The sequence below is a fragment of the Salvelinus alpinus genome, chromosome 3 (assembly GCF_045679555.1).
Source record: "Salvelinus alpinus chromosome 3, SLU_Salpinus.1, whole genome shotgun sequence".
In the NCBI taxonomy this organism is placed as follows: Eukaryota; Metazoa; Chordata; class Actinopteri; order Salmoniformes; family Salmonidae; genus Salvelinus; species Salvelinus alpinus.
Genome location: NC_092088.1, coordinates 10,306,529 through 10,450,707, shown reverse-complemented (window position 1 = coordinate 10,450,707; position 144,179 = coordinate 10,306,529). Strand labels below are relative to the sequence as shown.

Genomic DNA, 144,179 nt, shown 5'->3' with positions numbered 1-144,179 from the left:
TAGATGTTTCTGTTATTATTCAAATAATATCAACATTTAACAGTACAATAAATCCAGCGATTTAAAGTACGTTCATAACAGGGGCTAGATCTAAATGTGTGTGTTTTGTAGGCCATAGCTGGAATGGTTGAGCCTCTGTGACACAAAAAAAATGTAGCGCAAATCCCAGAAGCTCGTCGTTAAATTAGGTCCAGCTCGTAACACACACAGGAACACACTGCTCCGTGACTCCTGTTCTGCTCTAGCACTACTGGCTCTGGGGGTCTGGGGACTGGACAGGATTGGGATATGGGATTCGCTGTTCCCAACCCAGGATCCGGGCAGGAAACCTCCCCTGCATTTCTTGGCCGTCCTGGCTGATCCGTGTGTCTGGCGTGGAAGCCCCCCTCTATCCTCCATCCTCCCCACCTTCATCCCTCCATCTCTGGCCCCCCTCCATCCTCCATCCAGCTCATCTTCATCCCTACCTCCCTGGCACCCCTCCATCCTCCATCCAGCTCATCTTCATCCCTACCTCCCTGGCACCCCTCCACCCCTCTCTCTGGCCCCCCTCCATCCTCCATCCAGCTCATCTTCATCCCTACCTCCCTGGCACCCCTCCATATCTGGCCCCCCTCCATCCCTCCATCTCTGGTCCCCATCCGCTGGTCTGTTTCAGAGAACTTGTCTAGGCTTTGTCGTTGGGTCCTGACCTGACCAGTGTTTTCCCTCCTCAAGCAGAGAGAGAGAGAGATCCTAACATTGGTCATATTCTGCAAGCTAGTTGAGATTGATGAGTAAATTAGATCCAATCTTAACTTTCTTTCGGAACGGAGTGTGCTGTGGTGTTCTCGTGTGATGTTTAGCCTGAGTGATGGATTTGAATATCTGAAGAAATATTTAGAATGGCAACCAGGGGGCAGCTGGAAGCGGTGTTTGTATACAATGCAGTATCGTACCTACATTGTACCTTCTGTAGGCTACGGTGCAGGCTACAGCGCATCTTGTGTGTAGGTCAGAAACACAAACAGTAGGCTATTTTAGTTATGCAGGTCAGAAACACGAACAGTAGGCTATTTTAATTATGCAGGTCAGAAACACGAACAGTAGGCTATTCTAATGATGTAGGTCAGAAACACGAACAGTAGGCTAGCTTCTTATGCTAGTCAGAAACAGAGCCCTTTATTTGTTTGGCCAAATGTCCTGATAAAACCCTATATTGGCAACTGACTTACCTAGCCACCCATAGGATTACTTTGAACGTTGTTGAAACGTGTCAATTTTGGCCGTTGAGACGAGACGAGGTGTTAAATCAAACACAATTGTCCGACCTTTGAATGTATATGACTGTTCAGAATTCATCACATTTTACACTTTAATTGAGGCAACGTTTAAAAGAGAGTTCCATTCCCTAATGGAGGGGTTTGTCCCGGCCGCAATTCCGGTTACATTGAATAACGTCTAGCCTTCATAACGTCTCGGCTTTGGTTGTGTTTGCTTGGTTTTGACACTTCAGTTGATGTGCCTGTGTATTGACTTCCTCGTAGGCAGCCAAAGTACTGTACCTCAGTGGCCAAATCAGTGTCCAATTGGCTGTATGTTTTGAGACCCACACAAGTTGACAGTTACAGTCAAATGTACAGCAATGCAAGCCGACTAGTCACATCGCTGGAAACATTACCTTAAGGCACCTACTACCCTTTACTTTTTTGACACTGTCATAAGGAATGTAGAATGACAAACCTAGCTGGAGGTTGTGGTCTAAGGACATGACTAGCTGTGGATGGGTAGGAAACTGAGAGAGAGGACTGGAGATTCCTAATGGGAGATGGGAGAGAGAACCTGAGAGAACCTGAAGGGCAGAGGGGAAAGAGACAGGGGGAAAGAAGGCCTGGAGGGGGAGAGAACCTGAGAGGGGAAGGAGCCAGGGGAGAGGGAACCTGAGAGGGGAAGGAGCCAGGGGAGAGGGAACCTGAGAGGGGAAGGACCCAGGGGGAGAGAACCTGAGAGGGGAAGGAGCCAGGGGAGAGGGAACCCGAGAGGGGAAGCAGCCAGGGGAGAGGGAACCCGAGAGGGGAAGGAGCCAGGGGAGAGGGAACCCGAGAGGGGAAGGACCCAGGGGGAGAGAACCTGAGAGGGGAAGGAGCCAGGGGAGAGGGAACCTGAGAGGGGAAGGACCCAGGGGGAGAGAACCCGAGAGGGGAAGGAGCCAGGGGAGAGGGAACCCGAGAGGGGAAGGAGCCAGGGGAGAGGGAACCCGAGAGGGGAAGGAGCCAGGGGAGAGGGAACCCGAGAGGGGAAGGAGCCAGGGGAGAGGGAACCCGAGAGGGGAAGGAGCCAGGGGAGAGGGAACCCGAGAGGGGAAGGAGCCAGGGGAGAGGGAACCTGAGAGAACCTGAAGGGCAGAGGAGAAAGAGACAGGGGGAAGGAAGGCCTGGAGGGGGAGAGAACCTGAGAGGGGAAGAAGCCAGGGGGGAGAGAACCTGAGAGGGGAAGGAGCCAGGGGAGAGGGAACCTGAGAGGGGAAGGAAACCTGGGAGGGGAAGGAGCCAGGGGAGAGGGAACCCGAGAGGGGAAGGAGCCAGGGGAGAGGGAACCTGAGAGGGGAAGGAAACCTGGGAGGGGAGAGGGGAAGGAGCCAGGGGAGAGGGAACCCGAGAGGGGAAGGAACCAGGGAGAGGCCAGGAGGGAGAGAGAACCTGAGAGGGGAAGGAACCAGGGAGAGGCCAGGAGGGAGAGAGAACCTGAGAGGGGACGGAACCAGGGAGAGGCCAGGAGGGAGAGAGAACCTGAGAGGGGAAGGAACCAGGGAGAGGCCAGGAGGGAGAGAGAACCTGAGAGGGGAAGGAACCAGGGAGAGGCCAGGAGGGAGAGAGAACCCGAGAGGGGAAGGAACCAGGGAGAGGCCAGGAGGGAGAGAGAACCCGAGAGGGGAAGGAACCAGGGAGAGGACAGGAGGGAGAGAGAACCTGAGAGGGGAAGGAACCAGGGAGAGGCCAGGAGGGAGAGAGAACCCGAGAGGGGAAGGAACCAGGGAGAGGCCAGGAGGGAGAGAGAACCCGAGAGGGGAAGGAACCAGGGAGAGGCCAGGAGGGAGAGAGAACCCGAGAGGGGAAGGAGCCAGGGGAGAGGGAACCTGAGAGGGGAAGGAGCCAGGGGAGAGAGAACCTGAGAGGGGAAGGAGCCAGGGGAGAGAGAACCTGAGAGGGGAAGGAGCCAGGGAGAGGCCAGGAGGGAGAGAGAACCTGAGAAGGGAGGAGCCAGGGGAGAGAAGGCCTGGAGGGAGAGATAACCTGAGAGTAGAGTAAGGAGAAGAACTAGGTGAGGAAAAGAGGGGGAAATCTGTGGGGAAGAGGAGGTGAACCGGGGGGAGGGGGGGTGTCTGTTGTCTGTCGAATCCTCCAGGGCACGGTACGGATTAGAGTGGACAACTCTGGCCGAGGGCCGCGGAGCGTGTGCGGCGTAATTTAATTTCACGCTCGCTGCCTCCTCCTGATGTCATTTAGCAAAGCGGTCATTTGAAAAGAAAGCTATTAGTCAGGTTCTCTGCCAAGCCCCAGCTGGCCCTGTACCGCCCGCTATAGGAAACCAGGGATTTCTGCGGCAACAGCCGTCAATGCCCAGTCAAAACACAGTCGTTGTGACAATGGGAGGGAGTGAAGGGGACAGAGTCCATATGGAACCATATGGAAACCATAATAATAAATAATACAACTACTACTAATAATAATAACATACTGTACATGGATTTATTTTACAGTATAGCTAGATACATTTACAGAACTAAAGGATCTCTCCTTTCAGTTATTTCTGAGTTGTATTTGATTATTTTTATCTGTCCTTGGGATCAAGGTTGAGGTTTTAAGGTTTTAGTTGTGTTTTGCATGCTATGTTTACATGTCAAACAATGGGGAAAAGACAGAGCTTCGAGCCAAGTCTCAAAAGCCTTAAAAAAAAAATGTAAACACAAGTGTACATTTTTGGACACAGAGCGATGTCGAGAAAGCTCTAATCTGCTCATTCAGATGTATTATGCTGGTGTCTTATCGTTGCAGTAGATTTATAGCTTTTTAGATTTCTCCTCTGAATTGGTTTGGACCTTTGCTCTGTCCTTTCCTTATCAGATCCTTCTAATAGCATCTTTAATCCAAAGAGAAACCAGCTCAATTAGATGATATGAGATACTGTCATATTAATCAATAGGTACACTACATGAACAAAAGGATGTGGACACCTGCTAGTCGAAACATCTCATTCCAAAATCATGGGCATTATTATGTAGTTGGTCCCCCCTTTGCTGCTGTAACAGCCTCCACTCTTCTGGGAAGGCTTTCCACTAGATGTTGGAACATTGTTGCGAGGACTTGCTTCCATTCAGTCACAAGAGCATTAGTGAGGTCGGGCACTGATGTTGGGCGATTAGGCCTGACTCGCAGTCAGTGTTCCAATTCATCCCAAAGATGTTTGATGTGGTTGAGCTCAGGGCTCTGTGCAGGCCAGTCAAGTTCTTCCACACCAATCTTGGCAAATCATTTCTTTATGGACTTCGCTTTGGGGCATTGTCATGCTGAACAGGGAAGGGCCTTCCCCAAACTGTTGCCACAAATTTGGAAGCACAGAATCGTCTAGAATGTTATTGTATGCTGTAACATTAAGATTTCCCTTCACTGGATCTAAGGGGCCTAGCCCGAACCCAGATTTGTTTGTCGGACTGCCAGATGGTGAAACGTGATTTATCACTCCAGAGAACACATTTCCACTGCTCCAGAGACCAATGGCGGCGAGCTTTACACCACTCCAGCCGAATCTTGGCATTGCACATGGTGAACTTAGGCTTGTGTTTGGCTGCTCGGCCATGGAAACCCATTTCATGACGCTCCCGATGAACAGTTCTTGTGCTGATGTTGCTTTCAGAGGCAGTCTGGAACTCGGTAGTGAGTTTTGCAAACGAGAACAGATCATTTTTACCCGCTTCAGCACTCTGTGGTCTAGTTCTGTGAGCTCTGTGAGCCTACCACTTTGCGGTGAACCGTTGTTGCTCCTAGACATTTCCACTTTACAATAACAGCACTTACAGTTGACTGAGGCAGCTCTAGTAGGGCAGACATTTTATGAACGGACTTGTTGGAAAGGTGGCATCCTATGACGGTGCCACGTTGAAAGTCCCTGAGCTCTTCAGTAAGGCCATTCTACTGCCAATGATTGTCTATGGAGATTGCATGGCTGTGTACTCCAATTTTTTTTTTTTTATACACCTCTCAGCAGCGGGTGTGGCTGAAATAGCCGAATCCACTCATTTTAAGGTGGGTACACATACTTTTGTATATATAGTGTACATGTATTTATAAATATATTGGCTCTGAAAGTGGACTGGGCCTACAGTATATTGAGAACCTGATTTTGATGATGATGATGCTTGTTATCCATGGAACATGAACCCAGTATTATGAAACACTAATTAGGGGTCCATTCGTTGCTCTGCAGTGCTGAAACCTAGTTCGTCAAGAATTGATTAACAAACTAGAAAAACACATAAACCTTAGACTTAATTGGTGTCTCGATGACGTATACAATTAGAAACAAATATTTCCCCAAATTAGTGTCAGGAGCCCCATCAACATTCCAGAACAAATAACAGAAACCAGTAACAAAAACAATGAAACTCAATAATCATTAACAATTCCCTGCCATTATTATTGTGATCAATTATATTTATTTTCCTAAGTCATATTTGGAAAATTCATTTGGGTGATTGACAGGTAGGAGGGCAGGTTTGAAGGGCTCGTTAGAACACATTGAAATACCACAGTCCCGCAGTTACTGGGCTATTTCCAGAATATTCCATTAGGCCACATCTTTACTTTAGTTTCAACTCGCTCTGCTTTGTGAACTGATAGAGTTATGTGGATTCTAAACCTCTTTGTGACATCTGTAACAGACCCTGGATCAGCCTTCTGTCTATTATGATTACACATTTATTTAAGGACAAACAATCACTTTCACAACAGCGAACGAGGCCTACTGTGGGACGATCCTGTTTATTTAGTTAGTTTATTTAGTTAGAATGAGGAAAATAAACCTAGTAATGGTGCATTTACCCAGAAAAAAACTGTTGCTTCTCACTGCCTAGGTGTTGTTTGCTGTCAGCTTGACTGAGACCCATGGCCAGACTGGTAGGCTGAATGTGGTGATGCTCTGTGCTAAGCATCCTCCTATTGTTTTACGTCACATTTTATAGTTGTTGTCGCAACAATATTGGTCTCCATAGATGAGACTGGATTAAATATATAGAATTTATATAGTGCTTTTCTACCAGAAGTTCAAAGCGCTTTGGAGGCGAAATGCACCTCATCCACATTCTCTGTTGTTTGACGTTGGTGTTTATAGATGAACAGTGAACTGACAAGAAAGATTCCTTGGACATTCATAATCTCTGTTTAGCTTGCTCACCCTCTAAACTCATAACAACTGTCTTAATATTGGTGTTCATTGGTGATGTCAGCATGTTGTTACCAGGTATGTAGCATAGTTATGCCGCGTCCACATGCTAGTCAGAACTAGGAAGGTACGACTCCAACACCATCATTAAGTTTGCTGACGACACAACAGTGGTAGGCCTGATCACCGACAACGACGAGACAGCCTATAGGGAAGAGGTCAGAGACCTGGCCGGGTGGTGCCAGAAATAACAACCTATCCCTCAACGTAACCAAGACTAAGGAGATGATTGTAGACGACAGGAAAAGGAGCACCGAGCAGAGTTTCAGAGTTTCCTAGTTCTGATCACGTAGACGTGGCAATACTTACATGTCTACATTCATTACCATGATATCAAATGTGTAGCGCATTTTGCTTCATGTCCCCAGGACCTACAATCATTACCAGAAGAAATATCAGCCCGTGCAGAGAGGCATGAGATTGAACTTCACTCAACTTTCTAGTTAGTTTAGTTAACACTATCAACATTTCGCTGTCCAAGAGATTTTGTTGTAGGTAGAACGCATCGGAGTAGGATTCTATTACATTGACAGGCACGACTCATGCCCGTACTCTACACAGACCTGTCAGGACCCGGTGCGAGAAACAGTCACTAATAATCGTCAGAACCCAGAAGATGAGGCAGACACAGCAGTACTAGCGATAGTGGTTTAATAAAGAACAAAATCTCCAGGCAAAGAAACTAAAACCACAATGTCCAAAAATCAAGCCAAAAGGCACAAAAATGGAAATCCTCCAAAATACTAAAGAAACTCCACAAAGTGGTAAAAAACAGCAGGGAAAAACAAACCTCAAAAGACTACTCAAATAATACACAAAACTAAACCAGAGAACCTCTGGAAAATCCAACAAGAGAAAACACTGAATAAAACAAGGCTTGGGCTGGGGCTGGGTGCTAACTTACAAACACAGAGCAAGGAACTAAGGAACACACAGGGATTAAATACTAACAAGGGAATGACCTACAGGTGCAAACAATAATTGGAGCAAGAAAAACAAAAGGTACAAAAAAGGTGCAATGGGGACATCTAGTGACCAAAAACCCGAACAGTCTTGGCCAAAACCTGACAGAATCCCCCTCCTAGGAACGGCTCCTGACGTTCCTACCAGCCTTCTCAGGGTGGAGGGTCCTGAACTGACGAATGAGGTCAGGGTCCAGTATGTCCTTGGCAGGAACCCAGGAGCGCTCCTCGGGACCGTAGCCTTCCCAGTCCACCAGATACTGCCAGGACCGCTGCACCCGGCGGGAATCCAGTATCCGGTGGACGGTATAAGCCGACTGGCCACCGATGACACGGGGCGGAGGGGGAGGTCTGCCTGCCGGGATAAGGGGAGAAAAAACAACAGGTTTTAATAAAGAAATGTGAAATGTTGGATTGATCTTAAGGGATCTGGGTAAGTGCAGGCGAAAAGTAACGGGATTGACTCTCCTGGCAATCTTAAAGGGACCGATGAACCTCTGGGACAGCTTGCGAGACTCCACCCGTAGTGGTAGATTTTTAGTTGAGAGCCATACTCTCTGGCCGGGGTACAGGGTAGGACCGGGACGGCGACGTCTGTTGGCTTGTCGTTGGTACTGCTGAGAGGAACGCAGAAGATTAAGACGTGCCTTCTTCCACGTAAGCCGACAGCGTCTGATGAACCTCGAGGCTGAAGGCACTCTGACTTCTGCCTCCTGGTCCGGGAACAATAGAGGCGCATAGCCAAACTGACACTCATGCGGGGATATACCAGTGGAGGAGGAGCACAAGGTGTTGTGCGCGTACTCGGCCCAAACAATGAATGATGACCATGTGGACGGGTTGTTGGAAACCATGCATCTGAGGGTGGTTTCCAGCTCCTGATTCATCCTCTCAGTTTGGCCATTGGACTCCGGATGGTACCCTGAAGATAAACTGGCCGTGGCCCCTATGAGTTGGCAGAAGGCCTTCCAAAACCTTGAGGCGAACTGGGGACCTCTGTCGGAAACCATATCTTGCGGAATCCCAAAGACTCGGAACACATGGTTAATCACCAACTCAGCTGTTTCCTTGGCAGAAGGTAATTTGGTCAAGGGAACAAACCTGGCCGCCTTAGAAAACCTGTCGATGATGACTAGGATCGTAGTATTACCATGGGACGGAGGAAGGCCAGTAATAAAGTCCAACGAGATATGGGACCAGGGTCGGTGGGGAATAGATAGAGGGTGAAGGAGTCCTTGAGGGCGGAGGTGAGAAGATTTGCCCTGGCAGCACACGGAACAGGCCTTGACGAAAGTGGCAACGTCTTCTTTTATGGTGGGCCACCAGAACTTACGCTGGATGAACTCCAAGGTGCGACCTACGCCCGGGTGACAGGTGAGGCGAGAGGAGTGCCCCCACAGAAGGACTTGGGACCTTGCTGCCTTGGGAACAAACAACCGATTAGCAGGACCTCCTCCAGGGCCCGGTTCGATGGCTTGAGCTTGTTTCACGGTATCCTCCACTTGCCACGAGATCGGAGCCACGATCTTAGCGGCCGGAAGGACAGTCATGTCAGTATCTTCTCGAATGGCAGGAGAGTAGATTCGTGACAAGGCGTCCGGTTTGAGATTCTTCGACCCGGGTCTATAGGTGAGGATAAACTGAAATCGGCTGAAGAAAAGAGACCATCGAGCTTGTCTGGAGTTCAACCGCTTCGCCTGCTGGATATACTCCAGATTTTTGTGGTCCGTAAGCACTTGAAACGGTTGAGAAGCCCCCTCGAGCCAGTGTCTCCATTCCTTCAATGCCATCTTAACCGCTAGGAGTTCACGATCCCCCACATCGTAATTCCTCTCGGCCGGGGTAAGCCGGTGAGAGAAGAAGGCGCAAGGATGAAGCTTCTTGTCTTCACCCCTCTGAGACAGGACAGCTCCAACCCCAACCTCTGATGCGTCTACCTCCACCACAAAAGGTTCATCCGCCGTTGGTAGTGTCAGAATGGGAGCAGAGAGGATGCGCTGCTTGAGTCCTTGGAAGGCCGTCTCAGCTTCTCTTCCCCACAGAAACCTTGTGTTGCCACCCTTGGTTACAGCTGAGAGAGGGGCTGCCACCGAGCTGAAGTTCTTGATGAACTTGCGGTAAAAGTTGGTGAAGCCCAGGAAACGCTGAACTTCCTTAACGGACTTGGGGGTGGGCCAATCCGCTACCGCCCCTACCTTCTTGGGGTCCATCTGGACTCGACCGGGTTCCACTATAAATCCCAGGAATTGTACTCGAGAGGAATGGAATTCACACTTTTCCGGCTTAACGTACAAATGGCTGTCTAGGAGGCGTTTGAGCACTTGTCTGACATGCTTAATGTGTTCTTGAAGGGAGCTCGAAAAGATGAGGATGTCATCCAAGTAAACAAACACAAAGATGTTAAGCATATCCCTAAGCACATCGTTTATGAGCGCTTGGAACACAGCTGGAGCGTTGGTCAGGCCGAAGGGCATCACCGAGTATTCGTAGTGACCAGTAGGCGTGTTGAAAGCGGTCTTCCACTCGTCCCCGGGTTTGATCCGCACAAGATGGTATGCGTTCCGCAGGTCAAGCTTAGTGAAGACAACTGCTTCCTGGAGCAGCTCAAAGGCTGTGGCCATAAGGGGTAGCGGGTAGCGGTTACGGACGGTTATGGCATTGAGTCCCCGGTAGTCGATGCAAGGTCGTAATCCACCGTCTTTCTTGGCCACAAAGAAAAACCCTGCTCCCGCCGGCGAGGTAGATGGACGCATGAGGCCTGCTGCCAGAGCGTCCTTGATGTAGGTATCCATAGCAGCTCGTTCGGGAGGAGAAAGGGAAAAGATCCGACCCCTGGGAGGACAGGTCCCCGGCAACAGGTCGATGGTGCAATCGTAAGATCTATGGGGTGGTAGTTTGGTGGCCCTCTGTTTGCTAAATACCAGTTTGAGGTCATGGTAACACTCGGGAACTCGGGACAGGTCGATGGATTCTAGAGACTCGGAAGGGGAACTCTGGGAACTCGGGAAGATACAAGTGGCTTGACACGTAGGACCCCACTGCTTGATAGTGCCCACAGACCAGTCGATGTGAGGGTTATGGCTGTGAAGCCAGGGATAACCAAGGACGAGAGGGAACTCGGAACAGGAGATCAGATGAAAGTTCATCACTTCCTGGTGTTGGGAAACTGAAAGTCTCAAGGGGGTAGTGGCACGAGTGACAAGTCCAGATCCCAAAGGACTTCTATCCAACGTAGTAACCCTTATGGGGTCACTTAGAGGTTCAGAAGGAACGCCATTCTCCTTCTCCCAGACTCCATCCATGAAGTTACCTGCGGCTCCAGAGTCTACCAAGGCTTGAAGAGAAAACTCGTGGTCGTCCCAGGAAAGGGTAACTGGAATGAGCAGGCGGGAGTTGGATGGATGGGAGGAGGTTATGTTTCCCGTTACAGTCCTCCCAGGCCTGCACGGGAGAGTGCGTTTCCCTGGAGCCCGGGACACGTGGAGCGGAAATGGCCCGGTTTGCCGCAATATAGACAGCATCGCTCCCTCATCCGGCGGTCTCTCTCAGCCTGGGAGATGCGTCCAACCTGCATGGGTTCTGGTGGAGCCAGCGAGGATAAAGGTGGAGACTCGGAGCTGGAACCGATAGGAGCTAGGGTGAGCGGTCTGCGGTTGAGTTCTCTCTCTCTCAGACGCTGGTCTATGCGTGAAGCCAACTTGATAAGGGACTCGAGGTTGTCCGGTGGTTCCCGAGTGGCCAGTTCATCTTGGATGGTGTCAGAAAGACCCTTCAAAAAACACACTGTGAGCGCCTCGTCGTTCCAGCCACTTGCTGCTGCCACAGTGCGGAACTGGATGGCATAGTCCGTCACGCTGCGCCGACCTTGGCGGAGAGTCAGGAGCTGTTTGGCTGAGTCAGGGCCGTTGGTAGGACCTTGAAACACTCGCTTGAATTCTTCAGCAAAGGTAGAGTAGCTGGCACAGCAGGGACTTTGGGCATCCCAAACAGCAGTAGCCCAGGCTAGGGCTTTTTCCGACAGCAGGGTGATGATATATGCTATCTTGGACCGGTCGGTGGGAAACGACGATGGTTGCAGCTCAAAGGAGAGAGAACATTGGGTGAAAAACCCCTTACAAACACTCGGATCCCCTGAGAACCGTTGGGGAGGCGGTAGACGAGGTTCAGCCAGGGGGTTAACTGCCAGGGGTACTTGAATCTGATGAACTGGAGCAGAAGCGGTTGCCGGGGAAAGTCGATCCGAAATCTGCTTTATTGAAGTCAGCATCTCTGACAGAAGTTGAGAATGTCTAGCCATTAAGGCCTCTTGCTGAACCAGAGCAGCTTCGTGGCGTTGGACAGTCCCCTCGTGGTGGGACAGCATGGAAAAAAGATCCTGGGTACTGGCTGCCTCTGGGTTCATTATAATGGCTCTGTGTTTCTGTCAGGACCCGGTGCGAGAAACAGTCACTAATAATCGTCAGAACCCAGAAGATGAGGCAGACACAGCAGTACTAGCGATAGTGGTTTAATAAAGAACAAAATCTCCAGGCAAAGAAACTAAAACCACAATGTCCAAAAATCAAGCCAAAAGGCACAAAAATGGAAATCCTCCAAAATACTAAAGAAACTCCACAAAGTGGTAAAAAACAGCAGGGAAAAACAAACCTCAAAAGACTACTCAAATAATACACAAAACTAAACCAGAGAACCTCTGGAAAATCCAACAAGAGAAAACACTGAATAAAACAAGGCTGGGGCTGGGTGCTAACTTACAAACACAGAGCAAGGAACTAAGGAACACACAGGGATTAAATACTAACAAGGGAATGACCTACAGGTGCAAACAATAATTGGAGCAAGAAAAACAAAAGGTACAAAAAAGGTGCAATGGGGACATCTAGTGACCAAAAACCCGAACAGTCTTGGCCAAAACCTGACAAGACCTGTGCGCAATAACCAATCAGAGCTGCAGTAGGCCTATATGCAAATAGCCATTGCCATATATGGATCTGTCTATAGAAACATTTGTGGTCATACGCACATCCTCAAAAACATAGGTGCTGGGCTAGTATAGCTATGTTAGTATAGAACAAGAAGGCCCGCACACTGTTAAAGCTCCCAATTCACCGAATTATTGACAACGTTCCGATCCGAAGTCAATAAATCAGTGAATTGGGATTTTTTTTTGCAGGCCGTGTTAGACACGTATATGGATCTGTGCCATTCACTTTGAACTGGACTGTGTTTACAGCATGAGCGGTCGTGAGTTGATGCGCTTGTTTTGAGATCAAAGCGAGAGCTGCATGTAGCCACGTGTGCACATTTTGTTCATATCCTTTACTAGGTAGTGAGTTACTAGCCCAGTTATAGATCATTTGTAGTCAGCAATGGGGGAGTGGTTGCTTCCAACAAGAGCACAACGCATTACATTTCTAGACATCTTTGAAAAGTGAGTGGGGCAAAGAGCTTTTTTTTGGTCTTAAAGGGGTAGTGTTGTATTTTGAGACAGGCTTGAATAAGCTAAGTACCCAATAGTCAGAGGGTATCATCATTTGTCTGATTCTCTGTAATAATGGTATGGGAATATTAATGCATTTTATTTTGTAAAGTGGTTTCTTGCATCAAACAACACATTTTCAGTCACCTCCTTGTCTGAAGGACAAGTGGATAAACAGGTTAATGTCAAGCCCTGCATGTTTTATTCAAAAATCTAATGGAATGTAGTTCTACATTGAACACCACACTGCTACTGTAGGCTGAACGATAGAACAGCTATTTCCATATTAAAATGTTATGGGATCCATTTTCTCCATTGTTTTTGATGGTAGGCCACTCTGGTAGGCCTACATTATGATCAAATAGCCACAGTAGCCCACTTGGCCACTGTTAAAACTGTAACTTAAAGTGATAACAGCCTCAGGGTTCACAGTAAACATGCACAGGAAGTTTTCACAAAGTTGAAGTTTGCATTCAGCAGACCTGAAATTGGCTCAGTGCCCAAAAATGTTCTGGGAACATTGCTAATGAGTCTTCTCAAGTGTGAATAGGCCAACTACCCTAGTACCTCTGGTTAGGAACCACTGATCTATGTAGCATAGTGGCTACATGTCTACATTCATTACCATAATATCATCTATGTAGCATAGTTAGCTTCATGTCTACATTCATTACCATAATATCATCTATGTAGCATAGTTAGCTTCATGTCTACATTCATTACCATAATATCATCTATGTAGCATAGTTAGCTTCATGTCTACATTCATTACCATGATATCATCTATGTAGCATAGTTAGCTTCATGTCTACATTCATTACCATGATATCATCTATGTAGCATAGTTAGCTTCATGTCTACATTCATTACCATGATATCATCTATGTAGCATAGTTAGCTTCATGTCTACATTCATTACCATGATATCATCTATGTATCATAGTTAGCTTCATGTCTACATGCATTACCATGATATCATCTATGTAGCATAGTTAGCTTCATGTCTACATTCATTACCATGATATCATCTATGTAGCATAGTTAGCTTCATGTCTACATTCATTACCATGATATCATCTATGTATCATAGTTAGCTTCATGTCTACATGCATTACCATGATATCATCTATGTAGCATAGTTAGCTTCATGTCTACATTCATTACCATGATATCATCTATGTAGCATAGTTAGCTTCATGTCTACATTCATTCCCATGATATCATCTATGTAGCATAGTTAGCTTCATGTCTACATTCATAACCATGACATCATCTATGTAGCATAGTTAGCTTCATGTCTGCATTCATTACCATGACATCATCTATGTAGCATAGTTAGCTTCATGTCTACATTCATTACCATGATATCATCTATGTAGCATAGTTAGCTTCATGTCTACATTCATGACCATGCGGTAGCTATGTAGCATAGTGGCTACATGTCTACATTCAATACCATGACATCATCTATGTAGCATAGTTAGCTTCATGTCTGCATTCATTACCATGACATCATCTATGTAGCATAGTTAGCTTCATGTCCCCAGGACCTACATTCTAGTCTACATTCATTGTAATGATCAACATTAATCAAATACATGAAAAGGGTAAATATAATGCTACCTGTCTAAATGAACAGGCCAACTTGTAATTCAAAGCACAAAGGCATTTTGAAGTTAATCAGAGTTTCTCATTGGTATGTTGCACTCAAACAACAAAGTTTACCGGCTAAAAGCCAGCAGAGGTTTAAAGTAAACAGTTTACACTGCGTAGTGTAACTTCTCGGAACCATAACGTAGAACTTTTACACAGAAATGACACTTGCTTTTTACGAAAATGTACTTTTATTTGAAAGGCGCTGAGAAGATGAAAGGCCTTGTGTCACCAACTATATGGGTGGAGTGTTCTGCTCAGATCAATCAGTTCACATTAGGGACATGGATTTTTCTTTAGGTCAGGCTGAAGAGCTACTGTTTTACAGTAAACTGCAACAAGAGCACCAGATAGTAGGAGTCCATCAAGAAATCTGAGGATTTTTCTGGAATCCTGTGAGTTACACACTGACTTGCAGTCATGTTGATGAATACCTTTTTAAAAGTTCAAGCTAAGACATCACAGACAGGCCTACTGTCCTCCGTTCTCATTCACCTGTCACCTTGGTATTCCGGCAGCAGAGTTCACTGTATGTGTGATGGGCCTCCAACCATAGAAATAGAATGAATAGAACAGGCTTGGACCCTCTAACCCTGGCAATTTGACTGGTAAACTCACAGCTACACTCGCAATGACTGCCTGGTATTGTGATGCAATAATTTCTGTGGTAATGTAGAATCTTCATTTAAATGATGCGAACTGATGTGGCTCGTGCAATTTGAATGTATTTGTTATGTTAGTGGAGTTGAATCAACAAATCACAGCACAGATTGATGGGTACACTTCCTGCCTTTACTTTGTGCTTTGCTCCTATGGGTACACTCGCAATGGCCGCCAGTCCACCTATTATGCCATCATTGACTTGAATGGGGCCGCCCGTTGTATTCATTCCATCATTCTCTCCAACCTTCTGACCCTTGTTAGACACAGTCCTCTCAGAATGCCAACCAGAGTTTGAGACCAGAGACCCATTCGTTAATTAGCAGCCAATTAGTGGGTGCAGGTCTTACTGTGACTCCTCACTGTTTGTTTCCCCCTTGGGGGGGGGGGGGGGGGGGTCCTGTACACCTATGACCCCTCTCCAGTATCCATGGTTACACTGTGGATCGCTGCCCCTGGGTGCTTCACATGACACACACACACACACACACACACACGTTGACGTTGTGGGCCACTAAACTGTAAGGCTAAATCTTAATGATGTGCACACATCCGGTATTCCTCAGGTGCTGGGGGAATAAAACACTAAATCTAAAGGATGAAGTGTGTGTGTGTGTGTGTGTGTGTGTGTGTGTGTGTGTGTGTGTGTGTGTGTGTGTGTGTGTGTGTGTGTGTGTGTGTGTGTGTGTGCCCGCGCTCGCGCACGCTTGCGGAGCGAGTGTGTTTACTCGGTTTATGGTTTACAGTGCCTTCTTCCACAAATACAGTGCTTTTATCCCACATTTTGTTGTGTTACAAAGTGGAATGAAAATTGATTTTTTTTTGCCATCGATCAACACAAAATACTCTAATGTCAAAGTGGAAGAGAAATTTGATTTTTTTTGAAATATTCATGAAATATTAACACTAATATATTGATTAGATAAGTATTCACACCCTTGAGTCAATACATGTTAGAATCACCTTTGGCAGTGATTACAGTTGTGAGTCTTTCTGGGTAAGTCTCTAAGAACATTCCACACTTGTTATTTTCAAATTCGTCAAGTTGGTTGTTGATCATTGCTAGACAACCATTTTCAGGTCTTGCCATAGATTTTCAAGCAGATTTACAGTACCAGTCAAACGTTTGTACACACCTACTCATTCCAGGGTTGTTATTTATTTTTACTATTTTCTAAATTGTAGAATAATAGGGAAGACATCAAAACTATGAAATAACACATATGGAATCATGTAGTAACCAAAAAACTGTTCAACAAATCAAAATATATTTTCTCTTTGAGATTCTTCAAAGTAGCCACCTTTTGCCTTGATGACAGCTTTGCACACACACTCTTGGCATTCTCTCAACAAGCTTCATGAGGTAGTTACCTGGAATGCATTTCAATTAACAGGTGTGCCTTGTTAATTTGTGGAATTTCTTTCCTTAATGCTTTTGGGCCAATCAGTTGTGTTGTGACAAGGTAGGGGTGGTATACAGAAGATAGCCCTATTTGGTAAAATACCAAGTCCATATTATGGCAAGAACAGCTCAAATAAGCAAAGAGAAACAACAGTACATCATTACTTTAAGAGATGGAGGTCAGTCAATCCGGAAAATTAGCTTGTACTGTAAGTCGAAACTGTAACCAGGCCACTCAAGAACATTCACTGTTGGTAAGCAGCTTCAGTGTAGGTTTGGCCTTGTGTTTTAGGTTGTCCTGCTGAAAGGTGAATTATTTTCCCAGTCGCTGGTGGAAAGCAGACTGAACCCGATTTTCCTCTAGAATTTTGCCTGTACTTAGCTCCATTCCGTTTATTTTTTATCTTATACTCCCCAGTCCTTAATTATTATAAGTGTAACAGTATAGCTTCCGTCCTTCTCCTTGCCCCTACCTGGGCTCGAACCAGGGACCCTCTGCACACATCAACAACTGACACCCAAGAAGCATTGTTACCCATCGCTCCACAAAAGCCGCGGCCCTTGCAGAGCAAGGGGAACAAAGGTCTCAGAGCAAGTGACTTCACCAATTGAAACGCTATTAGCGCGCACCACCACTAACTAGCTAGCCATTTCACATCGGTTACATAAGCAGACCCATAACATGATGCAGTCACCACTTTGCTTGAAAATATGGAGAGTGGGACTCAGTGATATTTTGGGGGCAAATCCAACACAACGCTTTGTGTTGAGGAGAAAAAGTGAATTGGTTTTCCACATCTTTTGCAGTATTACTTTATTGCCTTGTTGCAAACAGGATGCATGTTTTGGATTTGTTTTATTCTGTACAGGCTTCCTTCTTTTCACGCTGTCATGTAGGTTAGTATCGTGGAGTAACTACAAGGTTTTGCATCCATCCTCAGTTTTCTCCTGTCACAGCCATTAAACTCCGTAACTGGTTTAAGGTCACCATTGGCCCTGATGGTGAAATACCTGAGCAGTTTCCTTCCTCTCCGGCAACATAGTTAGGAAGCACACCTGTATCTTTGTAGTGACTGGGTGTATTGATACACCATCCAAAGTGTAATTAATAACTTATCCATGCTTAACGGGATATTTAATGTCTGTTTTAAAATAAAATAAAATCATAGGTGACCTACTTTGCGAGGCATTGGAAAACCTCCCTGGTCCTTGTGGTTGAATCTGTATTTGAAATGCGCTGCTCGAAAGAGGGACCTTACAATTAACTGTATGTGTGGGGTGCAAATATGAGGTAGTCATTCAAAATTCATGTTAAACACTATTATTGCTCACAGAGTGAGTCCCTGCAACTTATTATGTGACTTGTTAAATACATTTGTACTCCTGGACTTATTTAGACTTGCTATAACAGAGGCGTTAAATACTTATTGACTCAAGACATTTCAGCTTTTCATTATTTATTAATTAGAACATTTATCTAAAAACATAATTCCACTTTGACATTATGGGGTATTGTGTGTAGGCCAGTGACAAGAAAATCTCAATTTAATACATTTTAAATTCAAGCTGTAACACAACATGATGTGGAAAAAGTCAAGGGCTGTGAATACTTCCTGAAATACAATCTTGTCTGTGCTTCCTCAGGCAAAGCATTAATGGAAGCTCTGTATATTTGACTGTAGCTGACAAGACACCTTCATATGGTAAACATGAGTAGCACACCCCTCTTACTTATTGTATATGAAAATGGCAGCTCCCTATAGGCTGATATCAAAGACCTTGTATGTGTAAAGGCTTTCTTCCGTTGGTGAAGGAGAGGACCAAAATGCAGCGCAGCTAGTGTTCAACATGTTTAATAAACAAATAGACGATAACGTGAACACTATACAAAATACAAAATAACAAACGTGAAAACCGAGACAGTCCTATCTGGTGCAGAACACAAAGACAGAAGACAACCACCCACAAACCCCAACACAAAACAAGCCACCTAAATATGATTCCCAATCAGAGACAACACAAAACACCTGCCTCTGATTGAGAACCATATTAGGCCAAACATAGAAACAGACAAACTAGACACACAACATAGAATGCCCACCCAGCTCACGTCCTGACCAACACTAAAACAAGTAAAACACACAAGAACTATGGTCAGAACGTGACAGTATGCATGGCGTTCAGTGGGCACGAAGGGAAAACAACATCTTGAAATGGAAAACTTAAAATTAAGTTCAGGTTCTATTATGTACTCAAGTGTTTTCTTTGTTTTGGCAGTTACCTGTAGATTACTTAGTAGTATTTTTGGCGAGCTAGAGGAACATTTGTAACGAGTAAAACAAGGCAAATTGTTCTACTGTTTACTAATCACTACCTCTTGCCAATAAGACACAACACAATTCACCATATTAATCCTTTGGGCATGTCTGCTCGTCTCAAATTAAAATGTTTAAAAAAATGTCCCTCTGAAATAGAATTAATTATTATATTATTAGCGTACACTTGAAACAATAGGCTCCGACATTGAAAAATGTTCTTAATGTTTAAACAGGCATTTGTTTTATGATCAAACGATTGAAATAAATCCCAAAAATTCCATGTGAATTCACAATGCGGCTGTTCTGCTTACAGCTATGGTTTTGGGTCTCACGGTGCGTTCTTTTCCGATATTTAAGCACCTGTACTACCATTACTGTACCTCAACCTCGCAAAGTTTACATTTCCTCATCTATCTTCTCAAAGTATTGTCATACAGGACTTCGCTGCTGTTGCTTGCCTTTTTTCTGCCATTTTCCCAACTGTTAACGATGATGACGTAGTGGTAGAGAGTCGACTCGTCTCCTTGCACGATTTCTCATCTCCTTGCACGATTTCTCGTCTCCTTGCACGATTTCTCGTCTCCTTGCACGTCGACTCCCAGTGTCGACTCCCAATTCTGAGTGTCAAGATTCGATTCCACTATGAATCGACTCCTAAGATTCTTTATTTTTGGAACGGAAGAGACTAATTAGTTGCCGTACTACCGAGAACACGAAGACCATGTTCGAGAGGATCAAAACCGTATTGTATCATGGGTAAATTGTGATTTGACTAATCTACAAATAATAATTAGTAGTTATTTATGATGCAAGGTTCTTTGTAGATCAGTCAGTAGGCAGTCGCCTGCACTGTCGGCTGCAATGTTGAATAAGCCCAAACACTTGCATCTTTCATTGCGAGCTAGCAAAGGACTGAGAGAAAGGGGAGGGGCACAGTATAGGCAGTGTCGTCCACCAGGCAGACGGAATCAGAACCGTGCATTAGGCCCATCTATCTCGCAATTTCTTGGCTTGCAATGTCTCGCTACTTCAGTAAAGCAAGGAAAACAATTATCAATGAAGAGGTTGAGATGAGCGTGATGCAACACCTCACTCTCACACAGTCCATGTGCACGGGTTCGCAGTGTGGGAGCTACAGGACCAAAACAGGAGAGAAGTCGTGCTTCAAAACTCTTAGCTGTTGCGAAAATTGACCCAATATGCTGTTTACTTTCTGCTTCTAAGTCATATCGCTGAGTCTACCTTTTTAAATGACACAACTTTCCTCCGGCCTTTATAGCCGATCGTCTAGTTAGCCTATAACACAGAAGATATGTTTTGTGATTTACATTTTGTTGGAATTAAAACAAAAAACATTGTCTTTCGGTTAGGGATTTTTCCCAATTTTGTTTAAATGTTTACACCCCTACTTTTCTGTGATGTTTCGATTACAAACGCAGACATGCACATGTACAGATCTTCTGACACACACACAGACACACACACGCACAGACACGCACAGACACACACGCACAGACACGCACACACACACACACACACGCACAGGCACACACAGACACACACACACACACACACACACACACACACACAGACACACACATACACGCACACACACACACACACAGACACGCACACAGACACACACAGACACGCACACAGACACGCACACAGACAGACAGACAGACAGACACACAGACACACGGACAGACACACACACACAGACAGACACACAGACACACACACACATCTCACACACACAGACAGACACACGGACACACAGACACACAGACACACAGACACACAGACACACAGACACACAGACACACAGACAGACAGACAGACAGACAGACAGACAGACAGACAGACAGACAGACAGACAGACAGACAGACACATCTCACACACACACACACAGACAGACAGACAGACAGACAGACAGACAGACAGACAGACAGACAGACAGACAGACAGACAGACAGACAGACAGACAGACAGACACATCTCACACACACACACAGACACACAGACAGACAGACAGACACAGACAGACAGACAGACAGACAGACAGACAGACAGACAGACAGACAGACATACAGACAGACAGACAGACACATCTCACACACACACACAGACAGACAGACAGACAGACAGACAGACAGACAGACAGACAGACAGACAGACAGACAGACAGACAGACAGACAGACAGACAGACAGACACATCTCACACACACACACAGACAGACAGACAGACAGACAGACAGACAGACAGACAGACAGACAGACAGACAGACAGACAGACAGACAGACAGACAGACAGACAGACACATCTCACACACACACACAGACACACGGACACACAGACACACAGACACACAGACACACAGACACACAGACACACAGACACACAGACAGACAGACAGACAGACAGACAGACAGACAGACAGACAGACAGACAGACAGACAGACAGACAGACAGACAGACACATCTCACACACACACACAGACACACGGACACACGGACACACAGACACACAGACACACAGACAGACAGACAGACAGACAGACAGACAGACAGACAGACAGACAGACACATCTCACACACACAGACAGACACACGGACAGACAGACACACGGACACACGGACACACAGACACACAGACACACGGACACACGGACACACGGACACACAGACACACAGACACACAGACACACAGACAGACAGACAGACAGACAGACAGACAGACAGACAGACAGACAGACAGACAGACAGACAGACAGACACATCTCACACACACACACAGACAGACAGACAGACAGACAGACAGACAGACAGACAGACAGACAGACAGACAGACAGACAGACAGACACATCTCACACACACAGACAGACACACAGACACACAGACAGACAGACAGACAGACAGACAGACAGACAGACAGACAGACAGACAGACAGACACATCTCACACACACAGACAGACACACGGACACACGGACACACAGACACACAGACACACACAGACAGACAGACAGACAGACAGACAGACAGACAGACAGACAGACAGACAGACACATCTCACACACACAGACAGACACACGGACAGACAGACACACGGACACACGGACACACAGACACACAGACACACGGACACACGGACACACAGACACACAGACACACAGACACACAGACACACAGACAGACAGACAGACAGACAGACAGACAGACAGACACATCTCACACACACACACAGACAGACAGACAGACAGACAGACAGACAGACAGACAGACAGACAGACAGACAGACAGACAGACACATCTCACACACACAGACAGACACACGGACACACGGACACACAGACACACAGACACACAGACACACAGACACACAGACACACAGACACACAGACAGACAGACAGACAGACAGACAGACAGACAGACAGACAGACAGACAGACAGACAGACAGACACAGCATATTGATAAAGATCCACAGAACACTTCAGTTAAAGTTAATTCTAATTCATCTGAATGATCCGAACACTGAATGGTGCTGTGTGTTTCTCACAGCCGTTTGACGCCTATTAAACAAGAGCAACACCTTGATAGTCTCCTCTCCACCTTGAAAGGGTCCGATAAAGCCGCACCGCTCAGATCTCACCCGACACACAGTTCCCTCAGACCTGGCAGCCCGGCTGACATTTACAGTTCCAGATACACACACATTCATAACCGCTTGGAAAATAGACATTTGAAGAAATATTTCCACACATGGTCCTTGTCAAGTGGCTTCACAGGGCCGCTTAGAGCCGAGAGTGTAGACGTTCCTGCGGCGCGTCAAACTAAATGTTTGTGTGGAGGAATTTACTGGGGTGTATTAGTGGACGGGCCCTGTTCTGTGTTGTTACAGTGGAACTCGTTAGCGCTAAAAGTCGAAGCTTCGTCATCCGCAGGCAGGTGGTGTCATTGATAATCAGTTAGTGTTGGGGGTCGTAAAACCGGTCAGGGAACTATTACGTTGCACTTTGACAACAGTATGCCACTAAAGAGTTTTACATAAACACGAGACATCTAGCCTGGCCCTTTGTAGACTAAAAAACACCTCGGGAGTACTAAAGTTGTTTTATTTTTATTCACTTGCTACCATGTATATGTTTCTCATATTTCTTCTGTTCGAAACATTTCAATCTGTCCCTATCTGTCCCTATCCATATAGGCCTATTCCTACATATTTAAAGGGCTGAGCTAGTGAGGTAATTGCTGACAAGGTTATGTTGTGTTGCAGGTCTGGTCCTCTGGGGTTGCCAGGCCCAGCTCAGGGGGGGGGTCCCCTGGATCGAAATGGGATTTGTTTTTATTTTCAATACTTGAGTTTACGTTGGTTGTTGGTTGGGCAGGTTTTTGCACTCAGGAATATTATTTTGGTTTCATTCTGCCAAGGAAGCCAAATGAAGCATACCTAATATATTTTGGGAAAAAATGGACAATATTTCAATCCAGGTCTGCTACGGTGTTGCCAGGTCAGGTCAGCTTGTACTGTAGGGTTGCCAGGTTTGACATGGTTTCTTGAAGCATCCTAATTGAATGAGACCTTGGAAGTCAGAGATATATATGTTCAGTGTCACTCATAATTACTGTGTGCCGTTTCCTGTTTCCTTCAATCTAGAGTAGAGCTGTTTCAGGAGAACATTACATCATCATTAAGAGGCCTCATTGAAAATGTCAAAAAAGTTGCCTATACAGTGGATTCGGAAAGTATTCAGACCCCTTGACTTTTCCCACTTTTTGTTATGTTACAGCCTTATTCTAAAATGTATTCAATCGTTTTTTTCCCCCTCATCAATCTACACACAATACCGAATAATGGCAAAGCAAAAACAGGTTTTTAGAAAATGTATTACAATTAGAAAACTTAAATATCACATTTACATAAGTATTCAGACCCTTCACTCAGTACTTTGTTGAGGCACCTTTGGCAGCGGTTACAGCCTTGAGTCTTGGGTATGACGCTACAAGCTTGGCACACCTGTATTTGGGGAACCATTCTTCTCTGCAGATCCTATCAAGCTCTGTCAGGTTGTATGGGGAGAGTCTATTTTCAGGTCTCTCCAGACATATTTGATCGGGTTCAAGTCCCGGCTCTGGCTAGGCCACTCAAGAACATTCAGAGACTTGTCCTGAAGCCACTCCTGCGTCAAGGATCTCTCTGTACTTTGCTCCGCTCATCATTCCCTTGATCCTGACTAGTCTCCCGGTCCCTGCCGCTGAAAAACATCCCCACAGCGTGATGCTGCCACCACCATGCTTCACCGTAGGGATGGTGCCAAGTTTCCTCCAGACGTGACAATTGGCATACAGGCCAAATAGTTCAATCTTAGTTTCATCAGACCTGTTTCTCATGGTCTGAGTCCTTTAGGTGCCTTTGGCAAACTCCAAGCGGACTGTCATGTGCCTTTTACTGAGAAGTGACTTCCGCCTGGCCACTCTAACATAACGGCCTGATTGGTGGAGTGCTGCAGGGATGGTTGTCCTTCTGGGAGATTCTCCCATCTCCACAGAGGAACTCTGGAGGTCTGTAAGAGTGACCATCCGTTTCTTGGTCACCTCCCTGACCAAGGCCCTTCTCCCCCGATTGCTCAGTTTGGCCGAACGGCCAGCTCTAGGAAGAGTCTTGGGGGTTCCGAACTTCTTCAATTTAAGAATGATGGAGGCCACTGTGTTCTTGGGACCTTCAATCCCGGAGACATTTGTCTGTACCCTTCCCCAGATCTGTGCCTCGACACAATCCTGTCTGGAAGCTCTATGGAAAATTCCCTCGACCTCATGGCATGGTTTTTGCTCTGACATGCACTGTCAACTGTGGGACCTTATAGACAGGTGTATGCCTTTCCAAATCATGTCCAATCAATTGAATTTACCACAGGTGGACTCCAATCAAAATCTCAGGGATGATCAATGGAAACGTCATATAGCAAAGGGTCTGAATACTTATGTAAATAAGGTATTTCTGTTTTTAATTTTTAATACATTTGCAACAAAAAATATACCTCTGTTAGACTTTGTCATTATGGGGTATTGCTTGTAGATTGATGAGAAAATGTTTTCATTTAATAAATTTTAGAATAAGGTTGTAACAGAATGTGGAAAGGTCAAGGGGGCTAAATACTTTCCGAATGCACTGTATGTTATGCTAATTGAGAATGAAAGAGAACTGAAGAGATCAGACAAAGTATGGATGCAGCAAATAGCCATTACATTTAGTCGGCAACGAGAAAAGTCTGACAGATCATTGCAGTCATATCAGCTCATTTGCCAGACACCTTGGAACCACAGCTGAACTAAGAGTCTGATAAAGAAAATATACAGTCTGACAGTCTGTGACAAAGACGAGATCTGGTGAACTCTGAGCGCACAACTCACACAGCACACTGTAGGCTAAGACTAACATGAAGCAGATGTACACTTTAGTTTAGTTAAGTCTGGGTTTTAAGGTGTTTTTGTATTTATGTTAATCATCCTGCGTCAGTTATAACGGTTCGGGGTTAACACGGAATAACCACGCTTCCAAGTGGATGTTTTCATAAGTCGTCTGGCCTGTGAACTCAGTGTGTATTTAAATGGTTGTGCTTCCAATATTATCATTATTATGGAGGTTTGTTCATGTGGATTTTAAATTAAACAAGGCATGTTATCAAATCAAATGTTATTTGTCACATACACATGGTTAGCAGATGTTTAATGCGAGTGTAGCGAAATGCTTGTGCTTCTAGTTCCGACAGTGCAGTAATATCTAACAAGTTATCTAACAATTCCCAACAACTACCTAATACACACAAATCTAAAGGGATGGAATAAGAATATGTACATATAAATATATGGATGAGCGATGGCCGAGAGGTAAAGGCCAAGATGCAATAGATAGTATAGAATACAATATGTACATATGAGATGAGTAATGTAAGATATGTAAACATTATTAAAGTGGCATTATTTAAAGTGACTAGTGATCCATTTATTAAAGTGGCCAATGATTTGAGTCTGTATGTAGATAGCAGCCTCTCTGTGTTAGTGATGGCTGTTTAACAGTCTGATGGTATTGGGAATTTTCCAGTACAGTACATATGTGCACATTATACATCTCAGAGTAGTAAGCAGAATCAATACAAGCCATATGTATCTGGGCCATTAGACGTAGGAAGGGAGGGAGGGAAGGGAAGTTATACAGTGGGGAGAACAAGTATTTGATACACTGCCGATTTTGCAGGTTTTCCTACTTACAAAGCATGTAGAGGTCTGTAATTTTTATCATAGGTACACTTCAACTATGAGAGACGGAATCTAAAACAAAAATCCAGAAAATCACATTGTATGATTTTTAAGTAATTAATTTGCATTTTATTGCATGACATAAGTATTTGATACATCAGAAAAGCAGAACTTAATATTTGGTACAGAAACCTTTGTTTGCAATTACAGAGATCATACGTTTCCTGTAGTTCTTGACTAGGTTTGCACACACTGCAGCAGGGATTTTGGCCCACTCCTCCCTACAGATCTTCTCCAGATCCTTCAGGTTTCGGGGCTGTCGCTGGGCAATACGGACTTTCAGCTCCCTCCAAAGATTTTCTATTGGGTTCAGGTCTGGAGACTGGCTAGGCCACTCCAGGACCTTGAGATGCTTCTTACGGAGCCACTCCTTAGTTGCCATGGCTGTGTGCTTCGTGTCGTTGTCATGCTGGAAGACCCAGCCACGACCCATCTTCAATGCTCTTACTGAGGGAAGGAGGTTGTTGGCCAAGATCTCGCGATACATGGCCCCATCCATCCTCCCCTCAATACGGTGCAGTCGTCCTGTCCCCTTTGCAGAAAAGCATCCCCAAAGAATGATGTTTCCACCTCCATGCTTCACGGTTGGGATGGTGTTCTTGGGGTTGTACTCATACTTCTTCTTCCTCCAAACACGGCGAGTGGAGTTAGACCAAAAAGCTCTATTTTTGTCTCATCAGACCACATGACCTTCTCCCATTCCTCCTCTGGATCATCCAGATGGTCATTGGCAAACTTCAGACAGGCCTGGACATGCACTGGCTTAAGCAGGGGGACCTTGCGTGCGCTGCAGGATTTTAATCCATGACGGCGTAGTGTGTTACTAATGGTTTTCTTTGAGACTGTGGTCCCAGCTCTCTTCAGGTCATTGACCAGGTCCTGCCGTGTAGTTCTGGGCTGATCCCTCACCTTCCTCATGATCATTGATGCCCCACGAGGTGAAATCTTGCATGGAGCCCCAGACCGAGGGTGATTGACCGTCATCTTGAACTTCTTCCATTTTCTAATAATTGCGCCAACAGTTGTTTCCTTCTCACCAAGCTGCTTGCCTATTGTCCTGTAGCCCATCCCAGCCTTGTGCAGGTCTACAATTTTATCCCTGATGTCCTTACACAGCTCTCTGGTCTTGGCCATTGTGGAGAGGTTGGAATCTGTTTGATTGAGTGTGTGGACAGGTGTCTTTTATACAGGTAACGAGTTCAAACAGGTGCAGTTAATACAGGTAATGAGTGGAGAACAGGAGGGCTTCTTAAAGAAAAACTAACAGGTCTGTGAGAGCCGGAATTCTTACTGGTTGGTAGGTGATCAAATACTTATGTCATGCAATAAAATGCAAATTAATTATTTAAAAATCATACAATGTGATTTTCTGGATTTTTGTTTTAGATTCCGTCTCTCACAGTTGAAGTGTACCTATGATAAAAATTACAGACCTCTACATGCTTTGTAAGTAGGAAAACCTGCAAAATCGGCAGTGTATCAAATACTTGTTCTCCCCACTGTATGTGTCTGGGTCATTAGGCTAAGGGAAGTTATATGTGTCTGGGTCATTAGACGTAGGAAGGGAGGGAGGGAAGGGAAGTTATATGTGTCTGGGTCATTAGACGTAGGAAGGGAGGGAGGGAAGGGAAGTTATATGTGTCTGGGTCATTAGGCTAAGGGAAGTTATATGTGTCTGGGTCATTAGGCTAAGGGAAGTTATATGTGTCTGGGTCATTAGGCTAAGGGAAGTTATATGTGTCTGGGTCATTAGGCTAAGGGAAGTTATATGTGTCTGGGTCATTAGGCTAAGGGAAGTTATATGTGTCTGGGTCATTAGGCTAAGGGAAGTTATATGTGTCTGGGTCATTAGGCTAAGGGAAGTTATATGTGTCTGGGTCATTAGGATAAGGGAAGTTATATGTGTCTGGGTCATTAGGCTAAGGGAAGTTATATGTGTCTGGGTCATTAGGCTAAGGGAAGTTATATGTGTCTGGGTCATTAGGCTAAGGGAAGTTATATGTGTCTGGGTCATTAGGCTAAGGGAAGTTATATGTGTCTGGGTCATTAGGATAAGGGAAGTTATATGTGTCTGGGTCATTAGGCTAAGGGAAGTTATATGTGTCTGGGTCATTAGGCTAAGGGAAGTTATATGTGTCTGGGTCATTAGGCTAAGGGAAGTTATATGTGTCTGGGTCATTAGGCTAAGGGAAGTTATATGTGTCTGGGTCATTAGGCTAAGGGAAACCAATAATCAATAGGTCATTAGGATAAGGGAAGCCATTACCTAGTCCCGTGAGGTTCATTAGATGTGCATTAGAAGCATAGGTGTGTATTACTAAAAGCACCATTAGACATGCACCTACATTAGGAGTGTGCGTGTCTGTTTCTTTTTGTATCATTGCTATGGATACGCCACCAATAGAATCCATGCACTAAGGTCTGTGCCAAACAAGAAAATGGAAACCAAGCTGAAATAAGTGCAAGGCAAAAAGATAATGGCGGCTAAATGCCCAAGGGGATGAATCATTAACATAAAGAGGAGTGACTATATGTGTGACGTAAGGATGAAAAGTGTATAAAAAGTATGTGCCGAGGCTGGAAAGACAGTTGATCCATGGACCAGCTCGGCTTTTTACTTTGTCTATTTGAAAACACAAGTTATGGTATCTGAGAAATATTATTGAGCAAATATTTCTATGACAATGTCCTTGAGATAGAAGCTGTTTTTCAGTCTCTCGGCCACAGCTTTGATGCACCTGTACTGACCTCGCCTTCTGGATGGTAGCGGGTGGACATGCAGTGGCTCGGGTGGTTAATGTCCTTGATTCTCTTTTTTGCCTTCCTGTGACATGGCTTGCTGTAGGTGTCCTGGAGGGCAGGTAGTTTGCCGCCGGTGATGCTTTGTGCAGACCGCACCACCCCCCGGAGAGCCTTGCAGTTGCCGAACCAGGCGGTGATACAGCCCGACAAGATGCTCTCAATTGTGCATCTGTAAAAGTTTGTGAGGGTTTTAGGTGACATGCCAAATTTCTTCAGCCTCCTGAGGTTCAAGAGGCGCTGTTGGGCCTTCTTCACCACATGGTCTGTGTGGGTGGACCATTTCAGTTTGTCCGTGATGTGTACGCCGAGGAACTTCTCCACTGCTGTCCCGTCGATGTGGATAGTGGGTGCTCCCTCTGCTGTTTCCTGAAGACCAGGATCATCTCCTTTGTTTTGTTGACGTTGAGTGAGAGGTTGTTTTCCTGACACCACACTCCCAGAGCCCTCACCTCCTCCCTGTAGGCTGTCTCGTCATTGTTGGTAATCAAGCCCACTACTGTTGTGTTGTCTGCAAACTTGATGATTGAGTTGGAGGCGTGCATGGCCACGCAGTCATGGGTGAACAAGGAGTACAGGAGGGGGCGGAGTGTTGAGGATCAGAGAAGTGGAGATTGTTTCCTACCTTCATACCTGGGGGCGGCCCGTCAGAAAGTCCAGAACCCAATTGCACAGGGCGGGGTTGAGACCCAGGGCCTCAAGCTTAATGATGAGTTTGGAGGGTACTATGGTGTTGAATGCTGAGCTGTAGTCAATGAACAGCATTCTTACATAGGTATTCGTCTTGTCCAGATGGGATAGGGCGCTGTGCAGTGTGATGGCGATTGCATCGTCTGTGGACCTGTTGGGGCGATAAGCAAATTGAAGTGGGTCTAGGGTGGCAGGTAAGGTAGAGGTTATATGATCCTTGACTAGTCTCTCAAAGCACTTCATGACAAGCTGCTATCCAGCAAATACCTCGGAATATCATATTCCTGGAATCTCTGTCTCTTTATCTCTCTCTCGGTCTCTCGCTCTCTCAATTTCAATTAAATTCAAAATTACTTTATTGCCAAGACATTCAGGCAGTATGTATTGCCAAAACATACAAAACAATTACAATACAAGACATACAGATGGAATGAAAAAGACATATGAATGAAAAACATACGAATTGTAGTGTGTGTTGTCCCTCTCTCTCCCTCTCAAAATAAGTGCTCTAGAAAGTGTAATTTCAGTGTGACCTTATAGTTGACATGGCTGGCTTGGTGTGATGCGAAGTGCAGTTCAGAAGACCAGTCCTGCAGACATTTCAAGTGTGACATTTAGCATAAATTCAGTGTTTTTCTTTTGGTTCTGTCCATTCTAGAATGTGACGCACGACAGAACAAAAAACCCCAAGACAAATACACAGTAGCCTCCGAGCTCTCAGCCTGACAGAGTCAAATATTAATTGTCAACAGAACTTTTCTGAGACTGGGAACAATGGAAGCTGGACACTAGAGAACACATCCCCTATCCCATCTGGACAAGAGGAATGCCAAATAAAATTTGATTTGATTTGAAAATAGAAATGCATGAATGGAAAGTGTGTGTGTGTCCAGGGAGTGGCTGTTTCACTGCTGATGGGTATTCTGCGTCAAAGCTTGTCACACAAAGCTAGGCAGAAGTACCACTCTGTGTAAACTTTCTGGGAGCGAGTTTTAAACACAGCGAGTGCCAGTCAGAGAAGATAGGGAGGCACAGCCCAAATCTCACAAGTCACACACGTACTGCAGTCATACACACACGTACTGCAGTCATACACACACGTACTGCAGTCATACACACACGTACTGCAGTCATACACACACGTACTGCAGTCATACACACACACACGGTCATAGTTTCAGTGACGCTCACACTTCAGCGTGCACGTACAAACACTACCGTCTGCACAAGATTTCTTTAAATTACCTCATGTAATTAGATCACCTCCTGTATTTAGATTACCTCGTGTTTAGATTACCTCCTGTATTTAAATTACCTCATGTGTTTAGATTACCTCCTGTATTTAGAATACCTCATGTGTTTAGATTACCTCCTGTATTTAGAATACCTCATGTGTTTAGATTACCTCCTGTATTTAGAATACCTCATGTGTTTAGATTACCTCCTGTATTTAAATTACCTCATGTGTTTAGATTACCTCCTGTATTTAGAATACCTCATGTGTTTAGATTACCTCCTGTATTTAAATTACCTCGTGTTTAGATTACCTCCTGTATTTAGATTACCTCGTGTTTAGATTACCTCCTGTATTTAAATTACCTCATGTGTTTAGATTACCTCCTGTATTTAGAATACCTCATGTGTTTAGAATACCTCCTGTATTTAGAATACCTCATGTGTTTAGAATACCTCGTGTTTAGAATACCTCCTGTATTTAGAATACCTCATGTGTTTAGAATACCTCCTGTATTTAGAATACCTCATGTGTTTAGAATACCTCGTGTTTAGAATACCTCCTGTATTTAGAATACCTCATGTGTTTAGATTGCCTCCTGTGTTTAGAATGCCTCCTGTGTTTAGAATGCCTCCTGTGTTTAGATTACACATCTTATTTGTGTTGAACAAGTTAAACACGCAGGACACTCACAGTGGCAGCATCAGCAGGGAGTCTGTTCAACTCCCAGCCCCAAGCCCTCAGCCCCATCCTCGGTCTCCATCCCCGGTCTCCATCCCCAGGGTAATTGGTGGTGTGTCCAGGACCCAGGCGTCTATCGGTGACGTCAGTCCCCAGCCAGACACAATAAGGACAAGCTGCTATTAGCCAGACTTATCTCTGACTGCTGTCACTGACTGTGTTGCTAAAATAATCACAGCACTTCAGGGCTTAGCTGTGGTGTCACTTAAATAAATCATACGCTGATAGGGGAGTATAGGCTAGCTGTGTGAAAGAGATGCTATCATGCTATGCTATAGCTTAAAGATACTATACTATATTTGTCACAACAATGCTGATTTACTGGGCGACCTTGAAATATTCATATACATAGGCCAAGTATCTTGTTTATAAAATGTTGAAATGAGTGAATACAATTTACAGTGTTAGCAGATTTAGAATTTATACCACATTGTTCAATGATAGCCATCTACTGGAGTATATAAAATAATGTAATATTATTCAGATACATTTTTCTGAACCTTTGCCCTTGATGAGACCAGAGGAACGGGAACATCACACCATCTTATCGAGAGGGTTTCTGTCCATGTGGCTGTAGACAATACAGTTACGAAGATATCAACCTCTTCCCCTTTGAAAACTGACGTCACGACGCCAAGAAGCATCCATTCATTCCCTCACATGTACATACAGATGTAGGATCTTCATTTGAGCCAGTTTGCTTTTAGCAGGAAAATAATCCTGCAGGAACAGGAAATGTGAATTATTATGTGGAATATAATTCATGGACATTTTTGTAGGGGTTGATACATTTTTCGTAAGTGAATATATAGTCTGACATTTTAAAGTAGAAATTTCCGCCACTACACTACGAGTTTTAGATTTCTTCATTGCAGGAAGGTTCTTCTGCAACAAGGTGTTCAAATTAAGACCCTACACCTGTACGTGTTCACATTCAGTTCAACATTCCAGTCTCCCAAAAAACAAAACTTTTACAAAGTTATTTGTGTTCCTCAGATTTGGACCAAATTTAGACCATAATTGTGGGGTCATGTCATTCCTCCTTAATTTGGTTAAATTAAATTAAATCCTAATTAGTCTGTGTGGTTTGGCGTGCTCTGCTGTGCTATGGTGTGGCGAGGTGTGATGTGGTGTGGCGAGGCATGGTGTGATGTGGCGTTGCGAGGTGTGGCGTGATGTGGCGAGCTGTGATGTGATGAGGTGTGATGCGATGTGGTGTGGCGAGGTGTGGTGTGATGTGGCGAGCTGTGATGTGGTGTGGCGAGGTGTGATGTGGTGTGGCGAGGCATGGTGTGATGTGGCGAGGAGTGGCGAGGTGTGGTGTGAAGTGATGTGATGTGGCGAGGTGTAATGTGGCGGGGTGTGAGGTGGCATGGTATGATGTGGCGAGGTGTGATGTGATGTGGCGTGGCGAGGTGTGATGTGGCGTGATGTAGCGAGGTGTGATGTGGCGAGGTGTGAGGTGGCGTGGTGAGGTGTGATGTGGTGAGGTGTGATGTGATGTGGCGAGGTGTGAGGTGGCGTGGTGAGGTGTGATGTGAGGTGGCATGGCGAGGTGTGGCGTGGCGAGGTGCGATGTGGCATGGCTAGGTGTGATGTGGCGTGGCGAGGTGTGATGTGGCGTGATGTAGCGAGGTGTGATGTGGCGAGGTGTGAGGTGGTGTGATGTGGCGAGATGTGGTGTGGTGAGATGTGGTGAGGTGAGGCGTGGTGAGGTGTGATGTGGCGTGATGTGGCGAGGAGTGGCGAGGTGTGGTGTGAAGTGATGTGATGTGGCGAGGTGTAATGTGGCGGGGTGTGAGGTGGCATGGTATGATGTGGCGAGGTGTGATGTGATGTGGCGTGATGTAGCGAGGTGTGATGTAGCGAGGTGTGAGGTGGCGTGGCGAGGTGTGATGTGGCGAGGTGTGATGTGGTGAGGTGTGATGTGGCGAGGTGTGAGGTGGCGTGGTGAGGTGTGGCATGGTGAGATGTGGTGTGATGTGGCGAGATGTGGTGTGGTGAGATGTGGTGAGGTGTGGTGAGGTGTGATGTGGCGTGATGTGATGTGGCGAGGTGTGAGGTGGCATGATGTGGCATGGCGAGGTGTGGCGTGGCGAGGTGCGATGTGGCATGGCTAGGTGTGATGTGGCGAGGTGTGGTGAGGCGTGGCGTGATGTGGCGCAGCGAGGTGTGATGTGATGTGGCAAGGTATGGCATGGAGTGATGTGGTGTGAAGTGATGTGGCAAGGTGTGGCGAGGTGGATGTGGTGTGAAGTGATGTGGCGAGGTGTGATGTGGCGAGATTTTCTGCGATGCGCAATCCAGTCGTCATGCATTGTTTTGAATGAACATTTTCCCAAAAAAGGCTTTCCCAAAAAAACTTCCCATTTTAAATGTTGACTGCAAAGTAGGCCTACCTGGCCGAATGGTATTCTGATGATTTGTGTCAGTTGAGAAGGCATTTCTTTCACAAAATCTGCCATCACATGTAGGCCTATTGTACAGTACAGAGACACAGCTAGCCAAACAGTCTCTTGCTAGCTGCACATCTACACCTTCCCAAAGATATTTATTTAAATTTTTCCCAGACTGCAAAAATGTTCTCCTGATGTGGTTTTAGCATTGTTGTGGCCTTAAACATAAACATTTTGTAGTTTTCTATTTAAAAAAAAATTAATTTTCAAATGAAAACTATAGGAAAACATAGTATTTTTAACACAGAACGCCTTTCCTTCGCCGGGGTGGGGACGTTTTAGGAAATTGTTGGCAAAATTTTTGTTTAGAGTATACCCACTTATCCAGGCACCACTACACCACTGACTACACCACTGACTACACCACTGTGTTAAACATCACATTAGCAGTACCTGGGAGAGACAGTGAGCCTAGAGAACTTCCCTTAACGTGAAAATATGTCAAGCAGCTCTCGGTTTACCTAACTGAAACTAAATGGATGGGGGGGGGACAGGAACAGCACGTCGGACCAAGACATAGTGTATATAGAGACACTTTGTGTGTGTGCCAGCCAATGCTCTACCTGGCTGAGGCTGTGTGACATGCTGGAATTGAATCCCAGATGTAGTCTATCAGGAGATGTAAGAGAGTAGCTCCAGCATTCTGGACTCCCTGAGTCGCCCGCTCCTTGAGCTCTGTAATGTCTGCTGCTTCTATTGTGTTGGGAGGCACGTGACGTGGAATCCACAATATGTAGGTCTAGTCCCACAGAATGACATCATATAGAACATGTAATCCACGCTATGTACACTCCTTAGACCTCAACATTCTGAAATCTACTTCTATCAGTTTATCTGTAACGTCCCTCATTACTAAATATCACATGTCTAAAGTCTTTGTTGTTAGATATATTTTGGAGGGGATGGGTGGATGGATTAATGGTTAGGATATTTGTCATAACACCCGGGCTACATCTGGTGAACTGTAAAGTATTAACGAATTCTCTTTTCTCCATCATCTTCGTCTTTTTTGGCATTTGTTGCCAGACAGAGACGCCAGCCCTTAGCGCTGTGTATTCCAGTTATTTTTCTGTTGAATGTACACTTAAGAGGTCCTGGCCTGGGACATATTCCACTGTTTTGCTGTGTAGAGGGAAACACCCCGGCCCAATTCCTCTGGTGATTGATGCCTATGAAACCCATAGAGCTAAACAGTGTTGGAGGAGAATACCAGAAGCTACAGCTGTGTTGTTACCGTAGATCACAGACAGACTGGACAGTGGTAGTATGTAGCTGCCTCATATTCATCACAGATACATACTCAACCACTTTACAAACAGGTGGGGGGAAAAGTTTGACGGTTGGTTATATTGTATTGTCGGGTTCTGAAATGGTGTGCACACTATGCTGAGATTTTTTTTTTATTTGATTGTCAGATATCCTCCAAAGCAACGTTCTATGTTTTGTCTCCATTTCACCTCCCATCGTAACATGGCCTCGCTTTCCTCAGTGTTTTTGAGTGAGTGTAGGTAGTGACAAAGCAGTCTGGCCTCAGAGTTAACGTAGTAAAATGTACATTTGCCATGCTACATCTACCCAAGTAATTTCAAATACTATTGGTTGCGTACAGAGATTTTCAGATGTTATTCGCAGGTTCAGTGAAATGCTTGTGTTTCTAGATTCTAACAGTGCAGTAATAATACCCTAACAACACAAAACAATACACACATCATCCAAAAAGTAAAAAGAAAAATTAAGAACTATCAGAGCGAGCAATGTCAGTGTCCAGAATACAAATATACAGTACAAGTCAAAAGTTGGGACATACCTACTCATTCCAGGATTTTTCTTTATTTTTACTCTTTTGTACATTGTAGAATAATAGTGAAGATATTACAACTATGAAATAACACATTTGGAATCATGTAGTAACCAAAAAGTGTTAAACAAATCAAAATATATTTTATATTTGAGACTCATTAAAGTAGCCACCCTTTGACTTGATGACAGCTCTGCACACTCTTCGCATTCTCTCAACCAGCTTCATGAGGTAGTCACCTGGAATGCATTTCAATTAACAGGTGTGCCTTCTTAAAAGTTAATTTGTGGAATTTCTTTCCTTTCTAATGCATTTGAGCCAATCAGTTGTGTTGTGACAAAGTAGGGGGGGTATACAGAAGATAGCCCTATTTAGTAAAAGACCAAGTCCATATTATGGCAAGAACTGCTCAAATAAGCAAAGAGAAATGACAGTCCATCATTACTTTAAGACATGAAGGTCAGTCAATCCGGAACTTTTCAAGAACTTTCAAAGTTTCTTCAAGTGCAGTCGCAAAAATCATCAAGCACTATGATGAAACTGGCTCTCATGAGGACCCCCACAGGAAAGGAAGACCCAGAGTTACCTCTGCTGCAGAGGATAAGTTCAAAAAAGTTTTTAAAATATATATCTTTCCAAAGGAATAAGCTTAATAATTCTTTGTTAAATGACCTCGAATAAGTCTGAGATCTATGAGAACAAGGGGAGTTGGAAGGTTTGCTGTTGTGGATTGAACGCAGAGATTGTTTATATAGTTTTATTTGCGTATAGCACATCACTGACAACTGATGACGAGAATCGAGACAGTTTTATTGTGTTTCTGTCGGCTTGTCACCAAGATCTGAATGATGAACTGAATCAAATTAGCTTGGGTAGAAAAACCCACATTTATTTCAGAAAGTATTGTCTTTGATTGACCATTCAACAATCAATCACAACCAACTGTCACCTTTCCAATACTGTTGATGGATGGAATTTAGAATAGAGCCATGCAGTAAACCAACATCCTAAAATCTATCTGATCTCTCCCAGCATAGGTGGATATCAAAGCAACAGGCAGGGAAGACATATTTGGTCCACTCATCCAGTCATCACCTACTTGAACATTTTGCTAAGCTTCTGCAACGCTGTCATCATTTATAAACCCCTCCCCCAAGATGGGTGTAATAAAAAATAAATAAAATGTTTTTTCCCCCTTGATAGTTCTACTACTGGTTGCGAGAGGGCCTGGGTGTCCAAGAGGGCCTGGGTGTCCAAGAGGGCCTGGGTTTCCAAGAGGGCCTGGGTTTCCAAGAGGGCCTGGGTTTCCAAGAGGGCCTGGGTTTCCAAGAGGGCCAGGGTTTCCAAGAGGGCCAGGGTTTCCAAGAGGGCCAGGGTTTCCAAGAGAGCCAGGGTTTCCAAGAGGGCCTGGGTTTCCAAGAGGGCCAGGGTTTCCAAGAGGGCCAGGGTTTCCAAGAGAGCCAGGGTTTCCAAGAGGGCCTGGGTTTCCAAGAGGGCCAGGGTTTCCAAGAGGGCCAGGGTTTCCAAGAGAGCCTGCGTTTCCAAGAGGGCCAGGGTTTCCAAGAGGGCCAGGGTTTCCAAGAGGGCCAGGGTTTCCAAGAGGGCCTGGGTTTCCAAGAGGGCCAGGGTTTCCAAGAGGGCCAGGGTTTCCAAGAGAGCCAGGGTTTCCAAGAGGGCCAGGGTTTCCAAGAGGGCCAGGGTTTCCAAGAGAGCCTGCGTTTCCAAGAGGGCCAGGGTTTCCAAGAGGGCCAGGGTTTCCAAGAGGGCCAGGGTTTCCAAGAGGGCCTGGGTTTCCAAGAGGGCCAGGGTTTCCAAGAGGGCCAGGGTTTCCAAGAGGGCCAGGGTTTCCAAGAGGGCCAGGGTTTCCAAGAGGGCCAGGGTTTCCAAGAGGGCCTGGGTTTCCAAGAGAGCCTGGGTGTCCAAGAGGGCCAGGGTTTCCAAGAGGGCCAGGGTTTCCAAGAGGGCCAGGGTTTCCAAGAGGGCCAGGGTTTCCAAGAGGGCCAGGGTTTCCAAGAGGGCCAGGGTTTCCAAGAGGGCCTGGGTTTCCAAGAGGGCCAGGGTTTCCAAGAGAGCCAGGGTTTCCAAGAGGGCCAGGGTTTCCAAGAGGGCCAGGGTTTCCAAGAGGGCCAGGGTTTCCAAGAGGGCCAGGGTTTCCAAGAGGGCCTGGGTTTCCAAGAGGGCCTGGGTTTCCAAGAGACAACATTGTCTTGTCTGTCACCTGAAAGTTGACTACTGTAGCTGCTTAGCAAACACTCCTGTTATATTTTCCATTCGAACAAGCCGAGGGGTCACCAGAGCGGGCTGCCTGTGTTAGCCAAAGCCAGATGGGCTTTTCCTATAAACAAGTGTACAGGCAGTGGCACCTGACGCCATAACACTTCCGACTCTGTTTAGTGACCAGCGTTGCCATAAGTCACTTTGGAGAATTAAGTAAATATTTTCAATATGGCCCATGCCATTGTTTATTATAGAATGGCAAAAGTTCTAAATCCTCTCTTAAAAAATAATTTAATAACAAGTTGTCAGAGTGGCAAAGCGTGGGGTACATAGAACCGGTACTTTTTCATTAGTCCAAAGTCTATTTACTTTAAAACAAATCCTGAAACACCACTTTTTTTTCTCTCTCTAGCGTGTGGAAGGACTCATGTTGTAGTCGTCTATTACACAGACTATGACAAGGATTCTACAGTTTGGGATTAAAGCATGCCTTTGGCTTGCCAGGGTCCAGTGTGATGTTAGAACCAAATAATGACGTAAGCCATAACATAGAATAACATAATATAGAACTCAAATAGGAATGGATTCTATTTCTATGTTTAAAACAGTGTGTCACCACTCATTGATACAGGCTCATATTTCATCCTCATATTACCCATCATGCTGCTGGATTCCAGCGCCTCCATCCTCTCCTACTTCATTAGCTCCATGGAATGCCCAGCAGGCATTAGCATTAGGACGTGTTAGACGCTGTGAGACCGCAGGGAAATACTCAGAGAATAGACACCATGTTAGTTGGAGAGGCCAATACTCTACATACTGCTTCTTACCCTACAAATCCACTGGGGGCCTGTTTTATATGAGAGAAAAGCCACAAACATGGACCAGAATAACAACTTTTTTTCTCTCCAAACTCTGTGTTCGAAGTAAGTTGTGGTAAAACAGAGACAGTTAAATAATTAGCTTGGGATAAGATGCCGGTATAACTGTCACATTTAGTAGATCATGTTGTCTAGAGCACCTTACAATAGATGCCTCCAAATAACATGGTTAAAGAAGGACTATAGTTTGTGTACCAGCAACTATCGCAGGACTATAATACCATAAGCCGCTGTGAGACCGCAGGGAAATACTCAGAGAATAGACACCATGTTAGTTGGAGAGGCCAATACTCTACATACTGCTTCTTACCCTACAAATCCACTGGGGGCCTGTTTTATATGAGAGAAAAGCCACAAATATGGACCAGAATAACAACTTTTTTTCTCTCCAAACTCTGTGTTCGAAGTAAGTTGTGGTAAAACAGAGACAGTTAAATAATTAGCTTGGGATAAGATGCCGGTATAACTGTCACATTTAGTAGATCATGTTGTCTAGAGCACCTTACAATAGATGCCTCCAAATAACATGGTTAAAGAAGGACTATAGTTTCTGTGCCAGCAACTATCGCAGGACTATAATACTAGAATATCCTAATTTGCTTCAATTGAAAATGTATTAATTCCCAGTGGTGGAAGTCTTGGCTTAACCCTGACATAAATAAGACCAGTCAAGAAAGCATGCAGCCATAAATGTGGCCAGCCAGCCAGCCAGCCAGCCAGCCCTCAGCTCAGCTGGTGGTCCAACAGGAACAGAAAAAAACAAAAGAAAATAACAACATTCCTGGATTAAAGAATCTGTCAGTGAGAGGAGCCGGGGATTTGGAGGATATCGCTGTAAGCTAATACTGTAACCTGCGTTGAACTGTTTTCTCCTGAAAACCATTATGGGATAGCCCACACAGTGGAACCATTGACTAAATAAGATGAACGTATGTCATACGTAGCATATAGGCCTATAAACATTGACTTTTGACCACACAAACAAACAGGGAGCTAGCTGTCTCTTGTGCTATAAGACTTCACGTATCACCACTTAAACCAATGCAGGCACCGACAACGGGAAAGTGAAATGTGGCTCAGATTACTAACTTGCATTACTCCTCTGTCTGTTTACCATTAGAGCGAGGGGATGATGACACATCCAGGGTTCTTTCTCCAAATTGAGGGAATCGATAAGGTCAGGAGAATAGGGATAAACTCTAATTGCCACATGTCCAAAGACAAGACAGTGACTTACTGTCCATAACACATCCCCCCCTGGGCACAGACGTTAATTCAACGTCTATTCCACGTTGGTTCAACGTCATTTCATTGAAATGCCGTGGAAACAACGTTGATTCAGCCAGTGTGTGCCGGGTCTTCATCTATACTGAGGAAATCAATAGGGAGACCTAGGAGAAGTCCTCTCTACATCTTTATAGAAAACCAAATTACATTTTAAATGGCAACCAAATGTCTTACCCCACTCTTAAGCATCCAGATACCATCGGCAAATAACATAAACATATTTTGAAGATGCGGATCGTTTTTTAACAGCTTCAGAGTTGGGTGTTTTGGGCCACATGTTCTGCACTTCAGTCCCACCTTACCCTGGACATGGGCTGGGCAGGTATCTATAGAACAGAGCATTAGAACAGAGCATTAGAACGCGTTCTAGAACTACTTCTGAGCTTTTTCCAATGTTTCATCACATTGACTGAAGCACCTACAATCTATGTATTGAGGGGATTTGTTTGTTCTTCTCGTGTAGTTGTCATCCTATAGCTAACGCCATGTAGGCCACACAGTATGCCAGCCCTCTCTGTCCTGTCCCGCCCTGGCCTTGGTTAGGCTGTCACTGTGATATAACGTAACAGGGTGGGCTCCCTCGGTCCTTGACGATGGGTGGGCTTTCAACCTCCGGCCCATCAGTTAAGACCTCATTAAAAGAGGAGTGCATAGAGGCATGTTTTCTGTTCTGCTATTTTATGGAGGGTAATTTACTGCAAGTGTTGTCTTGTTTCTGAGGTAAATGCTTGGCTTTGTTATTGTTTCCCCCCAGCTCGTGTTTATGGGACGTATACAAGCCCCCTTTTTGTCTGCTCAACGTGCACTACACATATCTGTGGGACCAGATACTGTATCTGTCTTACCACACAGTACGTTTCCGATGGGCTCTCCTTTCCCTCACATGGTTGTTTGGTCAAGTCTTGGCGAATGTCTGTGGCGTCATTTTGTAAGGCAGCTAACCTTGACTTGTAATGAAAATGGTCAGCTATGTGTCAAGCAAATGTGTAATATTATGAATGTAACTAACTATAAATTGTCTAGTCGTGAAAGGCTTGTAAAAGTTGATTTGAATCAGGTTTGGGAAGGATTGCGTTAGGACTATTAGTTTAACACGTGTTCATTATAAATCTACACACTAATATGTTTTCATTATAAATCTACACACTAATATGTTTTCATTATAAATCTACACACTAATATGTTTTCATTATAAATCTACACACTAATATGTTTTCATTATAAATCTACACACTAATATGTGTTCATTATAAATCTACACACTAATACGTGTTCATTATAAATCTACACAATAATACGTTTTCATTATTAAAATATTTAGACCTTTACCTATCCGACACCCTGTAACCGGGCAGACTGGCCGACGTAGCCTAGCTTTTTGATACCTCAGCTGTTTTCAGGAGGCGTGACATATGAGGGAACGGTTGTCCTCTAAGCATCAGAGTGGTTCTCCAAACAGAGCTTATTAAAGAAAACAGTGAGGCAAGTTCACGATGCCCTGTGAGACCCCTCAGTGGACGATGATGTACGGGGCCCCGGGCAGAACAGAAGACTTGGCTTGTCTATGGACGAGAGTGAGGGGCCTCGTTTTTCACCTCGACGGTTTTCTCTCAATGCTACTGAATCCGCTGAGCATGGAGTGTTTATTATTTGGGAATAAGGAAGAAGGGGGAAGAAGGTCTGCTCTTTGTAAACTCGGTAAATGAAGAAGTTGGCTGATGTGGAGGGCGGATGGCGAGAGAAGCAGGACTTGTCCGTGGGCTTAAGCTCTGTAAACAGACGGACGCATGCAGCATGCTGGTCGCTGTGCCGTCTCCAGGCTCAGATGGATTCTTAACTAAAGACAATACAAAACGCTGTTGGAACGGCACACACTAACAGAATGGTTAACCACCACAGGGTTTAGAAACACATGGTCATTGGAAATGTGAAGGCATAGATTTCTCGTTGTGTGACGTGTCTGTGGCGTATATATTTCTCGTTTTGTGATGTCAGTTGGATTTTAATTGACCAGCTGTGGTTTTTAACCTGGAGTGGACAGACGCTGAGGCAGCAACAATATCCTGCACGGTGGCCTCTGTGATATTATGATATCAGCCTATGAAGTCGTGAAAGGATGTGTCCTCTCGCTCGCTCACTCGCTCTCTCACTCACTCATTCATTCACTCACTCTCTCACTCACTCACTCACTCACTCACTCACTCACTCACTCACTCACTCACTCACTCACACAGGGGAACTGATTTTGACAGGATTTGTTCTCTCTCTGTCTGACAGGATATGGTTCCCAGTAAAGTAGTCATACAGAGAGAAGCGCAGCATGAATGGAGTGAAAACTACTGAGCTGTCTGTCCACAGTAAGGAGAACAGGCAAAATCCTGGACACCTAAAGACTAAAGAGGACAATGAGGACCCCCAAGACAAGAAGGACCTCAGCAACCACACAACCAGGAAGCAGCCCTCAACCAATGTGAGCAAGAAGGGTGAGTTTTAATACTATTAGTTATAATTCAAATTAAATGAAAACATATAAACAAGAATAACATTTTCTAAGTATTATGTAAAAAACTTGCCATAGTACAAGGTCGCTGATTGAATCCTGATCCTAGGTATTATCTTAAATTTGCCAGGTTTAGCTGGCTATAGACCAATTCAACTTAGACGTTGACAATGTCAATGATACTAATGATCGTGATCAGCAGATTGATGGGATTGGCTGAATCAATCACACGTGAGAACAACATAAATATGAAGATTCACGTCAATCCAAGAATAAAAACTATTTATCTTATTTTCTTCCGCAACTTCGAAATTCCATACAGGCCTTCTGAAAGAAAATAATTTCTGCCATGGATTCAATTGAGCTTTTTTTTGTCACTGGCCTACACACAATATCCCATAATGTCAAAGTGGAATTATATTTTTAATTCATAAAAAATGAAAAGCTTAAATGTCTTGAGTCAATAAGTATTTAACACCTCTGTTATAGCAAGTCTAAATAAGTTCAGGAGTAAAAATGTGTTTAACAAGTCACATAATAAGTTGCATGGACTCACTTTGTGTGCAATAAGAATGCTAAACATGATTTTTGAATGACTACCTCATCTCTGTACCCCACACATACAATTATCTGTATGGTCCCTCAGTTGAGCAGTGAATTTTAAACACAGATTCAACCACAAAGACCAGGGAGGTTTTCCAAAGCCTTGCAAAGAATGGCACCTATTGGTAGATGGGTAAAAATAAAATAAAAACAGACATTGAATATCCCTCTGAATATGGTGAAGTTTTTAATTACACTTTGGATGGTGTATCAATACACCCAGTCACTACGAACATACAGGCATTGCCTTTTGCACACAATGTATATAGACTAGTTTTTTTCCCCCTACTGTGTTATTGACTTGTTTATTGTTTACTCCATGTGTAACTCTGTGTTGTTGTCTGTTCACACTGCTATGCTTTATCTTGGCCAGGTCACAGTTGTAAATGAGAACTTGTTCTCAACTAGCCTACCTGGTTAAATAAAGGTGAAATAAAAAAATAAAAAATAATCCTTGCTAACTCAGTTGCTGGAGTGGAAGGAAACCGCTCAGGGATTTCACCAGGAGGCAAATGATGACTTTAAAACAGGTAAAGAGTTTAATGGCTGTGATAGGAGAAAACTGGGATCAACAATGTAGTTTCTCCACAATACTATTTTATTTTTATTTTATTTTATTTCACCTTTATTTAACCAGGTAGGCTAGTTGAGAACAAGTTCTCATTTGCAACTGCGACCTGGCCAAGATAAAGCATAGCAGTGTGAACAGACAACACAGAGTTACACATGGAGTAAACAATAAACAAGTCAATAACATGGTAGAAAAAAAGAGAATCTATATACAATGTGTGCAAAAGGCATGAGGTAGGCAATAAATCGAATAATTACAATTTAGCAGATTAACACTGGAGTGATAAATCATCAGATGATCATGTGCAAGAAGAGATACTGGTACTGGTGTGCAAAAGAGCAGAAAAGTAAATAAATAAAAGCAGTATGGGGGGTGAGGTAGGTAAATTGGGTGGGTAGTTTACAGATGGACTATGTACAGCTGCAGCGATCGGTTAGCTGCTCGGATAGCAGATTTTTAAAGTTGTTGAGGGAGATAAAAGTCTCCAACTTCAGAGATTTTTGCAATTCGTTCCAGTCGCAGGCAGCAGAGAACTGGAAGGAAAGGCGTCCAAATGAGGTTTTAGCTTTAGGGATGATCAGTGAGATACACCTGCTGGAGCGCGTGCTGCGGGTGGGTGTAGCCATCGTGACCAGTGAACTGAGATAAGGCGGCACTTTACCTAGCATAGCCTTGTAGATGACCTGGAGCCAGTGGGTCTGACGACGAACATGTAGCGAGGGCCAGCCGACTAGGGCATACAGGTCGCAGTGGTGGGTCGTATAAGGTGCTTTAGTAACAAAACGAATGGCACTGTGATAAACTGCATCCAGTTTGCTGAGTAGAGTGTTGGAAGCTATTTTGTAGATGACATCGCCGAAGTCGAGGATCGGCAGGATAGTCAGTTTTAGTAGGGTAAGTTTGGCGGCGTGAGTGAAGGAGGCTTTGTTGCGGAATAGAAAGCCGATTCTTGATTTGATTTTGGATTGGAGATGTTTGATATGAGTCTGGAAGGAGAGTTTGCAGTCTAGCCAGACACCTAGGTACTAACCTAAATGACAAGAAGGAAGCCTGTACAGAATTTAAAAAATCCAAAACATGCATCCTTTGCAATAAGGCACTACATTAAAACTGCCAAAAATGTGGCAAAGAAATTATCTTTATGTTCTGAATACAAAGTGTTATGTTTGGGGCAAATCCAACACAACACATTACTGAGTACCACTCTCCATATTTTCAAGCATAGTGGTGGCTGCATCATATTATGGGTATGCTTGTCATCGGCAAGGACTGAGGAGTTTTTCAGGATAAAATAAACGGAATAGATCTACAGTAATCACAGGCAAAATCCTGGAGGAAAACCTGCTACAGTCTGCTCTCCAACAGACACCCCGGGAGACAAATTCACCTTTCAGCAGGACAATAACCTAAAACACAAGGCCAAATATGCACTGGAGAGTTTCTTACCAAGACGAGATTGAACGTTTCTTAGTGGCCCAGTTACCTTTTTGACTTAAATTTGCTTGAAAATCTATGGCAAGACTTGAAAATGCCTGTCTAGCAATGATCAATAACCAACTTGACAGAGCTTGAAGAATTTTAAAAGGAATAATCTGCAAACATTGTACAATCCAGGTGTGGAAAGCTCACCCAGAAAGACTTGCTGTCATCATTGCCAGTGGTGAATGTAACGTATTTACTCAGGGGTGTGAAAACATTCTGCATTTTATTTTCAATAAATTTGCAACAATTTCTTAAAACATATTTTCACTTTTTCATTGAGGTATTTTGTGTAGATGGGTGAGATTTTTATTTTATTTGATCACTTGAATTCAGGCTGTAACACAACAAAATCATGAATAAGTCAAGGGGTATGAGTACTTTCTGAAGGCACTGTACCAGGCAAATAGGTAAGTATGTTCCTCCCTGCGCCGGATAAAACCTGATGATTAATCTGTGTTGAAATATCTGTACGCTCTGCTTTTTAACTTCACAGCCCTAATCAAACCAGTTTAAATGCCACTGGCATCACAAGGGTCTGAAGATGAATTCCAGTGATATAAGCATGTATTTTTAGAATGATGTATCCCCCTGGACTCCCTGCGAAACGAACGGGACGGTGAGAGGAATACAGCCTTTTCCTACTTCACTCCTCCCCTCTCCTCTCCTCTCCTCTCCTCTCCTCTCCTCTCCTCTCCTCTCCTCTCCTCTCCTCTCCTCTCCTCTCCTCTCCTCTCCTCTCCTCTCCTCTCCTCTCCTCCCCTCCTCTCCTCTCCTCTCCTCTCCTCTCCTCTCCTCACTACTTTTCCATTATGTCATGTGTGGTGGTAGTCTGAGATTAATGGAAGAGGCGGACAAACAAACTGGAATCTCCTCAATTTTAGCCATTCATTTTTTTCCCTTCTCGCTCGTTCTCCTTCTTCTCCTTCTCCTTTCTCCTCCTCCTTCTCTCCTCTCCTCTCCTTCTCATTCTCCTCTCTTCTTCTCCTCTCTCCTCCTTCTTCTTTCATATCAGGCCCGAGATAGAGAGGGAGACCGAGACGGAGAGAACTAAATAAAACAGTAAAATGCTTCAGAATCTTGTCCATGTCTCCTGGTTCTCTTGCCAAAGACCTGATGACAGAGTCCTAATGTAATGTAAAGATAAGTCTGATTCGGTCATAGCAGCCTTTTTAATTTACTCAAGTATATAATGGTGATGCGAGAATCCCCATATCTTATTTCTAAAGCTCGTTGTAAATAAAGATTTTGTAAACGTCTGCAGACCAAAAACACTCTGCTGTGTGTGTCTGTGTGTTAACATGAACCCAGCAGCGTCTCAGACTTGGCCCCTATCCAGAGAATCATAGTTGGCATCTTGTCATGAGGACTGCACTGTTCTCTCTCAGGATGGTAGAGTAAATGAATGCTCCTCACATGTGATTCTAGTAGTTGTATTAACCTTGTAACTCCTAAATGCGCATCACATATGACCACCCTAAGTGGAAAAAGCATAACCTGCCAAAACTTGTTTTAAATCAGTAAAATTATTGTGAAGGGGGGACTTTTAATCTAGACTTTTGTATTGTTAAAAAACCTCAAACAAAGTTATAGATGTTTAAAATGCAACATTCCTCATTTCGAAGAAACTGCGCACATTTATATTAATTTGTATCTTGTTTAGATGGTGAGTTAGACATGAAAAGAGGGCTAGATCCCTTCGTCATGTCAAGTCTGTCAAGGTGTTGAGGGAGTCCACAGGATGGCATCGTTCACACACGTTTGGCATTAGATGCCTATACCCTCCCATTGTAGCTCATAGGACAACTTTCACAGCAATGACAGAATACAGCAATCTGCCTCCTCCACTAGTTAGTATAGGATGACGTGATTCAGTCACAGGACTGTATGGGTGCACCTCAATTGTCTTAAATGGTTTCCTCTCCTTGTCTCATTTCCTTAATCCTGCACTGACGTAAAATAGCTGGACAACAACAAGTCTAATGCGTCCAGGTGCATTGCTTCCAGATCAATGCAGAAGATGGAAATTAAGTCATGATTACAGTATGGAGATACAAGTCAGCTTTTTTCCTGTAACCACTTAAAGGGGCAATCTGTGATTGTTACATCCATTTTTTGACTTAAGTTAATGATATATACCCATTGATTTAAAAAATATATATATATATATAACTTATAAATACATCATGGTGTTAGTTCAACTGTCGTACCCCATCAGAAGCAAAATATAGACTTGTTTTACTCCAACGTTTCTAAACAATGTTAGTTTTAAACAAAAGCTGTATAGCCTCAACCCGTGGCGAGCCAGTCCTTGCATTCATAGCTCTATCTATGAAGTTGAGAGAGGTGCCATTTCTCCAGCCAAATATTCCTCAGCTGTTTGTTTACCAAGAACGGCTTTGTTGTTGTTTGAATGGCATCATATGAACTTATCAAGAGCAGGTTGATTCAAATGATCGATTACTCCCGTCATGTGTGACTTGAAACAATTCAACCAAGAACTGACTTCCTGATATTCAGATTGAACTGTCTATTAGTGAAATGCTTTTATATAAAGGAGAGGTATTTACAGACTACAAGCCTCATACCCTTGCAAACGAGTCTCACTGGCCCCACATCAAAGATCTTGATTGGGTAGCGTTCCGATTACCGATTTGTAAGGGGGTTCAGTCCGAGTGTAATTCTTCACAGGGTTTTCATGTGAAAACATGCAGCTTTACCTGATAGAAATCTGGGAAATACTACTTTAATTTGGCCAAACGAGGGAGGAGGAGAAGGAGAGGATGAGGAGGAGGAGGGAAAAGGTTGTTTGGCACGAGTGGGTTCCCCGACACCTGCAGTGGAGAACCGTATTGTTCCAATCTGTTCCTTGGCGTGCTGCACGTTCACCTCCCTGAATGCCTTGCTTTCATGTGAATTCCATGGTGATTTGGAGGAGGATGATTGGCCCACGGACAGAATATTACACCCATCTGGACCAATAAGGCGAGAGGAGACGATCACTTGATCACTGTGGTAATTGGGATCTTGGGTCGGGGTCAATTAAGTGCACCCACCCACCCACTGTTATAATACTATGGTTATTGTAGATAATCATTTAATGAATTTTAATGTATTTTGGGTAACAGACATATATATATATATATATATATATATACAACAAAATGTACAATGTGGACCCAGAGGATATCACTTAAAAGTATTAATTAACACGCTTGTTTCCAAAGTGGTCGTCGATGGTAAAAATAATAACACAAATAATGACGAAAAGGCAAGACAGAATTACAAACAAGAGGGCGGATTGATGAAATGTCAGTGGGTATAGAGAGGGCTGTAAAGATTCACCAATAAGCATCGGTCCCCGATTAAAAATGGTCTGCGGACCCCAATCTGATTCAAATGCATGCATCGGTCAGAAAATCGATTCAAACCTTATGAATTGCGGTTCACATTTTTTAGGGGGGGTCATGTTACATTCTTTCTACCTTGTGAAAATGGGCCAACCTATCATCTTTAGTGACAACTGATGCGTCTGCTCCTTTAGTGTCGAACTGCTTGTAACAGTGTTGACAGTCATTGATCTACAAGTCATTTTTCAGGCCGAAAAACCCCGGGCAATATCAGTAGCCTAGTCAAAGTGCGCCCTGACCGACGCGAGATAGATGGCCTGTTCCTGAAAGTTGATCGGCACCTTCAGCATTCTAATGATGAAATGTCTTGCCTGATATTAGGATGTATTAGTTGACTGACAGGCTATGGCATTTGCTAGGTTATTGTTCAGTGCGCAGTTGAAAATTGTGTTTTACTGGAATAAAAGTCAACTACCGGAGACGCAACTTTCATCTGACAATACCTGCCGATCGAGGCTTATAATGTATTTCATTTTGATTGTTCAGGTTCACCGTCAGCAATAGTTTTGGTCGTTTTGCTTTAAACAATCAGTGTATGGTAATGTTTTGATATACAGATATAGCAGTCACTGTTGCGAAGCATGGCCGTAGCCAGAGGAAAAGTGAAGATCACTCAATAGTTACCAAACAGTCAAAACCATTCGATTTTGAGATGGGGTGAAATTCAAAATTGTGATATATATATTAATTGCCTATGTTACAGCAAATTTGTAAACAATACATGTTTATAATTTACTAGCTCAAACACTTAATCTGCATGAAGGACAAGTTAATTAGGGTGATGGTGATTTCAGAACCAAAGTGGGGGGATGAAAACATAGGCTACATTGACCCTCTAATCTGTTAATGGTAGCGGGGTGGTAGATGCCTAGTCTCCTTTATGGCCCTAATCTGTTAATGGTAGCGGGGTGGTAGATGCCTAGTCTCCTTTATGGCCATAATCTGTTAGTGGTAGTGGGGTGGTAGATGCCTAGTCTCCTTAATGGCCCTAATCTGGTAGTGGTAGTGGGATGGTAGATGCCTAGTCTCCTTTATGGCCCTAATCTGGTAGTGGTAGTGGGATGGTAGATGCCTAGTCTCCTTTATGGCCCTAATCTGGTAGTGGTAGTGGGGTGGTAGATGCCTAGTCTCCTTTATGGCCATAATCTGTTAGTGGTAGTGGGGTGGTAGATGCCTAGTCTCCTTTATGGCCCTAATCTGGTAGTGGTAGTGGGGTGGTAGATGCCTAGTCTCCTTTATGGCCCTAATCTGGTAGTGGTAGTGGGGTGGTAGATGCCTAGTCTCCTTTATGGCCCTAATCTGGTAGTGGTAGTGGGATGGTAGATGCCTAGTCTTCTTTATGGCCCTAATCTGGTAGTGGTAGTGGGGTGGTAGATGCCTTGCCTTCCTTATGGCTCAGATTAGGTGCCTACATTGTACATACACCATAGACATACATAATTCACACACACAGAAGTCATCTCAGACAGATCCAGCTCAGAGAGGCCCAGCTCATAAACTCCATCAGTAGCAGATTTGAATTTAGAATAGAAAATGAATGTGTTTATGCAACAAATGTTAGTGCATCGTATAGCATCAAACCGAATCGCATTGATTCGTTCTCTAATCAAACCAAATCGTACCGAATCATTTCAAACTAAAACCTATGGTTCCTGTATCGGAGCCCATGTATCTGCATACATATCGAGGCGTCTTGAAAAGGAAAGATGCACAAGATGCACAGATGCCAGTACTCGATAAGAGGACAAATTTAATGAAATGTCAGTATGAGCACGTACGTTGATGTCCCTTTGATGTCATCCTATTGGTGAATGGCTCTGTTGTCAAACAAATTGTGTCTAACTAGTTGTAACTATAACTACTAGATGGTCGTGTGCATGCCAGAGATCAGACGCCATGGTTACAGGGGTAGTACTTCAGTGGTCATAGTAATGTTCTGTTCTAAGCATTTGTTTACTTCTTGGCAAGCGCCCTCATCTTACAAAAGCGCTCTCTACACAATTGCCAAAAGCTATATCTCAGATTTGATCGGATCTATGAGAGCGAGGAGAAAATAAAAACACTCTTAACAACTAAGGGCCCAACATTTTCTTTATGGGCAGCAGGTGGAATGTGTTTCCTTTGCGGTTGTTTTAAGCTCCTAATTCAACCGTGAAATTTCATTCATCATCGAGCCGCCGCTCACCTCCGAACGGAGAAAGGCTTGACGACGACGGAGGATTAGTTGATGGATCTAGTATTTCTCAGGGCAAATATTACCTCGTACTGTATACTGGCAGGGACCTCTAATCTCAGCCACATAAATACAGCATCATTACCTGTGTTGTTAAAACAATCTGTACTACGCCAAGAGTGCTGCCTGCATGTTGACTGGACATCGATAGTTTACTTTTTGCAGTAAGTTTCCCCCTTCGCCAAGCCAATGCTCACCTAGCTGGAATGTACAGTTGAAACTGGTTTGCAGCTGAGAGAGAGAGAGAGACCCTCATAATTGACACTGAGGACACATACGATGGTTCACTCTGAATGTACTCTTAAGTGAATGAGGTGGCACTGGTATTTGGTGCTGCTTCTGCCCTCAGTCTCCAACAACTTATTAACAAGATGAGATGATGTCATAGATTTAATCCCTAACACGAGTCCCTGTGATGGACCAGCTGCTCTTCTGCCGCTCACAGCTCTGGTGGAGAGAGTCATTCCATGGCTGTATGACATTCCACTCCATTGTATCGCGTGTTCTAAGAGATGGGCCAGCTATACTGTACTTCTGAAACATGGTCTCATTGGCTGGACTGAAACCGTGATGAACGGTCATATTTTCAGTCATCAATCCAGTACAAACGATTAACAGTATTGTGTGATACCACATGCTCTAATTCAGCAAAGCATATATATTGGAGATATACAGTATATTTGTCTGTATTAATAAATGTCTAAACTAATGATTGTCTCTCTGACCAGATGTAGAACCTAAATTCAGAGGAAATTAAGACATAATTGAATGTTTTTACTCCTCTATGCCTTTGCCAACAGGGAAGCAGAAATCAGATGGGAGTACTGTGGATTGATCTTAGTGGTTTGATAAAGTAGGAACGCATGGATGAATATGAGTGGATTAGAAGAGGGATGGTTGCCTACAAAACATCAATCACTACAGACAGATCTATTAACTTCATTAAAGAAGCTTAAAGGTTGCCTGGAATTAATGTTCACTTTGGTCTGTTACACACACACACACACACACACACACACACACACACACACACACACACACACACACACAGTGGATAAAGATTTGAGTTGCCTAAGTACGCAGACCTAGTATAGTCTCTGAGGTATCAGTAAGATACGATACGATTCTGTTACGTTAATAATAACATTGACATTGATCTAATCTAAGGCATGACATAATTATTCATTCATCAGCTGTTCGCCAGGAAGATTAAAAAATGTTAAAAAAACTATCTGAAATGTAAATCTTTCTCCCATACCCTCGCCTTGAGCTCTGCAGGAAAACATGAGCTCATCAATTTCAGTCTATTCTATTATTAGATGTGTAACAAAATGCTCAAAAACAGCTCTCGCACGTGGTGGTGAAGACGGGACCTAGCGCTTTCAAACCGAGGGCAGCAGAGGTTAACGGACAGTTTCTTTTTCCAGGTGTTGTATTGTGGATACAAGAGCTTTGGATGGTGAATTTTATCAAGGACAGAAAATCCTCTCGGTGGAAAGGAAAATATGCAGCTTTGATTCAGCTCACAGGAGAGGAGGAAGGAACGAGAGAGACCTCATAAGAGAGAAAGATATAGACCGCATTCTCTATTCTCAGTTATTGATAATATCTGTGGCTTTTAAGTGAATGGATAAAGGCTGTATGAGGAAGTTGATTAAATTGTTTGATCTGTTTTGGATGTAGGGGCTCCATTCTTCACTGTTCTCCTGAGATGGTGTAATGATAGAGATGGTGTAATGATAGAGAGGCTAAAACGGAAGCTACATATAGAACAACAAGAGAATATAGACATCATGGTGGCACCAGCTATATAACAGACTATTAATAAAGGGTAAAGAGAGATGGAGCTGGGTTGCATGCAAGGTGAAATCATTCTCAGTAACATTCCTCCCTCTCCGCTCTCCGCTCCCAAACCAGCCTCATGTGTTGCAAATAAAAGAAGAAAAATTCATTTGAGGGTATTACTAGTCAGAAACCCAGGTATGTATTAGTCAAAATAGGGGGGGAAGTTAGAACCATATGTTCATTTGAATGGGAAAGCACATGGTTGTGATTATAGACATGCTGTGGATGATAGGAGTGCACACAGCACCCTGGCCCAAAGATTGTCCCGTTTCCTGGACAACGATGAGTAAATCAAAACAATTATAGCATATAAAGAACTCGTGTCAACAAGCAGGCCCACAAACACAAAGTGGCGTTGCCAGGTCCCACATGCCTCCTTTTCAAGCAATGTGATTTGTGTGGTAGACATCAACACACTCTCAACATCAAGGCATTTTATTATTCTATTAAAAAAAAAGTTATATAATCTGTTTTATTATTTTTCTCCCAGCTAAGGCTTGTATGCTCCGAACTGTCTCACCTGTCCTGGGGACCTAACATAGTCTGTGAGGCGGACGGAAACTAAAACAAGGTTTATATTTGATTTTAAGGCAACCAGACCTCAACATGTGTTCGGAATAAGACTTACTGCGGTTAGATAAGTCTGGGAATTGTTTCCCCCAAAATGAAGTTGTGAAAGTTGTATGGTGTTTAATAGGAACATTTCCCATTTTCCTTCCTCACCCCTATTCTCTTGATGTAGTTGCAGACTCGAGAGAGCACATGATGTAGTGCTTGACTTGTAAAAACACTAACACAATACAAAGTGCTTTAGGAGACAATTGAGTGAAAAGCCATCTATTACTTCCCACAATTGAGCCAATGTGTGGTTCACGTGCAGATACAGTAGAATGAACCAGTGCAGTAGTTGGAAGGCCTACACAAGTCAGCCCAATAGACTCAGCTTCCTCCTCATCTGTTGGAAGGCCTACACAAGTCAGCCCAATAGACTCAGCTTCCTCCTCATCTGTTGGAAGGCCTATACAAGTCAGCCCAATAGACTCAGCTTCCTCCTCATCTGTTGGAAGGCCTACACAACCAGCCAGTCCAATAGACTCAGCTTCCTCCTCATCTGTTGGAAGGCCTACACAACCAGTCAGCCCAATACTCAGCTTCCTCTTCATCTGTTGGAAGGCCTACACAACCAGTCAGCCCAATAGGCTCAGCTTCCTCCTCATCTGTTGGAAGGCCTACACAAGTCAGCCCAATAGACTCAGCTTCCTCCTCATCTGTTGGAAGGCCTACACAACCAGCCAGCCCAATAGACTCAGCTTCCTCCTCATCTGTTGGAAGGCCTACACAAGTCAGCCCAATAGACTCAGCTTCCTCCTCATCTGTTGGAAGGCCTACACAACCAGTCAGCCCAATACTCAGCTTCCTCCTCATCTGTTGGAAGGCCTACACAACCAGTCAGCCCAATATACTCAGCTTCCTCCTCATCTGTTGGAAGGCCTACACAAGTCAGCCCAATAGACTCAGCTTCCTCCTCATCTGTTGGAAGGCCTACACAACCAGTCAGCCCAATACTCAGCTTCCTCCTCATCTGTTGGAAGGCCTACACAACCAGTCAGCCCAATACTCAGCTTCCTCCTCATCTGTTGGAAGGCCTACACAACCAGTCAGCCCAATACTCAGCTTCCTCCTCATCTGTTGGAAGGCCTACACAACCAGTCAGCCCAATAGACTCAGCTTCCTCCTCATCTGTTGGAAGGCCTACACAACCAGTCAGCCCAATACTCAGCTTCCTCCTCATCTGTTGGAAGGCATACACAACCAGTCAGCCCAATAGACTCAGCTTCCTCCTCATCTGTTGGAAGGCCTACACAACCAGTCAGCTCAATAGACTCAGCTTCCTCCTCATCTGTTGGAAGGCCTACACAACCAGTCAGCTCAATAGACTCAGCTTCCTCCTCATCTGTTGGAAGGCCTACACAAGTCAGCCCAATAGACTCAGCTTCCTCCTCATCTGTTGGAAGGCCTACACAACCAGTCAGCCCAATACTCAGCTTCCTCCTCATCTGTTGGAAGGCCTACACAACCAGTCAGCCCAATAGACTCAGCTTCCTCCTCATCTGTTGGAAGGCCTACACAACCAGTCAGCCCAATAGACTCAGCTTCCTCCTCATCTGTTGGAAGGCCTACACAACCAGTCAGCCCAATAGACTCAGCTTCCTCCTCATCTGTTGGAAGGCCTACACAAGTCAGCCCAATAGACTCAGCTTCCTCCTCATCTGTTGGAAGGCCTACACAACCAGTCAGCCCAATAGACTCAGCTTCCTCCTCATCTGTTGGAAGGCCTACACAACCAGTCAGCCCAATACTCAGCTTCCTCCTCATCTGTTGGAAGGCCTACACAACCAGTCAGCCCAATACTCAGCTTCCTCCTCATCTGTTGGAAGGCCTACACAACCAGTCAGCCCAATAGACTCAGCTTCCTCCTCATCCGTTGGAAGGCCTACACAACCAGTCAGTCCAATAGACTCAGCTTCCTCCTCATCTGTTGGAAGGCCTACACAACCAGTCAGCCCAATAGACTCAGCTTCCTCCTCATCTGTTGGAAGGCCTACACAACCAGTCAGCTCAATAGACTCAGCTTCCTCCTCATCTGTTGGAAGGCCTACACAACCAGTCAGCCTCCTCCTTGTCTGATTATGGACGTGGGCTTCATTAGTGGAGAGCAGAGAATCCATCACATGCTGCCTTAGATGTCTCCAATTGAAAGCTGCCTATCCCATAGGCCAAACAAAACACGGCAGAGATGCTGCGAGGCTCGTATTTTTTAAAGGGGAACAGGCTAGAGCAAGAACAACAGAATACCAACTCCTATATTAAGATTTTGGTCAGCCCGAGCCAAAACTTTGGAGATCCTATCAGTGAAGCTGACTGTTCATCACTGGTCAGATTGGCTGTTCTGTAATTACGTCTTAGGGAGGAGTATGGTAGTTTCATAATATGTTGTTGATTATTTACGTTGTTCATCATGTCCAACACAACCTGAGTGGATTTTTCATTAACATTGAAGAACTATTTGGGTTTTGGGTCGAAGGTTTGCTTTTGTTTTAAATGGACCACTGTCTTGTGATATTGCAAGTGGAAAGTCCAATGAAATCCAGAGTAAGAGGGATGTTCGAGGGAGAAAGACACTGTCAGACGTGGATACTATGTTAGACCTACTGCTGTGAAGTCATTTCAATGAACCATACTTGGCTGAAACCTGAGGACTTGTGTTTTCTGCCAGAGCTAATGCGCAGTCTTGAGTTGCATGGACATCCTGGGTTTGAAAGCCAGTTGGTCACACAGGAATTGAACATCTCATATCCTTCAAATGTCTTCCTTATCTTATCTTCCTTCCCATTCATCTCTCCGGGCTCCACACGTCTCCCAGAAACCTACTGAACACCTTATTATCCATCTCATCTCCACTCATGGTGCGTTCAAGACAACTGGGAACTCTGAAAAATGAGGTCAAATCATGACATAAGTGATATTGAAGTCGGAGCTCTAGAAAGAGGCCAGAGTTCCCGACATGGGATTCCGAGTTGGATGACCGTTCAAAATGATTTTGTCCAGTCAGAGCTCGTTTTTTTTCAGAGTTCCCAGTTGTCTTGAACTCATCATCTCCAGTCTGCGTGGAGTTTGACCAGCATCCTGACAGGTGACCTCTGACCTGTCGTGTTCAGCCAAACGTTTCCAGCAGGACATTCCAGGCCAGGCAGCGATCCCTCCAGGCAGGCGATGTGTGTTCCACTCCAAAACAGACAGGGGAGATAAGAACCTCCACGCTGCTTCATGTTCCACCTAAATACAGAGCCAAGCCCTACAACGCAAGGTCACACACACACAGAGACGACACACATGCACACACACACACAAACTTAGACAACACACACATGCACACACAGACAACACGCGCGCACACACACACACACACACACAGACGACAGGCAGACAACACACCACCACACTCACTTGTCTGTCTCAGTGTATACTACAATCTCTCCCACTGAAAAACGATCCATGTTTTTTTAATGAGATTTCATAAATGTGACAAGTCCTAATTAGATGCATCGCTGTGCTGAACACAACTCAATATTTACCAAGAATACGGCAAACTGGCTTCGGTATCTGTAATAAGAATAAATTAGGTTTGTTTTGGCGTACCTGTAGATTGGGCCAAAATGATGATGGGGAACTGACTATGTTTTACTGTATGTGTCACGCCCTGACCGTAGAGACACTTTTTATGTCTCTATTTTGGTTGGTCAGGGCGTGAGTTTGGGTGGGCATTCTATGTCTGGTGTTCTATGCTGTCCTTGTTTTGTATTTCTGTGTGTTTGGCCTGGTATGGTTCTCAATCAGAGGCAGCTGTCTATCGTTGTCTCTGATTGAGAATCATACTTAGGTAGCCCGTTCCCACCTGTGTTTGTGGGTGGTTGTTTCCTGTTTAGTGTTTGTTTCACCTTTCAGGACTGTTCGTTTGTCGTGTTTGTTGTTTTGTCAAGTGGTGTGTATTTTATTAAATAATATGAACACTTACAACGCTGCACCTTGGTCCTCCTCTCCTTCTCCCGACGACGTGCGTTACAGTATGCGCATGTTACTTGGCTAAAACAAGCTGCTCCCTCTCTATCTGTCTGGACACGTCAAAGAGTTGTGTGTTCAGTGTGCTAGTTAACCCTTCTCAGGATGGTATGGGCCTCTTTGGAAATCGTGTGGAAAACTAAGAAGATAAGGTGTACCAATGCATACAAAACATCTACTTTGTGCATGACACAAGTAATTTTTCCAACAATTGTTTACAGACAGATTATTTCACTTATAATCCACTGTATCACAATTCCAGTGGGTCAGAAGTTTACATACACTAAGTTGACTGTGCCTTTAAACAGCTTGGAAAATTCCAGAAAATTACGTCATGGCTTTAGAAGCTTCTGATAAGCTAATTGACATAATTTGAGTCAATTGGAGGTGTACCTGTGGATGTATTTCAAGTCCTACCTCCAAACTCAGTGCCTCTTTGCTTGACATCATGGGAAAATCAAAAGAAATCAGCCAAGACCTCAGAAAAGAAATTGTCGACCTCCACAAGTCTGGTTCATCCTTGGGAGCAATTTGCAAACGCTTGAAGGTACCACGTTCATCTGTACAAACAATAGTACGCAAGTATAAACACCATGGGACCACATAGCCGTCATACCTGTCACGCCCTGACCATAGTAAGCTGTTTTTTCTCTGTGTTGGTTGGGGCGTGATAGTGACTTGGGTGGGTCATATAGGTGTTTTGTATTTCTATGGTTGCCTGATATGGTTCCCAATCAGAGGCAGCTCTTTATCGTTGTCTCTGATTGGGGATCATATTTAGGTAGCCATTTCCTCATTTGTGTTTGTGGGATCTTGTCTACATTTAGTTGCCTGAGTGCACAACAGTAGCTTCACGTTTTGTTTGGTTGGTTGTTTGTTGTTTTTGTTCAGTGAGTTTCGGTTTATTAAAATTATGTGGAACTCTACGCACGCTGCGCCTTGGTCTACTCATTTCAACGATCGTGACAATACCGCTCAGGAAGGAGACACGTTCTGTCTCCTAGAGATGAACGTAATTTGGTGCGAAAAGTGCAAATCAATCCCAGAACAACAGCAAAGGACCTTGTGAAAATGCTGGAGGAAACAGGTACAAAATTATCTATATCTACAGTAAAACGAGTCCTATATCGACATAACCTGAAAGGCCGCCCAGCAAGGAAGAAGCCACTGCTCCAAAACCACCATAAAAAAGCCAGACTACCTACGGTTTGCAACTGCACATGGGGACAAACATCATACTTTTTGGAGAAATGTCCTCTGGTCTGATAAAACAAAAATAGAATTGTTTGGCCATAATGACCATCGTTATGTTCGGAAGAAAAAGGGGGAGGCTTGCAAGCCGAAGAACTTCATCCCAACCGTGAAGCATGGGGGTGGCAGCATCATGTTGTGGGGGTGCTTTTTTGCAGGAGGGACTGGTGCACTTCGTAAATTAGATGGCATCATGAGGTAGAAAAATTATGTGTATATATTGAAGCAATATCTCAAGACATCAGTCAGGAAGTTAAAGCTTGGTCGCAAATGGGTCTTCCAAATGGACAATGACCCAAAGCATACTTCCAAAGTTGTGGCAAAATAACTTAAGGACAACAAAGTGAAGGTATTGGAGTGGCCATCACAAAGCCCTGACCTCAATCCTATAGAAAATGTATGAGCAGAACTGAAAAAGTCTGCGTGAGCAAAGAGGCCTATTAACCTGACTCAGTTACACTAGCTCTGTCAGGAGGAATGGGCCAAAATTCACACAACTTATTGTGGGAAGCTTGTGGAAGGCTACCCGAAACGTTTGACCCAAGTTAAACTATTTAAAGGCCATGCTACCAAATACTAATTGAGTGTATGTAAACTTCTGACCCACTGGGAATGTGATGAAAGAAATTAAAGCTGAAATAAATCATTCTCTCTTCTATTATTCTGACATTTTACATTGTTAAAATAAAGTGGTGATCCTAACTGACCTAAAACAGGGAATTTTTACTGGGATTAAATGTCAGGAATTGTGAAAAACTGAGTTGAAATATATTTGGCTAAGGTGTATGTAAACTTCCGACTTCAACTGTACATGTTGTGTAAGTTGGCAGTATATGACGAGATTTAATGTATATTTGGTGTTTCGTCTGAGCACGATCCTTCCATCGATGTAAAGAAAAAAAGACTTAAATTGGATTCAAGCATTTGTCGTTTGTTCTCAATATCGTCATTACCGTTCACTCACAACCCTACAATGATGAGATGGTTGTTCTTCACCTGGAAGTGAAAAATACTGTTTTTCATAATGGGCCCTGGAAATGGTATGGTACTATTTGTGTTTAAAGCCTCTTGTCACAAAGGTGGGTCTGGTTTGACTGTTGCACCCAGAATGTAGATTTCCCATGGAAGTCAAGAGGTGAAAACATTCCAGACTGTAGAGGTCTCAGCAGTCTCCCAGAGCAACCTGTGTGTTAGTTCCGTTCACACAGATAACAACAACTTCTTTCTCTGATTCTGTCTCACTAATCCAGTATTCACCATATATTTTACTCTTCATACAAATGACTTGCTGTCTGATTCCGAGTCAAATCGGTTTATGTGCAGTGAACTGATGCCTCAGCCAAGATAGTCTCCAGAGACAGAAGCACTTCTTTAACGGTCAAATTTTCAGATGGCCAGACAGACAGACACACACACACACACACACACACCTAAACACACACACACACACCTAAACACACACACACACACTCTCCTAAATACACACACACACTCACCTAAACACACACACACTCTCCTAAATACACACACACTCAAATGTTGTTTTTAGGGTCTGAAAAGAAGCTGTCACTATATTAGCTGTTAGCGTCACTGCACATATGCCCACAAATACTCACGCATGACCGAACGAAGGAATGTGTGCATACACGAACACACACCCACATCCAACTTGCATTACCGTGTTGTTTGAAGGTGACTGGGTACACGGAAGCTGATTCATCGGATTATGAAACACAGCGTAAATGTTGGTTTTTACCTTCATCGCTATGACAATATCCATGTCCAGGCAGATTTCTGCCTTTGGGACCAGATTCAGGACAAGTTAGAGTTACTATGTAGTTGTTAACATTAAAATGTGTAATTCAACCATTAAATGTAGAATAGAGTATACAGAAATGGCCAAAACAGTTAGGTATACACCTATTGTACTTATGGCTCCATGTCATACAGTAAGCCAAGTACGCAGATGAAACACACACATGCTCTAAGGCCTGTGCTCATCTGATCACACACATATATTCCTTTAGCTCAAGGAATCACACACACACACACAAGCAGACACCTACACGCAGCGTAGGCACACACACAGTCCGTAGCTGTGCTCAGTAGTGGGACTCCCAACGCAGGCCGTGCAGGGTGAGATAGCGTACTGTGACACCCTCTGTCCCTCCGCCAGGGTGGAGGATGAAGTCCCTGGCTGCCTGTCGGCTAGGCGGTAGACCAGCACCATGATCAGACGACTTACAGACTCCGATCAGGAAGGAGGGAGGAGGAGGGGGGGGGGGCTACAGGCTACAGTATAGACAAATGGTGTTCCAGGGACAAGCATCAACTAACCCACTAGAAAGCCTGAATTAACCCACTAGAAAGCCTGAATTAACCTACTAGACAGCCTGAATTAACCCACTAGACAGCCTGAATTAACCCACTACAGCCTGAATTAACCCACTAGACAGCCTGAATTAACCCACTATACTAGACATATGATTCAAGTCCCTATAACCCACTAGAGTAGATAGATGATTCAAGTCCCTATAACCCACTAGAGTAGATAGATGATTCAAGTCCCTATAACCCACTACAGTAGATAGATGATTCAAGTCCCTATAACCCACTATACTAGACATATGATTCAAGTCCCTATAACCCACTACACTAGACATATGATTCAAGTCCCTATAACCCACTAGAGTAGATAGATGATTCAAGTCCCTATAACCCACTACAGTAGATAGATGATTCAAGTCCCTATAACCCACTATACTAGACATATGATTCAAGTCCCTATAACCCACTACACTAGACATATGATTCAAGTCCCTATAACCCACTAGAGTAGATAGATGATTCAAGTCCCTATAACCCACTAGAGTAGATAGATGATTCAAGTCCCTATAACCCACTACAGTAGATAGATGATTCAAGTCCCTATAACCCACTATACTAGACATATGATTCAAGTCCCTATAACCCACTAGAGTAGATGGATGATTCAAGTCCCTATAACTTCTCAAAAAGCATACGATACAGTAGACCAACCACCCCACTGGTCATCCAATGAATACATCACACAGTAAACAACCTAACCCCCAAAACACACTCTCTCCAGCCCACCTCTGATACACACTGACATGTGTCAGCAGTCTGAGGAGGCTCCTGGGGGAGAGACTCCCCAATTACCCGTCTGACTGACTGACTGACTTACTGACTGTCTGAATGTCTGACTGACTGACTGACTGTCTGACTGACTGTCTGACTGACTGTCTGACTGACTGTCTGTCTGTCTGTCTGACTGTCTGTCTGACTGACTGTCTGACTGACTATCTGACTGACTGACTGTCTGACTGTCTGACTGACTGACAGATTTAACAGCCATGTTGTCCGTCTCTGGTGGGATAAGGAGGCCATTCACTAACAGCATACTTCACACAGACATGCTACAGTAACTGACCTCTGTTTGTGTTTAGGTGAGTGTGTGTGTGTTTAGGTGAGTGTGTGTGTGTGTGTGTATGTTTAGGTGAGTGTGTGTGTGTGTGTGTGTGTGTGTGTGTGTGTGTGTTTAGGAGAGTGTGTGTGTTTTGGTGAGTGTGTATTTAGGGTCGCTGGCGTCTATGACCCCCATACACTCTCGACTATAACACACACACACACTTCCAGGCCTATTAATAAGTGTGTGTGTGTGTGTGTGTGTGTGTGTGTGTGTGTGTGTGTGTGTGTGTGTGTGTGTGTGTGTGTGTGTGTGTGTGTGTGTGTGTGTGTGTGTGTCCTGAGGGGTCAAGTGGAATCCATTCCAAGGGATAACAGTGATAGACCCAGGGAGCGGTCTGTGGCCACTGCTTTAGATAAACCCTAGACGCTGATAAACCCTCTCCCCTAGACGCTGATCTGGAGTCTGTTTGTCTGTTATCCGCCTAATGGCTCTGGGGAGGGTAAGCTGATCTTAGATCTGTGCCTTAGGGTAGCATTCAACTAGTCTGCTCCGTCAGCAACCTTAGGCACAGGTCTAGGATCAGGTTTTCCCATCACTGTCAATCAAAACCTTAACTATTAGCGTAATGTGAAGAGCTGAACCTGGGTCTGTAGTTAGGGGAAACATTTACCTTGTCTATACTGATTTATACAACGGATGGGTCTAATCCTGAATGCTGTTTAAATCCGCATTCCAGTCGGTGTCTATACCACAAGTTACCACCGGCTAAATCTATGACGTTAAAATGCCTATTTACTCTGTTCCATCTGACTGCGCAATCCACTGTCTCATCAGCCCAGCCAAGCAATTTATATACTTGATCTCCACTATAAAAAGCATCCAGACATTATCTCACATTTCTTTAGACTAACATTTAGTTTACAACAGCAGAGATTTGTATAAACCTTGCTGTCTGTCTCTCTGACATTTGCAACGTTGTTTCAATATTCAAATTCGATCCCCAGCTGTCCCGTAGTAATGAACGTGTCGGGACGAGACATACCGGCAGGCAGCGTTTCTCAGCCAGTCGAGATCATGAATCAGCTGGCATCATGTTTATGGATATAAATAAATAAATGTCAATTGAAAAAAGGTCAAACGAAACAAAGTGCAGCTAGTTTTCAGTCTTTCCAGCTTCAGTTTGAAGTGATTGTGTTACAGTAGCTGTGTTGTTGGCTGGAGGTGGCTAGCTCATCTGAACAATTGTCCTGATGTGAGAGCACATTTTCTATGCCAGGTGAAATTGCGCCTCATTTGCTCATTGTTATGGATGTATCCAAATAAATGTCACTAGAAAACAGCATAAACAAATGCAAATACAACTACTGTTGTTATTCTGGCTGCACTGTTTGACGTGACTGTAAATTAGCCGTAGTTGGCTAGCTATCAAGCATGGGATAAGAACTTGGCGTCCATAGACACAGAACAAAAAGACTGAACGACCGGGTCGTTGGCAACCGAACCAATAGAACGAACGACCAGCCGGCTTGGGTAGCAACCCTAGATTTGTGGGACTATATCTTGTGGAAGGATGAAATAGTATGAATAAATTAATCCAAATTAACGATTTTAATGAAAATATGTCATTCATTATTTGAATATGTTGGTAATCCGTTGTATAAAAGTGATAATGCCCTTGAAGCCTGTGTTTGGAGGATATATTGGCACAGTTTGGAGGATATATTGGCACACTTCGTCTCGGGCCTAACAACACCCGTGCCAATATATCCGCCAAACACCGGCTTCTCGGGCATTATCACTGAAGTGTGACCTGGCGGAGGGGGGTCGATGGAGATTTGGTGGGTTAATTCAAGCTGTCTCCAACAATAACATGGGCCTGGTCTCTGTTCGATGACTGAGAGAATGTGCCGGTTGATAGCTCATTTTAGCCAGGCCGTTTAGAAGTGTTGGACTCGTTCTGGAGACACGGAAAGATACATATTTGTAGAACCATCTGTGGAAAGGGTTCTAAATGGAACCTAAAAGGGTTCTCCTATGTGTACAGCCAAATAGAACCCTTTTAGGTTCTAGATAGCACCTTTTTTTCTAAGAGTGTAGAGACTTGAAGCATTGTGCTGACTCACGTCCAGCAGCTCTAAATATAACCGTCTGATACTGAGGAATCACATTTTCCAATAACCTAAAATGTCTCTTTAAATATATCTATTTTTTTAATGTGCTTTTCATCTTTCGAAAACTGTTAGTCATAGACACACAACAACAACAAAGTGAACCGTTAGATATTACATTTTCAGATACTAAAGTGTACAGACATTTTGGAGACTATCTCTCAAAGCCTGTCCGTAGCCCGCGATAACAACCAGGAGTTAGTCCTAAGCTGTAATGAAGCAGCATTCGCGCGACCCGGCTTCAATCTGTGCCTGGGACAGTGCGTTCAACCCTCTGATCCCAGGGACAGTGCGTTCAACCCTCTGATCCCAGGGACAGTGCGTTCAACCCTCTGATCCCAGGGACAGTGAGGTTGAGGGGAAAAGTTGACACAGTGAATAAAGCGAGAGGGGGGGTTTAGCAAGAGTGAATCAGAAATGTTGTTAGAGAGGGGGATGAAGAGACATCTATAGAGAAAGAGGGAGTGAGAGATGGAAGGAGAGAGAGAGAGGTAGTAACAGTGGTCCTGGGTGTCTGTTGGCCCCAGCCCTATTCTCTATCACGTCTAGTTTGGGTTCTGTGTGTTCCCCTCTGGAAACTTAATTGGAACTCAGCACAGAACAGCGCCAGAGTGGGATTTAACACTCGTCTCAAACACTCTTTCTCTTACAGAAAGGGAGACAGCAAGAGACTCTTTCTCCCTCTTGCCGTCTCCTTTTCTCTCTTGCTGTCTCCCTTTCTCTCTTTCTGTCGCTTACTGCCTCCCATTCTCTCTTTCTGTCTCTCTTGCTATGTCTCGGTCTCCCTTTCTCTCTTTCTGTCTCTCTTACTGTCTCCCTTTCTCTCTTACTGTCTCTCTCTTTCTGACTACCTTTCTCTCTTGCTGTCTCTTTCTGTCTCTCGTTCTGCCTCTTTCTGTCTCTCTTTCTGTCTCGGTCTCCCATTCTCTCTTACTGTCTCCCTTTCTCTTTCTCTGTCTCTCTTGCTGTCTCTTTCTGTCTCTCGTTCTGCCTCTTTCTGTCTCTCGTTCTGTCTCTGTCTCCCTTTCTCTTTCTCTGTCTCTCTTGCTGTCTCCCTTTTTCTCTTTCTCTCTCTTTCTGTCTCTCTTACTTTCTCTCTCTGTCTCCCTATCTCTCTTGCTGTCTCCCCTTTTCTCTCTCTCTGTCTCTCCTCTCTTTCTGACTACCTTTCTCTCTTGCTGTCTCTTTCTGTCTCTCTTACTGTCTCCCTTTCTCTCGTTCTGTCTTTTACTGTCTCCCTTTCTCTCTTTCTGTCTCTATTGCTGTCTCCATTTCTCTATTTCTGTCTCCCTTTCTGTCTCTTTTTCTGTCTCTCTTTACGTATCTCTTGCTGTCTCCCTTTCTGTCTCCCTTTCTGTCTTGCTTTCTCTCTTGCTGTCTCCCTTTCTGTCTCTTTTTCTGTCACTCTTTACGTATCTCTTGTTGTCTCCCTTTCTCTCTTTCTGTCTCTGTATCTCTTTTTGTCTCCCTTGCTCTATTTCTGTCTCTCTTTCTGTGTTTTGTACTGTATCTCTTTTTGTCTCTCTGTCTCTTTCTGTCTCTCTTTCTGTGTTTTGTATTGTATCTCTTTTTGTCTCTCTGTCTCTTTCTGTGTTTTGTACTGTATCTCTTACTGTCTCCCTTTTTCTCTTTCTGTCTCTCTTTCTGCCTCTCTCACTGTCTCTCTTTCTGCCTCTCTCACTGTCTCTCTTTCTGCCTCTCGCTGTCTCTTTCTGTGTTTTGTACTGTATCTCTTACTGTCTCCCTTTTTCTCTTTCTGTCTCTTAATGTCTCTCTCACTGTCTCTCTCACTGTCTCTCTTTCTGTCTCTCTCACTGTCTCTCTCACTGTCTCTCTCACTGTCTCTCTTAATGTCTCTCTCACTATCTCTCTCACTGTCTCTCTCACTGTCTCTCTCTCTGTCTCTCTCACTGTCTCTCTCACTGTCTCTCTCACTGTCTCTCTTTCTGTCTCTCTCACTGTCTCTCTTTCTGTCTCTTTCTGTGTTTTGTACTGTATCTCTTACTGTCTCCCTTTTTCTCTTTCTGTCTCTTAATGTCTCTCTCACTGTCTCTCTCACTGTCTCTCTTTCTGCCTCTCTCGCTGTCTCTCTTTCTGTCTCTCTCACTGTCTCTCTGTCTGTCTCTCTTTCTGTCTCTCCCACTGTCTCTCTTTCTGTGTTTTGTACTGTATCTCTTTGTCTCCCTTGCTTTCTTACTGTCTCCCTTTTTATCCTTCTGTCTCACTTTCTCTGTCACGACTTCCTCCGAAGTCGGTCCCTCTCCTTGTTCGGGCGACGTTCGGTGGTCAACGTCACCGGTCTTCTAGCCATCTCTTTTTCTGTCTCTCTTGCTGTCTCTCTTTTTGTCTTTCATTCTGTTTCCCGTTCAAATCAGATCAAAGTTTATTTGTCACGTGCGCCAAATACAACAGGTATTTAACCTTATAGTGAAATGCTTATTTACAGGCTCTAACCAATAGTGCAACAAATATATTAGGTGAACAATAGGTAAGTAAAGAAATAAAACAACAGTAAAAAGACAGGCTATATACAGTAGCGAGGCTATAAAAGTAGCGAGGCTACATACAGACACCTGTCTCCCGTTCTGTCTCTTACTTTCTCTATGTCTGTCTCCCTTTCTCTCTTACTGTCTCTCTTACTGTCTCCCTTTCTCTTTCTTTCTGTCTCTTCTGCTGTCTCTCTTTCTGTCTTTTACTGTCTCTCTTTCTTGCAATCTCTGTCTTCTTTCTGTCTTTCCCTCTTACCTTCTCCACCATCGCTGTGTATCCGTTTAACTCAATCATGTCATTTTTCCCCCTCTGGTGGTGAACAAGTTATTGTGCCCCTGATAAGCCTGGTTAGCTCTGATAAAAGGATGCATCAGTCAGATGTGATTTTTGGATCCTAACTATTTAGTTCACAATACTGACGGTACAGGGCAGACATTAAATTTCACATCCAATGTGTGGGTAAAAAGAGTCAAGTTAGAAAAAATATCCTGGTAGTCCTTTGTGTGGATAAACCAGCCTGGTAGTCCTTTGTGTGGATAAACCAGCCTAGTAGTCCTTTGTGTGGGTAAACAGGCCTGGTAGTCCTTTGTGTGGGTAAACAGGCCTGGTAGTCCTTTGTGTGGATAAACCAGCCAGGTAGTCCTGTGTGGCGTGTGGGTAAACCAGCCTGGTAGTCCTGTGTGAGTAAACCAGCCTGGTTTACCCACACACTATACGGGACTACCAGGCTGGTTTACCCACACAGGACTACCAGGCTGGTTTATCCACATTAGTTGCTGCCGGGGGTGCAGAGCTGTCGGCCGGGATTGGGGTAGCCAGGTGGAAAGCATGGCCAGTCGTTGAAAAATGCTTATTGAAATTCTCGATTTTCGTGGATTTATCAGTGGTGACAGTATTTCCCAGTCTCAGTGCAGTGGGCAGCTGGGAGGCGGTACTCTTATTCGCCATGGACTTTAGTGTCCCAAAACTTTTGGGAATTAGTGCTGCAGGATGCAAATTTCTGTTTTAAAAATCTAGCCTTTGCTTTCCTAACTGACTGTGTGTATTGGTTCCTCACTTCTCTGAAAAGTTGCATATCGCGGGGACTATTCGATGCTAGTGCTATACGCCACAGGGTTTTTTTGTGCTGGTCAAAGGCAGTCAAGTCTGGAGTGAACCAAGGGCTATGTCTGTTCTTAGTTCTAAATTTTTTGAATGGGGCATGCTTATTTAAGATGGTGAGGAAGGCACTTTTAAAGAACAACCAGGCATCCTCTACTGATGGGATGAGGTCAATATCCTTCCAGGATACCCGGGCCAGGTTGATTAGAAAGGCCTGCTCGCTGAAGTGTTTTAGGGAGCGTTTGACAGTGATGAGGGGTGGTCGTTTGACCACGGACCCATTACGGATGCAGGCAATTAGGCAGTGATCGCTGAGGTCCTGGTTGAAAACAGCAGAGGTGTATTTAGAGGGCAAGTTGGTCAGGGTGATATCTATGAGGGTGCCCATGTTCACGGATTTGGGGTTGTACCTGGTAGGTTCCTTGATAATTTGTGTGAGATTGAGGGCATCTAGCTTAGATTGTAGGACGGCCGGGGTGTTAAACATATCCCAATTTAGGTCACCTAGCAGTACGAACTCTGATGATAGATGGGGGGCAATCAATTCACATATGGTGTCCAGGGCACAGCTGGGAGCTGAGGGGGATCTATAACAAGCGACAACAGTGAGGGACTTATTTCTGGAGAGATGGATCTTTAAAAGTAGAAGCTCGAACTGTTTGCCTATAGACCTGGATAGTAAGACAGAACTCTGCAGGCTATCTCTACAGTAGATTGCAATTCCGCCCCCTTCAGCAGTTCTGTCTTGATGGAAAATGTTGTAATTTGGGATGGAAATTTCTGAATTTTTGGTGGCCTTCCTAAATCAGGACTCAGACATGGCTAGGACATCAGGGTTGGCGGAGTGTGCTAAAGCAGTGAATAAAGCAAATTTAGAAAGGAGGCTTCTGATGTTAAAGGCTTTTACGGTTGCAGAAGTCAACAAATGAGAGTGCCTGGTGACACACAGGGCCTGGGTTAACCTCTACATCACCAGAGGAACAGAGGAGGAGTAGGATGAGGGAAGGGCTAAAGGCTGTAAGAACTGGTCGTCTAGTGCATTTGGAACAGAGAATTAAAGGAGCAGATTTCTGGGCGTGGTAGGATAGATTCAGGGCATAGTGTACAGACAAGGGTATGGTAGGGTGCAAGTACAGTGGGGGTAAACCTAGCCATTGAGTGACGATGAGAGAGGTTGCATCTCTGGAGGTGCCAGTTAAGCTAGGTGTGGTCTCCGCATGTGTGGGCGGTGGGACAAGGGGGCTATCTGAGGTATGTTGAGCAGGACTAGGGGCTCCGCAGTACAATAAAACAATGAGAGCTGCCCTAAACAACAGTATACAAGGCATATTGACATTAGAGGCATAAAGCAATCACAGGTGTTGATTGGGAGAGCTAAGACAACAACAACGGGTAAATGGCGATGAATGGGCAGAGAGGATCAGTTAGCTACACACAGGGCCTGAGTTTGAGGCTGGGGCCGACAGATAAACAAAATGAAGTACCGTGTTAATGAACAGTCCAACAGGCATCAGCTGTGTAGCCAAGTGGTTATAGGGTCCAATGAGCAGCAATAGATGAAACAGGGAGCCGTTCGGTAGTCGATTACTACGCTAGGCGAGCGGGAGACACGGCGTTCAGGAAGCTAGCGGGCCGGGGATGGCAGATGGATCTACACCAACATCCACGACGCAGAGGCCGGTTGAGAGCACATTGGCCGAATTATGTCAGCAGACCAACAGACCAGTTGTGATGGATCGGCGGGGCACCGTGTCGACAAAGGGTCCAGGCCAATTGGCAAGAGTGGTATTGTAGTACTTTGTTTGATAACCGGGAGATGGGCCTAGCTCGAGGCTAACTGGTGCATGCTTCTAGGCAAGGTTAGCCACAATAGCCACTCGGTAGTAGCTAGCTAGCTGCGAAGATCCGGTGTAATGGTCCAAAGCTTGCGGCAGGAATCCGGTGATGTAGTAAGGGGAAAAAGCAGTCCGATATGCTCAGGGCTGATATTGCGCTGTGCAGACTGGCAGGTATTATCCGGGCTAAAGCGACTGGTGTCCGAGCTAAAGGTAAAGACTGCTAGCAAATCAAATCAGAGTGTATTTGTCACGTGCGCCAAATACAACAGGTGTAGACCTTACCGTGAAATGCTTACTAACCAATAGTGCAAAAAGGTGTGTGTGTGTAGTGTCTAACAATGACTAAATAGCTAGTAGCTAATTAGCTGGCTAGCTTCTGATGGCGAGCCTCTGATGGAGGTTCCAGTTATAAGGTAAAAAAAATAGCAGATCTGTACCACATTGGGTGAGGCGGGTTACAGGAAAGTATATTTAATTTAAAAATGGAAAAAAAATATTGAAATATAATGAAATGTATACAGAAAACCCCGAAAAAGGCTGAATATTTTTACATGGGACAAAAACAAACACGCTGCGCCATCTTGGTGTATTTATCTTGGTGTATAACTTTGTCAATCATGGATCATATATAGGGAATCATGGGAAATAGAGTAATACAACACTGTGTGTGTGTGTGTGTGTGTGCGCGCCAAACCGTGTCTCAGGGGTTGTAGAATAATGGATATTAATTATTCTGCTAACCCCATTGGCCCCCGCCATGTCTCCAAATCTGGTTAACTGGATTTTGATTTATGAAAAATGTCCTATAGAAAATAATGTACTTTTTACTCCATACATTTTCCCTGACACCCAAAAGTACGTGTTACATTTAGAATGTTTAGCAGGACAGGAAAATGGTCCAATTCACACACTTATCAAGAGAACATCCCCGGCATCTCTACTGCCTCTGATCTGGTGGACTCACTAAACACATGCTTAATTTGTAAATGATGTCTGAGTGTTGGAGCATGCCTCTGGCTATCCGTTAATAAAAGAATGGTGCTTAATATAAAGAATATTAAATTATTATTGATACTTAAGTATATATTAGCAATTAAATGTACTTTTCATACTTAAGTATATTTAAAACCAAATACTTTTAGACTTTTACTCAAGTAGGATTTTCCTGGGTGACTTTCATTTTTACTTGAGTCATTTTCTTTTATTTTCTTTAGTATCTTTACTTTTACTCAAGTATGACAATTTGGTACTTTTTCCACCACTGCATGCAGACACACACACACACACCTCAGACCCATGGATTTCATGCATGGCACATGTACCGTGATATGCCAAGCATGGAACACTTCCTATCAGTGGCTATTTCGCGTAAACAAAGCTGGATACCAGTAATGCGCTGTGCAGTGTAGTTCGATGAACACAAGCTAGGTTAGTGCCATTGTTTTGAAATGAAAGAACAATTTCCTTACAGTTAATCCATGCAAATGTGAGTTGTTTTTTTTGTCTGACCAGTCATTGTGATGAAAGAGTAAGGACTGGGTTTAAAAGTTCATCCTAGATGTATATGTCATTTTCACTTCACATTATTAGATTTGTTTATAACTCCCAACTAGGGGTTGCACAATTCGGGGAACTTTTAATAAGTTCCCTGGTTTCCCAGAAATCCCGTTTGGAGGTTTCTAGAATCAGGAGGGAATAAGCAGAAAATCCAGAAACCTCCAACCAGGATTTCTGGGAAACCAGGGAATTTATTGAACGTTCCCTGAATTTTGCAACCCTACAGTCCCAACTTTTAAATATATGTATCTGTAAGACTACAAAAAGCAAGTGTACATAAAATGTTCACAATATTCATTTTTTGATAAATCAGTCTGTGTAGTTGGACAATAAACCCTAGTCTAGTTGTTGGTTAAACTGGCTGATGAGTTCAACGTGGTTTAAAGAAACTCCTGTAACAATACTGTATGTTTTTGGCACCGATTACTTAATCACTTAAATTATGACAGTGTAGCATGTCTAAAATGACCATTATAAACTGGGTGGTTCGATCCCTGAATGCTGATTGGCTGAAAGCTGTGGTATATGAGACCATATACCACGGGTATGACAAAACATTTATTTTTACTGCTCTTATTACGTTGGTAACCAGTTTATAATAGCTATAAGGCACCTCTGGGGGTTGTGGTATATGGCCAATATACCACGGCTAAGGGCTGTGTCCAGACACTCTGCATTGTGTCGTGGATAAGAACAGCCCTTAGCTGTGGAATATTGGCCATATACCACACTCCCTCGTGCCTTATTGCTTAATTATACTGCAGAGCGTATGGGGGCCAGGTCATGCTGTACTACTGAACACAAACATAAATCATAAACCCAAGGTAATTAATCTATTTGTGAGGAGACACACACACACACTTTAAATTCTTTATCCACAAATCACATTACATTTTAAAGGGTTCACGCACGCACACACACACACACACACACACACACACACACACACACACACACACACACACACACACAGAGTTTACGAGTTCCCAGACAGTTCAGATGAGACTTGTCACGTCCGTTGACACACAATTAAAGGGAAGGATTAGTCCAGGACTGGGTGAACTCCACAGGAATCTCCCTCCCATGCTGTGTGTCAGACCCAACCACCAACCCTCCCTTTAGGCACCGTGGGTGGTTGTGTGTGTCCCCGTAAATATGTGTGTGTGTGTGCTTCACTCTTTTGTATGAATTCTTAGTCACTAAACCCAAGCAGTGTTGTGCGTACGGTGGGGATAGCCAGGATAGAAACTGGAACGAGGAGACTGTGTTATTTACTTGGTGACACTGTAAGACCCAGGGACGGTGGTGAGAACAAGACCCAGGGGCGGTGGTGGGAACAGGACCCAGGGACGGTGGTGGGAACAGGACCCAGGGACGGTGGTGGGAACAGGACCCAGGGACGGTGGTGGGAACAGGACCCAGGGACGGTGGTGGGAACAGGACCCAGGGACGGTGGTGGGAACAGGACCCAGGGACGGTGGTGGGAACAGGACCCAGGGACGGTGGTGGGAACAGGACCCAGGGACGGTGGTGGGAACAGGACCCAGGGACGGTGGTGGGAACAGGACCCAGGGACGGTGGTGGGAACAGGACCCAGGGACGGTGGTGGGAACAGGACCCAGGGGCGGTGGTGGGAACAGGACCCAGGGGCGGTGGTGGGAACAGGACCCAGGGACGGTGGTGGGAACAGGACCCAGGGACGGTGGTGGGAACAGGACCCAGGGACGGTGGTGGGAACAGGACCCAGGGTCGGTGGTGGGAACAGGACCCAGGGTCGGTGGTGGGAACAGTTTACATGAGACATTTACCTTTAGGTCCTAAAGCAAAGCCTCTGGGAGTGTAATTGATTGAACATCAGTTTATTATACCTGAATTGAAGCAGGCCTTGAGGAGCTGGGAGTTGAGTGATGGTAGCCTATATTTGAACACCACCGCAGAAGCTTCGCTATTCGGCATCTTCCCTGCTAAGTAGCTGGGTTTTGTTGTTTGGCTATTTGAAGAGAACTATGGCCTATCACTTGCAGCCCACCTCTTCTAATGGATTGTGGGAAAAGTGTGCAAATTTTACTAGGTGAAGAGTCAAAAAATAGTATTTTATTTATTTGTATTATTATTGAAGCTTTATTAATAAAATATATTTTTTTACATATTGAGACCTAGGTCTGTTTTACAAATGTGCCCTGTATATACAAAAATAAATATACCCAAACATATACAGTTGAAGTCAGAAGTTTACATACACCTTAGCCAAATACATTTAAACTCAGTTTTTCACCATTCCTGACATTTAATCCTAGTAAAAATCCCCTGTCTTAGGTCAGTTAGGATCACCACTCTATTTTAAGAATGTGAAATGTCAGAATAATAGTAGAGAGAATTATTTATTTCAGCTTTTATTTCTTTCGTCACATTCCCAGTGGGTCAGAACTTTACATACACTCAATTAGTATTTGGTAGCATGGCCTTTAAATTGTTTAACTTGGGTCAAATATTTCGGGTAGCCTTCCACAAGCTTCCCACAATAAGTTGTGTGAATTTGGGCCCATTCCTCCTCACAGAGCAGGTGTAACTGAGGTTTGTAGGCCTTCTTGCTCGCACAGACTTTTTCAGTTCTGCCCACAAATGTTCTATAGGATTGAGGTCAGGGCTTTGTGATGGCCACTCCAATACCTTGACTTTGTTGTCCTTAAGCCATTTTGCCACAACTTTGGAAGTATGCTTGGGGTCATTGTCCATTTGGAAGACCCATTTTCAACCAAGCTTTTAACTTCCTGACTGATGTCTTGAGATGTTTCTTCAATATATCCACATAATTTTTCTACTTCATGATGCCATCTATTTTGTGAAGTGCACCAGTCCCTCCTGCAGCAAAGCACCCCCACAACATGATGCTGCCACCCCCGTGCTTCACGGTTGGGATGGTGATCTTTGGCTTGCAAGCGTCCCCCTTTTTCCTCCAAACATAACGATGGTCATTATGGCCAAACAGTTCTATTTGTGTTTCATCAGACCAGAGGACATTTCTCCAAAAAGTACGATCTTTGTCCCCATGTGCAGTTGCAAACCGTAGTCTGGCTTTTTGATGGCGGTTTTGGAGCAGTGGCTTCTTCCTTGCTGAGTGGCCTTTCAGGTTATGTCAATATAGGACTTGTTTTACTGTGGATATAGATACCTTTGTACCGTTTCCTCCAGCATCTTCACAAGGTCCTTTGCTGTTGTTCTGGGATTGATTTGCACTTTTCGCACCAAAGTACGTTCATCTCTAGGAGATAGATCGAGTCTCCTTCCTGAGCAGTATGTCGACAAAAAAAATTCTGAAGTCTTGGCTGATTTCTTTAGATTTTCACATGATGTCAAGCAAAGGGGCACTGAGTTTGAAGGTAGGCCTTGAAATACATCCACAGGTAGACCTCCAATTGACACAAATTATGTCAATTAGCCTATCAGAAGCTTCTAAAGCCATGACATCATTTTTGGTAATTTTCCATACTGTTTAAAGGCACAGTCAACTTAGTGTATGTAAACTTCTGGCCCACAGGAATTGTGATACAGTGAATTATAAGTGAAATAATCTGTCTGTAAACAATTGTTGGAAAGTAGATGTCCTAACCGACTTGCCAAAACTATAGTTCGTCAGCAAGAATTTTGTGGAGTGGTTGAAAAATGAGTTTTAATGACTCCAACGTATGTGTATGTAAACTTCTGACTTCAACTGTACATATTAAAATACAAAAACACAGTCATGGGAAGCACAAATAAAACATCCCAAATCATCCAGAAAAACAGATACATTCCTCCACAAATAAGTCCCCAATCAATACTTAAATTTGCTCAAACTGCACCAGAACTTCAACCTAATAGCAGATTTACCTCGCTCGGTGGAGACCCTAGGAACCTCAAGAATTAAACAATACTGTGAATGGGTTAGGCAACTCAGTAAGTTTATGAACTAGGGCCCTGGAAACAAAAAGGAAGTAATATAGAGATCTACTACATTTACATTTATATTTAAGTCATTTAGCAGACGCTCTTATCCAGAGCGACTTACAAATTGGTGCATTCACCTTATGATATCCAGTGGAACAACCACTTTACAATAGTGCATCTAACTCTTTTAAGGGGGGGGTTAGAAGGATTACTTTATCCTATCCTAGGTATTCCTTAAAGAGGTGGGGTTTCAGGTGTCTCCGGAAGGTGGTGATTGACTCCGCTGACCTGGCGTCGTGAGGGAGTTTGTTCCACCATTGGGGTGCCAGAGCAGCGAACAGTTTTGACTGGGCTGAGCGGGAACTGTACTTCCTCAGAGGTAGGGAGGCGAGCAGGCCAGAGGTGGATGAACGCAGTGCCCTTGTTTGGGTGTAGGGCCTGATCAGAGCCTGAAGGTACGGAGGTGCCGTTCCCCTCACAGCTCCGTAGGCAAGCACCATGGTCTTGTAGCGGATGCGAGCTTCAACTGGAAGCCAGTGGAGAGAGCGGAGGAGCGGGGTGACGTGAGAGAACTTGGGAAGGTTGAACACCAGACGGGCTGCGGCGTTCTGGATGAGTTGTAGGGGTTTAATGGCACAGGCAGGGAGCCCAGCCAACAGCGAGTTGCAGTAATCCAGACGGGAGATGACAAGTGCCTGGATTAGGACCTGCGCCGCTTCCTGTGTGAGGCAGGGTCGTACTCTGCGAATGTTGTAGAGCATGAACCTACAGGAACGGGTCACCGCCTTGATGTTAATTGAGAACGACAGGGTGTTGTCCAGGATCACGCCAAGGTTCTTAGCACTCTGGGAGGAGGACACAATGGAGTTGTCAACCGTGATGGCGAGATCATGGAACGGGCAGTCCTTCCCCGGGAGGAAGAGCAGCTCCGTCTTGCCGAGGTTCAGCTTGAGGTGGTGATCCGTCATCCACACTGATATGTCTGCCAGACATGCAGAGATGCGATTCGCCACCTGGTTATCAGAAGGGGGAAAGGAGAAGATTAATTGTGTGTCGTCTGCATAGCAATGATAGGAGAGACCATGTGAGGATATGACAGAGCCAAGTGACTTGGTGTATAGCGAGAATAGGAGAGGGCCTAGAACAGAGCCCTGGGGGACACCAGTGGTGAGAGCACGTGGTGCGGAGACAGATTCTCGCCACGCCACCTGGTAGGAGCGACCTGTCAGGTAGGACGCAATCCAAGCGTGGGCCGCGCCGGAGATGCCCAACTCGGAGAGGGTGGAGAGGAGGATCTGATGGTTCACAGTATCAAAGGCAGCTGATAGGTCTACTAGTCTTTAGCGAAGTCCAGCAAAACTTTTGATACAGGGTGGTGTGATGAGTATCAAAACTATCACCTGTAACAAAACGAAGGGCACTACGGTAGATGGCATCCAAAGTATAACATCCTGGCATTTAAACCATACTCGTTTTTTTATTTTTTATTCACGTACTATTAAAAAATATATATATTTTAGCATACTGATGCGTCATGCGCAATTGCGTTTCCTGCTATTCGTTGATTTCGGAAAATATACCAATATCTAATTGACCAGCTGTTGTCAAAGCCTAAATGAGTATGACATTCGGCCATTTAAAGTATACTCACACACTATTACATTTAATTTTTTTGCATACTCAAATGGCCTACTATTTATGACACAAGTATGGGTATGAGGACATGGCCATAGTCAGAGCAGTAACATATCCAGGTCAGAGGGAGTCTCTAGCCAGCAGTCCTCTTCTCCCTAGGAGGAGCTACCAGAACCTTTAGCTCCTCCCTGCCGAGGGCAGAATTACCCACTAAAGGAGGGGCTAGTGGAACCTTGGGAGGGGCTATAGGAACCCTCAGTGGTTAGCTCCTCCCAGCAGAGGTATATCACTCCACTCCCTCTGGAGTGGAGACTCAGAGCTACATGAGACCAAAGCCTGGCTGTCTACCTCACTATCGGACTCCCACAGCTACCCAAGGGAGAGAGAGAGAGGAGTGAAGAGATACAGCACTTTTTTTTATTTTTTTTATTTTCTTGTAGTAGCTGTTAACTGTTAATGACGCGCGTTTGGACAGCTCTGGTCTCGGTCTCCGGTCCCAGGAAGGGCCAGGGGCATTAAAGTGAAAGTGTGTGCGTCTGTTCTCTTTTTCTCTCCTGTACACTGGAACCATACAGTTAGCATCATGACTTTACTGGGCTCTGAACGCTCCATACTGATACGAAGCAAGTTTAGATCAGGTAAGATCCTATTGTGTGTGTGTGTTCATGTCCACTCACCTATCAGAAGTATTTGTTCCACCCCTTGGACTGGCACTTTGTTGATATGTACTATATAAACATCCTCTCCTTATGATACAATGTTTGCACTTGCATTGATTAAAAAAAATAATAATTCAATGCCATTTGTCCATCAACTGTTAGTACTTGTATTTTATTTATAGTGAACAGTAGTACAGGTACATGCTTTGCTTATCAAATGTTATTAATCACAAACGCAGATGTTATTGCGGGTGTTCCTAGCTCCAACTGTGCAGTAATATCTAACAATACACACAAATCTAAAAAGTAATATAATTGAATGAAGATATTTAGGATGAGCAATGTCGGAGTCCGGAGTACAAATGTATATACTGAGTATACAAAACATTCAGAACACCTGCTCTTTCCATGACATAGACTGACCAGGTGAATCCAGGTGAAAGCTACGATCCCTTGTTGATGTCACTTGTTAAATCCACTTCAATCAGTGTAGATGAAGGGGAGGAGACAGGTTAAAGATTTTTAAACATTGAGACATGAATTGTGTTTGTGTGCCATTCAGAGGGTGAATGGGCAAGACAAAACATTGAAGTGCCTTTGAACAGGGTATGGTAGTAGTATAGTAGTAGTATGGTAGTAGTATAGTAGTAGTATGGTAGTAGTAGTATGGTCATAGTATGGTAGCAGTATGGTAGCAGTATGGTAGTAGCATGGCAGTAGTATGGTAGTAGTATAGTAGTAGCATGGCAGTAGTCTGGTAGTAGTATAGTAGTAGCATGGCAGTAGTCTGGTAGTAGTATAGTAGTAGCGTGGTGGTATTATAGTAGCAGTATGGTAGTAGCATAGTAGTAGTATGGTAGTAGTATGGCAGTAGTATAGTAGTAGTATGGTGGTAGTATAGTAGTAGTATGGCAGTTGTATAGTAGTAGTATGGCAGTGGTATGGTAGTAGTATAGTAGTAGTACGGCAGTAGTATAGTAGTAGTATAGTGGTAGAACAGTAGTAGTTTAGTAGTAGTATGGTGGTAGTATAGTAGTCGTATGGTAGTAGTATGGTAGTAGTATGGTAGTAGTAATGTAGTGGTATGGTAGTAGTATAGTAGTAGTATGCTAGTACTATGGTAGTAGGTGCCAGGTGCACCGATTTGTCAAGAACTGCAACACTGCTGTTTTTTTTTAAACTCAACAGTTTCCCGTGTGTGTCAAGAATGGTCCACCACCCAAAGGACATCCAGCCAACTTGACACAACTGTGGGAAGCATTGGAGTCAACATGGGCCAGAATCCCTTTGGAACGTAGAGTCCATGCCCTGACAAATTGAGGCTGTTCTGAGGGCAAAAGGGAGAGGTGCAACTCCATATTAGGATGGTGTTCCTAATGTTTTGTATACTCAGTGTATATATGTGATGGGATGTATAGACACTATGGACAGTATATGGATATGTATAGAATATGTAGTATATCTGAAGAATAGTATATGTACAGCAATAATTAAATAGGATAGGCCTTGACTAGAATACAGTATATACATATGAAATGGGTAAAACAGTATGTAAACATTACTAAAGTGACCAGCGTTCCATGTATATGTACATAGGGCAGCAGCCTCTAAGATGCAGTGTTGAGTACCGGGTGGTAGCCGGCTAGTAACAGTGACTAAATTTCAGGGCAGGGTACTGGTCGGAGGCCAGCTAGTGATGACTATTTAACAGTCTGATGGCCTTGAGTTGTTCAGTCTCTCAGTCCCAGCTTTGATGCACCTCTACTAACCTCACCGTTTGGATGGTAGCGGGGTGAACAGGCTGTGGCTTTGGAGGCTGAGGTCCTTGATCATCTTCTTGGCCTTCCTGTGATACCGGGTGCTGTAGATGTCCTGGAGGGCAGGCAGTGTATCCCTCAGTGATGCGTTGGGTAGACCGCACCACCCTCTGGAGACCCCTGCGGTGGCGGACTGTGCAGTTGTCGTACCAGGCGGTGATACAGGCCGACAGGATGCTCTCAATGGTGCCTCTGTAAAAGTTTGTGAGGGTCCTAGGGGCCAAGATGAATTTCTTCTGCCTCCTGAGGTTGAGTATGATTTATAATTTCATCTGTAGTACACTATGATTTGTATTGCCTCCTGTACAGCTGAGCACAGAGGCATACCAGCAGGATGAGAGAGGTTAGATGACAGGTGTGTGTAATTTAGTAGGGCCAGCTGATCATGTTGTTGAGAAGGAGATCAGAGACCCTTGACTTATTCAACATGTTGTGTTACAGCCTGAATTCAAAATATATATTTTTTAAATCAACAAAATCTCACCAATCAAAGGGAAAACATGTTATTAGAAATGTTTGCAAAATTAAATATAGAAATATCTAATTTACATAAATATTCACACCCCTGGGTCATTACATGTTAGAATTACCTTTTGGCAGTGATAACAGCTGTGAGTCTTTCTGGGTAAGTCTCTAAGAGCTGTGCACATCTGGATTGTACAATATTTGCACATCAAATATGATTCTGTCATTTTATTTCCATCTTCCATTGATTAGACATCTCCCAGCTTCTGCCCCACGTGGAGGCTCCAAGACTGTAGCCTGTTGTCGCTTTGGGGACTTATGATTGGCCAACAATAAGAGACACGCGCCAAGCTCCACTCTCATGAAAAGACAGAGCAGCAACATAAATTATAAAATGACTATCCTTCTGTCTCTCGACTGCAGCTGTCCTTTTTGGATATGTACAGACCCTTCAGTTAAAGTTACACATACCCGAGACCCGTGACAATCATATCAGATCCGACCCAGACGTGTGACATTATTTTGAATTCTGGATCTGGACCTGCTCGGGTCCCGGATTGGGTTTCGGGTATTCGGGTTCAGGTGGATCCGTGAAGACCTCTAGAACAGGCTTCCATCTTTTCACTCTGTCAATTAGATTCGTATTGTGGAATAACTACAATCTTGTTGATCCATCCTCAGTTTTCTCCTATCACAGGCATTAAACTGTAACTATTTTAAAGTCACCATTGGCCTCATGGTGAAATCCCTGAGCAGTTTCCTTCCTCTCCGGCAACTGAGTTAGAAAGGATGCCTGTATCTTCATCTTGACTGGGTGTGTTAATACCTTCACCATGCTCAAAGGGATATTTTTTATTTATTACCATCTACCAATAGGTACCCTTTTTTGCAAGGCATTGAAAAACCTTCCTGATCTTTGTGATTGAATCTGTGTTTGAAATTCACTCAACTGAGGGACCTTACAGATAATTGTGTGTGTAGTACAGAGATGAAGTAGTCATTCAAAACTCATGTTCAACACTATTATTGAACACAGAGTGGTTCCATGCAACTTATTATCTGACTTATTAAGCACGGTTTTACTACCTTTTTAATTAGTATTTTTAAATCTTATTTAGGCTTGCCATAAAAAAGCGGTTGAATACTTAGACTCAAGACATTTCAGCTTTATTTATTTTTGTACTAATTTGTAAAAAAATAAATAATCTAAAAACATCATTCCACTTTGACATTATGGGCATTGTGGGTATTATTATTGTGTGTAGGCCAGTGACACAACATCTCAATTGAATCAATTTTAAATTCAGACTGTAACACAACAGAATTTAGAAAGTCAAAGGGTGTGAATACTTTCTGAAGGCACTGTATCAGTGGTGCCGCCCGTTAATCACGTTGCTGTACCATGCTATGGATGCTATAGGTACTATAGATGCTATGGATGCTATAGATGCCATGGATTTTATAGATTCTATGGATGCTATAGGTACTATGGATGCTATGGATGCTATAGATGCTATGGATGCTATAGATGCTATGGATGCTATGGATGCTATAGATGCTATGGATGCTATAGATGCTATGGATGCTATGGATGCTATAGATGCTATAGGTACTATATATGCTATAGATGCCATGTATTTTATGGATGCTATAGGTACTATAGATGCTATAGGTACTATATATGCTATGGATGATATAGATACTATGGTGTATGGGTGACAATGCTTTGTTGTTGAGACGCTGGTAAAAGTGAAAACACGTGGGTATGGTTTGGTGCCATTTACATTTAGTTTATTCTGATAGAGATTCGTGGTAGGTTAAAGGTTATCATCATTAGGCTGTGATGAGAGCGGTGTGTGTCCTTACCTGCCTGTGTAAGAACATTGTGGACTACAGCCCTGATTTAAACCCCTCTAACACACTACAGCTCTCTCTCTCTCTCTCAATTTAAATTTAAATGTCAGGTTTTTATTGGCATGGGAAACATGTGTTTACATTGCCAAAGCAAGTGAAATAAACAATACAAAATGAACAGTAAACATTACACTCACAAACATTCTAAAAGAATAAAGACATTTCAAATATCAAATTATGTCTATATACAGTGTTGTAATCATAGTTAAAGTACAAAAGGGAAAATAAATAAACATAAATATGGGTTGTATTTACAATGGTGTTTGTTCTTCACTGGTTGCCATTTTCTTGTGGCAACAGGTCACACATCTTGCTGCTGTGATATTTCACCCAGTAGATATGGGAGTTTATCAAAATATGATTTTTTTCCCAAAAATTATTTGTGGGTCTGTGTAATCTGAGGGAAATATGTCTCTCTAATATGGTCATACATTTGTCAGGAGGTTAGGAAGTGCAGCTCAGTTTCCACTTCATTTTGTGGGTAGTCTTCTCTTGAGAGCCAGGTCTGCCTTTGGTAGCCTTCTCAGTAGCAAGGCTATGCACACTGAGTCTAGTCTGTACATAGCAAAGATGTCCTTAATTTTGGGTCAGTCACAGTGGACAGGTATTCTGCCACTGTGCACTCTCTGTTCAGGGCCAAATAGCATTCTAGTTTTCTCAATTTTTTTGTAAATTCTTTCCAATGTGACGTAATTATCTTTTTGTTTTCTCATGATATGGTTGGGTCTAATTGTGTTGCTGTCCTTGGGATCTGTGGGGTCTGTTTGTGTTTGTGAACAGAGCCCCAGGACCAGCTTGCTTAGGGGACTCTTCTCCAGGTTCATCTCTCTGTAGGTGATGGCTTTGTTATGGAAGGTTTGGGAATCGCTTCCTTTTAGGTGGTTGCATAATTTAACAGCTCTTTTATGGATTTTGATAATTAGCGGGTATCAGCCTAATTCTACTCTGCATGCATCATTTTGTGTTTTACGTTGTACACTGAGGATATTTTTGAAGAATTCTGCATGCAGAGTCTCAATTTGGTGTTTGTCCCATTTTGTGAATTCTTTGTTGGTGAGCAGACCCCAGACTTCACAACCATAAAGGGCAATGGGTTCTATAACTGATTCAAGTATTTTTAGCCAGATCCTAATTGGTATGTCGAATTTGATGTTTATTTTGATGGCATAAAAGGCTCTTGTCTCTTAGATAGTTCACAGCTTTGTGGAAGTTACCTGTGGGCCTCATGTTTAGGCCGAGGTATGTATAGTTTTTTTGTGCTCCGTAGGGAAACGGTGTCTAGATGGAATTTGTATTTGTGGTCCTGGCAACTGGACCTTTTTTGGAACACCATTATTTTTTGTCTTACTGAGATTTACTGTCAGGGCCCAGGTCTGACAAAATCTGTGCAGAAGATCTAGGTGCTGCTGTAGGCCCTCCTTGGTTGGGGACAGAAGCACCAGATCATCAGCAAACAGTAGACATTTGACTTCAGATTCTAGTAGGGTGAGGCAAGGTGCGGCAGACTGTTCTAGTGCCCTCACCAATAGTGTATATATATGTTGAAGAGGGTGGGGCTTAAGCTGTATCCCCATCTCATCCCCAGGCTCTGTGGAATGAAAGCTGTGTGTTTTTTGTCAATTTTAATCGCACACTTATTGGATTTTATAATGTCGTATGTTTTTCCCCCAACATCACTTTGCATCAATTTGTATAGCAGACGCTCATGCCAAATTGAGTCTCAAGCTTTTTTGAATTCAACAAAGCATGGGAAGACTACATTTGTTTTGGTTTGTTTGTTTGTCAATTAGGGTGTGCATGGTGAATACGTGGTCTGTCGTACGGTAATTTGGTATTTACATTTACATTTAAGTCATTTAGCAGACGCTCTTATCCAGAGCGATTTGGCATTTGCTCGGTACATTTGCTCGGAAATGTACGAGTCTGCTGTTAATGATAATGCAGAGGAGTTTTCCCAAGGTTGCTGTTGACAGATATCGCACGGTAGTTATTGGGGTCAAATTTGTCTCCACTTTGGTGATCAGTCCTTGATTACAAATATTGGGGGAGGTGTCAGAGCTGAGGATGATGTTAAAGAGTTTAAGTATAGCCAATTGGAACTTGTGGTCTGTATATTTTAATAATTTAATTTAGGATACCACCAACCCCACAGGCCTTTTTGGGTTGGTTAATCTTCTTAGGTTGTCTGCTCTAATTATTTTATTTAATAGGGAAGCTGAGGTCAAATATACTGTTTAGGTTTTCTACTGCCAAGTTTACACCTTCACTATTACAGTGAAACCTTTTGTCCAGGAAATTGTCAAGAAGGGATTGAATTTGTTGTTGCCTATTTGTTATTTGGTAGATTTTCACACTATCCTTCCATCTATAGCATTTCTTAATATTATTCAGTTCTTTTGGCCTTGATGCCTCATGATTGAGCATAGCTCTGTTCAAGTAGAGTGTGATTTTGCTGTGATCTGTTAGGAGTGTCAGTGGACTGACTGTGAACGCTCTAAGAGACTCTGGGTTGAGGTCAGTGATAAAGTAGTCTCTCTCTCTCTCTCTCTCTCTCTCTCTCTCTCTCTCTCTCTCTCTCTCTCTCTCTCTCTCTCTCTCTCTCTCTCTCTCTCTCTCTCTCTCTCTCTCTCTCTCTCTCTCTCTCTCTCTCTCTCTCTCTCTCTCTCTCTCTCTCTCTCTCTCTCTCTCTCTCTCTCTCTCTCTCTCTCTCTCTCTCTCTCTCTCTCTCTCTCTCTCTCTCTCTCTCTCTCTCTCTCTCTCTCTCTCTCTCTCTCTCTCTCTCTCTCTCTCTCTCTCTCTCTCTCTCTCTCTCTCTCTCTCTCTCTCTCTCTCTCTCTCTCTCTCTCTCTCTCTCTCTCTCTCTCTCTCTCTCTCTCTCTCTCTCTCTCTCTCTCTCTCTCTCTCTCTCTCTCTCTCTCTCTCTCTCTCTCTCTCTCTCTCTCTCTCTCTCTCTCTCTCTCTCTCTCTCTCTCTCTCTCTCTCTCTCTCTCTCTCTCTCTCTCTCTCTCTCTCTCTCTCTCTCTCTCTCTCAAGAGGGTGTTAATGTTAGCCAGAGCTACAGCCAGTCTAATGCTTGGGACTTTCTCCCTGTCCTGCTCAGTCACAGTTTATTTGTTTGATACACACAGTTTACAGTCAAGCAGCATTTTATCAAGTGATTCATTTCACTGAGAACAAAGAGTAAGGAACATCAATACTTAAAAAGGCTCTTACCAACTTTCTTTCTCTCTCGCTCTTCAGTGCAATCTCTCTGTGCTCGGTACGGTAATTGCTTACCAGCAATCATAGGCTAAATTGTGCTTTCCCTCAGTGTTGTTTAAAACAACGCCCACGCAGTGGGAAATGACCTCTGGGGACAGAGAGAGAGAGGAGGAGAGAGATGTAAGGGCTGGAGTCATTGTAGTGGATGACCAAGGGGGAGAGACTTTCACAGGGGTGTTTGCTGTGACACACACACATTATGCTTATAGGCCGGTTATTAATGCCATGCAGATGTCGGGAGACTGTTTAGTCTTACATGCTGGGTCACAGAGAGAGACAGAGTCACATCACTCTGAGCCTGGCTGAGGTTATTACTGTTGGTGACGTGGGTGTTTTGCGATGTTTCCTTACAGACCTTTCATGTACCGTATGTTATTTGTATGAAGTTAACCCTGTCTAGGACTGGGGTTCCGCTCGCCAACAGCCAATGAAATTGCAGTGCGCCAAATTCAATAAACAGAAATCTCATAATTACATTTTCTCAAACATACAAATATTAGACACCATTTTAAAGATAAAATTCTCGTTAATCCAACCACAGTGTCTGATTTCAAAAAAGCTTTTCGGCAAAAGCAGAACATATCATTATGTTAGGTCAGCAACTAGTCACAGAAAGCATACAGCGATTTTCCAACCAAAGAGAGGAGTCACAAAAAGCAGAAATATTGATAAAATGAATCAGTAACCTTTGATATCCTTCATCAGATGACACTCCCGGGACAACATGTTACACAATACATGTATTTTTTGTTCGATCAAGTTCATATTTATATCCAAAAACTTCAGTTTACATTTGGCTTTGCCTCCAAAACATCCCGTGAATTTGCACAGAGCCACATCAAATCACAGAAATACTCATAATAAACATTAATAAAACATACAAGTGTTACTCACAGATTTAAAGATATACTTCTCCTTAATGCAACCGCTGTGTCAGATTTCAAAAAAACTTTACGGAAAAAGCAAACCATGCAATAATCTGAGTACGGCGCTCAGAGACCAACACAACCCAAGAAGATATCCGCCATGTTGGAGTCAACATAAGTCAGAAATTATATTATAAATATTCACTTACCTTTGATGATCTTCGTCAGAATGCACTCCCAGGAATCCCAGTTCCACAATAAATGTTTGATTTGTTCCATAAAGTACATAATTTATGTCCAAATTCCTCCTTGTTGTGTTCAGTACACAATCTAAACTCATGACGCGCGGGCAGGTCCAGGCAAAAGTTCAGACGGAAAGTCATATTACAGTCCGTAGAAACATGTCAAACGAAGTATAGAATCAATCTTTAGGATGTTTTTAACATACATCTTCAGAATTCCTTTGTCTGTAGAAAAGCTATGGAACAGAGCTCGCTCTCACGTGAACGAGCGTCACGAGCTCAAAGCATTCTGCCAGACCTCTGACTCATTCCCCTCTCATTCGGGCCCGGCCCCACTTCACAGTAGAAGCATCAGACAAGGTTCTAAAGACTGTTGACATCTAGTGGAAGCCTTGGGAAGTGCAACACGGCCCATATCCCACTGTATCTTCAATAGGGAATGAGTTGAAAACCTACCAACCTCAGATTCCCCACTTCCTGGTTGGATTTTTTCTCAGGTTTTTGCCTGCCATATGAGTTCTGTTATACTCAGACATCATTCAAACAGTTTTAGAAACTTCAGAGTGTTTTCTATCCAAATCGACTAATAATATGCATATATTAGCAACTGGGACTGAGTAGCAGGCAGTTTACTCTGGGCACGCTTTTCATCCAAACGTGAAAATGCTGCCCCCTATCCATAACAAGTTAAAGTACGATGGCCCGTCAATGGAAATGAATAGCTTGATGTCGTGAGGACAATACATTCACGCAGTTAACGTGTTTATTTAGTGGCCTATGCAGGAATAAAACCCACAACTCTGCTATTGCCAGCTCCATGCTCACACCAACAACAGTAAGCTATGGGAACCACTACTGGTATTTTAACAGCGAGAGATGAGGGTCTCAGAGTGGTCCCAGGTGACGTGTTTGTGTGGTTTCCTTCTCTCTAGTATTATATAACTGTCAGAGAAGTTGAAGTTGTACACTGAACAAAAATATAAACACGACGTGTAAAGTGTTGATCCCATGTTTCATGAGCTGAAATAAAAGATCCCAGAAATGTTCCATACACACAAAAAGCTAATTTCTCTCAAAAACATTTGTTTACATCCTTGTTTGTGAACATTTCTCCTTTGCCAAGATTATCCATCCACCTGACAGGTGTGGCATATCAAGAAGCTGATTAAACAACATGATGATTACACAGGTGCACCTTGTGCTTGGGACAATAAAAGGCCATTCTAAAATGTACAGTTTTGTCACATAATACAATGCCACAGATGTCTCAAGTTTTGAGGGAGTGTGCAACTGGCATGCTGACTGCAGGAATGTCCACCAGAGATGTTGCTTGAGAATTTAATGTTAATTTCTCTACCATAAGCCACCTTCAACTTCGTTTTAGAGAATTTGGCAGTATGTCCAACCGGCCTCACAACCGCGGGGGGGCTCATTCTGATTGGCTGGGCCTGGCTCCCAAGTGGGTGTGCCTATGCCCAGGTCCGCCCCTATGTGACATGAATGTATTTCAGTTGACTGATTTCCTTCTATGAACTGTAACTCAGTAAAATCTTAGAAATTGCATTTTTGTTCAGTATATATTATGTATATATATATTATATTATACCCATCATGAGGTTGCTACAACCTAGCCTATGGATGAACGTTTATAATGTAGGTGCACAGGTCCAAAGACTGACTGGAGTAATCAGGTAAACAATGAACCATAATCCCAACTCATGACTTTACTACCCTCCATGAATCTGCAGGTAGCTAACCAACCAGTTAGGCTAGCACTAGCTAAGCAAATGGCTCTGATATACGAATAATAAGATCATACACGTAACATTAGCTAGCTAGCTAACAGTACACTTTAATTTGAAATGAAAATGTATTTCTGTCAAAATTAGAAACGTGTAATATCTGAAATGTAGCTAGCTAGATGCCATGGTTGCCCTTAGCTTGAAGAAGTTTTATCCATCTCCTTAGCTATCATACTCTAATTCCACTGATTTCAAAACTCGAACCTCCAGAAGGTGGAGAGCAGCACTTGTGCAGTTCTTCTACGCGATACATAAAAAAAGACACGTTAGACAGGATTACCTAGACATACTGACCAGCTCATATTATAGACAGGATTACCTAGACATACTGACCAGCTCATATTATAGACAGGATTACCTAGACATACTGACCAGCTCAAAAAGACACGTTAGACAGGATTACCTAGACATACTGACCAGCTCAAAAAGACACGTTAGACAGGATTACCTAGACATACTGACCAGCTCAAAAAGACAATGTGCTATATGGCAGACCAACCCGAACTCATCTCTCGGCATGTCCAGCTCACTCATTATCTCAGCCAATCATGGCTAGCGGGAAGGTTGCTGACTTTCTGTGGCTCGTAATTTATCAATATTATTTGTATTTACAGATGGCATACACGTTTGTTATTAAGGCGCATGAAAGTTCACATGTTCTAGAAGACATTTCTGCCAAAACAAAAACGCATTTTGAGAAAAATAATAACAAGTTGACTTTCAAACAGCTTTCCTGTGAAGTAGTGACCCGCGACATACACCTAGTTTCCTAAAACGTGTCACATTTGTCCTCTGCTGCCTCTGGAGAGTTTCATGGCACATAAATGTCAGGTTATGTTGTAAACATGTAAACATAACCTTGTTATAAACCCTGATTTAAGCTTCCAGTAGCTTCCACCTGTTTTGTTGTTTGGAATACCAAGCTTTCATAATTAAAGGTGTATTTTCTCTCACCCTGAATTTTGTGTTAACAGTACTGTAGCGTTGGTGTTTTTCCATGCCATCTCTGTGTGATTGCAGAGGGCCAGGTGATGGAGATATTATAGCAGGGTAGTAATGTGTGATTGCAGAGGGCCAGGTGATGGTGATATTATAGCAGGGTAGTAATGTGTGATTGCAGAGGGCCAGGTGATGGTGATATTATAGCAGGGTAGTAATGTGTGATTGCAGAGGGCCAGGTGATGGTGATATTATAACAGGGTAGTAACTAAAAATCAGGTCAGAGCCAACTGTTACACACTGACAAGCAGCAATAATCACAGAGGACAGGTTGAGGATGGATCTGATGAGGATGTGCCCTAATGACATAAATTAAACAGTCTGTTGATGAGGACGGGTGTGTTTATCTGAGAGAGGGAGAATCATCTCTCTCAAGTTAGTGTGACGTTAGAGATCGTAGTCTTATTTAGGCAACTGTGACAAAGTTGGCCATTATCTCGTGCACATGATAATGTTTCTTGAAGTCAGGAACCGTTTTACTCCAAAATGGAGAATTTATTTGAATAAATAGATCAATAGAACAACAGTTAAAATCATGCTGAAAGGATAAAACAAGAATCAAAAGGTAAGAGCATAAAACATGCTCTCCTCTACACTTGCTTTCAGCTACTTACGCTGCCTCTTTCCCACAAACACACCTGTATTCAATCAACTCAAATTGGTGGGAGAGGCTACAATTATCTCATTAGCCAATCCTGACTCAACACATTTTTTTCACACAGATTCAATTACACACTTGACTGTAGCAGATGACATGGTGAATAAACGTTGACTATGGCAGGAGATGAAACATTACTGAAAAGGTCCCTTTCAACAAATAAACATTAACACATTCACACACACAATGGGGGAATGTGTGAGTCTTTAGGTGAGCATGTCCAATCACAGGAACTCCTCTTTAGAGGAATCCTTCAACTAAACCCTTTGACCTCTCCAGGAGCATGGCAGCTGCTTTGACCACAGGTCGTTATGACTGTGTTGCCGAGTCATTTTGATTTGATTAGACTGGGCATTATTATATTTTGATTTGATTAGACTGGGCATTATTATATTTTGATTTGATTAGACTGTGATAGACATTATCGTACAGCGTAATGTCTAGTGCTATGCCAGTAATTGAGCTCACCAGAGCAGTGATCAGTCTCTCTTGACAGGCTTTTCTAACAACAGACTGGGCTATTTATGAGATATTGTATTTATAGATTCATGAGGTATTAATAATATTGAATTTCAACCTGGCTAGGGTCCAGTGGGTATTTGATCCATTGACAGAAAGAGAGAGATATTTAAAGTGATTTGAAAGGTTAGTATACTGGAAAATAGTTTGCACTATGACACGTTTTGTCCCAGTGTCTAGTCGGAGCGAATGGCTGTGTCGACTCAAGCAGATGTTTAGAGAATGATGTAATTATGTAACAGAGGTAGATGAGAGGAGGGAGAGATAAAGCCGACACACACACACACACACACACACACCTCAAGCAAGTATGTGTCAGTGTCAGTGTTGACAGTGTGACATTGTTCAAACATGCTCCCGTGGCGTATTGGTGAAACAGAGCCGTGAAACTACATCTCTACAGCTCTGTCCATTCAGCGGTCCACTACAAACTCAGAGCATCCGAGAGTGATGAGATAATCATCACGTCATACTCAACCAGTTCTCACAGTCTCACGTCATAGTTAGACGTTTATCCATGTGGTTACAAACATCACATTTCAAAGTGTTTAAGCTTTCGTTTTGGCATCATCTCTGAATTCTTAACGTTAGGCATTAACTCTGAATGGTTAAGGTAAGGGTTAAGGTTTGGGATACGCTTAAAACAAAACATCTCAAAGACAACTTTTGTATCACTGGATTCGAAACTTGCTACCTTTGAAATCAGAGGCAGATGCTTACGCCCATCCGCCATCCCTGTCCACAATGCCCTAGCAAAACCAAAAACGACTTGAAGGTAACAGCTCTCACTGTTGCCCCTAGTGAACGGTTTCCACATCATCTCCCTACATGGATGGACGTTGAATACTGACTTGAATCACGGGTGACCTGGCTGATCAAACTACCGTCTCAGCTGGAGGGTCTCGTTGTGAGACCTCTGCTACAGGGGAGCGCAGAACACACACATGCACACTGACATGAGGTTAACTGGCGTCTACGACCCCCACACACACACCAGACTCCACACACACACAAGGGACTTTGGATAGAGGCTAAGGGGGGATCGGCAGACGAGGGCCAGTGTGTGTCAGAACACAGACAGACCACACACTGCCTAGCAGATCTGTTTAAAGGCCAGGAGCTGTGTTTATCATTCCCGACATCCTGTTCACAGAAATATTTGTCAGCCCACAGCATCATTTTTAACTTTGTGTGTCTCTGCAACTCTTCTATGCACACAGAGAGATTGGCATGAGGCTTGTTTTTTTATTTGTTTAACCCTTATTTTACCACATTTACAGCAATGACCTGGGAAATAGTTACAGGGGAGAGGAAGGGGATGAATGTGCCAATTGGAAGCTGGGGATGATTTGGTGGCCATGAGGGCCAGATTGGGGATTTAGCCAGGACACCAGGGTTAACACCCGTACAATAAGTGCCATGGGATCTTTAGTGACCACAGAGAGTCAAGACACCCGTTTAACGTCCCATCCGAAAGACGGTACCCTACACAGGGCAATGTCCCCAATCACTACCCTGGGGCATTGGGATATATATTGTTTTAGACCAGAGGAAAGAGTACATCCTACTGGTCCTCCTGCACCAATTCCAGTAGCATCTGGTCTCCCATCCAGGGACCGACCAGGACCAACCCTGCTTAGCTGCAGAGGCAAGACAGAAGTGGGATGCATGGTGGCATGCTGCTGCATTTTTGAGGATGTTAATGTAGCATCAGAACTTTGAGAACTTTCATACAATGATTTTGGTTCATGATTTGTCAAACCCCATTCTCCCACCAGCACACAACCATAGCAATACTTTCTCTGCTGAAATTAGAATAGTTTCTCAACCCCTCTGTATCTCCTTCCCTCACCCTTTCCTACCCTCCCTCCTCTCTCTGTCTCACTCCCTCCCTCATCTCCTCCATCTCCCCCCTGTAGTTCTGCAGTTCAGACTCCAGCAGAGGAGGACTGGAAAGCAGCTTGCAGACCAGGGCATCATGCCTCGTGAGTAACACTATTTTACACACACATACATGTGCAAGTGTACACACACACACACACACACACACACACACACACACACCTCTCAGCCACCAATGTGACAAGTGTCTCTCATAAGCGTGTGTGACACCATGTACTGCATTACTAGAGAGAGAGAGAGAGAGGGACACCATGTACTGCATTACTAGAGAGAGAGAGAGTGGGACACCATGTACTGCATTACTAGAGAGAGAGAGAGAGTGGGACACCATGTACTGCATTACTAGAGAGAGAGGGAGAGAGGGGCACCATGTACTGCATTACTAGAGAGAGAGAGAGAGAGAGAGAGGGACACCATGTACTGCATTACTAGAGAGAGAGAGAGAGTGGGACACCATGTACTGCATTACTAGAGAGAGAGAGAGTGGGACACCATGTACTGCATTACTAGAGAGAGAGAGAGTGGGACACCATGTACTGCATTACTAGAGAGAGAGGGACACCATGTACTGCATTACTAGAGAGAGAGAGAGAGAGGGACACCATGTACTGCATTACTAAAGAGAGAGAGAGTGGGACACCATGTACTGCATTACTAGAGAGAGAGAGTGGGGCACCATGTACTGCATTACTAGAGAGAGAGAGAGAGAGTGGGACACCATGTACTGCATTACTAGAGAGAGGGAGAGAGTGGGACACCATGTACTGCATTACTAGAGAGAGGGACACATGTACTGCATTACTAGAGAGAGGGACACATGTACTGCATTACTAGAGAGAGTGGGACACCATGTACTGCATTACTAGAGAGAGAGAGAGTGGGACACCATGTACTGCATTACTAGAGAGAGAGAGAGAGTGGGACACCATGTACTGCATTACTAGAGAGAGGGAGAGAGTGGGACACCATGTACTGCATTGCTAGAGAGAGAGTGGGACACCATGTACTGCATTACTAGAGAGAGAGTGGGACACCATGTACTGCATTACTAGAGAGAGAGAGAGAGAGAGGGACACCATGTACTGCATTACTAGAGAGAGAGTGGGACACCATGTACTGCATTACTAGAGAGAGAGAGAGAGAGAGTGGGATACCATGTACTGCATTACTAGAGAGAGAGAGTGGGACACCATGTACTGCATTACTAGAGAGAGAGAGAGGGACACCATGTACTGCATTACTAGAGAGAGAGTCGGACACCATGTACTGCGTTACTAGAGAGAGAGAGTCGGACACCATGTACTGCGTTACTAGAGAGAGTGGGTCACAATGTACTGCATTCCTAGAGAGAGAGAGAGTGGGACACCATGTACTGCATTACTAGAGAGAGAGAGAGAGGGACACCATGTACTGCATTTCTAGAGAGAGAGAGTGGGACACCATGTACTGCATTACTAGAGAGAGAGAGGGGAACACCATGCTTACTAGAGAGAGTGGGACACCATGTACTCTGTTACTAGAGAGAGAGAGAGTGGGACACCATGTACTCTGTTACTGGAGAGAGAGAGAGAGAGTGGAACACCATGTACTGCATTACTAGAGAGAGAGAGGAACACCATGTACTGCGTTGCTAGAGAGAGAGAGAGGAACACCATGTACTCTGTTACTAGAGAGAGTGGAACACCATGTACTCTGTTACTAGAGAGAGAGAGTGGAACACCATGTACTGCGTTACTAGAGAAAGAGAGTGGAACACCATGTACTGCGTTACCAGAGAGAGAGAGAGAGAGTGGAACACCATGTACTGCGTTACCAGAGAGAGAGAGAGAGTGGAACACCATGTACTGCGTTACCAGAGAGAGAGAGAGAGTGGAACACCATGTACTGCGTTACCAGAGAGAGAGAGAGAGTGGAACACCATGTACTGCGTTACCAGAGAGAGAGAGAGAGTGGAACACCATGTACTGCGTTACCAGAGGTGTTACCAGAGAGAGAGTGGAACACCATGTACTGCGTTACCAGAGAGAGAGAGTGGAACACCATGCACTGCGTTACCAGAGAGAGAGAGAGTGGAACACCATGTACTGCGTTACCAGAGAGAGAGAGAGAGTGGAACACCATGTACTGCGTTACCAGAGAGAGAGAGAGAGCGGAACACCATGTACTCTGTTGCTGGAGAGAGAGAGTGGGACACCATGTACTGCGTTACCAGAGAGAGAGAGAGAGTGGAACACCATGTACTGCGTTACCAGAGAGAGAGAGAGAGCGGAACACCATGTACTCTGTTGCTGGAGAGAGAGAGTGGGACACCATTTACTGCATTACTGGAGAGAGAGAGGGGAACACCATGTACTGCATTACTAGAGAGAGAGAGGGGAACACCATGTACTGCGTTACTAGAGAGAGAGAGAGAGTGAGTTTAATTGAACTTGCAACATCGGACAACGGCGCTGAAACACGTCACCCTACCTGTCCTCACTTTTTCAAGCCAACGCTCTTACCTCATGATAACACAACCTAGTCCATAACACTGTGTAACCAGACACCCCTCATCCCCATAACACTGTGTTAAAGGTGATCTAAACCTCTAACCCCATAATATGATACAAGCGGATCTATGATCTATACCTCTAACCCCATAATATGATACAAGCGGATCTATGATCTATACCTCTAACCCCATGATATGATACAAGCGGATCTATGATCTATACCTCTGACCCCATAATATGATACAAGTGGATCTATGATCTATACCTCTAACCCCATGATATGATACAAGTGGATCTATGATCTATACCTCTAACCTCATAATATGAACTGGAGTCATGAAATTGACATATTTCGTCTGCATTTAATGCTCCTATAAGTATATTACAAACTAGCTAACATCTGTTAGAGAAACAAGGGCATCTCCACTATAGAGGCCAGAGTTGTATTCTGTGTGAGTGCACTTGCCTGGGTATTTATAAACAATGGTGCGTGCAGGGGGAATGCAATCCAGAGGGATAGCACTCTGTGTGTGTGTGTGTGTGTGTGTGTGTGTGTGTGTGTGTGTGTGTGTGTGTGTGTGTGTGTGTGTGTGTGTGTGTGTGTGTGTGTGTGTGTGTGTGTGTGTGTGTGTGTGTGTGTGTGTGTGTGTGTGTGAGAAAGTTAATAGATGCCAAACCCTTTTCATGTGTACCGCCGCCCTCTCGCCTACTATCACCAGATAAACGTCCAATCGAAAAACATTTCTAAAAGAGTATCTGCCCTGTCAACCAATCACGTTTGCCCATGCTGCTTGCTTTATCTCCGGGAGACTCCCAGAAACTGATAGGCCATGCCGGGCCTCTGGTTTCTGTTCCTCCGCACACTTACCACTGGTTGCACACACACGCACACACTATATTATCCTTCAGAGGACTGGAGAGTCAAAGCCAAACCTCTGACAGTGTGACCGAGAGACAATGAGCTCTGTTATTTGCCATTCTGTACGGTTTTATTAAGGCTTCCCTTTGTTGTCCGTAATAGTTGCAAGCCATGCCACATACGACGAACGTCGGAGCCGGTGTAGGAGGATTCAATCTTAGTCCTGTATTTACGCTTTGCCTGTTTGATGGTTCGTCTGAGGCCATAGCGGGATATCTTATAAGTGTCCGGGTTAGAGTCCCACTACTTGAAAGCAGCAGCTCTACCCTTTAGCTCAGTGTGGTTGGTTTCTGGTTGGGATATGTACGTACAGTCACTGTGGGGACAACGTTATCAATGCACTTATTGATGAAGCCGGTGACTGATGTGGTATACACCTCAATGCCATCGGATGAGTCCCGGGAACATATTCCAGTCTGTGCTAGCGAAACAGTCCTGTAGCGTAGCATCCGCGTCATCTGACCACTTCCATATTGAGCGCGTCACTGGTTCTTCCTGCTTTAGTTTTTGCTGTGCTAACATAATTGCAAAATGGTTTTCTAATAATCAATTAGACTTTTATAATGATACACTTGGATCAGCTAACACAATGTGCCATTGGAACACAGGAGTGATGGTTGCTGATAATGGGCCTCTACATCTATGTAGATATTCCATTAAAAATCAGCCATTTCCAGCTACAATAGTCATTTACAACATTAACAATGTCTACACTGTATTTCTGATCAATTTGATGTTATTTTAATGGACAAAAAATTTGCTTTAAAAATAATTATAATAATAATTCTAAGTGACCACAAACTTTTGAACGGTAGTGTACATATGGGATGAGTAATGCAAGATAGGTAAACATCATTATTAAAGTGACATTAAAAAAGTGACTTGTGATCCATTGTTTGAGTGGTCAATGATCTCAAGCCTGTGTGTAGGCAGCAGCCTCCCTGTGTTAGTGATGGCTGTTTAATTGTCTGATGGCCTTAAGACTGACCTCGCCTTCTGGATGGTAGCGGGGTGAACAGGCAGTGTCTCGGGTGGTTGTTGGCCTTCCTGTGACATCGGGTGCTGTAGGTGTCCTGGAGGGCAGGTAGTTTGCCCCTGGTGATGCATTGTGCAGACCACACCACCCTCTGAAGAGCCCTGCCGTTGTGGGTGGTGCAGTTTCTGTACCAGGCGGTGATACAGCCCGACAGGATGCTCTCAATTGTGCATCTGTAAAAGTTTGTGAGTGTTTTAGGTGACAAGCCAAATTTCAGCCTTCTGAGGTTGAAGAGTTCTTCACCACACTATCTGTGTGGGTGAACCATTTCAATTTGTCCGTGATGTGAACACCGAGGAACTTAAAACTTTCCACCTTCTCCACTACTGTCCCGTCGATGTGGATAGGGGGCTGCTCCCTCTGCTGTTTCCTGAAGTCCATGATCATCTCCTTTGTTTTGTTGACGTTGAGTGTGAGGTTATTTTCCTGACACCACACTCCGAGGGCCCTCACCTCCTCCCTATAGGCTGTCTCGTTGTTGTTGGTGATCAAGCCTACTACTGTTGTGTCGTCTGCAAACTTCATGATCGAGTTGGAGGCGTGCATGGCCAAATGCATTCAACCGAAATGTGTCTTCCTCATTTAACCCAGCCCCTCTTTTGTGATTCAAAGAAGAGTCTTCGACTATAGGGTGTTTTTTTGAGCTCTCCTAGCTTTGCCTTGGAGCAACTAGAGCAAGCACACTTGTAGCTGTTTTGTTTGGAACACAATCCTGCATCCCCGTCCTTACACAATTACTGTTGTTGTTTATGCAATCCAAAAACGGTTCATTATTAAGAGCAATCTGGGTGTCATTGGAAAGCCTGTTCTATTTGACAACATGACTTGTGTAGTTAGAAAATACGATGTTACGGTCTTAGGCTTTCACAATGCAATTCAGGGAAACCGATCAGAATTTTGTTGCACATAAAAAGTGGCGATTTTAGCATGTAAATCTTGGTGGGGCAAAATGTTAGATACATGCCAGCCAAGCCACTACACAACACAACATTAAACAATACATTGGTTACACTATAACTGTGACAAACGGTGCCGACAAACTGTTAGGGCCTACAATACATAAAGCTGTCCCAACAGCAGAGTCCCAACAGCAGTCCCAACACCACTGCTACACCTGGCTATCAGCGGAGCCTTGACTAGGCAGCGAAACGGTTAATTGAGCCACATTTACTGCCTTCAAAAAATTGCTGATATGGCTGACTTGCTTAAACAAATATGGTTTCTACTGACAATTGAGATGTACAAACTATGGCATAAGGGGACGACAAGCGGATAAGAAGAAATCCGTCATTTCGATTAAGACATTAATGAGCGAGCTAGGACATAATTCAGAACATGAGCCGCTCTTACAGTGTTCTCCCTGTACACCGAGTCAGAACCGTAGGATAAATGAAGGGAGCATATAAGCTGACAATGAAAGTTCTTACAATATTCAATGATTACATTTCTCTAAAACAGGTTATAGGCTACATGTGCACCACCAGGTCAGAACAGTAGGTGAAATTAAGAGTTGAAAATAGACAAAATTATTAGGGTGAGGCACATGGGCTACTAACAGTTTAATCCACAACATACACTTAGTATTTATTACTTTCTTAGCTACAGTATACATATTTCCCTGGCATGTTACATAATTTAAGCAGCAGCATACAATACATTTTTGGACTCGCCTTGTTGTGCTCACTTGCACCGGAAGGTGGCGTGTCGGTGCTTCGTAGGCAAAATTTGTCATCAAACTTTGTCATCAAAGTCTGGCATTCTCTGGATTTATGGTACTTTCAAGACAACTTGGAACTCTGAAAAAAACAAGGTTGAATCATGATGACGTCAGTGATCTTCAGGTCGTAGCTCTAGAAAGAGGCCCGAGTTGCCGACTTACAATTCCAAGTTGGATGACCATTCAAAACGTATTTTGCCAGTCGGAGCTCGTTTTTTACAGAGTTCCCAGTTGTCTTGAATTCAATGTCAGATTTCCCAGTTCTGAGTTAAGTTGTTTTGAGCGCGGCAGAAATAATGCTGGATTGACAGCATAGCCAATGTTGAATGTTTATCATTTTAACCTTGGAAAAAATACCCTTCATCCCAGAAGTGGGACCACACACCCACTCCACTGAATAGCAGGCTAGTGATTCCAAACCACTCATTGTTGAATTTGCAATTTCCAACTTGTTGTGTAATGTTTATGTCCAATGGCCGATGAGCACCGATACATTTCATCTGTAATTTGTCTTCATTATTTCTCTTTGTAGATTGTCAACTTGATTGATGATGACTCCTAGCTAAGATTTTAAAAGTATGATGTTGACAATCAAAGCTACTGTAGATATAACGTGATATGACGTCATTTTATCTGTGGCCAATGACCTTGAGCCTTCTTGGATGGGCACTTCTAATGTAACTCTATGGCAGCACCGAAGGGGCTTGAATTTTTAAGCTCTCTCATGGCACAACTAGAGAACATTACCAACCCCTACGTTCCGTATTTTCCGCTGGCTTCCCCACCAACACATAAAGCACTAGGCTGAAACACCTGCATGTTGGAGCTGCTTTACTGAAGAAAACAAAAAAGAGACCATGTTTGTATGGAGGCTTTATTAACTCTATTTTTTATTTTGTTTTACATTGTTTGCAAACTGATATGTGACACGTATTAATGCTTAAACAACATGCAAAACAGGCAAAAAGGAAAGTGGCCTGCCCTGAATGACGGGTTCGCCACTGCCCATAGAAAGAAGTCATGAGTGAACAAATGTTCTTCCCAATAGACAAACACAGGGTTATTCTGTTCAGAACAGCCCAGGGTATGACGCCATGTCATCTGGTAACTGTAATTCAAACAGAATGATTATAAACGTTGACACTGTATATGACATGAGTTTGATGGTATGGAAATGTGAAGTGCACATTTGGACTACCAGGTGTTTTAGCTTGCTTGTATGACATCATATAATCCTCAACGTCTCATCCGTCAAAATACAGCATTTCCCTCAGACTACAAAACAATTAGCAGGAGGGATGGGGGCATCTTCTTGTGGCGCGAGGTGCTCAAGTTCAGAATGGCTGTCAGTCAAAACACATACAGCGCAGTGAAGCGCAGAGCCAGAACTCTGACGTCATGTATAGCAGTTACTGTACAGCCACTGCCTTCCAATTTAGGCGTTTATCAGTGCCCAAATCTGCCATTTTCAACCTGTATACAGGTAGGAGTGTAAAGAGTTTAAGATTTTACCAAATAAATGCTCTCACTATTTCTCTCGTGGATTAATCAACGTAGCTCAGGCTGCAGAACACCAGCAGGTAACCCATCCTAAAAGAATATAGATATTGAGCCAACCTAATCCAGGATTATTTGTATAGTGTGTGCGCATAAGGCAGTCTTACCCATGTCACAGTCCCCCTTTTAATTAGCTCAACAACAAAAAACGTATCTAGTGGAGGGAATCTGACTGCCTTCACACCAAAAAAGAATGGTTCTAAATAGTACCGTGTAAGGGTGGAACCCTTTTTTTGAAGGATATATGAAGAACTTTGCTCGTAAAGTTCTAAATGGAACCTGTGTGTTCTACAAAGAACCATTACAAAAAGTTATTTATAGCATCAAAAAGGGTTCTGCTATAGTTACAACCCTTTTGGGGGGCTATGTAGAACACATTTTGTGTTTTTATAGAACCTTTATGGGAAATGGTTCCATAAAGAACCTCATCTGAAAGATTGTAGATGCTTTTGAAGCACCATACAGGTTTTTTTATATTCTGGTCAGCCATATTATATTGTATTATTGTGTTATTATTCTGAATTGACAAGTTGAATCTAGTGAACTACCTCTGGAACAGCTGGGAGTCCCTGAGAAGAGAACTGAGAACCACTGACTGATTTCGTCAACCGTTCTCAAATCGACACAAGGCCATACATGAGTCTTTCACAAGACACTGGCCATCGTCATATATAACATGTTATTGCATAACACAACAGATTAGATAAACTGGAATGACACTCTAACTCACGGTTGCACAAAAAGAGCTTTGAGAAAACCACACCCCCAAATATTCGAATGAGTCGCCTCCCCTACATTTTAATTATCGCTCACTGCTTGGAACGGGCTCGAACCAGGAAGCTTACAAATAGTGGATTGGAAACCAAGGCTTTCTGAAGGCTTCAGCGCTTTCACCAAATTGTGCCAAAAAAGGGTTAATTACTCAGAGCTTCATTAGCTGTTCACAATGCACATTAGTGGCATCTGCTGGTCAGCAATAAATAGCAGCGTGTGATTATGAGATTGTTTTTCATGTGTTGTGTGAAAAAACTGTAGATTTTAGAGAGGCCTTTCATTGTCACCAGCACAAGGTGCACCTGTGTAATGATCATGCTGTTTAATCATCTTTTTAATAGGCCACACCTGTCAGGTGGAGGGATAATCTTTGCAAAGGAGAAATGCTCACTAACAGGGATGTAAACAAATTTGTGCACAAAATTGTAGAGAAATTAGCTTTTTCTGCATATGGAACATTTCTGGGATATTTTATTTCAGCTCATGGAACATGGGACCAACACTTTACATGTTGCTTTTATATTTTTGTTCAGTGTATATTTGGAAGTATGGTGTCCAGTAGGGGTCAGTGTTTGAAAGCAGCTTGGAATCCAAGAAAGCACTGGAACCACAGCGAAGTCAGTGGGATTTTGCAACACAAGCATGTGATCAAACAAAGCTTTGGACGTCATTGATTACATATTTCTGATAAAGTGAGACACCGGCACACTGCTTCGAAGGTAGCGATTTCGATAAATGCCTCGTAGCTCCGGTATCAAATGTAACGTCACTACTTATAAGTCATCAGTGAATGTATTGCCACTGGAGATTCAGATGAGCAGCGAGCCCAACTGGCCTGAATCAACTCCTATACAAAATAGTTAACAGTCCAGGGAGTTAACAGTCCAAGGAGTTAACAGTCCAGGAAGTTAACAGTCCAGGGAGGTATCAGTCCGGGGAGGTATCAGTCCGGGGAGGTATCAGTCCGGGGAGGTAACAGTCCGGGGAGGTAACAGTCCGGGGAGGTAACAGTCCGGGGGGGTAACAGTCCGGGGGGGTAACAGTCCGGGGAGGTAACAGTCCGGGGAGGTAACAGTCCGGGGGGGTAACAGTCCGGGGGGGTAACAGTCCGGGGGGGTAACAGTCCGGGGAGTTAACAGTCCGGGGAGTTAACAGTCCGGGGAGTTAACAGTCCGGGGAGTTAACAGTCCGGGGAGTTAACAGTCCGGGGAGTTAACAGTCCGGGGAGTTAACAGTCCGGGGAGTTAACAGTCCAGGGGGGTAACAGTCCAGGGAGTTAACAGTCCAGGGGGGTAACAGTCCGGGGAGTTAACAGTCCAGGGAGGTATCAGTCCAGGGAGTTAACAGTCCAGGGAGTTAACAGTCCAGGGAGTTAACAGTCCAGGGAGTTAACAGTTGGTTTTGCTTGCTGGGTACATGTTGACCGGGCGGGGGACGTTTCTTCCGTGGAGGCTCAGCTGAGACTGAAGAGAGCCTGTCTGGCAGATGACCTCAATGACAAACTGTCCCTGAGACCTGGCCCCATGGAGCTGCTGCACAAGAATATCATTCCACTTGACTGCTGCCTTCAGACAGGCAGCCGCCACGACATGTATCACCGAGTAACACCCATCTGCCTGCATCTTGAGGTGTGTGACTCACATGAACCTGTGTGTGAATTTTCACAGATAAACATGACTTTACTTTGAGTTTGTTTTTGAGTTTGAAAATGGTGTGTTTTAACTCTTCAGTGGGGTGAAGATGAGGCTATACAGCTGCAGTGAAATACTAAAAGTAGTCAAACATTTACAATTAGTGTGAATCACAAGTAACCACAAGAATGTATTGAATAGTATGCAGTGTTGTTAGTATAGTTTGCAACGTCATAGCTTCCCCATAGAAGTTATGTGGCAACACTATTAAAGCATACTATTTTGTATACTAGCTGGAGAGAGAAAAACTTCAGCAAACAATGAAGGGTCCCTTAACCCAAAGTATGTGATTGGGACATATTCAAAAGTTTCTCTTACATCCAAGTCTGTTAGTCCTGCTCTCTATATGTGTCCAACCAGGGTTTCTGTATACGCTGGTTTTATGTTCTCTTCCTCTGTCTCTTCAGTAAACATATTGTGGTCAATAAAGGGCTGGAGCGCCGAGGTTTACTCTACCTCCCTATGAACAGGGACATGCTTTATAGAGACAAACAGCAGCTGTATTTGGGTCCAGAGGAGAAGGGCGAGTGTGTGTTTGTCTGTGTGTGTGGGTGTCCCTCCCCGCATCTCTGTTTTGACTCTGTCTGATTTACATGGCTCCAGTGAGTCACCTACGAAGGTATCTGATTGAAGAAGGCTGTTGTTCAGCTGTCCGGTAATGTGCCAATGACCTCTTCCATTTTGTTTATCATCTTTGAAAATATTAGATCTCTGAGACTTCAAAACAGTTGAGGTCTGCTGATAGAGAGATTATAACATCAATACAACAACATACACAGCAATACTAATAGTTACTGAGTTAGAATACCTCATGATAAGCTGTAGATCATACTATTTACTAAGAGCATTTCAATCCATATTTTTCGTATTTACCACAAACCGATGCTGGCACTAAGACCGCCCTCAATGAGCTGTTTAGGGCCATAAACAAACAAGAAAACACTAGTGGCTGGTGATTTTAAAGCAGGAAAACTGAAATCCGTTTTACCTCATTTCTACCAGTATGTCACCTGTGCAACTAGAGGCGAAAAACCTCTAGATCACCTCTACTCCACACACAGAAACGCATAAAAAGCTCTCCCCTGTCCTCCACTTGGCCAATTTGACCATACCTCTATCCTCCTTATTCCTGCTTACAAGCAAAAACTCAAAAAGGAAGTACCAGTGACACGCACAATACGGAAGTGGTCCGATGAAGCAGATGCTAAGCTACAGGACTGTTTCGCTATCACAGACTGGAATATGTTCCGGGACTCATCCGATGGCATTGAGGAGTTTACTACATCAATCACTGGCTTCATTAGTAAGTGCATCGACGACATCGTCCCCACAGTAATCGTCTCCAACGACTCCAACACCATCATTAAGTTTGCAGAAGACACAACGGTGGTAGCCCTGATCACCGACCACGATGAGACAGTCTATAGGGAGGAGGTCAGAGACCTGGCAGTGTGGTGCCAGGACAACAACCTCTCCCTCAACTTCAGCAAGACAAAGGAGCTGATTGTGGACTACAGTAAACCGAGGGCCGAGCACACCCCATTCACATCAATGGGGCTGTAGTGGAGCGGGTCGAGAGCCTCAAGTTCCTCGGTGTCCACATCACTAAGGACCTATCATGGTCCAAACACACCAACACAGTCACGAAGAGGGCACGCCAACACCTCCTCCTCCTCAGGAGGCTGAAGAGATCTGGCATGGGCCAGATCTTCAAACAGTTATACAGCTGCACCATTGAGAGCATCTTGTCTGGAACCAACAGCCATAAGTAAGGTTGCAAAGGGTCTGAAACTTTTCAGGTAATTTTCCATGGACAGTTAAGCCCTGGAATATGGGGAATTTTGCTTAAATTCATCAAAAAAGTTAGCAGTGAACCTTTTTTGTGGGATACACATAAGTCAATTCTAGGTCTTGTGGCATATTTTGGTTAAACAATCCCCAATTCAATGGAATTGCGGTCCCTTTACTTCTAATTGAGGTGCAAATTATGAATCAGACACCAGTATTCTACAAGAGCGCAGACACAAGGGACAAGACACACCGGTCTCTACATTGCAGATGAGCTGAAGGCAGTCATCAATGACCTTGGACCACAGAAGGTATTTGCACTGGTGACCGACAATGCTGTGAACATGAAGGCTGCTTGGTCTAAAGTGGAGGAGTCCTACCCTCACATCACACCCATTGGCTGTGCTGCTCATGCATTGAATCTGCTCCTCAAGGACATCATGGCACTGAAAACAACGGATACACTGTACAAGAGAGCCAAGGAAATGGTTAGGTATGTAAAGGGTCATCAAGTTATAGCAGCAATCTACCTCACCATGCAAAGTGAGAAGAATAAGAGCCCCACATTGAAGCTTCCCAGCAACACCCGTGTTTTTTATTATACTTTATATTTATTTCACCTTTATTTAACCAGGTAGGCCAGTTGAGAACTAGTTCTCATTAACAACTGCGACCTGGCCAAGATAAAGCAAAGCAGTGTGACACAAAACACACAGAGTTACACATGGAATAAACAAACAAACATACAGTCAATAACATGCTAGAAAAGTCTATATAGAGTGTGTGCAAATGGCATAAGGAGTTAAGGCAATAAATAAGCCATAGTAGCGAAGTAATTACAATTTAGCAAGTTAACACTGGAGTGATGTGCAGATGATGATGCGCAAGTAGAAATACTGGAAATACTGGTGTGCAAAAAATAATAATAATAATAAATAAAACAATATGGGGATGAGGTAGGTAGTTGGATGGGCTATTTACAGATGGGTCGTGTACAGCTGCAGCGATCAGTAAGTGGTGTTGTCATCATGTTTGACAGTCTCCTGGAGGGTCTCCAAGAAAGAGAGTCTCCAAGAAATGGCCATATCACAATATGGACAGCCCCATCAAGAGGACCCTCCTGGATGATGTATTTTGGGAGAGAGTGGTAAGCATCCTGAAACCTATAGCAGTAGCCATTCCATGGATTGAGGGAGACAATGCCATCCTGTCTGATGTTCAGACTCTGCTTGCAGATGTAGGAGAAGAAATCCGTACTGCCCTGCCCACTTCACTGTTGCTCCAAGCAGAGGAAACTGCAGTTCTGAAATATATCAAAAAGCGTGAAGACTTCTGCCTGTAGCCCATACACACTCTGCAGCGTACATGTTGGACTCCAAGTATGCTGGCAAGTCCATCCTGTCTGGTGCAGAGATCAACAAGGCCTATGGCGTCATCACTACCGTGTCTTGCCACCTTGGCCTGGATGAGGGCAAGGTTCTTGGCAGTCTGGCGAAGTACACTTCCAAGCAAGGGCTTTGGGAAGGAGATGCAATATGGCAGTCGTGCCAACATATCTCATCAGCCACCTGGTGGAAGGGACTTTGTGGATCTGAGGCTCTTTCCCTGTTGCCTCCATCATCCTCCAAATCCCACCAACATCAGCTGCCTCAGAGCGCAACTGGTCCTTGTTTGGGAACACACACACCAAAGCACGCAACAGGCTGACCAATACAAGGGTTGAAAAAGCTTTTTTGAGCCTGACAACGAGCCACCCTCACCAAGGTTGGAAAGTGACAGTGAAGATGAGGGCTCAGAGTCTTATGTTCAAGAAATTGACATTGAGGAGGTCCAGGGAGAAGACATGGAAGCCTGAGAGGAAGACAAACAAAGCTGTAGTTTCTAGACTATCATTTTACAGATGTATGTTGAAAACGTTTTTGGGAGATGCGATGGATCATCGGAGATCATTCAATATACCCTTTCTTTTGTTGTTCAGTGAAATCATCCCATGTGAAGAGTCAACTCATTTAACTAAAGTTAAATTCGTAACTAAACATTTTTTTATGTTTTTATGTTTTTGTCTCCATATGATAAATATATCCAATGCAAAAACATCTACATTTAAATGTACTATTAATTTGCATATATTTCCGTTAATTCCCATATATTCCTGTTAATTCCCACGGAAAGTTTCCACCTCTGAATGTTCCCAAAAATGTGCAACCCTAGCCATAATACTGCTAAATAGTTAGTCCGTGTAGCTATTTGGTTAACTATTTAACTATCTGAATTTACCCTTTTTGCACTAACTTTTTTGACTCGATCACATACGCTGCAGCTACTGTTTATTATCTGTCACTTTATTCCTAGTTATATGTACATACAGTATGTAATTACCTCGTAGCCCTGCATATCGACTGTTACTGGTACCCCTTGTATACACTTACTTTTTAAAAACTCTATATTGTTGGTTTAAGGGCTCGTAGGTAAGCATTTCACGGTTATATCCGGTGCATGTGATAAATACAATCTGATTTGATATAGCCAAGTTATCGTTACTCATTGTGTACCTATTATAACTTGTATTATTACGTGTTTTACTTTTCTATTATTTCTCTCTGTTCTTTCTCCCTGCGTTGTTGGGAAGAGCCCGTAAGTAAGCATTTCACTGTTAGTCCACACCTGTCGTTTACGAAGCATGTGACAAATTGTCACGTATACTCCCTCTCTGGCCTCTAGGTCACCAGACTGCTGATTATTACGCACACCTGTCACCACCGTCACACGCACCAGCGCTTAATGACACTCACCTGGAGACTCCATCACCTCCTTGATTACCTGTCCTATTTATGTCACTCCCTTTGGCTCCTTCCCCAGATGTTATTGTTCCTGTATCTGTTTCATGTCGGTGCGCTGTTCGTGTTTTGTTTGTTTATTTATTAAATGTAAATCACTCCCTGAACTTGCTTCCCGACTCTCAGTTTACATCGTTACAGAATAACGCCTCACCTAAGGGAAGCATCAGGGAGTGTTTTTTGTTTTTGTGTTGGAGGTGACGTCAGGTCTGGGTTCTGCCGCCGGAGCAACAGAGGATGCCTCAGCCGGTACATCAGGGTGTCAAGACTCGGTTGGCGGGTCAAGCGTCTGTTGCCGAGGATGCCTCGGCTAGCTCGTCAGGCTTCCATGCCTTAGCTAGCTCGTCAGGCTTCCATGCCTTAGCTAGCTCGTCAGGCTTCCATGCCTTAGCTAGCTCGTCAGGTTTTCAAGACTCGGTAGGCTCGACAGACTCCCATGCCACAGCTGGCTCACCAGGCTCCGGCGCATCTGGCTGCTTGTCAGGTTCCTGTGCTTCTACGGAGGTGACCGGTCCGCTCCTGATCCCCGGGAACGTCTCTCTGGTCGGCGTCTTGCGGCTGGAGCCGCGCGTCGGAGAGGGGGTGCTGTTTCGCCTGCTCCTTCTTCGGGGGTCTAGGTCGCCAGGCTCCCGTGCCCCAGCCGGCTCAACAGGTTCCCGTGCTTCGGCAGAGATGGCCGGTCCACTCCTGATCCACGGGATCGTCCCTGTTGTCAGCGTCCCAGCCGCGCGTCAGGGAGGGGGTACTGTCACGTATAGGCCCTCTCTGGCCTCTAGGTCACCAGACTGCTGATTATTATGTACACCTGTCACCATCGTCACACGCACCAGCGCTTAATGACACTCACCTTGACTCCACCACCTCCTTGATTACCTGTCCTATTTATGTCACTCCCTTTGGTTCCTTCCCCAGGCGTTATTGTTTCATGTCGGTGTGCTGTTCGTGTTTCTTGTTTTGTTCGTATAGTTATTAAATGTATTCACTCCCTGAACTTGCATCCCGACTCTCAGCGTACATCATTACACAAATAAAATGTTATTTAATTTGATAATAGCCCAGTAGTAACTTGTTCTGTCCCTGACTGGGACTAAAGTAGGCAACCCTACTTCCTGAATAGAGAGAGAGAACTGAGACAGAAAGCACGCAGGGCATTCTATGTTATTACAATTTTGCTAAAACGAATTGAATGTGTCATTGAACTGATTGCACTTGGCAGTGAGGTGTAGGGTTTCACCCAATGGGACAAACACCCCATGACAGAGTTCTGTAAGATTGCATGGAGGGCAGAATTTGGCCAATATCCACTAATAATAAAAACTAAAAAAAGAGCAATTCATTTTTGGAAACATCTCAAATACAGTGACCCCCTCTCATATCATCACCAAGCCCTGCAATGCCAAGAGCTGAGCAAAGAAAAGAGTCCCCTCATCCAGCTGGTCCTGGGGCTGAGTTCACAAACCTGTTCTACTAACACACTGAAGCCTCAGTCCCCTCATCCAGCTGGTCCTGGGGCTGAGTTCACAAACCTGTTCTACTAACACACTGAAGCCTGAGGACCAGAACATCCAATCAATCAGAATAAACAAAGTTACAACAGTCAAAACAAAACCACATGACCTATTGAGAAACACAATCACAAAGCAAAATGCAGTGCTATCTGGCCCTAAATCGACAGTAAACCATGGAAAACTAGTTGACTTATTGACTATTTGAGAGAGATCCAACCAACAGGATATAACAACCAGGTGAGTCCACAAGGCCATGTGTGAAGGACCAGATGAGGACATAGAGTGGGGCTGATGGTGTGATTGAAACCAGGGTTGACTCTTGGCAGGTCACATGTTCTCATACTAAACGAGACACACATTACCCCCCTCCTCCCCTCTCCTGGCTCTGTCCCAGTGCTAACCTCAGACTCTGCTATCTGGAGGTGCAGAGTCTCTCTCAGCTAAACCAATCAAGGCTCTCTGTTCACTATCACTTCAGCCAATCAGGGCTGTGTTCACTGTGAAGTGGCCATGTCAGTCTCTGCCCACTGCAGAGTAGCACCTTGGGGCTAAGTGTTGGACTAGGTGACAGTGAAGAAGAGCAGTGTGTGAATACTGGTGTTAAACAACAGAGAGGATAGGGACTGTGTTGTACAGAGCAGTGTGTGAATACTGATGTTAAACAACAGAGAGGATAGGGACTGTGTTGTACAGAGCAGTGTGTGAATACTGATGTTAAACAACAGAGAGGATAGGGACTGTGTTGTACAGAGCAGTGTGTGAATACTGATGTTAAACAACAGAGAGGATAGGGACTGTGTTTTACACAGCAGTGTGTGAATACTGATGTTAAACAACAGAGAGGATAGGGACTGTGTTGTACAGAGCAGTGTGTGAATACTGATGTTAAACAACAGAGAGGATAGGGACTGTGTGGTACAGAGCAGTGTGTGAATACTGATGTTAAACAACAGAGAGGATAGGGACTGTGTGGTACAGAGCAGTGTGTGAATACTGATGTTAAACAACAGAGAGGACAGGGACTGTGTTGTACAGAGCAGTGTGTGAATACTGATGTTAAACAACAGAGAGGATAGGGACTGTGTGGTACAGAGCAGTGTGTGAATACTGATGTTAAACAACAGAGAGGATAGGGACTGTGTGGTACAGAGCAGTGTGTGAATACTGATGTTAAACAACAGAGAGGATAGGGACTATGTTGTACAGAGCAGTGTGTGAATACTGATGTTAAACAACAGAGAGGATAGGGACTGTGTTGTACAGAGCAGTGTGTGAATACTGATGTTAAACAACAGAGAGGATAGGGACTGTGTTGTACAGAGCAGTGTGTGAATACTGATGTTAAACAACAGAGAGGATAGGGACTGTGTTGTACAGAGCAGTGTGTGAATACTGATGTTAAACAACAGAGAGGATAGGGACTGTGTGGTACAGAGCAGTGTGTGAATACTGATGTTAAACAACAGAGAGGATAGGGACTGTGTTGTACAGAGCAGTGTGTGAATACTGATGTTAAACAACAGAGAGGATAGGGACTGTGTGGTACAGAGCAGTGTGTGAATACTGATGTTAAACAACAGAGAGGATAGGGACTGTGTTGTACAGAGCAGTGTGTGAATACTGATGTTAAACAACAGAGAGGATAGGGACTGTGTGGTACAGAGCAGTGTGTGAATACTGATGTTAAACAACAGAGAGGATAGGGACTGTGTTGTACAGAGCAGTGTGTGAATACTGATGTTAAACAACAGAGAGGATAGGGACTGTGTTGTACAGAGCAGTGTGTGAATACTGATGTTAAACAACAGAGAGGATAGGGACTGTGTTGTACAGAGCAGTGTGTGAATACTGATGTTAAACAACAGAGAGGATAGGGACTGTGTGGTACAGAGCAGTGTGTGAATACTGATGTTAAACAACAGAGAGGATAGGGACTATGTTGTACAGAGCAGTGTGTGAATACTGATGTTAAACAACAGAGAGGATAGGGACTGTGTTGTACAGAGCAGTGTGTGAATACTGATGTTAAACAACAGAGAGGATAGGGACTGTGGTGTACAGAGCAGTGTGTGAATACTGATGTTAAACAACAGAGAGGATAGGGACTGTGTTGTACAGAGCAGTGTGTGAATACTGATGTTAAACAACAGAGAGGACAGGGACTGTGTTGTACAGAGCAGTGTGTGAATACTGATGTTAAACAACAGAGAGGATAGGGACTGTGTTGTACAGAGCAGTGTGTGAATACTGATGTTAAACAACAGAGAGGACAGGGACTGTGTTGTACAGAGCAGTGTGTGAATACTGATGTTAAACAACAGAGAGGATAGGGACTGTGTTGTACAGAGCAGTGTGTGAATACTGATGTTAAACAACAGAGAGGATAGGGACTGTGTTGTACAGAGCAGTGTGTGAATACTGATGTTATACAATAGAGAGGATAGGGACTGTGTGGTACAGAGCAGTACACAGACAGGAACATATTGTACATTCACACAGAGACCAAATCTTCCACTAACACACAACCCTACAATTTGGGTTTTGTTTTAACCTCTGTAAATATTTAAAGATATCGGACATACTTTTTCATGTTTTAAAACCCTTGAATTCTAAGCCCTCTTTGCCGTTATCTCACCGTGTGTCAGGTTTCAGTCCTCCGTTTCTCTGTGTGTGATTTAACTGTGTGGTTATCTCTGTAGTGAACCACGTGAACCACATCAACTTCTCATCACCCCCTCTCCTCCCTCTCTCTCTCTCTCTCCCTCCCTCCTTTCTCTCTCCTCTCGCCCTCTCTCCAGTAAACCATGGGACACTTCCTAAGCAGGAGGACTCGTATGCGTTCGAGGAGGACAGCAGCAGTGACAGTCTGTCTCCAGAGCAACCCCACAGTGACAGTCTGTCTCCAGAGCAACCCCACAGTGACAGTCTGTCTCCAGAGCAACCCCACAGTGACGAGTCCCAGGGGTCCGCATGCCCCTCTTCTGAAGCCATGGGCAGCACCCCCTCATCATCACCAGCCCTCACTAGACCTAGACAGGTAATACTCCTCCTCATCATCACCAGCCCTCACTAGACCTAGACAGGTAATACTCCTCCTCATCATCACAAGCCCTCACTAGACATAGACAGGTCATTTGTATTTGTATTTATTTTGGATCCCCATTCGTTTTTTATATATATTGTATTTATTTATTTTTTATATATATTGTGTTATTGACTGTACGTTTGTTTATCCCATGTGTAACTCTGTGTTGTTTTTGTTGCACTGCTTTGCTTTATCTTGGCCAGGTCGCAGTTGTAAATGAGAACTTGTTCTCAACTGGCCTACCTGGTTAAATAAAGGTGAAATAAAAATAAAAGTTCCTGCCAAGGCAGCAGCTACTCTTCCTGGGGTCCAGCAAAATTAAGGCAGTTATACAATTTAAAAACATTACAACACATTCACAACACATTCACAATACACTGTGTGCCCTCAAGCCCCTACTCCACTACCACATATCTACACAAAATCCATGTGTACGTGTGTATGTTATCATGTGTGTGTTGCTTCACAGTCCCCGCTGTTCCATAAGGTGTATTTTATGTTTTTTGAATCAGATTTTACTGCTAGTTCCATGTAGTCAATACTCCTCCTCCTCACCAGCCCTAGACAGGTAATACTCCTCCTCCTCATCACCAGCCCTAGACAGGTAATACTCCTCCTCCTCCTCACCAGCCCTAGACAGGTAATACTCCTCCTCACCAGCCCTAGACAGGTAATACTCCTCCTCCTCATCACCAGCCCTAGACAGGTAATACTCCTCCTCCTCATCACCAGCCCTAGACAGGTAATACTCCTCCTCACCAGCCCTAGACAGGTAATACTCCTCCTCCTCATCACCAGCCCTAGACAGGTAATACTCCTCCTCCTCCTCACCAGCCCTAGACAGGTAATACTCCTCCTCCTCATCACCAGCCCTAGACAGGTAATACTCCTCCTCCTCATCACCAGCCCTAGACAGGTAATACTCCTCCTCCTCCTCACCAGCCCTAGACAGGTAATACTCCTCCTCACCAGCCCTAGACAGGTAATACTCCTCCTCACCAGCCCTAGACAGGTAATACTCCTCCTCCTCCTCCTCACCAGCCCTAGACAGGTAATACTCCTCCACCTCATCACCAGCCCTAGACAGGTAATACTCCCCCTCCTCATCACCAGCCCTAGACAGGTAATACTCCTCCTCCTCCTCACCAGCCCTAGACAGGTAATACTCCTCCTCCTCCTCACCAGTCCTAGAAAGGTAATACCTCCCTCCTGTGGTGGCTGGGAGAACTACAGCATCCTACCCAAGGGTTCTCTAGTGACCGTTGGAACGTGAGTGACTGTTCTTTTCACATTCCTCCCTGCCAGTTAGTCTGTCTCGCACAGACACAGTGTGTTGCTGGCTACTGCTTCCTGTGTTGTATCATCTGTGACTCCCTGCATTCCACACCTCTCTCCTCACTCTCACTTTGTGGACAGAAATGATGACATCATTCCCAAAAGTCACTAGAAGTTTCTGTCATAAACTGTTTGCTGATTTAAGTGTTAACCGAAAGTCAGCTTGAACCTAGTACCCAGTTCCTATTTTCAAATGTCAATTTTTTTCTTCCTTTTTTCAATAATTTAATTAATTTATTTGGGTTGTCTTTGAATTCATCTGGTTGTTTTCAGGTTGGCCAACCAGTGAATGTAGTTGGCATTTTCTGCATTAACGTCTTTGTCTTTGTGTTCCAGGGGTGTCAGAACAGAGACCCGTCTGATCAGAGCCAGGAAGATGGCTTGTCTGCGGCTAACGATAGGCAGTCTACAGCCCCACCGGCCGTAGTCAACGTAGGAACAGACCCTATACTGTCATAGGATGCATCGTCTATAAACAGGTCTATGAGAGAACATCAACTTGTATTGTATTTAATAGTATGTCCTCACTATTTCTCCCATTTGATTCTACAGTCAAAGACGCCAGACAAGAACCGCCACAAAAAGCCCAAAGACGTGAAGCCTAAGGTGAAGAAGCTGAAGTACCACCAGTACATCCCTCCGGACCAGAAGGCCGAGAAGTCCCCGCCTCCCATGGACTCGGCCTATACCAGGCTCCTGCAGCAGCAACAGCTCTTCCTACAGCTGCAGATCCTCAGCCAACAGAAACATGCACACACACATTCGCACACACACTCACAGTACACACACTCCCAACATGCCCAACACACACAGCAACACCAGCATAGCTTCAACTACCAGCCTCTGCACCAGCCGGCCCTAGCCCAGAAGTGAGTACCTCGGATAGGGAGGGGTCTAACCCTAACCCCATGTCTCAGATCTGGCCTTCAATTTACTAAATGTTGCATAATATTGTTGCCTTTTGTGGTGTTTATCTCCCAGAAATCTCATGTTCTCCTATCTGTAGACAATCCAGTCAGCAGCTGATGGTGTGTAGCTCCAGTTTTCCTACTAACACAGTCAACAGTAGCTCCTTGTCTTCAGTGAAGACCACATACTCCGGTCAAACCAACGTCTCACCAGTCAAACCTGCTCCTCTCCCACCTAACCTGGATGACCTGAAGGTAGGTACTCTCTCTCTCTCCGTAGAGTGAGGGAAATATTCCTTAGTACAAGTTGGAAAGAGAACTCACATACTGTTTTTTTTTTCTCTCCGTTCCTCTCTCCCCCTTCCTCCTCTCTCTCTCTCCATCCAACAGGTGTCGGAGCTCAGACAGCAGCTGCGTATCCGGGGCATGCCAGTCTCAGGAACCAAGATGGCCCTCATCGAGAGACTCTGTCCCTTTAAGGACCACACCTCAAGCCCCTCCCATTCAGGCTCCAATGACATCAGCACTGCCACCTTCCCTGTCACCCCCACGGGATCCCTGTCCTCCTACCAGTCCCCCTCCTCCTCCAGCACCCTCTCCCAGGGCGGGTATTACCCCTACCCCAGCACTTCCTCCACTCCACCCATATCCCCCGCTTCCTCAGACCTCTCCCTCAGCGGCTCACTCCCAGACAGCTTCAGCGGCATGCCCATGTCCTCCTCTCCACTGTTTTGCATCCAGCCGTCCCCAGGCCACCTCAGCGCTGAGGAAGGTCAGGGGGGAGGGGGTTTGAGCGGGGTAGGACTGCAGGGAGGGGAGGTTGGAGGAATGGAGCGGGAGAAGGAGAAGATTTTGGTGGAAAAACAGAAAGTGATTGAGGAGCTGACGTGGAAGTTGCACCAGGAACAGAGACAGGTGGGTAACCTCACTGTTCCAATCCATATAGCTATGTTGTCCCTAAAGAGCAATGCAAGGCTACGCTGACCTACTGTTAACAGCCTGTTGTTCAACAGCTGACTTACTGTTAACAGCCTGTTGTTCAACAGCTGACTTACTGTTAACAGCCTGTTGTTCAACAGCTGACTTACTGTTAACAGCCTGTTGTTCAACAGCAGACCTACTGTTAACAGCCTGTTGTTCAACAGCAGACCTACTGTTAACAGCCTGTTGTTCAACAGGTGGAGGAGCTCAAGATGCAGCTGCACAAGAGGAAGCGTTGCCATGGCGCCACACAGGAGGGTTTACTGGCTCCATCCCAGCTCCACCACCTTCCCCTCCAGCAATCCCCGTCCCTGATGGGGCAGCACTTCTTTGGGGTGACAGTCAAGCAGGAGCCCATGTCCCTCTCCTCCAGCTGTCCCTTCTCCTCCCCCAAGCACCTAAAGAGTCCTCCAGGAAGCTGCATGGAGGGGATGGGCCATTGCGGTGCCTCCCTGCCCAGTATGGGGGACCCTGGTGGGCCACGATGCCTGGATCAGACCCCCTCCTCTGGAAGTCCCTCAGGCATGTGTGCCTTCCTGAGCCCCCAGTGCTCTCCTGAAGACTCGCCCATCACCAAGACGTCCAACAGCCCCCAGCCTTCCTCCCCCAACAACCCCTATCTGCTGTCACTGCCGCTGGGCAGAGACGGGTGCAGCCATCCCCTCAACCAGGCCACCACCAGGCCCTGCAACATGCAGGTATGCCTTAGGCAGTATGTTTGTTATGAGTCTTCAGATACTTAATGGTTAAACGCCCTTTATAGTGTTTGTTGTGACTCTATTCTCAGTGGTCATGATCAGGAGAGCAACTTTGGTTTTAGAAGTGGGGAGGGAGGAGAGTCTACCTGACTCCTCGGAGGCGTCCGCATGGTCCTAAAGCACACCTCCGCCTCGTTTTTGTATCACATTCCAATGATAAAACTGTGGGGGGCAAGAATTCAATTTCTGAATGTGGGGGGAGACATGCCCCCCACCCGCCCCCTTGGTCATGTATGCTCTCCTAACAGATTCCCCAGAAGAATGAAGGCCAGGCTGTAAACGGCTCCTATCCCTCTGACCAGAGAGGCCTTCAGTCAGCGCTCCCCAACTCAGCCGACAACAGCCTGAACCACAGGGTCAACCACAAGTCCAAGAACCCAAATATGCAGCAGAAGGTGCGAGCTATTCGTCTATCTAAACTTGGTCTGTAGCGGATTGACGTGGTTATGTGTCACATATCCACCCGTCACATTCACTTTAACACATTTTCTGCCTTCCATTCATGTGTTGCTTCTCTCTAAAACTTCCATCATGAGGTTCATGATACTCTTCACAACTCAAATCTTTTGAGAAAGATGAAGCTATTCCCAGCTGTTCCCTCCCACTATATCCTTTTGAGCTAGAAATCTAATTTTCTCAGTAACTCCACAACTTTTTTTAAGCATCTTGTTTTTTTTTTATATATCAGGATTCATAGATTAGAGTTTCTTACACAAAATCAAATCAGTAATACAACCTTTTTCGCCATTTATTCTTTTCATATAGATACCTATATTGCCCTGTCCCCAGCACGTTGGCCAAAAGTGCCCGGTCTCGTCCCCCGCCTTCTGTAGCCCAGATTCAGCTGCATCCGACTCTAGACAGCCCCCTTGCTATGAGGATGCAGTCAAGCAGGTAAACTAAATGATACACCAAACTCTGCTCCTGATCATGGCTGGCCAACGCTTTTTGTTTCATTGTTGGAACCTCCGAGGCGTCCTCTTTCTCTCTCTTTCTCACCTGCTTTGTTTATCCATCCATCACTTCATCCATCACACACTTTGCACCCTTGACCAAGTTTGACTGTTTCTTCAGAGCTGACTGTTGTGTGGTTGTGTTATGTAGAGTTGTGGTTGCCCCAAGTGCCTTGTAGAACAACACTGTCAGACAGCAATAACATCAATAGTATATCCATATTACAATCATAATCTTTGGACTGGGTCGAAATAATTGATAAAGCACAAATGTAACAAGTCTTAATAACATTTGTATTCTTTTTTTTAGCAACTGACCAGAAGTCAGCAGATGGATGAGCTTCTGGATGTGCTCATAGAGAGTGGAGGTGGGTGAACTGACTCAGAATCAGTCTCAAATGTGTGTGATGTATACAATGTGTAGTCTTACAAATTGGGTAGCGATATAGCTGTCAGTGCATGTTGTTGCTATGGTTACGAATGAATAATGGCTTAGTAACTGCAGCAATTCAGTCCCCCTTCATAAGGTACTAGTCAGTTTGCTTGCCTACGCACCATCCTTCGCCCATTAGTTAAGTAACTCCAGATTTCCCTCTTACATGGGTATTAAATCACACTCTGTGCTGTGACTCCCCCTCCCCCCATCCTCTTCTCTTCAAGAGATACCAGCTAACGCCAGAGAAGAGAGGGAGAGGTCCTCTGTAACCAAAGTTGTGCCTCACATTACAGTGTCCCCTGGAACCACCGACCTTGCCGACCCAAAGTTCCACCGAAGACACTACGAACACCTGTCCCCCTCCCAGCTCAATTATGACCACACAGTCAATCACATTGCAGACAGCCACCTGGAGACCCTGCTGGGAAGCCCCCTAGGCCGAGGGGGTGAGGTCGCCCTTCTCAAGATGGCCGCAGAGGAATCAGGGCAGGGAGAGGAGGGGGATATTGGACTAGAGGGCTACCCCGGTCCGAACCACCACCACCAGGACAAACTGCTCTCCAACAGGGGCCTGGTGGAAACCCCAACACCTCCATCTCCCATCCACTCCAAAGTGACGTCCGTGGCCGAGGTGCAGGGGTTGGTCGGCATGACGTTTAGCGAGTCGCCGTGGGAGACGATGGAATGGCTGGACCTGACGCCCCCGAGCTTGGCTACGGGATTCAGCTCTGTCCCTCCCACCGGGTCAAGCATCTTCAACACAGAGTTCCTTGATGTTACAGACATCAACCTGAATACAGCCATGGACCTTCATCTAGAGCACTGGTGAAACACCGGAGACTAGCTATGGACCAGCTAGCCACTATCTGGCTAGCAACCTACAAAAATAACAATATTTTATCAATTTTGAAGACACTCTTTTCTAGAGTGACATACAGGAGCAATTAGGTGCCTTGCTCTGATTTTTCACTGAGTCGGCTCAGGGATTCAAACCAGCAACCTTTTGGTTACTGGCCCTACGCTCTTAACCGGTGGGCTACATGCCAGCCCCCAACACAGCAGGATACAAGCTAGCTACCTAGAAAACACAACAAGAGACTATAGTGTCTAGCTACTAGCTAGCTACCTAGAAAACACAAGAGACTATAGTGTCTACTAGCTAGCTACCTAGAAAACACAACAATAAACTAGTGTCTACTAGCTAGCTACCTAGAAAACACAACAAGAGACTATAGTGTCTAGCTACTAGCTAGCTACCTAGAAAACACAGCAAGAGACTATAGTGTCCACTAGCTAGCTACCTAGAAAACGAAACAAGAGACTATAGTGTCTAGCTACTAGTTAGCTACCTAGAAAACACAACAATAGACTATCGTGTCTAGCTACCTAGAAAACACAACAAGAAACTATAGTGTCTACTAGCTAGCTACCTAGAAAACACAACAAGAGACTATAGCATCTAGCTACTAGCTAGCTACCTATAAAACACAACAGGAAACTATAGTGTCTACTAGCTAGCTACCTAGAAAACACAACAAGAGACTATAGCATCTAGCTACTAGCTAGCTACCTAGAAAACACAACAAGAAACTAGTGTCTACTAGCTAGCTACCTAGAAAACACAACAATAGACTATAGCGTCTAGCTACTAGCTAGCTACTTAGAAAACACAACAAGAGACTATAGTGTCTCCTAGCTAGCTACCTAGAAAACATAAGAGACTATAGCTACTAGCTAGCTAAGCTACCTAAACACAACAAGAGACTATAGTGTCTAGCTAGCTACCAAGAAAACAACAAGATACTATAGTGACTACTAGCTAGCTACCTAGAAATCACAACAATAGACTATAATGTCTAGCTACTAGCTAGCTACCTAGAAAACACAACAAGAAACTATAGTGTCTACTAGCTAGGTACCCAGAAAACACAACATAGACTATAATGTCTAGCTACTAGCTAGCTACCTAGAAAACACAACAATAAACTATAGTGTCTACTAGCTAGCTACCTATAAAACACAATAGACTAGTGTCTAGCTAGCTACCAAGAAAACAACAAGATACTATAGTGTCTAGCTAGCAAGTTACCTAGAAAACACAAGAGACTATAATGTCTACAAGCTAGTTACCTAGAAAACACAAGAGACTAACGTAAACTCACCCCATTCCGTACAAATGTGCGCAACCGCGACATTCAAACGAGGCTGCAAAGAAAACTAATGGGACTGTAGCGACTGTGTTGACTTCTGGGGTTTGAACTACGCTTGTATTCAAGCGTTGATCGACATGGTAATGGCTTTATAGTATTGGAGAAAAGTTGAAAAAACTGACCCTCCGTTACATCGTGACGTGTCATGCCGTAACGTACAGCACGCATAAAGCAACTATTTCTGTCTTACAATCGCTCTCCACCAGGTGTAGCACTTCTCTCATCGTTTAAAAACAAGAAATGGACAGTGACGGGGTATGGGGGGATACCTAATTTTTTGCGTCATCACTGCAAGCGATCATAACTCTCAAAGCCGCTGTTTACTTCTGAGGATCACTTTAGCACCGCCCTAAAATCCCGATTCAAATTCAACACAAACCTTCAAATAGGTATGTAATGACACATTCTATAAACTCTTTATAGTGTTTTATTTACATTTTAGAGGCGATAAGGTGATAAATTGGACAGATTGAGTGAAAAAAGCTGTTTTCCCACACGACATTTCTCCTTCTCATTACCACGCATTAGTTTAGCTTCCCCGCCTGCCATTTTTAAAAAGACCCGATGGAGCTCACAAACACAACAATAGACTATAGCGTCTAGCTACTAGCTAGCTACCTATAAAACACAACTATGCAGAAACGGGCAGCGTTTAGGTCATGTAAATGCTTCTGTTGGAAAGGGGAGAAATTGTGCTTTACAATGGTATTGACATTACAGTTGATCTGGAAGTATTACGTTTTTTGGGCGCTAAAATAAGGTAAATTGTATGGACCAAGGCGATGTACAAAAGTGAGTGAGATTACGTTAGTGTCTAGCTAAAGTTACTAGCTAGCTACCTAGAAAACACAACAAGATACTATAGTGTCTAGCTAGCAAGTTACCTAGAAAAAGACACTGAAGGAAACTAGTTAGCAACTATGACCCAGTTAGCAAAATAAAATAGCTAGAGACAAAATTCTGACTAGCGACAACACTGACCATCAACCAAAGACCAGCGGAATAAATCTCGCCAAATTTGCCCTGGATACCAAAACCGCTTCCAGGGAAATTTACAATGGGATTTTAAGTGCAACGATTTACCAAAGAACCACAAGCAGAGTCGCGGCCTGGCAAAGGGCTATACAACAACAGAATCACATTAAAGTTTGTTGTTCACGAACATTGAAACGTTTTTTGGGGGGTACACAATAAGCAGTCACCGGGTGCTGTTTGAAATTATCTTTGTCTTCTTGGACAATGATGCGCACAACTATAAAAGCAGTATGAATCTGGATAGATCCATCAACGATGTTCATTAAATGAATACTACGGCCCCAAAAATATTACAACGTTGCCTTAATAAATCTATAGAATATATGCAAGTAGTTTCGTACAGTTTGAAGTAATATGCCACCTAGACTTGAAGATATATACATATTTTGACAATCAATGTGTTATTTGTGAACAGTGAGTCTTTGTTTTTATTACTGGAAACCAAAAGGAGATTACAAACGGATTTGGATGACATCGAATGCCACATTTGTAAATATTATATTGTTAGTGACAGAGACAAGTTGAGGTCTGGATATTTGTCTGTGGTGTGGGAGAGAACACTTTAGAAATGATCACAGAATCAAATGTGTCATTTTAGTATGTAGTTTGATATTTTCTATGTAAATATTTAAAATCTCACATTTTGCACCTTGATTAGCGTAGATTATTGGCACACTTTGCTTAAACCTAGAATGTATTTGCAGTGAAAGAATTTGCCAAAGTTCCATGCAAGTGTTTGGTATGGGTTTTTTCTCACACATTACTAGTGGATTTATTTACAATATAATAATACGAAGACCAAATATGTACCTTTAGTGTGGAAATCCCCTTTGTCTCAGTTTCGATAAAAGTGTCTTCAGATGCAGAAATAAATGGATTGTAGGACGAGAGAGCAATATTTAACTCGGATTGTGCCTTAAACACTTCACAACAAGAACGCTCTTGGTATTTCAAATGGAGCACTCTGTCCATATCCCATCTCACCAAACAATGTAGCTGTTACTCTGGCCACACAAAGCATCCACAATTATTCAAGACAACATGAATGTGGAACGCTATGGTACTGCACAGTCCATGGTTCGCCACCTTTATCACACAGCTTTGATAAATCACATCACATTTTTAGTGCAAGGATCCATCATAGCCAGAAAGTCAGAAGTATTGCAAGAAAATCTGTCTGAATGTCATCCTATATTATACATTTTTTTAAATTTTTTATTATTATTTATTGTTTGGTATTTGACCTTTGGAAAATTCACCCATTTATATCCTAGAGACTCACTTCTTAGTTAGTTATTTATTTCTTTTCATTTATTTTTTATTTATACATTGATCATATTTATATTTGACATTCCTTTATGATAAAATTAGATTGATTAACATACTCATATACCGCCGTTTTGATCTTGCATTGTTCTTCCCAAAATATGTTTTCCATGGAGAACAATATGATATAAAAGTACTGCATATGCAGAGTAAATATCCATTCTTACCAATACTAACTGTGAATCTAGCACAGAATAATCAGTGTTCAATATGTTACTTAAAGTATGTGTAACCTTTTTATAAACTTGGTTCTGAAGCCACCGTTATGCTGCAGGGGTTTGGGGTAGGATCTGTAGAATGATTATGAATCAGGAATGAAAAATAGTTTACTGAGATGTAAATATACCATTACATGTATGATGTGGTCTATAGCTAAACAAATGGGACTGTTAGAATATGTAAACGTAACTATGGGTATAATTTTAAGCCCATGGCTGTGGGAACCGATTTTTCACTGACCTTTTTTTTGTTGAGCGCTAAAGGTCCCCAAGCTTCTGCTCATGTGCGGATCACGTTCTGCGCACGTGTTTCTTTACTTTACGCACACATTTGTGTGGTCTCTTTCCCTTCACATTCCTCACTGTCAATCGTGAATGATAATTATTTTAAGTTCTACCAGTGAAACGTCCACGCAGCATCTGTTTTGGCCACATGAGAGAAATATTAGGTGGGGTTTTTGTCTCACAGTAACGTTATAATATATCATTATATTCGGTTCTGTTATGTAGACTACTATCATTGTGATCTTGCAGACATTATAACTTTATTAAATGAGCACCATTCGCCAGAGTAGCCTGTTCTCTACTAGTAGAGAATGAGCAAATGCCAGAAGTGTCAAGACCTTTAATGCTCTGAAAAAAAGGTCAGTGGAAAGCCACTCCGTAATTTAACCCCCACAGTGCCAATGAGATTGTCTGAGATATTGTGATGACACCGAAATGCGGAAGAATGTTCAAAACACTAACTTTGTCTTGGATTAGCTATCAGTCAGATTTGGTTCAGTATCATTATTTGATTTATTTATTTTTTGACCAAAAATGTATCGCAAACAACTTTTTTTCTCTCTGTTACTTCTTAATTAAACTGTCGCATCCCTTGTTTATAGGATTTCACCCAAGATCAGTTGAGGTTTGTCACCACGCCATTAGGCATTTCCAACAGCCACACAGGTCATGTGCTCCATCCTGATCACCTAATGTTGAGGGATGACTTTCTTTTCTCTTTTTACATCAAAATTTCACATCTGACAAAAAGCTTCCCTATTGCTTGGCCACTGAACAGCTTTACCATGGTAACCAGTGTTTCCATAGCAGTGCATTACTGTAGAAAAGAAAGCAATAAACTTAAAACACATCATTGTTTCTGTGTTGTACCTTTGTCTACGACCCAGGTTCACAATACAGCGCTATGTATTTTCTCAGTGTGAACTTTATTTGTTGTTTTTTAACCTTGATCAATATACAATATAATACTCATTGCCCTTAACATTGTATGATCTATAATATGAAAATTCCAATAAATTGCAATTCACCATGTAACCTTAAGTGCGTGCAAAGTTTAGAACTATTCAGACAGAAACGCAAGGAATAGAGACGTCTGGATTCCGTACTCCACATAACAGGGAATCAGGTCAGGTCTATGCAGTACATTTCTATCTGAATGTTCTGTAAATTTCCTCTCTCCTGAATAAGCTGCATATGCACGCAACATTTCTGTACTAAACACTTGTGCCTGACCCCTGGCTTTTCCAAGGGGGCATTTCATGAAGCACAATTTAGCTTCATGAAATGTTAGCCAGCTACATTTCCTAAACATTCAACAACAATTGTGTCTTTTCTAGTTCTTAATATCACATATAGTAACCCGGGAGTTACATCCGAAAGTTTATTGAAGTTATCTGGCAAACACATTGACTGTGCTTAGTGAAACAACCCAGGTTCCAACATAGCGATGCTAAACCCCTGCAGTTTGGTTCACTAGCTAAGTAGTTCCATGACGGGGAGTGTTTCTTTTGCTTCGCTACGTTATTATACACTGAACATGGGTGACCTGACAAGAGTGACGCCGTGGATTTCTGAGCGTGAAAGAGTGACTTCCTCACCTCTCATTCATCTTTTTATTTTATTTAGCCGTTATTTAACTAGGCAAGTCAGTTCAGAACAAGTTCATATTTACAATGACGGCCTAACCCGGATGATGCTGGGCCAATTGTGCGCCGCCCTATGGGGTTCCCAATCACGGCCGGTTGTGTGACAGCCTGGGAATGAACCAGGGTCTGTAGTGACGCCTCTAGCACCGCAATGCAGTCCCTTAGGCCACTCGAGACCCAAATACACAACAATCTGCACTGATCAGACTACACAGGATAGGTGAAAGCCTATCAGTAACATCTATTCAATGTTCACCAGTCTAGGTCTTTCACATCAGTGGAAAAGGGGACAAGAAGAGGATTTCACTGGACACTATTGAGATGCGCCCTACATGTTGCCTAAGCAAACAGAACCTTCTATCAGTGCGAGCCTCGTATCATGGCGAGCGGCCCCAGCCACATGCCGATTTTTATCTATGATTCTGTGTGTGATCAGGAAGGCTGGGCAGCTGAACAGTGCTGTAGTATAACATGACTGTCGTGGCGGTCGGACACTCCTTTTACACAGACAGATGCAGCACTGGCCTGGTCAAGCAATGAGATGTATATCTGACATGTTCAACTTGTGACGTCTTGCAAAGTGACAGGTTTAATAGCTAGCCGACTGGCTAGAACTTCATCCACTTTTCAACGTGTGGCAGGTGGAGAACTGTGTACTCTACACTGCTTGAGGAGACACTGTCGAGTGCGTCCGTGGTAACAAGTCCTAACTGCTGAACAGAACCGGTGAATAATAGCAGACTGTTTTGAAATGTACACATACATATAGATTTACAATCCTACTGTACAGTTAGCAGAGAACAACATTTGGAGTCATACTGTAAAATTGCATATTAAGAAAATAAAGCCACGTTTACACCATCGATCTGTGTTTCAAGGGAACAATAACTTTTGCATCATCAGACCCCTTCCTTTACAAGGAGTTAAGGTGCCCACAGCATACTGAGAGATTCGAGTGTCTCGCTCAGACAAGTCTGTCTGCATTACATCTGTAAAAAAAAAAAAAAAATCTGACGACGTAGAGGTGAGCACACAAACGCATACATACAATACAGTCCACCATGTACAATCCAAATAGATGACTCTTTTCATAACGTCATGAGCGGCACTTTCCAACATGTTTGTTTATTTGGTAACATCGATTTTCAAGTATACACCGTATATGGACTCTAAACCGTTTTTTCCCAAGCACATAAAAAAGATGAACGTTGTGTATATATACGTTGAGCCAATTGAACGTCTTCAAGTTTAGCTGTCTGAAGACGGGAGGATAATCTAGATGTTTTTATGGACATTGAACAGGGTGGTGACAAGTATGTGTGTATTATCGTATTGCACAGGGCGATTGGTTTGGAATATGGAATTGTCCTCATGTTCTCTGGAACATGGAAACAAACACCTTGTTACTATAGTAACTGAGGACACAGGATGTCATGCGGTGTACCGACCCCCCCCGTTGCGTGTGTCGCCGTGCAAAGTGTCCCCCCGTCCCCGTCAGTCCACATACATAGGGGAGGAGGCAGGGATCTGGTCCAGGATGCGACACACGTAGCTGGCCACGTCCACAAACCTCTCCTCGTACATCAGGATGAGCGGGTGTTTCTGGAGGAGACAAACATTACCTCAGCCACGTAGAAACTAGGTCAAGCTTTGCTGTTGCCCGCATAGCAATCAATACACAGTGAAATCCACAAACAACATCAAGTGCCAACATAGAAAGACACAAACTTACCAGGAGCTCCTTGTACTTGGGCCGCTTGGACTCATCCTTTGTGAGGCTGTAGAACAAGAGAAGAAGCAATTGGCAAGACATCAGAAAGAGCAATGTTGCCTTTTCACCATTCTACCAGGAGAGGGAGGCAAAAACCAATGGTGAATCCTCTAGGGTGAGAGTCTAATAGCATGTCCACTGGAGGGAGTGGTAGACTGCTTTCACCAGCGGTGATGCTCACCATAAATTGACAAAGTTGATGAACTTGGGGGAGAACTGTCTGTCCTCAGAGTTGCAGAGCTGGGGCGGCTCGCCCTTCACCACCTGGGTCAGCTGATCAAACACGCTATTCCACTTGGGATACGGGAATCTGCCGGTGGCCAACTCATACTGAAGACACACAGAAATGCAATTACTCATTGACTACCACCAACAAGGGTTTAGAAATTGTTTGATTGTGTATTTCTTTGTGTACAAATTGTTATCAATAACAGTGCAGCTAGGTTATAACATAGTAAACATGTTTTTCCCCATTGGAGGCCATCAAATCAATGTATGAATTAACTGAATTAAATAAGTACCAGGGTGATCCCCAAACTCCACACGTCAGATCGGACGTCGTAGCCTTGTCTGGATGCACTGGGGTCTATCCTCTCCGGCTGGGCAACAGGAAAAGAACAAACACAACTTTTCCACGATATACCGGACAAATCAGGAACCGAATCCTAGCTTGACATTTTAGTGAGATTTTCCCCCCAAAATGTACAGACTTACTGCCATGTAGGGTCTGCAGCCTGCGTCTCTGGTCTTGGCTATAGAGTCCACCAGCTGACCACTGATGCCAAAGTCACACAGCTTGATGTTGCCATTACGGTCCATGAGAATGTTGGAAGGTTTGATGTCTGTAAGATCACAAACATACTGACGTTTTGGAATTTGTATAAATATGTCCAAACTCTACAAGATGTATCTGACAACTTACCTCTGTGAATTATTTTCAAGTTTTCTTTTAAGTGGTTCAGCGCTTTAACGGTCTGTAAAGAAACACATTTCATTACAATCTGTGACCAACAACTGCATTCATATAAATATGTTATAAACAGATTATAGTCACAGAAAATAAAATAACCACTCACTGCTAATGTAATTTTGCCTAATATTTCCTCTGGAATGACGTCATCTAACGAACAATATACATATTTGTAGAATTTGTCGAACGAGGTAGACATTAGTTCCATACATATCCAACAGTCGCCCTAAAGAGAAAAAAATGTCATTATTGAGCACAAGTGTGCCACATTGTAACAAAACAACATGTCCAGCCACCACTCAGTACAGACCAAACATTACTACTGCCCCACAACTGAACCTGTCTAATTAGTTATTCTCACCTTTCTGACGAGAACTCTGTATAACTGGACGATATATACAGAACTAACATGCACTGTATACATAAAAGTATGTGGACATCCCTTAAAATTAGTGGATTAGGCCATTTCAGCCACACCCGTTGCTGACAGATGTATAAAATCAAACATAACAGCCATGCAAACTCCATAGACAAACATTGGCAGTTGAATGGCCTTACTGAAGAGCTCAGTGACTTTCAATGTGGCACCGTCATAGGATGCCACTTTTCCAACAAGTCAGTTTGTCAAATTTCTGCCCTACTAGAGCTGCTCTGGTCAACTGTAAGTGCTGTTATTGTGAAGTAGAAACATGTAGGAGCAACAATGGCTCAGCCGCAAAGTGGTAGGCCCATACAAGCTCACAGAATGGGGCCGCGAGTGCTAAGGCACGTAAAAACCGTCTGTCCTCGGTTGCAACACTCACTACCGAGTTCCAAACTGCCTCTGGAAGCAACGTCAGCACAATAACTATTCGTCGGGAGCTTCATGAAATGGGATTCCATGGCCGAGCAGCCACACACAGGTCTAAGATCACAATGCCAAGCGTGATGAATCAAGCTTCACCATTTGGCAGCCCAACGGACGAATCTGGTTTGGCAGATGCCAGGAGAATCTTACCTGCCAAATGCATAGTGCCCTGTAAAATTTGGTGGAGGAGGAATAATGGTCTGGGGCTGTTTATGGTTCGGGCTAGGCCCCTTAGTTCCAGTGAAGGGAAATCTTAACGCTACAGCATACAATGACATTCTATGCGATTCTGTGCTTCCAACTTTGTGGCAACAGTTTGAGGAAGGCCCTTTCCTGTTTCAGCATGACAATGCACCCATGCACAAAAAGAGGTCCATACAGAAATGGTTTGTCGAGATTGGTGTGTAAAAATTTGACTGGCCTAAACAGAGCGCTGACCTCACGAATGCTCTTGTGGCTGAATAGAAGCAAGTCCCCACAGCAATGTTCTAACATCTAGGTTAAAGCCTCCCAGAAGAGTGGAGGATGTTATAGCAGCAAAGGGGGGACCTTCTCCATATTAATGCCCAAGATTTTGGATATCGATGCTCGACGAGCAGGTGTCCACATACTTTTGGTCGATTAGTGTATAACCGTAACATGCAACAATTAACGATTTTACTGAGTTACAGTTCATATAAGGAAATCAGTCAGTCAAAATGTTTTATTTTTACCTTTATTTAACTAGGCAAGTCAGTTAAGAACAAATTCTTATTTTCAATGACGGCCTAGGAACGGTGGGTTAACTGCCTTGTTCAGGGGCAGAACGACAGATTTTTACCTTGTCACCTCTGGGATTCGATCTTCCAACCTTTCAGTTACTAGTCCAACGCTCTAACCACTAGGCTACCTGCCGCCCGCAAATAAAATTATTAGGCCCTAATCTATGGCTTTCACATGACTGGGCAGGGGTGGAGCCATGGGTGGGCAAAGGCCCACCCACTGGGAAGCCAGGCCCAGCCAATCGGAATTAGTTTTTCCCCACAAAAGAGCTTTATCATAGACAGAAATACTCCTCGGTTTCATCAGATGTCCTGGTGGCTGGTCCCAGACGAGCCCGCAGGTGAAGAAACCAGATGTGGAGGTCCTGGGTTGCCGTGGTTACACGTGGTCTGCGGTTGTGACGCCAGTTGGACGTACTACCAAATTCTTGATTAATTACTTGATGCGGCTGATGGTAGAGAAATTAACATTAAATTCTCTGCCAAAAGCTCTGGTGGACATTCCTGCAGTCAGCATGCCAATTGCACGCTCCTTCAAAACTTGAGACATCTGTGGCACTGTGTGACAAAATTGCACATTTTACAGTGGCCTTTTGTTGTCCCCAGCACAAAGTGCACCTGTGCAATGATCATGCAGTTTAATCAGCTTCTTCACATGCCACACCTGTCAGGTGGATGGATTATCTTGACAAAGGACAAAGGCTCACTAACAAGGATGTAAACAAATTTATGCACAAAATCTGAGAGAAATAAGATTTTGTGCATATGGAAAATTTCTGTGAACTTTTATTTCAGCGCATGAAACATGGGACCAAGACTTTACATGTTGCGTTAATATTTTTGTTCAGTATAGAAACAGTCACTACTCCTAATATATAATATACAGTCATGTAGGTATTAAAACATGTACTGTAGATATTATATTAACCGATGACACAGTCTCGCTTACACTCCACACTGCCCTCTCTCACCTGGATAAGAGGAACACCTGTGAATGTTGTTCATTGACTCAAGCTCAGCGTTCAACACCATAGTGCCCTCCAAGCTTGGGACTTAACACCTCCCTCTGCAACTGGATCCTGGACTTCCTGATGGGCCGCCCCTAGGTGGTAAGGGTAGGTAACAACACATCTGCCACGCTGATCATCAACACAGGGGCCCCTCAGGGGTGCGTGCTCAGTCCCCTCCTGTACTCCCTGTTCACACATGACTGCATGGCCAGGCACGACTCCAACACCATCATTAAGTTTGCTGACGACACGACAGCGGGAGGCCTGATCACCGACGACGATGAGACTACCTACAGGGAGGAGGTCAGAGATCTGGCAGTGTGGTGCCAGGACAACAACCTTTCCCTCAACGTCAGCAAGACAAAGGAGCTGAACGTGGACTAAAGGAAACTGAGGGCAGAGCACGCCCCCATTCACATTGATGGGGCTGTAGTGGAGCAGGTCGAGAGCTTCAAGTTAATCGGTCTCCACATCACTAAGGAATTAACATGGTCCACACACACCAACACAGTCGTGAAGAAGACACAATAATGCCTCAGGAAGCAAGATCTGTAGGCATGAGCCTACAGATCTTCAAAAAGTTCTACAGCTGCACCATTGAGAGCATCTTGACTGTCTGCATCACCACTTGGTACGGCAACTGTTCGGTATCCGACCACAAGCTGCTACAGAGGGTTGTGCGTACGAGCTCCTTGCCATCAAGGAGCTCTGTTCCAGACGTGTCAGAGGAAGGCCCTAAAAATTGTCAAAGACTCCAGCCACCCAAGTCATACTGTTCTCTCTGCTACCGCACAGCAAGCGGTACCAATGCACCAAGTCTGGAACCAATAGGACCAGGAACAGCTTCAAATAGCTACACGGACTATCTGCATTGAACCCCCTTTGCACTAACTCTTTAGACTCATCACATACGCTGCTGCTATTGTTTACTCTATCCTGCCTAGTCACTTTATCCATACCTATATGTACTTATCTACTTCAATTACCTCGTACCCCTGCCCATCGACTCGGTACTGATAACCCATGTATATAGCCATGTTATTGTTACTCATTGTGTATTTATTCCTTGTCTTATTGACAAGGGAAAGGGCCCATCAGTAAGCATTACTGTTAGTCCACACCTGTTGTTTACAAATCATGTGACAAATAAAATGTGATTTGACAGTCTCACCTCTCTGAAGAGAGCTCCGTAGAACTGAACGATGTAGAGACAGTCACTACTCCTCATCACCACGTCTAGATCCATCAGCAGCTGCTTCTGTTCCTTCTCATCCACCGTGGAGCGGATCCTCTGGGGGGGGGGGGACACAGAGACGACAACAACAACAGGTGTTCAGCAGAAATAGAGGAAACTATTAACAGCTCAGATCAGTTTATAGCGCGTCCTAGTCGTCACCTGATGAAGACATTAAAACACTATTGTATGACTAGGTCTACCATCCACCAAGAACCAAGACAATATTTTACCAGGTCTCATACTTGTTATGCGCCATCCTTGAGATGCGCTCATTTGTCTCCCCATTGTCGTGATATCCAATTGTGATCCACTACAATCTTGCCTCATCGCTGCAACTCCCCAACAGGATTGGGAGAGGCGAAAGTCGAGTCATGCGTCCTCGAAAAATGACCCGCCCAACCGCGCTCCTTAACACCCGCCCTCTTAACCCAGATCAATCTGATTGACGAGGTGCGTAGACTACAGTATATCAACGTTAGTATTCAACTTGGAATGTCTCAGTCAGTGAGGATGAGAGCAACTGGTGTGGTCACCTTGACGGCCATGATCTGTCCGCTGGGTTTGTGCTGCATCTGGTTGACGGAGCCATAGGCCCCACGGCCGATCTCCCCCAGGTCCCTCAGGTCCTCGGCCGTGAAGTCACAGGCATTCTCCGTAGAAATCTTCAGCTTCCCCGACGACTCGATACTGTGTGTCCTCATACGCTCTCTGTAGGGGAGGAAGAGGATGGAGAAGAGAGGAGAAAGAGAGGTAAAGAGATGTGAGGAAGGATGAAGACAGGGTGAGAGAGAGAGGAGGTGGAAAAGAGGAATAGAGAGGAAAAAGAGGAAACAGAGAGAGAATGAAGAAGAGAGTGTTTTGGGGCAGAAGGGAGCATCATACATACACAAGGAAGTGATTTCTAACCCACCTCGTTCCTTTACAATCATAACGTCTTGGTTTCTTCCTCAATAGCAGAGCAGACCACACTGAAGAAGAGACTGAAGATGCGGTCTAATCCTGCACAGCCATTTTACTGTATTCTCAGAGTCTTAAACACTATTCCTTCACACAGACAGTACCCTACAGACCGTGTGAAGATGTTTCTCTACAACAATAAAACCAAACAGAAATACATAACCTGTTAGAAAGCTAAGGACTATCAGGTCTCTAAGTGTGCATTTCTGATCCACTCTCCACAGCACTTACATGTGTGGGTTCTGGAAGGAGGGGGCAGTTGAAGGTGTGGGGTTGAGGGGCAACCTGGTAGCTGGCTTCACTGAAGGGTTGGCGAAGTTCAGCTTCAGGGCTTTACGTTTACCTGGCAGAGAGACACAGGAGGAAACAGTTTGTACACAACATATGCTGGTTAGGGAACAAGGGAGACCAGGTAACGCTACATTGGTGAATGGGACATATAGTTATGATTCTATGGCGATGGAACCGAATAGGATGTATGACCATGGAATAAGTATTTTTCACAATATGAAACAGTTTTCAGGACTGTATCATAAAGTGAGACCAATAACCATGTTTCTATCAACAGTTTTCACACGAGTAAACTCAAAAGTATTCTTTTAAATCATGAGAGATGGGATGGAAACAGGAAGTTTCGGTATAATTTTATAAATGCCAACAGATCATTTGTTCGTTTGACACGTTGGGATCATTTTGTGTCGGTAAAATTTGTTATGCAAGAAACGGTGGTGGAAACGCCTTAATGCACAAACATTGATGTAAAGACCATCATATCAAAGTAAACTTGGAATCACGCGATGATATGATGTGGTCCTCCCACTACGACTCAGGAAACAACGCAGTTTATTAGGCTACAGGTGAAATAACTTATGAACTGCACAGGGTGATGAAAGTGCACGGTGATCTTCATGTTCCAATAAATATCGAGGGTTTGATTCTGGTGACGTTATTATCGAGACTTGAGTTCCTTTTGACAGTCTTAACCATAATAATCTCAGTGTGTAGACTAGCCTATACACACGTGCCAAGACCATTTGCTATTTAACGCAACAGTTTGTGACAAAACTATTGGTAGAATTGAAAAAGTGTTGGAAACATTTATTCAGTACATGAAAACTTAAGTGAAAAATCACATGTGTGTGAATTGTCATCACGCACTGATTTTTATCGGCAACAAGTTAGGTGGACTAGTGCCACTAGTCACCACTAGTGGCAAAATTTACATTTTCTTTATGTGGATTTTAGAATTTTCACATGAAAATCTCTCACTAACTGGATGGAAACCTAGCTATTGAGAACCATTTCAATAAAAACTAGTAAGCCACAAACTCCACTAAGTCATGTAACCAGAAGTCTCAGAGTTGAGTTTCAGTACATTAAAGTAGCAGTGATGTTTCAGGAGACTGGAAATAATTATTATAGCTACAGATCATTCGGAAAGTATTCAGACCCATTGACTTTTTCCACATTTTGTTAGTTTACAGCCTTATTCTAAAATTGATTTTTTAAAATATTTTCCTCATCCATCAACAAACAATACCATAATGACAAAGCAAAAACAGTTTAGACATTTTTGCAAATGTATTAAAAAGTTTATATAAAAAAATCACATTTACATAAGTATTCAGACCCTTTACTCTGTACTTTGTTGAAGCACCTTTGGCAGCGATTACAGCCGAGTCTTCTTGGGTATGACGCTACAAGCTTGGCACATCTGTATTTGGGGAGTTTCTCCCATTCGTCTCTGCAGATCCTCTCAAGCTCTGTCAGGTTGGATGGGGAGCGTCGCTGCACAGCTATTTTCAGGTCTCTCCAGAGGTGTAAGACGGCATCTCAATAGTCTAGAGTGGCTTCCACTCCTTGTCTCCTCTCCTCCCTCACCTACCTTGTCTACTCTCCTTCACGGCTCTGACAACACATACTAGGTAAAAGAGATACGGTCGATACCAACCAAGTCTTTGCTTTTACCTGTCCAGTCATTGCAGATGGAGGAAAGGAGACAGGGAGAGGAAGCCACTTCAGAATATTGAGATGCACCCACAGAGAGAGAGGGTTGGTGTGCTATGAGAGTGTGTTAGTGGGTATCATTTATGAAATGTCCCAACAGGAATCTGTTCCAAAAACGTTGTAAATAACAAGGTTGTATAGCGGCAGAATAAAATACCGGGCAGGGAGTGGGCTAATTCATAAAGTTTTTAACTCACCACGTTTATTCCGTAAAATGTCTGTCCTCACTCTGGTAGCCTATGGACAAACATTAAGAATAAGCTACGTGGTGAGTTGGTGGCTATTCGGCAGCTAGTTAGCTAGGTGAATTGATCAGGCAACTTTGTATGTGTTGTTTATTGGCAACCTTGTACTTTACAAAGTTTTTGGAACAGATTCCTGTTGGAACGTTCCACAAACTATACCCACCCTATCTGAAACTCTAAAGTAGGGAGAGAGAGAGAGAGAGAGATCTTCCTGTTGTCTGGTCATTATATAACCTGGATGGAAGTATATATTCCACTATGATCAACAGAATATCACATCAACCTAGTAATATTCTACTGAAATCCTATAAATAAAAATAAATAGTACCTGTTTCGTTTTGACACCTCCAGCACGTGTTGCTTTCTGAAATGTTTAAAAATAAAAGAGTTGAAACTGGAATTTTCCCGACAGACACACACGAAGTACATAGTAGATAGCACCAACACTGATCACAGATTGCGACATAATACATTGTCACTCAAAATATAGCACTGACAGTTAACATCTCAATGCCAATTATGTCTCATTGTTTAAAAAAGGTAAAATATATATTAGAAAACAAAGTAATTGAAACGTTATTATCTACATATAGTGTAATTAATTTAGTAACAATACAGTAATAAATACGTAGGTTTTGTGAAAGGGGAAACATAAATTTCTCAATCTGGTACTAGGCCTTGGGTTTCGTTGTGCATGTAGCAGCTAACATCGGTTGATGTAAACTCAATTGCAGTGGAACGTCCGTAACTACAATGCAACAATTTTCAGTTGGTGCGTTTACATATCAGCGGTTGTAACATTGTTACAGTACACCTAGCAGAAAATCACAACGTTGCAACAAATGGCCGACGCGCTACATTTAGCAGAATATATAGTTAGCTACACTGTATCTCTGCTATGTAGCTTAGCCTCGGGGCAATGGTAGTTAGGCTAGCCAAGTCATGTTTTTCAACAGTTAACGTTTAATAGCTCTGATCAACTTGAAAATAGACATTTAGGGCATCTGGTCTAACCTTGCATGCTGCTGACGGTGGTCATGTGTTGTGTTTGCGGGTGATGGTGGTGCGAGGTGGATCCTGCAATGTTGCTGTTTCCGCTGGAGGTTGTTGAGTTGCTGTTGGAACTGGGAGTCGCCATTGTTGTGTTCGATTCCAGCAGCGCTGAGGCTGCAATGCAGGCAGAGCAAACTTCGCACTCTCTCTCTCTCCACACGGGACACTGCGCCAGCGAACGCAACACAGCATAGACGACGGCCACGTCTATGGATGGGCTATGGACGTCCCGGGCCCAGTCACGGAAGTCTGTGCGTAACAAGTTACGCCAGAAAGTGAAGGGGTTTCCATTGGGCTGGTATGGGACGCCAAGCTTCAACTTTGGGCACTGCACGTACTGTTGAGTCTACTGGAGCAACCATTTTTGAGGATTCTTTATTGAATGGGGGTAATGGAGACGTAAGGTTGGCCCAGCAGTAGAGGGGTTGTAAGTAGGCCAATGCGTGAGCAGAGGCGGACTTACCATCTGGAATTTCGGGGCAAATGTCAGATGGGCTGGCCCATTTGTAGCACCTAGGGCCTGTCTAACTAGGTTTTGTTGTGGTTGCAAAATCTAATCAAATCTATTGGTCACATACACGTGTTTAGCAGATGTTATTGGTCACATACACGTGTTTAGCAGATGTTATTGGTCACATACACATGGTTAGCAGATGTTATTGGTCTCATACACGTGTTTAGCAGATGTTATTGGTCACATACACATGTTTAGCAGATGTTATTGGTCACATACACATGGTTAGCAGATGTTATTGGTCACATACACGTGGTTAGCAGATGTTATTGGTCACATACACATGTTTAGCAGATGTTATTGGTCACATACACGTGTTTAGCAGATGTTATTGGTCACGTACACATGTTTAGCAGATGTTATTGGTCACATACACATGGTTAGCAGATGTTATTGGTCACATACACGTGTTTAGCAGATGTTATTGGTCACATACACGTGTTTAGCAGATGTTATTGGTCACATACACATGGTTAGCAGATGTTATTGGTCTCATACACGTGTTTAGCAGATGTTATTGGTCACATACACATGGTTAGCAGATGTTATTGGTCTCATACACGTGTTTAGCAGATGTTATTGGTCACATACACGTGGTTAGCAGATATTATTGGTCACATACACATGTTTAGCAGATGTTATTGGTCACATACACGTGTTTAGCAGATGTTATTGGTCACGTACACATGTTTAGCAGATGTTATTGGTCACATACACATGGTTAGCAGATGTTATTGGTCACATACACGTGGTTAGCAGATGTTATTGGTCACATACACATGTTTAGCAGATGTTATTGGTCACATACACGTGTTTAGCAGATGTTATTGGTCACGTACACATGTTTAGCAGATGTTATTGGTCACATACACATGGTTAGCAGATGTTATTGGTCACATACACGTGTTTAGCAGATGTTATTGGTCACGTACACATGGTTAGCAGATGTTATTGGTCACATACACGTGGTTAGCAGATGTTATTGGTCACATACACGTGTTTAGAAGATGTTATTGGTCACATACACGTGTTTAGCAGATGTTATTGGTCACATACACGTGGTTAGCAGATGTTATTGGTCACATACACATGTTTAGCAGATGTTATTGGTCACATACACGTGTTTAGCAGATGTTATTGGTCACGTACACATGTTTAGCAGATGTTATTGGTCACATACACATGTTTAGCAGATGTTATTGGTCACATACACATATTTAGCAGATGTTATTGGTCACATACACATATTTAGCAGATGTTATTGGTCACATACACATATTTAGCAGATGTTATTGGTCACATACACATATTTAGCAGATGTTATTGGTCACATACACATATTTAGCAGATGTTATTGGTCACATACACATATTTAGCAGATGTTATTGGTCACATACACATGTTTAGCAGATGTTATTGGTCACATACACATATTTAGCAGATGTTATTGGTCACATACACATATTTAGCAGATGTTATTGGTCACATACACGTGTTTAGCAGATGTTATTGCGGGTGTAGCGAAATGCTTGTGCTTCTAGCTCCCATAGTGCAATAATATCTAACAAGTGATATCTAACAGTTTCACAACATATTATTTTATTTTTTTATTTATTATTATAATTCCCCCCCCGTTATTTAACCAGGTAGGCCAGTTGAGAACAAGTTCTCATTTACAACTGCGACCTGGCCAAGATAATGCAAAGCAGTGCTACAAAAACAACAACACAGAGTTACACATAAACAAACGTACAGTCAATAACACAATAGAAACATCTATGTACAGTGTGTGCAAATGTAGAAGAGTAGGGAGGTAAGGCCATAAATAGGCCATAGAGGTGAAATAATTACAATTTAGCATTAACACTGGAGTGATAGATGTGCAGATGATGATGTGCAGGTAGAGATACTGGGCTGCAAAAGAGCAAGAGGATAAGTAACAATATGGGGATGAGGTAGTTTGGTGTGCTATTTACAGATTGGCTGTGTACAGGTACAATGATCAGTAAGCTGCTCTGACAGCTGATGCTTAAAGTTAGAGAGGGAGATATAAGACTCCAACTTCAGTGATTTTTGCAATTCGTTCCAGTCATTGGCAGCAGAGAACTGGAAGGAATGGCGGCCAAAGGAAGTGTTGGCTTTCGGGATGACCAGTGAAATATACCTGCTGGAGAGCGTGCTAATGTGAGTCTGGAAGGAGAGTTTACAGTCTAACCAGACACCTAGGTATTTGTAGTTGTCCACATATTCTAAGTCAGAACCATCCAGAGTAGTGATGCTTGTCGGGCTGGAGGGTGCGGGCAGCAATCGGTTGAAGAGCATGCACTTAGTTTTACTAGCATTTAAAAGCAGTTGGAGGCCACGGAAGAAGTGTTGTATGACGTTGAAGCTCGTTTGGAAGTTTGTTAGAACAGTGTCCAAAGAAGGGCCAGATGTATACAGAATGGTGTCGTCTGCATAGAGGTGGATCAGAGAATCACCAGCAGCAAGCGCAACATCATTGATATATACAGAGAAAAGAGTTGGCCCAAGAATTGAACCCTGTGGTACCCCCATAGAGACTGCCAGAGGTCTGGACAACAGGCACTCCGATTTGACACACTGAACTCTGTCTGAGAAGTAGTTGGTGAACCAGGCGAGGCAGTCATTTGAGAAGCCAATGCTATTGAGTCTGCCGATAAGAATGCAGTGATTGACAGAGTCGAAAGCCTTGGCCAGGTCGATGCATACGGCTGCACAGTACTGTCTTTTATCGATGGCGGTTATGATATCGTTTAGGACCTTGAGCATGGCTGAGGTGAACCCATGACCAGCTCGGAAACCAGATTGCATAGCGGAGAAGGTACGGTGGGATTCGAAATGGTCGGTGATTTGTTTGTTAGTTTGGCTTTGGAAGATTTTAGAAAGGCTACGCAGGATGGATATAGGTCTATAACAGTTTGGGTCTAGAGTGTCTCCCCCTTTGAAGAGGGGGATGACCGCAGCAGCTTTACAATCTTTGGGGATCAAAGAGAGGTTGTATAGGCTAGTAATAGGGGTTGCAACAATTTTGGATATTTTTAGAAAGAGAGGGTCCAGATTGTCTAGCCGAGCTTATTTTTAGGGACCCAGATTTTGCAGCTCTTTCAGAACATCAGCTGTCTGGATTTGGGTGAAGGAGAAGCGGGGGTGGCTTGGGAAAGTTGCTGCAGGGGGTGCTGAGATGTTGGCCGGGGTAGGGGTAGCCAGGTGGAAAGCATGGCCAGCCGTAGAAAAATGCTTATTGAAATTATCAAATGAAAGTCTGTATTCTGTATTGCCCAGCGACAGCCCCGAAACCTGAAGGATCTGGAGAAGGTCTGTATGGAGGAGTGGGCCAAAATCCCTGCTGCAGTGTGTGCAAACCTGGTCAAGAACTACAGGAAATGTATGATCTCTGTAATTGCAAACAAAGGTTTCTGTACCAAATATGAAGTTCTGCTTTTCTGATGTATCAAATACTTATGTCATGCAATAAAATGCCAATTAATTACTTAAAAATCATACAATGTAATTTTCTGGATTTTTGTTTTAGATTCCGTCTCTCACGGTTGAAGTGTACCTATGATAAAAATTACAGACCTCTACATGCTTTGTAAGTAGGAAAACCTGCAAAATCGGCAGTGTATCAAATACTTGTTCTCCCCACTGTATATAATTAGGCTGTTTGTATATTTAGATATACAGTAGGCCTATCTTAAATGTGTACTATTGTAGCGTCACCATCTTTATTGCAAAAAATAAATACAAATACACACATAACTTTAAGCTATATATATTAATTTGACAGAGTTAATGAACTGTCTGTTGTTCAGCACAGCAATTGATAAAACAGGACCATGTTTGAAAAACAAGTGGTTCTGAGTTTGTCAATATTACACAGGTAAGTGAAAGGTTCCAGAAGTCAGGAATGCAGACAGGCTCTATAGACCTCTATATGAGTGACTGTGTCCAACCCACCACCACCTGTTGTTATGTTGGGCACCTACTGACCCCCAAAAATATCTTTATAAAATATCTTTATTTTTCATTGAATGTATTGTTAAAATAAAGGGTTAATAAGGAAATATAGGCAGGCACCACATTACTACAAGACAAAACAGCTCACTCCATCAAACCTGATGGTGTCGTAAGTATAAAAGCAATGCTTGCTTTCATATAATGAAAACAAAAGCTTGAACAGGTAATGGAATGGGGTAATGTCTAAGTGTGGCTGGGAAGAATAAAATACATGACCTTGTATGCGGTACAAATCACATTATTGTGGGAGCACCTACTCTAAGGGGTCAAGTGACCTCCTCTTGGGCTCCCGAGTGGCACAGCTGTCTAAGGCACTGCATCTCAGTGCTAGAGGCATCACTACAGACCCTGTTTCGATCCCTGGCTGTATCACAACCAGTTGTGATCGGGAGTCCCAAAGGGCGGCGCACAATTGGCCCAGCGTTGTCTGGGTTAGGGTAGGGTTTGGCCGGCGGTAAGCCGTCATTGTAAAATAAGAATTTGTTCTTAACTGACTTGTCTAGTCAAATAAAGAGTATGAATTAGGCTGTCTGAGAAGGTTTGCTTCCTAAGCAACCTGAATGCACATTGTTTGAAGTACAATAGACCAACATAGCTACTGTAGTAGGTCAGAGCTTTCCTTTGAGATAGCTGGCATACACAAATCAGTGGTGGTAGTCAAAGTCATTTTGAAATGTAATGCAGTTGAGTGGTAACAATGACATGTGTTGGGATTGACATCCATACAAGCATCACACTCTGATTTGTACCTCAACATAGTGTGAAATACACATAAATTGTCTAAATGTAGGCTAGTTTTGCTGGCGGTCAATGAGGAAACTCGCATTTCCATGGCAATTCCATTGTTTTGATCGAGTTCGATTGACCTCTTTACCGCATGTATAATCATGGACAGTTCAGTATTCTGTCAGACATTCTTCCATATCCCTTTAGAAACATCCTGTCCTCATACACATAGACTGTACCAAAGGCGTCACTGTCCGGTGTGGGGGTTTGGGTCTCTCTATCACCCCCCAGTGTGAGTTAGTGCACTACGAAGTCATCTCTGTGGTACTCGCCATCATCGTCTCGTCCTGCCATGAAGCAGACCACACTCTTATGGGCCTGGAGGGTTGAGAGTAGCGCGTCGTAGTTTCAGACTAGGGAGATGGGATCTGTAGAACTGGGGTGGATAGGGAGATTTTTAGTAAATGGTTTTGTCAATGAGTCTATTAGAGTCACATTAGTGATATCCAATTTCTCGATGACTGTTATAACATGTGTTATGTAGGCCTGATTACTTGATTCATTGACAATGGTGACCTGATCTCCAGTTTGTCGTGCTCCAACAACAGTACTTCTTCCAGCCAGTGCAGCTGATATTGGACTGAATCCTCTATTGAACACAAACCTCTGCTCCAGCCCTGTAGCTGCTAAAACATAGGGGGAAAAACATTATTAAACAGGTGTCAAATACTTCAAATCACCTCTTATTCAGAGCTATAGGCTCTCCATCGGTTCTCCTACAGGGAGTTGTCCAGTATAGAATAGTTGCAGGTGGTTTTCAGCTCATAAGTTAAGAACAAGTACAAGAACAACAAGAAGTCTAGTCAAAATGCATTGCAGTTGTGCCTCCTGATGTATATATGATATATATTATAGGCTGGTCTGCTACTTATGTAGTTTTGTATTATACAGTGTATATTATCTGTAAATAGTTCACTGAAGTTTTCTACTTGTTTTCTTTCTTGGATTACCTGCAATTTAGGGGTCTACTTTCTGCTGCCCTCATCTACCCTGCAGGGAAAGTGCACTACCTGTGCTATAAAGGACCAGACCTCCTGACTAACAGCAGACCTACCTGGTGGGTGGTTCAGATCATTGTCGTTGTGCGTCTTTAAAAAAGACCAATAGCCTGGTGGTATTGAACACTGGACTCCTCCCTCCCTAGTACGATGACATCATAGGCATCCAAAACGACAAATCGGTATTTGGATGGTTGGACTGAAATTATACACATAGATATCACCAGTGCTGGGACGTCCCCCTTGCTGATTCAGAATCAGTAGTGCTGTTGAGAACCGACCGCAGTAGGGTGTCTGCTAAGTTATAAAACTCATTGTTTCCCTAAACGTGGTGGACTTCAACTAGAAGTGGGCTCCGTTTCCGGAGCCCGCTCCGGCGCATCATGCATCTTGTTGAAGACATTGATAATGTCCCTGAGCTGAAGGATGAAGCGGGGTTGACTTTTTCCACGTCCCGCCTCTCCTGTGTATTCCGCAATAGGTGAAGACTGTTACTGTAGTATCATTTCCTTGTATGTTTAAAATTGAAGCCATAGTCTATATCGGCGTATTGAATGTCAGCGACTATTCCAAACGTAAACAGTGGTTGGATGCAGTTCCTCATTCCTGGTTTCATGATTTCATTGATCAAACTCCACTTGAGAAAGCCAGCTAACCTTGTAACATTTTGGACGCTGCCAGAACTCTTGCTTATTCTACCTACTTGTGTAAAGTAGAGTGAAGGTTGCCAGGATTTCTTCTTGTACTAGGCCTACTGTACATTGTTTCAATGTCCACTGAGACGGATACAATGTTTCTAAAATGCCTGCAGAGTTCTTACATGTCCAACTGAATTTTCACTAACAACCATTCTTCTTCTTGTTTTTCTTCTTCTTGTTTTTCTTGTTGTTTTTCTTTTTCTTGTTTGTCTTCTTGTTTTTCTTCTTGTTTTTCTTGTTTTTCTTCTTCTTGTTTTTCTTGTTCTTTGATGAGGTTTAATGGCGGTTGGCCATTATATGTTACCGCCATATATTAGATGCCAACAACCCTCCACTCATTAAAACCCACAACCCCATTCCACTACTTTAACCCTATCTGATCCTAACCCAGGCCAACGACCTGAGAGGATGAGACACTACCACTCAACACACCTTGTAACTCTTCTGAACTCAAATCTCGTACCTCCAAGTACTTCTCTGCAGCTGCCAACATCTATTTTCTGTGACTTACATTCCATCTCTGCGATACAGTTGATAACTGTTGCTATGAACGCTCAGAAGCCAACCTTACTGAAGAAGCGTACAGTATATCACTTTGGCCTATCCTTACTACTAACTGGGCTCCTCTCAGGATCCTTCATCCTTGATCCATCCTCCTCTACCTTCTTCACTGCCTCATCATACAACACCTTGGGCACTTCTCTGACCCTGGCCACCTCAACCTGCCTATTCTTCAACGGATACCGCCGATCCCCAGCAACATGTGCACCCCAGTTGACAGTTGACACACACAACTTCTTCCACCAAAACGACAGATCCCTCTGTCCCATGCCCTCCTGCACACTTCCCACATCTTGGAATTTCCCTCCTACACACTGCTGCGACCTGGCCATAAACGTGGCACCTGAAACGCAGTGGGTTCGGCACAAAAGCTGTAACAGGATAACTCATATATCCTAACATGACTTTGTCGGGTAAAGACTCTGATTCAAAACTCAAAAGAACAGACTGTGTTGCCTCTTTTTCACCTCGCTCCTCGCCGGGTCTGCGTCGCACCAATCGGCGGGCGTCACAAACACAAGGAATTTTCAACTTTAATTGCTCCGCCTCCACACTTAATGCTACCCCAGAAATCACTCCCTTCAATGGCGACCAATTTCTAAGAGCAAAGCCAGACACAGATCATGGCCCAAGTTACGTCGCACGGAGTGCCCGTTCCCTCTGATCTGAAGAAACACAAACAAACATCATAAGTCCACTTTGGGTTACCTTCACCGACTCAACAGAACCTACCATATTTTCCACCCAACCTGATACCACATATGGATCAGCCAAAAGGCCTGGATCCACTTTCTTCAAAAATCTCACTCCCACTGGACCAAACTCATCTTTATCATAACCATGTCCAGCAATGCAAGACTCAGGCTCCCAGCTGCTCACCACACCTTCCACCACTTAAATCTCCATCATTCAATGCCATTTCACCTCCAGAACTCGGTCTGGCGCACAGCTCACATCCATTTCACCTCCAGAACTCGGTCTGGCGCACAGCTCACATCCATTTCACCTCCAGAACTCGGTCTGGCGCACAGCTCACATCCATTTCACCTCCAGAACTCGGTCTGGCGCACAGCTCACACCCATTTCACCTCCAGAACTCGGTCTGGCGCACAGCTCACACTGTTTGTACTTGACCCCAGTGTTCTTCGACACACCATCTACCTCTCTTCTGCCATCTTCAACAGCCTCAACCTCTGCCGCCCTCACTCTCTTCAACCTCTCCTTAATCCTCTTCTTGTCCCTCTTCTCCTGGCTTTTGCTAGCGGCTCAGTGTCATGCTGAAGTAACTCCATCTCATAATTAAGCAATAAAGCCAGAGGAGGTGGGTATATGGCCAATATACCACGGCTAAGGGCTGTTCTTAGGCACGGCCCTTAACCATGGTATATTAGCCATATACCACAAACCCCTGAGGTGCCTTATTGCTATTATAAACTGGTTACCAATGTAATTAGAGCAGTAAAAATAAATGTTTTGTCATACCCTTGGTATACAGTCTGATATACCATGGCTGTCAGCCAATCAGCATTCGGTGCTCGAACCACCCAGTTTATAATCAGAATTAGATCATGGCTGGTAAACAAAGAGAAATGTCCCTCCTGAGCTGCACTCAGTAAAAACGTTCAAAGTCCTATCTACGCTGCGACAGCACAGTAGGCATATCAAATAGGGTGTTGTGGTCGCATGGCAGGTTACAGATGAGTAGCATTCTAACACCACCAAATGCACAGGAGTGTTGTGGAATATTGAACACCAGAGCCATCTAGATAAATCTAGGAGGTGGCTCTATTACTCATCAAAAGAATGTGAAGTAAAAAGTAGGCCTGTTTTTTCACAGTATTGACACTAGAGGGTAGTGAATAGTCATACTAGAACTCACTGGCTATTGAACAATGTCGGCTAGGAGGGCTCCTGTTGCTATAAAAACAACAACAATATGGATCAATATTTTCTGACAATATACAGAATATGATTCTACTTTGTATTTACTATGACATATACAGTGTTTTCGAAGCCAACAACAGGTTGGTTCATGTTGAATTAACAGCATAGGCAACAATTCAGGGGTTACATTCTAAGAATTCATACCAGTG

General features: G+C 43.9%; 3 protein-coding genes and 1 pseudogene across 3 annotated transcripts in view; 2 read left to right on the top strand and 2 right to left on the bottom strand.

The window, feature by feature from the left end:
* The first annotated feature begins 42,696 nt into the window (after positions 1-42,696).
* Positions 42,697-122,837, top strand: LOC139569685 (myocardin-like). Its single transcript, XM_071391094.1, has 15 exons — positions 42,697-42,859; positions 72,770-73,252; positions 92,156-92,221; positions 102,056-102,208; positions 111,256-111,325; positions 111,383-111,494; positions 113,223-113,309; positions 113,430-113,746; positions 113,884-114,040; positions 114,176-114,700; positions 114,964-115,464; positions 115,773-115,919; positions 116,290-116,418; positions 116,788-116,845; positions 117,138-122,837. The coding sequence occupies exons 1-15, from the start codon at positions 42,697-42,699 to the stop codon at positions 117,740-117,742; spliced, it is 3,573 nt and encodes a 1,190-aa protein (XP_071247195.1). The 3' UTR covers positions 117,743-122,837.
* A 1,895-nt stretch (positions 122,838-124,732) lies between these two features.
* On the bottom strand, positions 124,733-134,702 carry LOC139569992 (dual specificity mitogen-activated protein kinase kinase 4-like). Its single transcript, XM_071391408.1, has 12 exons — positions 134,453-134,702; positions 133,767-133,802; positions 131,418-131,529; positions 130,763-130,937; positions 130,164-130,283; positions 126,481-126,600; positions 126,327-126,378; positions 126,119-126,246; positions 125,926-126,003; positions 125,586-125,734; positions 125,366-125,411; positions 124,733-125,235 (listed from the first exon to the last, which is right to left on the bottom strand). Exons 1-12 carry the CDS (start codon positions 134,574-134,576, stop codon positions 125,128-125,130), a joined length of 1,248 nt encoding a protein of 415 aa, XP_071247509.1. The 5' UTR covers positions 134,577-134,702; the 3' UTR covers positions 124,733-125,127.
* A 5,226-nt stretch (positions 134,703-139,928) lies between these two features.
* LOC139569684 (manganese-dependent ADP-ribose/CDP-alcohol diphosphatase-like) lies at positions 139,929-141,443 on the bottom strand (annotated as a pseudogene).
* A 1,043-nt stretch (positions 141,444-142,486) lies between these two features.
* Positions 142,487-144,179, top strand: part of LOC139569683 (myosin-7-like) — a 6,248-nt gene continuing 4,555 nt past the window's right edge. The window contains exon 1 of the mRNA XM_071391092.1: positions 142,487-142,587. Within this exon, the coding sequence (XP_071247193.1) occupies positions 142,487-142,587 (101 nt within the window). The remainder of the gene's footprint in view (positions 142,588-144,179) is intronic.

Excerpts from the sequence above, each read along its gene's own strand:
- LOC139569992 (XM_071391408.1), bottom strand. The coding sequence starts at position 134,576 with ATGGCGACTCCCAGTTCCAACAGCAACTCAACAACCTCCAGCGGAAAC. Across the intron at positions 130,938-131,417 it reads TCCTTCCAGAACCCACACAT|AGAGCGTATGAGGACACACA; the intron begins GTAAGTGCTGTG and ends CCTCCCCTACAG. Across the intron at positions 125,412-125,585 it reads ATCAACTTTGTCAATTTATG|CCTCACAAAGGATGAGTCCA; the intron begins GTGAGCATCACC and ends CTTGTTCTACAG.
- LOC139569685 (XM_071391094.1), top strand. The coding sequence starts at position 42,697 with ATGAATGGAGTGAAAACTACTGAGCTGTCTGTCCACAGTAAGGAGAAC. Across the intron at positions 102,209-111,255 it reads TGACTGCTGCCTTCAGACAG|TAAACCATGGGACACTTCCT; the intron begins GCAGCCGCCACG and ends CCCTCTCTCCAG. Across the intron at positions 111,495-113,222 it reads CCCTCACTAGACCTAGACAG|AACAGAGACCCGTCTGATCA; the intron begins GTAATACTCCTC and ends CAGGGGTGTCAG.